The sequence below is a fragment of the Emys orbicularis genome, chromosome 2, assembly GCF_028017835.1.
Source record: "Emys orbicularis isolate rEmyOrb1 chromosome 2, rEmyOrb1.hap1, whole genome shotgun sequence".
In the NCBI taxonomy this organism is placed as follows: Eukaryota; Metazoa; Chordata; order Testudines; family Emydidae; genus Emys; species Emys orbicularis.
In genome coordinates, this window is record NC_088684.1 from 70217459 (window position 1) to 70361637 (window position 144179).

At 42.9% G+C, this 144179-nt stretch overlaps 1 protein-coding gene across 3 annotated transcripts; it reads left to right on the plus strand.

Moving 5' to 3' along the window:
* The first annotated feature begins 221 nt into the window (after positions 1-221).
* Positions 222-99506, plus strand: ATP6V1H (ATPase H+ transporting V1 subunit H). Of its 3 annotated transcripts, XM_065398208.1 has the most exons (15): positions 222-331; positions 3731-3853; positions 16178-16280; positions 17454-17543; positions 22086-22199; positions 23629-23733; positions 26845-26898; positions 35880-35977; positions 36794-36986; positions 43232-43410; positions 44934-45059; positions 54178-54279; positions 76905-77018; positions 99124-99196; positions 99339-99506. In XM_065398208.1, exons 2-14 carry the CDS (start codon positions 3750-3752, stop codon positions 99182-99184), a joined length of 1443 nt encoding a protein of 480 aa, XP_065254280.1. In that variant the 5' UTR covers positions 222-331; positions 3731-3749; the 3' UTR covers positions 99185-99196; positions 99339-99506. The 3 variants fall into 3 exon arrangements, with proteins under 3 accessions (XP_065254280.1, XP_065254278.1, XP_065254279.1); XM_065398206.1 differs by having other exon boundaries at positions 99124-99506; XM_065398207.1 differs by lacking the exon at positions 222-331 and having other exon boundaries at positions 3584-3853; positions 99124-99506.
* Positions 99507-144179: the final 44673 nt, after the last annotated feature.

Below are 144179 nucleotides of genomic sequence, written 5' to 3' on the forward strand. Positions count from 1 at the left end.
TAGCCTAGTGACTTCTGGCTCTATCCAGAGCACACGTGGCTCTGCCAGCCGCAGCCAGGGAGGCTTGGAACGTGCTTCAAAGAAGGACCCGGCCAGCTCGAGCAGTAACCCCAGCAACCGGGGCAGCCCCGCCCTCGTCCTCAGCGCCCGCGCGGTGACTGCGCGAACTGGGCCTTCCCGGGCGCCGTCGGGCTGTGCAGTCAGGTGGGTGCTGTCACATGACCGCCGCCACTGTCTCAGCCGCGTCCGTCAGCTGCCCTGGAGCTGCGGAGCCCGGGAGCTCAGCGCCGCTGCCGGAGACGCTCAGCGGGCCCGGCCACAGACTGAGGGGGTAAGAGCGGCTCCCCGCCCCGGGACTGAGTCTCCCTGCCCCGCTTGGAGGTGGCGGCGGGGGCTTTGCTCCCCCTGCCCCTCCCTGGGTGCGAGCGGGGAGAACAACGGAGCGGGCTCGGCCGCTGCCTCAGCGCCCCCGGGCTGCCGAGGTGCTGGGAGCCCGGAGCAGGCCGGGGCTGAGCTCGGGGTGGCGCCCCCCGCAAGCACCTCCCTGCCCCGGCGTTGAGGTCGCTGCCTTGCTCGAAAGGCTCTCTGCTGCGCAGCTGCTCGGTGGGTTCGCGGGAGGAGGGTAATGGGCTCAGGCTCTCGCCGAGGTCTTCTCTGAAGCTGCTTTACTTAGACACCCCTTAGCAGTGCGTGGAGCGGCAGGGCCCCTCCTAAGGTTTTGTGGGCAGCCTGGGCACATCAGTGCTGGGATCCTGCAGTGTGACTGCTGCACCTGTCTGTAACACCAGCGCAGTCTGCTGGGCTCTGCAGGGCTTCAGCAGGCTGCTTGTGTACAGCAAAGTGCTGCACCCCCATTCAGTTCTCTCTTGGCCTGCTCCTACTTGCCTCTGATTTCCCCATCCTTGAGCTCCCTAAACCCTCTCTTCCAGTCCCCACTAATCGGAAGAGCATTTAAAATGGACCCTGCTACTTCCTCTTAAGAATTAGGTCATAGAGCCCTTTAAGGGGCACAACGAACATGCTGGTGTGTTCACAGTAAAGCTCCCGAAAGTGCAATGTTGAAGGGTGTATTTATTTTCTCTTCCTCCATGAAATAATAATGGGAAGTAAAGTTGCTTTTTTTTATTCAATAATAGAAGCGAGGGGTTGTATTGGGGAGTAGAGAATGGAGAAGAGAGATTCTGCTTCTTTGTGGTGGTGGTCAAAGACCTCCAGGCTGGTTGGGTGAGGTGGTTCTAGTTTAGGGTGTGTGGAGTTCCTGCTCCTGCCAGGCTTCAACCTGCTGCAAACACACTCCTTGTTTTGAAATCAGAGTCAGATGGAGATTAGGCCATAAAGGAAAGAGAAAGGTCTGTGAAGGTCGCTGTCTGTGACATTGAGACCTAGTGTTACTGTTATTGCCAAAGGGTAAATGTTTATATAGCATGATATGCCAGTGAAGACTTCTGATTTTTGGATAGTTCTTGAGAAGCAAGACTTGATGTCCCTAGGGGAATGACTAGCTGTAAGACAAATGACTAAATTAAATGAGGCCTAAATTATATGATACATGCTGAATAGGACATCTATGCCTTTTCTAATTGAGAGCTCCTGGGTACAAGTCACACCGCTTTCAAGTTACTTTTAGGGCTACTTCTGGAGTTGCAAAAATGCAATTCTTTGAAGCAGTCTTTATTCAAATAACTTCCTTGATTGTCTAAGTGAAGCTTGTTTTAAAACGTCTCAGATATGTTTGGGAAACATTTCTTTAAAGCTGGAGCAACTTCATTATTGATGCAGCCAGACTCTGATATGGGGAGCAGAACACAAAGGAATACATAACAGTGGGATGGGATAAGTTCAGTCTGACCTGTTTTTATTTTCCTTTTTTTTCCTCTTAGAGAATTTTTTCATGCATGGCTTTCGTTGTGTCTAAATGAAACAGTGAGAAACTTTGTGTCACTTCACAAACTCTTCTCATTTTCTGTTGTGGAGTAAATGCGGGAGCTTGGCTCTTCTGGTCTCTTCTTATTGCAAATGCTGCTTAGTTTATTTTGCTATAATTTTTTCCATGCCTATGATTGTCTTAATATTGCATACCCTATGGTTAATTGTTTACTGTTCCTGACTGACCTTTCTGACCTGTTGGTGTTACCCACTTTGAAAAGCTTACTGAACATTTACTAACCCAATGACTTTGTGTACTCACATAAGTGAAAAATACCTGTGCTGCCTTGCCTCTAAGGCAACTCTTCCTGCAATATAAAGGATTACAACAGTTTTGTACTGCATTTGAATTCTGTTACAATCTTTTTAATTAACATACTCTGTTTTGCCTTCTTTTGTTTTCTGGCTTCACTCCGTTTTTGTTTTTGTCCTAAAATAGACCGTGATGTTTCTGTTTTACTTGTGTTGCTATTAATGTCTGTTTCCTCTCCATCTTCCTTTCTCCATGCACTTCTGTTCCTTTTATCTCCTTGCATTGTGGCTTTTTTAAACTTTCTTCCTTAGATACTCTCTGTATGTACATCCCCACCACAGTCTCTAACCTGCTGTGAAGGCTGATGGAAATCTCTACTGCTCTAATATTCCCTCAGTTTTCTGGCTGCTGTGGAGGCGGTGGGAAGTGTCTGCTACACTCTGACATCCTCATCCCCCAGTGAATAACTCAAGTATTGACCTTGACTAATCAACAGCAAAATAAGATGATCTGACTTTGATTCTTGTCAGTTTAATTTCTGCGTATGTACACTTTTCATTATCAATAGTTTTCACTCTGCTACAGATTAGGAAAATGGAGCAGCTAGCACTGGAGATGCCTGTACACTCACTGCATCAGTGAACACTATGTTCACATTGGGAAGGTCATCCTAACCATAAGACCAGAAACTTTTTTTTTTTAAAATATAGAAAAGGAAATCTTAAATTGTTCATAAATGTCCTTTTTGCCACAGGCAAGTGGATATTTTTCAAGCCCTGCAGATCTCCAAGGCTGAGGCTTGGTGTGAAGAAATTTTCAGCTTTTTAAAGGAAGAGTTGAAGACTTTTGTCAAATACAATTTGTTTGAAAGTAACTCATATATAGGTTTGTTTTCCCACTGTTCATGCTTTTGTAAGTCTTTCAAGTGCTGTCTTTGATGTGACTGTCAGAATTGAGGTCTATGCATTTCCAAACATCATCCCTTTATCAACAACCATAACTTACATCCATGAAGAGTTTATATTCTTATTTAGCTAGAGAACTACTTAAAAGAGGTAGTAAAAATGCTTTAGCCTCTGACAATTATCCTCCATTGTGAATGGGTTTTGGAGAAAATTTCTATGCAACATAAACAGCAGACAATCAATTAATATTTAAATTAGTTTTAGTATATACCTTATCCGATGAAATATTTTCACATCATTGCATGAGCACAATGTTTTTTCATTGTGACTTAAAATTAATGGAAGAGGAAGATGTTTGATTTAAAAGTACAGGCCAAAGTTTTCAAAAGCAACCTGTGGTTTCCTAGGTTTTTTTTTTTTTTTTGGGTGGGGGGAGGGGGATGCCAGACTTGAGGTTCCATAAAGAGGCCTTATTTTTAGAAAATACTTGGTGCCCACACTGTGAAAACTATCTCCTTTAAGGTGTCCCAAATTGGACACCTAAAATCATTTTAAAAACTGCTGGAAATCTTGGGCACATAGTCTGTCTGTGTTCCTAATTTATTGTACTTGTCTCAGATCTGACTCATAATGTATTTCTGAACAGATTTTAAATCGAGATTAAAATGGATATCAGAGGTGCTGTGGATGCTGCTGTCCCAACAAACATAATTGCTGCCAAAGCTGCTGAAGTTCGGGCAAACAAAGTAAACTGGCAGTCATATCTCCAGTAAGTATAAACTGACTGTGAATCATTGACAGCTGCATTTTCTACTAGCTTGTGGATTCTTGTGAATATCCATTATGACGTGTAACATGAGAAATGTCATTCTATCATGACACTATGAAAGTGGAAAAACCCTACAGTGAATGGAAATAGCTGGGATAATTTCCTATGGACTTATTTCAAGAAAAGGAACTTTGTTTTTTTATTTCAATACAGTGGTCCTCAGAAACATTGTTTTGAAGACAAGTTTACTAAAATTGATTACATTCCACCTACCATTGGAACAGTGTTTCCTCCCAGAAAGTATGGCCAAATAGGAAAAGCACAGGACTGAGGCCAGGTTTACATGAGGAGTGCTTTGCCAGTATAGGTGTACTGTACTTGCAAATCACTCCGATTGTGTATGTAGCTTATACTGACAAAACTGCGATTTTGTTGGCATGGCTTAGTCCAACCCCGGAACCCCCCTGAACAAAGTAGGCATACTAGCAATAGCGGAGTTTTGCCTGTACAGTAACTCCTCACTTAACGTCCCGGTTAACCTTGTTTCATTGTTACATCTCTGATCCATTAGAGAACATGCTCGCTTAAAGTTGCGCAATGCTCCTGTATAATGTTGTTTGGCAGCTGCCTGCTTTGTCCACTGCTTGCAGGAAGAGCAGCCCGTTGGAGTGAGCTGGTGGGGGCTTGGAACCAGGGTGGGCTGGCACCCCCCCCATCAGCTCCCTGTGTGGCAGCTGCCCAGCAGGCTATCAATTGTCAGGCAGTTCAGGTGTTCCTCCCCCCACTGTCATGTGCTGCTCCTGCAATCTGCTTTGGAGCTGCTCCCGGGAGCCTCCTGCTTGCTGTGCAGGGGGAGGGAGGGAAGAGGGGTGCTGATGTCTGGGTGTCCCCTTTCCCCCGCTCCTGTACCCTATCTCTACAGAGCAGGGGGGTGCACACAACAGAGCTCAGGACAGAGGGAGCTGGAGGGAGCTTGCTGGCAGCAACTGCGGTCTCAACTTGCTGATCTACTTAAAAAGGCAGTGTACTTACAGTGGGGTCAGCGTACTTAAAGGGGCAATGTGCATCTCTCTCACACATGGGATGTGTATGTCACTCACTCACACACACGGGGTGTGTCTGTCTCTCTCTCTCTCACACACACACACACACACACACACACACCTGCACCTCCCCCCCGCCACTTTGGAAACTGGAGGGAGTGATGCCCTTGAGTGGGTTCATCATCATGTTCAGTTTCCGCAGGGAATGTTTGCAGCCACTGCCATGCATATATTGTGTCTCCTCCCTCCATTGGTGCTGCCTTGTAGAATGTGAAGTTACACTAACAACGATGTGCTCACCATTGAGGGCTCAGCTGAGTGTTAGTTCATCATTTAGCAGCAAAGCATTCCCTGGGAAATAGCCCACCCTCTTCCACCCTGTGACTCCACCACCTCAACCAAGCTTCACAATCATCATTGCTGTGTACAGTATTAAATTGTTTGTTTAAAACTTATGTCTTTTGTCTGGTGAAAATTTTTTCCCTGGAACCTAACTCTCCTCTCCCCCCATTTACATTAATTCTTATGGGGAAATCGGATTTGCTTAACATTATTTTGCTTAAAGTAGCATTTTTCAGGAACATAACTACAGTGTTTAGTGAGGAGTTGCTGTATAATAGCATTGAGATTGAGGCTTTTTGTCAGTGTGTGTGGTGCCCCAAGGGGGCCATGCTGAAGTTGCTTAATTAGGGCAAACTGTAAAGCGTGGGGCAGACAATCCCCAAAACTGCTAGTTATTCTAATACTTAGATTCACCAGCCAGCAACAAAACAGCTTCTACAATACCTTACTGGTTACCCAGAAGCCAGAAATACAGTTGCCTTAAAGGAACCCAGCCTTGAGCACCCACCCAGACAGCCAAATCAAATATGATAAGGATTACTGAAAATCTTGTTCATCATATAAAAAGTTCTACCAATCCCAAAGGATCGGACACATTACCCACCAGGTTAATGAATATCTTAGATCTTACCCAAATACACGCTTACAGCCAATTCTTATTAACTAAGCTAAAATTTATTAGGAAAAGGAAGAGAGAGTATTGGTTAAAAGATCATTATATGTACAGACATGAGTAGAGTTCTTAGGTCATTTTCATAGTAGAGATGGTGAGCTTTAGAATTGTAAAGAGTCCTTTCCAGAATCAGTTTTAGGTTATAGTTAAGGCTACGATTTAGTCATGGAAGTCATGGAATCTGTGACTTCCAGCGACCTCTGTGACTTCAGCCTGCAGTGGTCAGGAGCTGCAGGGTCCCCCGCCACCCGCAAGGGCAGGGAGCTGCGGGGTACCCCTGCTGCCTCTGGTGGGGACCCTATGCAGCTCCTGGTTGCCATGGGCTGAAGTCACGGAGGTTGCGGGAACCCCTGCAGCTCCCAGCCCATAGACCAGGCCTTAATGTCTAATTAATCTAATTGAAGTGGGAGTGTGAACACTTCATCTCTCTATGCCTGAGGGTTTGTCTACCTGGGAAAGTAGTGAATTTAAACTGGTATAGTTATGCTGGTATAATTGCTTGTGTGGACACTTTTACTATGGAATAAGAATGGGTTTGTTAGGTTCAGCTTACGTTGCTTTGGAAGGGGTGTAAGCTAAACTGAACAAAGCCACTCTTATTTCATAAGAAGTGTCCGAGCAGGCTTAACTATACTAGAATTCTTCACACAAAAAAAGTAAAAAATTGTTACCAGATGCTTAACACAATTAATATTAACAAGAAGGAAGGATGGCAAAATTTACCCTTGAGTACTTAGGGATCTAGCTGATGTGATGTTGGAACCGTTAGCAATTATCTTTGAGAATTCATGGAGGATGGGTGAGGTCCCAGAGGACTGAAGAAGGGCAAACATAGTATCTATCTTTAAAAAGAGGACCCAGGGAATTATAGACCAGTCAGACAAATTTTGATACATGAGAAGATACTGGAACAAATTATTGAACAATCAATTTGAAAACAACTAGAGGATAAGAGGGTGATAAGCAATAGCCAAATCCATGCCAAACCAACTTAATTTCATTCTTTGACAGGGTTACTGCCCCAGTGGATAGGGGGAAGTAGTGTACGTGATTTATCTTGATTTTTAGTAAAGCTTTTGACAGTCTTCCACATGATAGTCTTGTAAATAAACTAGGGGAATGTGGTCTAGCTGAAATTACTATAAGGTGGGTGCATAATTGGTTGAAAAACCCGATCTAAAAAGTACTTTTCAATGTTACACTGTCAAATTGGGAGAGTGTATATAGTGGGGTTCTGCAGGGGTCTGTTTTGGGTCCAATACAATTCAATATTTTCATTAAAGACTTTGATAATGCTTATAAAATTTGCAGGTGACACTTAGCTGGGAATGCTTGCAAGCACTTTGGAGGACATGGTTAGAATTCAGAAGAACCTTACAAGTGGGAAAATTGGTCTGAAATTCAGTAAAGACAAGTGCAAAGTATTGCAGTTAGGAAGGAAAAGGTCAAATGCACAATTACAAAATGGGGACTAATTGGCTAGGCGGTAGTACAGCAGAAAAGGGTCTGGGAGTTGTAGTGGATCACAAAATGAATACAAACTAACAGTGTGATGCAGTTGCAAAACAAGCTAATATCGTTCTGGGGTATATTAACTTGAGTGGTGTTTGTTAGATACAGGAGTTAATTGTTCCACTCTACTTGGCACTGGTGAGGCCCCCACTGGAGTTCAGTGGTGCGCACCACACTTTAGGAAAGATGTGGGCAAACTGAGGAGAACCCAGAGTAGAGCAGCAAAAAAGAGGTCAGGTTTTCTAAACCTTCTATATGAGGAAAAGTTGAACAATCTAGGCATTCTTAGTCTTGAGAAAAGAAAGCTGAGGGTGGACCTAATAATAGTCTTCAAAAGGGCAGGTATAGTGAGGACAGTGATGAAATATTCTCCATGTCCATTGAAGCTAGGACAAGAAGTAATCAACTTAATCTGTACAAGAGAGATTTAAGCTAGATGTTAGGAAAACCTTTCTAACTATAAGGCTACTAAGCTCTGGAATAGGCTTCCAAGAGAGGTGGTGGAATCCCTGTCATTGGAGGTTTTTAAGAACAGGTTAGACTAAACGCCTGCCAGCAAAGGTCTAGGTATGGTTGGTACTGTGTCAGCATTAGGGGGGATGGGACTATGTCCACGAGGTCCCTTCCATCTCTAAGTTTCTATGATGCTAGAACGATGGGAGACCATCATGAGAAGATGGCAGAAAGGTGGTATGGTCCCTTTATTGAGAGAGTATGCCTGCCTTTTGTTCTCAAGATGCTGAACCTTGTTATCCTTGGCAGCTCCTGGAGGAATGAAAATTTGTGACTTTTCCTGATGTGTATGGCCCTTGCCATAGTTAGTCCATGCCTCCGCTATTTCCATATTAGATTACTGCAACATGTTCAGTCAAGATGGAGCTATACTTTCGGACCGTTTGGGAATGTTCGCTAGCGCAGAATGCAACTGTCCATTTACTTAGTGATGTTTCTAGAATGAAGCATAGTGCACTAGTGCTTGGTCGACAACACGTGTTGGGGACTGTACTGCACTTAGCTCAGTGGGGTCCTGTTTCATGACTGGGGCTCCTATGTGCTATGATAATACAGATAACATTTGCATTTGATTTATTTCTTGATGCAGTTCAAAGTGGTGATTGACCTATGTGGGTTGATCCTGATTATTTTAGAGAGCGCCTCTTTCATGCTCCATTCTGAGAGTTAAGATTATCTGAGATATTGTGCTGACAGTCCATAGATAAAACTGTTAGCACATTTCATGTGCCCTCAAAAATGGAGGCCTGTCTCAAATCAGGTCTTCTGGTTTTAGCCCTAGATTGGGATAAGATTTTATGTTCAGTTTTCTTGAGGTGCCATTTTATTTATTTGTGGTTTTATAAGTGGTATATATGCTGTTAGTTATATTTTTTGAGCTGTTTTAAAATTACATTAAATCACTGGTTTTAAAGCACACAGGAGAGGTGTCTTCCAAAGTTCACCTCTGCCCATTCTGCACTGCTGGAGTAAAGTTGCTTGCTCACAGTTGCTCAAATTCTAGTATATGCCAGTATCTAGGTCCTGAGTTCTCTAGTACAGGGTCAGTTTAGTCTAAGTCTAACTAGTGTATTGTTTATCCTGCCTCTGAATGTTATGCATGTAAACAAAAAGTCAAATTACACAAAACATGTAGCTGTGTTTACTGGCAGTGTTTGATTTCAGAGTGTGTAGCATGTCTGCAAGAACTTAAAATATTTAGGTAGTATCATTATAACTGAAAATATTTTCTGCATTTGTCATTGACTATATTGTCAGTTTTGCAAATTAATTGAATTGAGAATTCATTATTTTAATACCGAAACGTCCGTTTACCTAGTTTTGGGTGTAATTCTAACTAGGGTCAATAGTCTTAACAAAACAAAAAACCTAACAGCCTTTGTGTAGTAGTTTACACTTAATTTTGTGTATAGACTGTAGAAAATATTGTCTTCATGCTGCTGCACTGTAAAATCAGAATATTTCACTTGAGGGAAGCCACGTTTCCCTTTCCTGAAGGAGACTTTCAAAAACGGTAAAATAGTCTTCTATTGCAGGGGTTCTCAAACTTCATTGCACCCCCCCCCCTTCTGACAACAAAAATTACAATATGACCCCAGAAGGGGGTGGGGGAGGGGGAGGGGGACTGAAGCTTGAGCCCGCCTGAGCCTCACTGCCCTGGGTGGGAGGGCCAAAGCCCGAGCCCTACCGCTGTGGGTGAGGGGGAAGCTGTAGCCCAAGGGCTTCAGCCCCAGGAAGGGGGTCTGTAACCTGAGCCCTGCTGCCCAGGGCTGAAGCCCTCTGGCTTCGGCTTCAGCTCCAGGCAGTGGGGCTCGGGCTTCAACCCCGGGCCCCAGCAAGTCTAAGCCAGCCCTGGCGACCCCACTAAAATGGGGTCGTGACCCAATTTGCGGTCTCAACCCACAGTTTGAGAACTGCTGCTCTACTGGAACCAGTAGATACCCTTCTCAGAATCCATGCTCTTGCATTTAGAAAACTACAGTACTGTACTGTAGGATGCAAACATATAAGAACACTTGATGTTTGAGTGAGTTGTGTGATGCATAATAGTTCACACTTTGCCTTCCGAGGATCGCCAAGTGTTTTAAAAAGGGGTATTTACATTTTTGGTGGTTGTGGATTTTATTTGTAAAGAGATACTGTCAGCTTTAATTTTTTGAAATTGACTAAAATCAAATCGTATGTCACAATGTTTTTATAATTTCTTGCCTTTAAAACATTTTTAGAGATTTCTTCTGCTTGGTGCAGTTTGTGCTGGTACAATTGCACAGAAGCCATTCCCTCTATATAAACTTGAATATGATTATTAAACCAGTCAAGCAATCAGATCATATGAGTGTCCTCTAATACTGTCATAAAGCATCACATGCCAAGGGCACTTGGGTAAAAACTTTGCATCTTGACATGCTGATAAAGTGAGTATGGGGTGGTACCAATAGTAATTAATAGAAGTGTCTAATATTCTGTTTAAAACAGAAAGCCAGGTTTCACTTTGCTGTGTCATGTGAACAAAACAGGAACTACAGTTGTCATGAGGAATGCATGATGGAAAAACCAAACTAATCACAAGTGTCTGCATCAACTACACTGACAGAGCTTTTTATAAATGCTCTCTTACAAACACTTGTTGCTTAAGAATTATATAGAACAATAACCAACATCATCTGCCTTCTTCAGTCCTATAATAGCAGTTACTAATGCCTGCCTCATATCCAGGATGCGAATGAAGTATTGACTTTGTTTTGACTTAAAAATAAATAAATTATTTGTTCCATGGGATAAGTGGCAGAGTTGTAGTAAGATTAATGGGCAGCAGAGTGAGTGGCTCATACTTAAAGGGAACATAACATTAGTCTGTAACATCACATGGGAAAACTATTTAACAATCAAATGACTTACCAATGTAAAGCTTTACAGGTGCATCAGATAATCACAATGGTCTTTTGGCCTTAGAATTGAGAATCTATCAATTATCTGAATCTATTTGGTGAAACTATTTCCTTTTTTGAGTATGAAGAATTTGACTTGCTGTCTAGCACTAGAAAAGGTACACGGTGACTTGGCATATGTGAGATCTGGCACTTCTTGAACAGAATGCACTCTAGCTCATTGTGCTGCATTCTTGGTTGCAGGACAATGCTTTATTGACTGTGTCTTAGTAACAGTACAATTGAATAATTCTGTGGGGGGAAAAAGGAGTGTTATGAAATGGGGAGACTGTGGTTACCTTAAACCTTTAATTGTAAAGAATTGGTAAACCTCCCCATATTAATAATGGGGAAAAATCTTGACCACTGGCACCAAAGGGGAGGATTGGGTTTTTCTGCCATGGTTGTATGGCTTTTACATTGTTATTCATGAGACTCCTCGGGGTTATTAGATAACTAGTCATTTTAATTTTAAAATGAAGTGATTGGGAGGTGGCATTTTTGACATTGGTAAGGCATTATTCAGATTCCCAAAGTCCCTGATGAAATATTAATGAATTGTTTACTAAACTGTCAAACTTCTTTTATACAACCCTGTGCTACAAATGTCTGCTCAGACTGGCACTTATAAATAAACAAATATTAAACCTCAATTCTTCCTTTGTTCCAGGGAATGTCTTCCTCTGCCTTTGATTTCCTTGATCTTTAATGTTAGATCAAAGTAGAGAGCTTTATTTGTTTGAAAGCTTTTTCTTTGACAGTTGATAAACTTTTACCGATTTTTTTTTTTTTTTGAAATAAACTCGCATGCCTTACTTTTGCACTGCTTTCTCAAACTCTAAAGTTGTAATCAAGGGCTCTTCTTAAATCTTATTTAACGTTTGTAATGTTCTTTGAAGATGACAAGTGCTATGTTAGTGTGAAGTGTTCTAAAAACAATGAAGTGGATATTTTCTGATTACTTTTTACATTGTATGGAATTTTCTAGTTTCACCAATGCTGATTGATTATTGTTCTCTCATGTCAATCTCTTGGCTGACTAAAACTGTTTGTTAATCCCTGGGGGCTTCACAGTCTCCATGGGCTGTGTTATAAAAATTACCTCCATTTTGCCAGAAGCCACTGTCTTAAGGGACCAATGAGACTTGGCTTTATAAATCTTTTTGGTAGCGGTGAGTTGGCCCCTATGCATGCTGAGAAATGGCTTGTTATGAGGCAGTGTTAAGAACAAAATGTTGAACAACAACAATCTTCACATGTCAAAGCATACAAAAATAGAATACAAAATACAACACGGGCTTCATTCTGTATTCCTGTTCCTGGAAAATCTGGTTATATTAAAAATCCAAAATTATCTCTTGAAATAAAAATGAAATCTTGGTACACTTGTGTGCAGGGGAATGCTCCCCACCCGCAGATTAGAAGAGAGAAGAGATCATCAGGAGAACATCATTGTGATGTTCCTCCTACTGTGGGGAAGAAGTGGTAATTTAGTCTCCCCCATTTTCCCCCATAGTCCATCTTGGCATGCATATACACAGGTTTACATTGATGCTTACTACTAAATACAAACGCTGGGTCTTCTGGATCCAACTTTCTTAGGGAGGGAGGGAAGGACAAAAATCATACATCACTAAGCTGCATTGGACCCTTTGGAATGCAGCTCCATATTTTTAGAACACTATTTTTTAAGCCATGACTGGTTGATCAGTGTCCTTTTTAAGAATACAGAAGCTGTATTTCATTGCAGACCTCTAGCAACCTAATTTGAGTATAAACCTTAAGACTCCTCAACTAGTGAGTTCTTAGAAAGCTTTCTAAAATTAGGGAAGCCTGGCTAGATTGTCAAAAATATGATTTGATATGGTCCTTGAGGACCAGTTTCAACTTACTTTTTGTATAATCTTATAAACTGTACCTGGTAATGTTTTGCCAGTTAAGTACTATCATATAGCTAGGGCCCTACCAAATTCACAGCCGTGAAAAACGCATCACGGTCTGTGAAATCTGGTCTTTTGTGTACTTTTACCCTATAGTATACAGATTTCACAGGGGAGACCAGCATTTCTCAACTGGGGGTCCTGACCCCAAAGGGGGTTGCAGAGGGGTTGCAAGGTTATTGTAGTGGGGGTCGTGGTATTGCCACCCTTGTGCACTGCCTTCAGAGCTGGGTGGCTGGAGAGTGGTGGCTGCTAGCTGAGGGCCCAGCTCTGAAGGCAACAGCACAGAAGTAAAGGTAGCAATACCATACCACGCCACCCTTACTTCTGCGCTGCTGCTGGCGGTGGTGCTGCCAACAGCTGCCACTCTCCAGCCGCCCAGCTCTGAAGGCAGCGCCGCTGCCAACAGCAGCACTGAAGTAAGGGTGGCATTACCACGACACTCCTTCAATAAACTTGGGATACCCTCACTATCCGCTTTTGGGTCAGGACCCCTACAGTTACAACACCATGAAATTTCAGATTTAAATAGCTGAAAACATGAAATTTATGATTTTAAAAATCCTATGACTGTGAAATTGACCAAAATGGACCGTGAATTTGTTAGTGCCCCACATATAGTGTAGCAACTTCACATAAGTGTGAAAATGGGGAGGTGGTTGTGGGGCCAGGCTGCCCTGTAGCATCCCCTGTTGGTCAAGTGTGGAGCTGCTGGCACACCCTTCCTGAGTTTCCTGTCCTGAGATGGGTCTCCTCAGCTCTCCCCATGCCAGTCTGTCATGATGTGGCCAACCCACTGGCCAAGTCACAAACACAATTTTAACTTCTTCCAGGGTAGCAAAAGTCCAACTGTAGTCACAGCAGATGAAAAGGTTCTTCTGCCTTTTGGTGAATTAACTTCAGCCCCACTCTCTGTCCCTGTTCCCAGCCCCTTTCTCACTGTCTGTGTGAGTCTTTCTGGCTCTGGGATAGAGCACTCATCTCCCAGGCTAGTTCCCCTTCTGTATTGTTCTCAGCCCCTTCTGAGCTTTGCTTCTTGACTCTTTCCCTGTTGTGGTATAAAGCACTGGACCCTTGGGCTGATTAGCCTGAAATACCCAATGCCCTACAGACCCTTGCGCCAGGGCCTTCCATGGCAGTCTGCTCCATTCCCTGTGGTTCTAATGCAGACTGATCTCACTCTATCATTTTATAAGGCCCCAGGTGTCCATTAAGCTGTCACATGGCCCTCCTTAGTCCCACCCTCTCACACCAGGAAGCAGCTATCCAATTATGGCACAGATGTGGCTGGCCCCATCTCCCCTTAAAGGGGCCAGTCACCCTGTGATAGAGATACTTTGGGATGGGCCAAGTTACAGTGGTATTTAATTCAGAAGAGGGAAAAGCATAAATATGTTCTGTACTTCACTAATCCTGGTGAACATGCTACAGGGATTACTGAACTTTAATCTGCCCTGAGAACTGGCAGAGTTTTTACTCAATTTTTAATCATGGACCACCTGCAGGCAGTGACTCAGATTGTGGAAAAGGCTGACTAGAAGAACTTGTTCTGTGTGGCTTTGGTAGGTGGAAAAGACCTTTGACTCAGTGGAAATGTAAGAAGAGTTAAAAATGCTGGAAAAACTGAAACATGGAGTAGTAATATGTTATATTTCCAGCCTGTGTAATTTTGGCGTTGGATGGCTTTATGCACAATTCTCCACTTCTCTGAAGAGCTTCAGCCTCTGTAACTTGGTCCCTTTGTGTGTTAACCTGTGATATTTGGCAAGTATTAATGCTGTGGATTTTCATCTTCCTTTGACTACATCATTTTCCTTACTACACCTAGACAATAAGTGTTGTTTCTGCTGCCTTGTCCTGCTCATTATCAGGTGTGGGAATAACTTTTGCATTGTAATAAGTAGAAGATTCTGCCAGTCCTGTAGCTCAGTTTGATAAATGGAAATATCACTAATGGTGGCTCTTTAATTATCTTAATGTTCTTTACAGTTGCTAATGTTTAGCTACAACAGACTTTCAACTACAGATTTGGATGGATAAAGGAAGTAGCTGTGGAACACACTAGCTCAAGTCCTTCCCCCTCTCTCCCCCTTCCATCCTTTACCTGTCCATTGGGTCATAGTTTAAGGCTAGAAGGGACCACTATATCATCTGTTCTGACCTTCTGTGGCGGCCCAGCACCCATATGTTAACCAACTGATAGGAGACAAAGTATTATAGCTCACAGGACACTAACTACAACGTGCCATTGGCAGAGATTACGAGGAAACAAGATGCACCACTGCCCAAGGCCCCTGAAATGGCAGGGAAATGATTAGTAAGATCTACTTAGGTAATCCTGGCAAGTGACTTGCATCCACAGGCTGTAGAGGAAGGTGAAAAACTGCCAATCTGATCTGGGGGGAAATTCCTTTTCAACCCCACAAACCCAGTTAGAAGTAGAGTCAGATTGGTATAGTCACCATCTTCTAAATACCACTTATCAACTGATTAAAACCACAAGTGTGTGTTAACAGTTTTGAAAAAGTAAAAATCTGACCTAGAAACCAGAACTTTACTTCGAAAAATTTTTCCTGTCCCCTCACACTTCATTTTTGGCATTAAAACTTCTTATTTCATAAAATAAGACTAACAAGTTTTGTATTTGCACATGTTTTTTCAACTGGATTATAGTTGTGTTGCAGATCTTGTTTTCAGCATGTACTCGAGGTATGTATATATAGCCAGTACTGCATCTCTCAGATTATTCCTTATGTGCTTCCACGGGTTGGAGGAAATCTAAAGATGACTGAGGTGATGCTGTTGAGTAGTCAAGAGACACAGAATTGCATCTTTAAATTATTCCCTATTCCAGGGGTAGGCAACCTATGGCACGCGTGCCAAAGGTGGCACGCGAGCTGATTTTTCAGTGGCACTCACACTGCCCAGGTCCTGGCCACCAGTCTGGGGGGCTCTGCATTTTAATTTAATTTTAAATGAAGCTTCTTAAACATTTAAAAAATCTTATTTACTTTCCATACAACAATAGTTTAGCTATATATTATAGACTTATAGAAAGATACCTTCTAAAAACGTTAAAATGTATTACTGGCACGTGAAACCTTAAATCAGAGTGAATAAATGAAGACTCGGCACACGCACTGCTTCTGAAAGGTTGCCGACCCCTGCCCTATTCCCTATTAAATTATTCATTCCTTTGCACATGAGGCTCTCAGCAGAATAGGAGTGCCTCACACATTCATGATAGGACTAAGTTTATTATAACTTTAATAAAGGAAGAATGCCTCTCATGTCAAATAGCATCTTGAAAGAAATAAGGCCTGAAATAACACAGATACAAAAAGTTCCTATGGCTTCGTATTTTTTTTTTCCAGAGGACAGATGATTTCAGGTGAAGACTGTGAATTTATTCAAAGATTTGAGCAGAAGAGGAGCCCAGAAGAAAAACAAGAATTGCTGCAAGCGGAAGGCAGTCAGGTAATCCAGCTTCCTTTTTTAATTTTTTTTTGTGGGGGGAGAGAGGGCAGGGGTTGCTCTTGCCATACTAACTCTAATTAAATGTTGAAAGTATGTGTTTTGCTGTTATGCTATTTAGCAAATTTTAGCAGGGCTTCAGACAGTTATATTGTAAATGAATTTTTGTGAGGTGGAACTTGGCCATTATTTTAACAGACCTCTTAATTTTTAAATGTGTTCAGCTGGAATGAGATCAAAAGAAGCTGGGAAGCTTCACACACATTTATTGTGCTCTTGGATAACACTTTTTAGGTATTTTTTTTCTGATATGGTTGGGTGCCTTTTGGTACAACTTCTTAAACTCAAATAAATGGAATTTGCATTTTAAAATGTGACTAATGCATACACTATTTAAATAGCTACATACAATATGCATTGTTTGTATAGTGACAGTGTAGCTGTCCAAGGTGGTACATTAAACTGATGACACAGCATAATCTGAAATAAAGTAGCCTAAAAGTTACATAGAATGTAAAGAGTAGTGGTAAGTTTTTGTGACTCTTTCTAGCTTCTCCTCAACAGCTTTCCCCTACTCTCCATATGCTTTCTCTCATTTTCTTTTCAAGTAAGATAAAGCCTGAATCTCTAACTCAAGCAGTTCGTGAAATCTGCTGCTGAAAACATATCATAATTAAATTGTGCCAGGGGGAGGAAAGCAGTTGGAATAACTCTTAAGGTCCAACTTGTATCTATCTTCCAGTCAGAAACATATGGGCAGGCCAGATAAGCTTTCCAAGTGCTGGTCCTGCACCACTGATAGAGAGAAACTTGCAATCCCTTCAGCATCTGTCACTAAATTTGCCCATGTCTTGTAAATTTTCTTTTTCTTAAAAGAAACATTGAAGGAGAGATTCTAATTCTGACTTTTGACAAATCACCTTGAGGAACCTTGCTAACTCCCGCTAGTTACTTCTCACTGTTTCCGTTGAATGCCATAGAACAATTTGTAAAAGGTAATGAACAGAATGGCAAAAGTATTTCATTGTAATGTCAAATGTATTCATATTCTATTGTAGATGAATAAGCCATTAGGATGCTTAAAATTTACATAAAGCCAAAATGTGAATTATTGAGATTCTACTGCATTTTATAAAACAATTGCTAATATTAATTTGAATGTATTTTATTTTGTAGTGTGCTAAAACATTCATAAACTTGATGACTCATATCTCCAAGGAGCAGACAGTTCAGTACATCCTAACTATGATTGATGATATGCTGCAAGTAGGTCAATAACCTATTTCATATTTAAGTCTTCCTCTTTGATACTTGGGTGTCTCTTGATCTAATTTTGATCTCTTTGTGTATGTATGTAATACTGTATTCAAAGAATGTATATTTAGGTTGCAAAGTCAAGCACTCAGAAGTTGGGAAATGCCAGAATTAAGATTTCACAGGCAATCTTAGCTTGGCCCCTTCATGTACTTAAAGACTCAAAGTATCATAATGCATCAACACGATCACATTGGACCCAGCTACACTTAGTACACAGAATGGATGCTGCTCTGGGAATGAGGCAGCTGTTGAATATCTTTATCCTCCTCATTTAATTAGTGGCTCCAACCTTATTTACCGTACACCATCCTTGCAAACCCCTAATGAATTTAGTTTAAATTTGTGCAGTTTTGTTTTTAGACAAGGCCTAAATTTGGCCACATTTTGCAAGCAGGTGCAAGATCCATCTTAGTCAGGCTGACAGTATAAACATTGAAACACTGCGTGTCGCTGTCTTTGGAATTTTATTCACTTTTCATTTTGGAACAGTAAAGTTCGTATCCAGTGACATACAGGACAATATACATAATGAAACTGTGTGTCATTAAAATATAGTTTGTTGTCTTGGCAATGTGGTATAGTAGCTTAAAAAAAACCATTTTGTTAATTCTGAGTTAAACATCAGTAGGACTCAGCCTATACAGCTAGCCAGGATCAAAATGTATGAACAAGCTGGAAGTAAATTCAGAAGCAATCCATAATGCCCTCATAACAGCATGAATGTTAACCGGAGCAGTGGAAATATTCCAAGCATATGAACACTAAGATATTGCCTGTCCATCAGTAGATAGGGTTTGGCTGGGAACCACAGAAAATATACAGTATTGCTGACTTGGGGAGTCATTTGGTATTGCTTTTCAAGCACCTAACTTATTTATAAGCATATTGTACCAATCTACCTCTAATATATTAATCATAGTATTTATTTCAGATGCCAATCTGAAACCCTATCACTATAGTATCTGAGTGCTTTCCACATAGTCATTATGTATGAAAGTATCTGTTCTTTTTTAAAGCAAAGCATTTTTTAGGCAAATGAACTGTAGGAAAGCGAACAATATACTTACTATTCCAACATATTAAAGGGCCTCTGAGCTATATGATAGAGTAACTCTGCATTAAAACCTGTTCTGTAGCCTAAATATGTTTAACACTCTGGGAATCATCCCTTTTACTGTGTGTTCATTTGAATTATTTAAGAGAATTAAGAATCTGTATAGTTGAGTGGGGTGGGTCAAAACGTTTCTGTTGGAATTACTTTTTGATGTAAAATTGGGTTTGTGATGAAATAAAGCATTTTGTGAAGTTTCTGCTTTCCGCAGAACATTTTGGCTTTTCATCAAAAACTCAAATTTTTCATCTAAAAATTTGTTTTTTGATAAAAATCAAAAATTTCCATTGAAAACTTTGAAAATTATTTTTTTTGGGGGGAGTCAACATTTTCTGGGGTGGGAGGGAAGCCAGTTTTCTAATTGGTTCTAGTATTGAGCCATCATGTTGATGTTAAGAAATAAAGTGTATTAAAATATCTTGGCTGCGGGTTTGTGTGTTAAATCAAATTAAATACCCAAGTATGACAATTTATGAAAAGTGCAATGGAATTTCAAATGTGTTTAGTTCTGGTTTTTCTCCTTTTTAATATTTTTGAAGCTTGTAAACGCCTGTCTTTATTTTTAATCTCCAACTGTTTGATCACAACATGATATTCTTCGTTTTGATGGATATCAAACTAAGGCTTCCATCTCCAGCTTAAGTGTACTGCTGTAGCTTACTAAAATTTCTACTCTTTTCTGAAGTGGTAGGATTAAGGTCTGTTAAGAAACTTGTAACAAATTATATTCCCTTTTTCCTTGACAGTTGAGTGATCTTGTTTGTCTATCTGGCTTCTGACAAGTTCTTGACTCAGTATAGGTAATTTTTTTTTTTTTTTTAAAGCCAAAGGGAACCAATATGATGATGATCTAGACTTGGATAATAGAGTAGAGAGTGTGCTTATAAAATTTGCAGGTGATATCCTGCTGGGAGGGGTTGCAAATATTTTGGAGGACAGGATTAGAAGTCAGAAGGACCTTGGCAAATTGGAGAATTGATCTGAATTTAACAAGATGAAATTCAATAAATATAACTGCAAAGTACTGCACGTAGGAAGGAAAAATCAAATGTGAAATTACAAAATGGGGATTAACTGGTTAGGCAGCAGTACTTCTGAAAAGGATCTGGGGGGTAGAGTGGATCACAAATTGAATGAGTAAGCATTATGATGCAGTTGTGAAAAAGGCTAATATAATTCTGGAGTATATTAACAGGAGTGTCGTATTTAAGACACGGGAAGTAATTGTCCTGCTCTAGTTGTTGAAATTATACCTTGCATCTGTTTAGGGTGAAAGGAAGGAAATACAGCTCTTCCAAGGACTGCTATGTCATATAACTCTGCCACCGTTCGGAGAGAGAGTCATAGCTGTCTTTTTATTTAAAGCCCAAACAGTTCTGTCTGTTAACTTCTACTGGTCTAGAGTGCAAGAACACTTGGAGGACCAGAGATTTCTGGAGAGAGTGCAAAGCTACCAGAATGTCAGAGCAGGATTTTTAACTTTGGTATAGTCTCTGGGCGTATGATAGCCTTATTCTATAACTTACAGTATTGATTTTGTAGGCACTAACAGTGATTCTCTTTCCTGGTGGGCTTGTGATTTTAAAAGTAGATAGGTTTTCTACTGCTCTTCTGATATTTTAGCCTTCATATAACTCATCTTGTCTCTTCAGCCCATCAGTGGCTCCAATTTTATTCCTTTAGTTCCTTGACCATAAGATGTTCTTCAGATTCTTTTTTTCTCTGTTCTTCTGCTACCCGCATCCTAAAGAAGCATTGTTGCATCCTTATTGGTGCTCTATTGTAGAGAGCTGGGAACAATTTGCTATCACTGTTTTACACCTCTGCTGTCAATAACTGGTGTTAAACACAGTCTTTGAAATCTAGTTCTTGAAGTAGAACATGATATTGATGCCAAGAGAAGAAATGCTGATCACCCGATTCAGCTGTGCTGCCTGTATCAGTCTGAAGACTTGAAAAGAAATGCAAAAAGACTTGGTTAACAACTCTCTGGAGTGGGTCTGGGGGAGGGAGAAGGGGAATAAGGCAAACATTAGCATTGCAGGCTCACGTTAGCTGTTAAAGATGGCAGCACAGCGTTCACACAATGGTGTTGAAATCTTTGCATCTGTCAAGAATATTTCTTTGGATGCTAACTCTCATTTGAGTGTAGAAAAACAAAATGCACAACTTCTCATGATCTCTTTAAACTGGGGAGCTTCTTTCATAGAAAGCTCTCTTGAGAAGCAGTAAAATCCAATGTTTTTATGTACCTTGTGTATTTCATGTTCCTAAGCTACACATTGGTAGGAAGTTACTGTACATAATGTATCCTAATCTGAATGATTTGATTTTAAGAAAGTTAGATGAAAACGTTGAGATTATTTGGGGACTATGGTGTACAGTTCTCATAAACTTTAGTTCCATATTAATCATGCTGGTATCCATCTGTGTAATTTACAAACTATAATAAAGAATAACTTAGAGGGAAAAGTGGCATTCAGTTTTATCTCTGGGGGGAGGGATAGCTCAGTGGTTTGAGCATTGGCCTGCTAAACCCAGGGTTGTGAGTTCAATCCTTGAGGGGGCCACTTAGGGATCTGGGGCAAAATCAGTACTTGATCCTGCTAGTGAAGGCAGGGGGCTGGACTCGATGACCTTTCAAGGTCCCTTCCAGTTCTAGGAGATAGGACATCTCCATTAATTTAAATATATGCGTAATATGCTCACTAAACCTCAGTTTGAAACTAGCATTAAAAACAAAACAGAAAAAAACAAAACTGTGGCTAGTGTTGTTGTACAACTCCAATTCCTCTTATGGGAGCTTGCATTTGGAGATAAGCATCAACTGTAGTCTTCAGGATAGACTTTCAAGGCCACATAGAACATTCCTGTGCATGCACACAGACTTGAAAGCGCAAACCAGTGTGCAAATATGCACACACAAATCCTGTCATTTGTGTGCAAGAAATAATGTTTAAAAAAGTTAATGCCCAGAGTTTATTAAGCTGAAATGGAGGTAGAGTTGCAACCCTCTGAAAATGTGGCCCTTCACAGTAGCTATGTAATCTTTCATTCTGAATGTCTGAGCCAGAAAGAAGCATGTTTTTCTTTTAAGCAGACACTGCATAAACTGCAGTATAACTGGGAGTGTGAGAGAGGAATCGGTCTCTTAGGAGTTGATGGGGAACCAGCATGGAATAGTGGTTAAAGTCTGGGTTTCAACACTTTGGATATCCAACAATGGTATGTGGTAGTAGTTAAAATGAGGGGGATTGACACAGGAAGTGTATCTCTCATAATGTACCTCATGAGAATATAAGACAATGTAATGAAAAAATAACGTAAAATTGTGACTGAAATACTGACGAGCTTCTCCTTCCCTCCCCCTCCCTTTGCAGGAAAAGCATCAGCGTGTTAGTATTTTCTTTGACTATGCAAAACGTGGTAAGAACACTGCATGGTCCTACTTTCTGCCTATGTTGAACCGCCAAGATCTCTTCACTGTGCACATGGTAAGCTTTAACTGCGTTTATCTCCAAAGATGCTGTGGTGAAAATAGAAACTTATTTTCTTTTTGGAGTTTGCAGATTCATAAAACTTAAATAATTCCTTTTGTGGTAAAAGGCTTTTCTTTTACAAGTCAGGCAAACCAGTTTTATCACACAACACATTTTGCATGACCATTTGTTACAAAATACATGCTGCTTTTCCCGGGAATCAAAGTAGTGTTATGTGGAACTATTGTTCTTTGTTCTGAATTATCATGCCTGTCTCATTGATCAGGAAATATCTGTGGTAAAAACAGTTTTCTTTAAAGAAATCTGTTTAGTTACTAGAAAATATCCACCAACCAATGATCCCTCTGTAATTATGCGTTTTAGTATACAATTTTGTAGTACCTTTTCAAACCTTAAGGGCAGTAATTTTATTATTCACTTCAATATATTATATGTAAAAGTTGAGGTTATTATAGGTTCTCTTGTCTGCTGCATTAGAGTACTGCAGAATGTAGAAGTCCTGCTGCATAATTTGACAGTTTTCCTCAAAAAATTCCTTGAATGCATATAAATTGTCTTGGGAAGACTGTAGGCATAGAAAACAGCTCCAGTTTGTATGTTTCTCACATGTCATAGGCATCGTGAAGAACTACTTATGAAAACCTGTTTTCTGTGTTGTACAGTTTCCTCCTCAGAAGATTCCATCTCATTTCCCCTGTGGTTTTCCTGTCCTTTTAAATGCAAAAATAAATATATAATACCCCGATATAATGTGACCCGATATAACATGAATTCGGATATAACGCGGTAAAGCAGCGCTCTGGGGGGGTGTTCTGTCCCATCGGGGGGGGGGGGGGGGGGATCAAAGCAAGTTCGATATAACGCGGTTTCACCTATAACAAGGTAAGATTTTTTGGCTCCCGAGGACAGCATTATATCAGGGTAGAGGTGTATATTTATTGCTTCAGTATGGGTGCATGTACTTATTTAAAGTTTCTTTGTGTACTGATATTTGTGAGCATTAAATATAAAATTAAGCAAATTGACATTAATGAATGTTAAATACCCAATTAGGACCAGATCCTGCAACTGGCTTTGTGTTGGCAGAAACCTGCCTCTGAAAGGAGCCAGTTGCAGGACCAAGCCCTAGACTGCAACAATGCTGTCTTAGATTTTTCTTTTCTTTTATAACCTCTGATCTGTGTACACTGCTTCTGCATACTAATGAGGGGCAGAGCCAACAGAAAAAGCTGAAGGACAAATATTAGGTATAAATAAATCAAACTATAAGGCTTTGCTTTGAAAAATGTATAAAGCAGCAGTATTTGTGTAAGTAGCAATATTTCCCCCAAAATTGGTTTCCAAAGCATACAGCAGTATTTTTTTCTCGATTCAATCTTTGATCACTTGCAACTGAAGTTCTATTTACCAAATTCTTTTTCAGGCAGCAAGAATTATTGCCAAATTGGCTGCCTGGGGAAAAGAGCTGATGGAAGGCAGTGATCTGAATTATTACTTCAACTGGATTAAAACTCAACTTAGTTCACAGGTAAAAAACCTAAACTTTAAACAAAAAATTAGAACGCACTCTTAAAAGGCTTACATTTTTAAACTTCCCTACAAAGGTATATAAAGTGTAAATGTGTAACTGTATTAACAAAATATGCATTATTTGTTTAAAGAAAAAAGCTTTAGATTTCAGTAATTACCAGTTACAATTAACTTTCAAATCCATAGACTTGCTTTCTAAAGTAAGAGATGATATAACTTCACATATACAGTACTTGAAAGTATATTCAATTCCAGCTAGAGTAAGAAAAGGAGGATTTTTTTTGGGGGGGGGGGGAAACAAGCACATTCTGATTCAGCATATCTATTTTCGTGATTGATTGAAAAGTGTCATCTCCACAAAGTCTGCACAGCTATGAGAGAGCAAACTGCATTCCATTTTGCTTTTTATATTTAATAACAAAGATGCTGACTCCTGGTGATTTAGTGTGAGAGAACATAATCCTTTTATTTCAGATCCCATATTTTTTGTTTTGGAGGGCTTGCACTCGGGGGGAAAAAAATCATGTCTTGACTTCTATGCTGAACAGTTTTGGAAATCATCTATAGCAATTGAATACAGAACTCCTTTTCTTGTTGCTTTCTGGAGTGTAACTGCACTCTAAGGAACATTGATAGATTCCAAGGCCAGAAGGGATCATTGTGAACATTTAATCTGATCTCCTGTACAACATAGGCCATGGAACTTCCCAAAAATAATTCCTAGAGCAGATCTTTTAGAAAAATAGCCCATCTTGATTTAAAAATTGCCAGTGATAGAAAACCCACCACAACCGTTGGTAAATTGTTCCAATGGTTAATTACTTTCTCCGTTGAAAATTTATGCCTTATTTCCAGTTGGACTTTATCTGACTTCAAGTTCCAGCCATTGGAGTGTGCTATACCTTTCTCTGCTAGATTGAAGAGTCCATTTAAAAAAAATTGTTCCCCCCTGAACTGTTCCCCACTTAGTCTGAAACATCTTGTTGCCTGCCTAAAAAGGCCTCGAGAAGGCAAACAGGGGTCCGTCGCCCGGTGTGCTTGGCACCAATAAAGACACCGAGGGGAGAAAGCAAGCCAAGTTTATTTCAGAGCTCTGAAATGGCACTAGGAGACCAGCATGTCTCAAATCCAGTGCAGCACATACAAACAACTTTTACCTTTTATACGCCAAGCAGTTTCTGTGCAAGCCTTTGTTCTGTTACTCCCTCTTACCCCTCCCACCCCTCCCTTCTGTAGCAGTTACAATTAGAAAAATTCCCATTCGTCTGCTTATCTTTTGAACTTGCAAGGCCTGTTTACAGCAGTCTGAGCAAAACAGCAGCTGTATGCTAGAGAAAAGCTGACCCTTACATTTCTGCTTCAACATGTAAGCAGTTAGCATAGAAGTAGGTGAGAGTTCACAAGATGGAGTCTTGTGGTTCAGGTAGGCCCAGAGCAGAAGAGCTTCATCGGCTTTTTGGCCTTCTACTCCCCTGAGTTACCTGGTAGCTATGCCTAGTGACACCAACAATCTGAAACTGTGAAGCCACCTAAAAATGCATAAATGTTTGAGCAATATTGGCATGTTCCAATAGCTCTAGTATAGTAAGAATGACTTGTTCTTCAGAAGCAAAACCATGTTTCTTTGCTGTTTCATATGGGTGGTGTTACTTTTGTGTAAGGTTGTTTACAAAAACAAACAGTTTGTCATTCTCTAATAATGGTGTGTTGGAGTGAAACTGAATTCTAATAAATTGTGGGACTCAGTTCAGTAGGCTTTCTGACCGAACTTTACTCAGAAATATTTTTGGAAATGAAGGACCTTTTGAAGAAGACCATATGGTTTCTATAAAAGTAAGAATCTTAAAAGCGTGACTTTATTTTTAAAAACTCAGTGCTGTGCCTTGATATCTTCAAATTGATTCAAGTGTTTTTAGATCATTTGCAGTTGAGTTTGAAATATAAAGAACATTGTTATAAATACACCTTTTTAAATTTTGAAATGTATTTTGTGATGTCTGGAAGTAATCCTGACTCTTTTCTAGGCAGGGAAAATACTTTGAATTATGTCAAAATTATACTTCAGTGCCATTGGCCAATATATAGCTTCACATTGGATTCTTTTGGACTGCTTATGTAATGCTGACAGACCCCGGTTGTTGGTGGGTGGGATCGAACCTGGGACCTCTGGAGCTTAGTGTCTGAGCCAAAAGCCAACTGGCTGTTAGCTAAGGCTGTAGAGCAAACTTATTAATCTCTCTCTCCCTCTCCCCCCCCCGATGGGACAGAACACCATACCCAGGAGATGTGTGGGTTACATACTTCCCCTAGCTAAGGAAACATGTCCTGAGCTTCAGAGACTTCCCAGTTGAGGCGGGATTGAGCTTGGGACCTCTGGAGCTTAGTGCATGAGCCTCTATCGCATGAGCTAAAAGCCAACTGGCTCTTCGCTAAGGCTGTAGAGCAGACTCATTTAACTGTCTCTAAGTGGTTTTGGTGCCAGTAGCTGGGACAGAACACCACACCCAGAAGGTGTGTGGGTTAAACTTAGTTTTGCTTTTGCTTCCTGAAGTTTCAAGCAGTTTCACTGTCATTTATTGATATTATCCAAGGCAGGGTTATAGTCTTTCTGCTTTCACCATTCTGAGACTAACCCTGTTATGTACACAAACTCAAAGGAGAAAATGCACTTCAGTGTATCTCATAACACTGTCCTGGACCACTTGGGTATTATTGTTCTGTTGTTGTTCTTGCCACCTTCGTATAAACAGGGATAATCCAAAACATTGGATTGTGAGAGGATGCTTTGCTATTTGCCAGTTAGTGTAGTCTTGATTTGTGAGGGTAGAATCAGCGTGATTTTTTTTTTTTTTCCTCACTAGAAATGGACTTAGCTAGATACAGTTTTGTCATATGTAAAAGGACTTTCCAACCGATCTGGTCAGCTGTAGAATAGTCTCTGAATGAAAATAGTGGAGGACAGTGACATTTGGGACACTCAACTGGCCTGGACAAAATAGTGGAAATTGTACTGTGGGGCTAAGGGATAATCCTGATTTTCATAAAGTTATTGTAATAGCAATATAATTGACTTAACAAGAAAAGCTAACAATTTTTGTTCTTGCACTAGAAACTTCGTGGTACCATGGGTGCTATTGAAACAGGAACAGTCTCAACCAGTGATGTGAGTATCTCTTTGTAACCTGTTAATGTTGTGGCCTCCTAAAACATCAAACAGTCTCTATTATTCACCAAATTTTAACTTTGACTGTATCAATTTTAAAACAGGCTCAGACTATAACCAATCCTAAAAGCTACATGGGGTGGGGAAAGGGAGAAGTGGGGAATTCATTTTAAAGGTGTTCCTATGTTTACACCTTAAATTTATTTTTCTCCCCCCTTGGGGCTTATTTTTATACTATTTTCTTCTTGTATGGGTTTACTTCGGGACCTCTGCCTCATGTGCACTCAAGGGAATGAATGGGAACATGCAGAGTGGGATATTCAGACTCTGTGATGAGTGGCCTGACTTGGAATCTCCCAGGTTCTAATGACTCCTGGGAGTCCAATCTAAGAGCTGTGGAAACTCCACCAGTCTTGTGCTAGGAAGCTAAGAGCAAGAACTCTGTTGGAATACTACTGACTTCTGAGAGCAGAATTACAACCAACTTCCCCATTATTGATAGTCTTAGTGGTGATGGCTTTTAAAAATGTGTATATACCTGTTAAATATAGGTGTAAACATAATTTATTTCTCTAGTTGATGAGGAAACTGGATTATTAGATCTTCTGATCCTGTCTCATACTGAGAAAGCGGGACGATCAGCGAGTTATCGTAAGTGTCTATACACAAATGCAAGAAGCCTGGGAAACAAGCAGGGAGAACTGGAAGTCCTGGCACAGTCAAGGAACTGTGATGTGATTGGAATAACAGAGACTTGGTGGGATAACTCACATGACTGGAGTACTGTCATGGATGGATATAAACTGTTCAGGAAGGACAGGCAGGGGAGAAAAGGTGGGGGAGTTGCATTGTATGTAAGAGAGGGGTATGACTGCTCAGAGCTCCGGTATGAAACTGCATAAAAACCTGAGAGTCTCTGGATTAAGTTTAGAAGTGTGAGCAACAAAGGTGATGTCGTGGTGGGAGTCTACTATAGACCACCAGATCAGGGGGATGAGATGGACAAGGCTTTATACCGGCAACTAACAGAAGTTACTAGATCACAGGCCCTGGTTCTCATTGGAGACTTCAATCACCCTGATATCTGCTGGGAGAGCAATACAGCGGTACACAGACAATCCAGGAAGTTTTTGGAAAGTGTAGGGGACAATTTCCTTGTGCAAGTGCTGGAGGAACCAACTAGGGGCAGAGCTCTTCTTGACCTGCTGCTTACAAACTGGGAAGAATTAGTAGGGGAAGCAAAAGTGGATGAGAATCTGGGAGGCAGTGACCATGAGATGGTCGAGTTCAGGATCCTGACATAAGTCAGCATGGATTCACCATGGCCAAGTCATGCCTGACTTACCTAATTGCCTTCTATGAGGCGATAACTGGCTCTGTGGATGAGGGGAAAGCAGTGGACACGTTATTCCTTGACTTCAGTAAAGATTTTGATATGGTCTCCCACAGTATTCTTGCCAGCAAGTTAAAGAAGTATGGGCTGGATGAATGGATTATAAGGTGGATAGAAAGCTGGCTAGATCATCGGGCTCAACAGGTAGTGATCAATGGCTCCATGTCTAGTTGGCAGCCGGTATCAAGCGGAGTACCCCAAGGGTCGGTCCTGGGGCCGGTTTTGTTCAATATCTTCATTAATGATCTGGAGGATGGTGTGGACTGCACCCTCAGTAAATTTGCAGATGACACTAAACTGGGCGGAGTGGTAGATATGCTGGAGGGTAGGGATAGGATACAGAGGGACCTAGACAAATTAGAGGATTGGGCCAAAAGAAATCTGATGAGGTTCAACAAGGACAAGTGCAGAGTCCTGCACTTAGGACGGAAGAATCCTATGCACTGCTACAGACTAGGGACCGAATGGCTTGGCAGCAGTTCTGCAGAAAAGGACCTAGGGGTTACAGTGGACGAGAAGCTGGATATGAGTCGACAGTGTGCCCTTGTTGCCAATAAGACTAACGGCATTTTGGGCTGTATAAGTAGGGGCATTGCCAGCAGATCGAGGGATGTGATCGTTCCCCTCTATTCGACATTGGTGAGGCCTCATCTGGAGTACTGTGTCCAGTTTTGGGCCCCACACTACAAGAAGGATGTGGAAAAATTGGAAAGAATCCAGCGGAGGGTAACAAAAATGATTAGGGGGCTGGAGCACATGGCTCATGAGAGGCTGAGGGAACTGGGATTATTTAGTCTGCAGAAGAGAAGAATGAGGGGGGATTTGATAGCTGCTTTCAACTACCTGAAAGGGGGTTCCAAAGAGGATGGATCTAGACTGTTCTCAGTGGTACCAGATGACAGAACAAGGTGTAATGGTCTCAAGTTGCAGTGGGGGAGGTTTAGGTTGGATATTAGGAAAAACTTTTTCACTAGGAGGGTGGTGAAGCACTGGAATGGGTTACCTAGGGAGGTGGTGGAATCTCCTTCCTTAGAGGTTTTTAAGGTCAGGCTTGACAAAGCCCTGGCTGGGATGATTTAGTTGGGTGTTGGTCCTGCTTTGAGCAGGGGGTTGGACTAGATGACCTCCTGAGGTCCCTTCCAACCCTGATATTCTATGATTCTATGAAAACAGAAATCTTAATGAGTGAAGCATAAGTCTAGATAAAAGAAATGCGGACTTCTGAATGCAAAATAATGCAGTTTTGCTTTTAGTGTCTCTTTTTTGTGATCTGATTAAGAACAGTCAACATTTCAATTCTGAACTTTGACTTTTTCCAAGGGCTTATTAGCCACTCTTCGAAATTGCATTTGGTTGAAACATGTCATATCTTCTAGACCTTCCAGAATACAGTGAAATAGTTTAGCTTTTTGTTTGTGTTTGTTTTGTTTGGGGGGAGGGATAGCTCAGTGGTTTGAGCATTGGCCTGCTAAACCCAGGGTTGTGAGTTCAATCCTTGAGGGGGCCATTTAGGGAACTGGGGTAAAAAAATCTGTCTGGGGATTGGTCCTGCTTTGAGCAGGGGGTTGGACTAGATGATCTCCTGAGGTCCCTTCCAACCCTGATATTCTATGATTCTGTGTTCAAAATGTTGTAACTGTTGAATAAAAATTCTTGAATTATAAAAATATAGCTCTGCAGAAAACAAATTCACTTGTGTGAACTTAAGGATATATTAAATACTTTAAAATCTATATTACTTTTTTTTTTTTTAAACAAAATGCAACCCATTTGGGCAGTAGATAGTTTAACTGTTTAATTTCATATGGATGAACAGTTAAGATGTTCTGACTGCAGAGTCTTTGTGATGGCAATTATAGAAAGCAGTTTGATTTCAAGCTGTACTACACAATTTTGCCACTCGATGGCACCAAGAAACAAAAGTATTTATCTAAAACATGTGCTGCATAATGTTATGTGATAATGAAATGTGTGGGACACTAGTGCTTCTGCTTATCAATTCACATTGAGTCAGGATATTACAATTACATCTGCATTGAGCTGGTAGTGGTAGCATCATTCCAGTTATGAGGAGGGGAAAGGAAGGGGCAATTAAATACTAAAAACTGAACATTAGCTGTTCGGTATCAAACTCTGATTGGCAGCAAAGGAAATTCAGAGGGTAAGTTGCTTCTGTCTCCTTAATGTATCCTATTATAAATACTGCAGAAAATATTACATATAAAATCACCCCAGATAAACCTCTACAATATGCAGCTACAAAAACGTGCCTTGAAAGTTTTTAGTGCTTTCTTAGGCATTATCAAGCCTTCTTACTTGAGTAAACTGAGTTCTGAGGAGGAGAGCGGAATTCCACGCCTTGTCTCCTCAGCCTTGGACACTGGGAAACAGCAGTGCATAGTTGGTTTATAAGGGAAGGTTAGACTCAATTCGTCTGTGTGATGTAGGCAGTGCAGTTCAGAATGCAACTTGGCAACGTAGCAGGTGAAAGTGAACCTCAACTTCAATTTTCTATATTGTTGTGGCATAGTGAAGAAATTTCACTCCACTACTCTTGCAAAAGCGGTGGCAAGATAAACAGTTTGACACTTGATGATTTTTAGGTTCCAAGGAAGGTGTTAAAATTAAAGGCATTAATGGCTTTTTAGGAGATTTATAAGCATACACCTGGAGTTGCTGCATCTCCTTTAAATGTAAAACAGTATCTTCACTAAGGAAAAAGATGTATTTTTAACTTGCATTCACTAGGTTGTTAATTTGGGTTAGTGAAGACAAAGTATGTTGTCGTTTTAACCCATGTTAACTGGCCACGGTTACCTGCTAAGGTGGGTTAAAACTGTAATTTACCTTGTCTTCACTAAGGTTTTAACGCAGGTTAGATTAAAGTTGGTTAAAAATACCCCCCCCCTTTTTTTCCTAGAGAAGACAAGGCCTAAAAGTGGAGACTGAAACATTCTCAGACACTCCTTTGCAATATTGCTGTTTCAAGTCTCTATTATGCAGATGGCCCTTGTCATAGGGCCTTAGAACAGTGAGTAATCTTACTTACACATATCCTTCAGTATGTAAACTGAGGATGAGTTAAGGATGCAATGACAGCCTTTTATGCAGACATGAGGAAATTATGGCTCATCCTAATGAAAAATGAGGGGTTTTTATTTTAATTGAAAGCAGTATTGGGAGATCACTTTTATGATTGTGTCTTAAAGATCTGGCAATTCTTAGTTTCAGTAATAGAGAGATACTTCCTATGTTGCAGATCAATGACTAAAATTTTTGAAATTTATACAGTTAATTTGTTTCAAGAGCTAGTAGTTTTGGTTTGTACAGCAGATGCTTCCATCCATGTTAAGGTCAGGCTTGACAAAGCCCTGGCTGGGATGATTTAGTTGGGGACTAGTCCTGCTTTGAGTAGGGGGTAGATGACCTCCTGAGGTCCCTTCCAACCCTGATATTCTATGATTTCTGTGATTCTATGTTACCTTTTACTTCCAAGATTTATGAAAGCAAATACCTATCTATTAAAATAAATGTCCTTGTTAATTATCACTGTGTGGTCTTCAGCTTCTGGTTATATAAAGGTAGAAGTGGGGGCTGGAGAGGGGAACGAATTCATTTGCAGTTCTTGTGGAACAGCATAAGCATCTCTTATTGTCTCTTACCTTTTCATTTCATCCAGGACTTGTCTTGAAATTTCTTTCCTCCTTTAAGTGTTTGAAATTCTTGACCTTCTACAATGTTGCTGATCTACCATGATGTTTTAGAGAAGGGGTTGGCAACCTTTGGCACCGGCCCATCTGGGTAAAGCCACTTGCGGGCCAGCCTGGTTTGTTTATCTGGTGCATCCGCAGGCATGGAGCCCCGGAGCTTCCACTGGCCGCGGTTCACCGTTCCCGGCCAATGGGAGCTGTGGGAAGTGGCGTGGGCCTAGGGAAGTGCTAGCCACTGCTTGCCGCAGCTCCCATTGGCTGGGAATGGTGAACCGCGGCCAGTGGGAGCTGCGGGGCTCCGTGCCTGCGGATGCTCCAGATGAACAAACCGGCCCGGCCCGCCAGTGGCTTTACCCTGACAGGCCGGGTGCCAAAGGTTGACGACCCCTGTTTTAGAGGCACTTGGAGAAAATACAGGCTTGTAGGAAAACATGTCTAAGTATGTTCCGATAAATTAGTCAAGATGTTTGAGAATCTTAGAGAAATCAGAGTAAAGTACCATTCTCATCACATTTTGAGAACTTTGCTGCTGCTGCTGCTATGAGAAGTACAATATGCAGACCAAATCACATTTTAAACTTCAGTCAACATTATGTATGTATCTTGCAATCATGGAGCTATTGAGATTGAGACGTGGGAGGGAAAACCTTTTAATCCATTAAGCTCATTGACTGTTCATATAAGAGTATTGGTATATGTTTTAATGAACATATCCTAGCAAATGATCGGGCTTTCCACCTTTTTTTAGGAGATTATTCCACACTATAGCAGACTTCACTTCTGGGAAACTCTTCCTGGTATATAGCTTACGTGCTCTTTTGTTAACATAATAAAATAAATTGTTTAGAAACTTTAAAAATACACCTTTTAAAATGTGGAGGTGAATTTTGGGGAATACATATTAATATTTTTCTGGTCATATTTTTATGCATAAATCTAGCTGAGATGCTTTAGACAGTGAGACCATTTACATACTGCTAAACAAGGCGAAGAATTACCATAATGTAGTGCGAGGAACTGCCCTATACTTGTATAAGCAAACAAAGGACTTCGGTTTCACACACACACACAGAAGGCATATTCAGATGTGTGTTATAAAATGGCCCTAGCAGCAGCAGTAAAACATAGTGCTTGCGTAAATTCTTTTCACAGCTCTTCTCTTCTCTATTTAGATTGTTGGGTTTTGGGGACTGGGACTGTCTCTTACCATATGCAGTGTTCTTTTTGTATATCCTATTCTTTTTTTGGAGCCTGTAGACACTAATACTTATTTAACATGCATTTATCTAATTTTTGCAACAATTGCCTCCAGTGGTCAAATACTGTTGCCGGCTTCAAAGCCCTGTACAGTGTGACTCTTGCTCTCCCCTAATCCTTCTTCTATCGGCTCCAGCTGCATGACATGACTTGTGTTCTTTTCTCACTCTAATCTCTGCCCCGGGGTTTCTGAATTTATATCCAGTGCCATAGAGGGGTTCTGTGACAGAGCTAAGATTACAGTTAGAGTTCTTGATTTTTCCAGGAAATCTGCCTCTTGTAAGAAATCCTGTTAGCTGCCAAAGCTGTGGCAATATTCCGTATTCCACCATCACAGTTTGATTACTGCTTAGATTTTCTGAAGTATAGGGATTTATGTTCTAGATCTCCATCAAATGAAGGAACTTCTAATAACACTTGTAAATCACAAAGGTAAGAAGATGAGAACTTCCAAGGTTTCAATAAGGACAAGGTGATATTCCTTTAGACCGTTTTCTCAGATCCTCGCTAGAGAGCAACTTCCAGGCTTTTGTGTCTCAGTGGCCTTGCTGGTGCTGCAGACTCAGTGGTCTGTTGAATGGAAGGTGGTTAGTGATCCACCTCTCTTTTTTTAATGCAAGCTTTGAATAATAGTTCTGCAGCTGAATCTGAAGTTGCTCAAACGCTGAATTGTTCCTGACTGACATCGCAGTTCCCGTCATACTGGGGAGAAAAAGGGAACTCCATTCTTCCTCTCTGTGCTCTGGAAGACAAATTTTCAAGCTTTCCAGTGAATGTTTCTACCTTGTTTGCATTGACAGAATATTCATTTTCCACCATGGAATCAAGTGTCAACCTTTTCTAAATACCAGCAATGTATACCTCTACCCCGATATAACGCGACCTGATATAACACGGGTTCACATACAACGCGGTAAAGCTCTGACATGCCGCTCTGAGCAGCGTGTTAAGGGTCCCGGGCTGGGCCGGGGCAGAGGGTCTCGGGGGCGGTCAGGGGCTCCCCTCCAGGGTCTAGGAGGCAGGAGCTGTGGGGGGGGGGGGGGCAATTTTGAGGGCCCCGCAGTCCCAGAGTGGCCCAGGGGATTAGCGGGGGGCCGGGAGCAGCCCGCTCCGCTTCCCTTGTCCCGGCCCCAGCCGTGTCTCTTGGGGGAGGGGGATTGAGGGAAGGGATCCCTCCTGCACTCACCGGCAGCGGTGGAAGCGGAGCAGCCCGGCCCCAGCCCGCTCCACTCCGCCAGCTCCCAGCTGCGGCGCTCCGCTTCCCGCCGTAGGTGAGTGCGGGACCTTTCCCCAACTCCTCCCCCTCCGCCCCCCCCCCAGCGACACGGCTGGGGCAAGGAAAGTGGAGCGGGCTGAGGCCGTGTCGCTCTGCTTCCCGCCGCAGGCGAGTGCGGGGGGCGTCTTTTCCCCAACCTCCCTGCACTCACCAGCAGCGGGAAGTGGAGAAGCCCGGTCCCAGCCCACTCTACTCCACCAGCTCCCAGCCACGGCGCTCTGCTTCCTGCCGCAGGTGAGTGCAGGGGGCATCCCTTCCCCAACCTCCCCGCACTCACCGGTGGCGGGAAGCGGAGCGCCGCGGCTGGGAGGTGGCGGAGTGGAGCGGGCTGGGGCCACATTGCTCCACTTCCCGCCACTGCCTGTGAGTGCCTGTCAGGGGCGGGGTGTGTGGATAGGGGTCGGAGCAGTCAGGGGACAGGGAGCAGGGGGGTTAGGTAGGGGGTGAGGTCCTGGGGGTGATTAGGGACAGGGGTCTCTGGAGGGGGCGGTCAGGGAACAAGGGACGGGGGGGCCAAAGCAAGTTCGATATAACGCGGTCTCACCTATAGCGCGGTGAGATTTTTTTTGTGTTCCGAGGACCGTGTTATATCAGGGTAGAGGTGTAGTATTAATGTACTGCCCAAGAGGTATTAATGATTAGTCACAAAAAATCTTAATTTCTTAATATGAAGAGGCTGGTTAGCACTTCACCTCCTGAGAGCCACCTCACTTCTTTGTGAAAGAAGCTGGTGGTGAAGATAACAATCTCAAGCTGCAATTCATAAAGTCAGAAATTCAATAACCTTTCAAAGGACTTGCGCAGGTTTCCAAGCATTTTCTTAGCAGAAAGATTTGGAGGTGTATGAAACGGTGAAGCATTTTCCTGCGTGCCTGAGTACTTGCCTCCATTTTTTAATGGTACTTGAACACTTCCATAAAGCAAATCCGGTCACAATCACAAGTACAGATTTAATAATATTTTGCTAGAGCTTCTACTAGCAGCCAGTTGCACACATTCTTCTCCTGCACTAGTTTAGACTGAATTATGGACACACCATTGCAGGACATAGGTTATAGCCATTTTTTAGAAAAATGGCTTTCAATTTGACGCTTTCTTCCAAAAATTCACATTTGTAGTAATTTTTTTTTTCTGTACTTCCTTATAAAGATTGTGTTGAACAGTTCAGGAAACACTGGTGTATGGAGACTAAACCAGAACCTTTATAGATATTATGAAAGCTAGTGTCCAGAACAGGAAAAATACTGTAATTCAATCTCTGGCCTACTGAAATTTTTACAAAATGTCAAGACTATTTAGTTCCTTAATCATAAAAATAAACGTGGTGTTCTTGTTTCCTCTTTAGAGTTCCCAGTATGTACAGTGTGTTGCTGGATGCCTGCAGCTGATGCTCAGGGTCAATGAATATCGTTTTGCATGGGTAGAAGCAGATGGGGTAAACTGGTGAGTATATTACTTACTCTATGCAGGAATAGTTACATTTCAAACATGCACAATAGGTTATTCCCCAAATGACCTTCCTTACCATTGAACTCTTTAGGCTTAATTTTCAAAAAACTTTCTTACTTGTAGCCATAGTATTTGAGCCTGAAATTCTTATTTGTGCTCGTATAGTAACGTATGCATGCAAACGAGCTGAAAAATATGGGTACTCGTTGAAGCCACATAACTATTTAGGTCTTCATAAAGTATTGTTCTATTAATAACTTAAAGGTGATCATAGCTATTTGTCTTAAAGGTTAGAGCACCATGCTGGGGGTTTGTTATATATGAGACTGAGATACTGCAGGTTATTGAAAACAGATTAAATAAAATTTGAAGGTCCAGTAGAAACTTGCAGTAAACTTTAATGTATGTATTGATGAAGAGTGATACTTTCTGGAGTTATAGCTCCATTTTATTATGTAATGTTTTTAGTAGATCACTTTCTATCCAAACCCTGTCAATTTCTTTCAAAGAGGAATAAATGGTACATGAGTTCAGAAACTTATCACTGGCCTTACTTGGAAAAGATCACTATGTAAATCTCTGTATTGTAAGTGACTTGTTAATTATTAGAGCTGATTGAAACTCAAAATTTTTGTTCTGTTGGAAATTCTGACACTTCAAAATTTCCTTTTGTCTTGAAGAGGATCAAAAAGTCAATTTCTAGTGAAATTAAAATTCTGAAAAACTTTGTTTTGGAAATATCAACATGATGCACAATTAACTTATTAAAAGGACACGTGCACTACTACCTATGTTAATTGTGTCTTTCAGTATCATGGGAGTCCTGAGTAACAAATGTGGCTTCCAGCTCCAGTATCAGATGATTTTCTCCATATGGCTCTTGGCATTCAGTCCTCAAATGTGTGAATATCTGCGTCGATATAATATTGTTCCAGTTCTGTCTGACATTCTCCAAGAATCTGTCAAAGAGAAAGTAACTAGAATTATCCTTGCAGCATTTCGGGTAAGTGAAGTTGACTGTAATTGTAGTGGGTTTACATGGTTTTGTCTCTTACCAAAGTGTTTCCATAGATTATTTCCAGGCATGCTGGGTTGAATGTGTAGTCCACATTAACTCTGGCTTTCCTTTCAGAGCCAGAGTTAATATGTGGATTCTTTGTAGGGTAAAAGGCATGCAGCTTTTTGTGCCTTTTTGAACTGGCAGATCCCAATATGAATGTTCAGTGTTCCTCTATATTCTGTTAAAAAATCCTATTTACAGAATGTGTTAAAAAAATGCTGATACAGAAATTGGTGTTAGAACACAAGAATGACACTCTTTTAACACTTAATAAATAGGTAAACTGGCCTTGCAGATATTTCATAAAAATGTACCAGCTCAGGCAGAAAATCTACTCACCAACATTTTATTGTGATTGATAGAAAATGATTTTATGTATATGTCCAAAACAAAGCTTTCTGAGGACAAACTTTGCAAGACTGGCATAAGTATAGATAGTGTAATGTATGTTGGGAGGAGTTATCCACATAAGAGCACTGAGTAGTTGACTTCTGCTGCAATATTATATCAGTAAAATCTGAAAATGGCTGATCCTGTCAAGATGTTTTATAATACCAAAGCATTTTTGCCTCCTGAATCTTTGCGTGCGCACGCACACATGCGCAAACATACTCTGATTTGAATGTGTCATCCCTTCTTGCACCCACGCATTGGATGTTTTATGTGCACACCTTTTCAAATGTGGTCATGTGTATAGTATAGGGAATTAAAATGGTTAGTTGAGGGAGGATGGTGGGGACATGGGAAACTTCCTTTTTATGGAAAGAGCTACAGTTGTACGTTTTGGCTGGGCTCCAATGTAATTACTGTATTTGGAAACTTGAAACCTGACAAGGATGTAATCTTCATTATGAGTTTCAGCCTTCCTAATTTTTTATTTTTTTTTAATTTTTTTAATTTTTTTTTGGTTTAACAAAGTTATAAGAATTTAAAACTTGTGGAGTATGGAACTTAAATTGCAAGCTATGCACTTCAGCAGTGATATTTATTGCACTTTTGTACTTGTTAAAAGGCAACCTTCTGGTCTTCATAACCATCCCAGAAAACCCACCCACCCACGAAATTATTTTCTCCCTACCGCAATGGTGTGTGAATGTATGGTCTCTAGGTTGCACACCCAAATTGAAACTTGTTGGACCTTGAACCCCAGAATGCCCTGGGGCCACTGGGCAGAGAAACTCAAAATATGGGAATCTGCTTTCTGGTCATAATCTGCTCTGTGGCAGCTAGGTATTTCCTGAATCCTCCATTTTTGTTGTTGCAGAGAGGGTTCACCTCAGATTCTCTCCACCTCAGTCTCTAGGTCTGGATGGGAGAAGGATGTTCAGTCTATGCTAGCTGTCTGGTAACATACCTTTTGTTTTTAGGATTGTCCAATAACATACCTTTGTCTCCAGGAAGTGCATGTTTGGAGTTTTTGTGAATCTTCCTTAAAGAGCTCAAAGATATAAAGTACAAAAAAGTATGTTAAGATTCCTGTGGTAACGTTAGTTGACCACTGTGCACATGAAAACTTCTGCGTCACCAGTTCCATAGCAACCTGCCTTTGTTGTGGTTACTCGCTAGATTTTTGCTACTATAAAATGTTTTCCCCACCTTTTTGGTGGGATTTACTCCCACCTTTCTTAGAATCATGTACTGGCTGGGGAAGGGGTACTCCAGAGGCAGTGCAGTCCACTGACCCACCGAGTTTCTTTATCCTTGAATGGTTAATATACCAGAAAAGGAGCTCCTGTTTCTGACTTTCTTAGACTAATCCATGCTATTGACCTGCAGAAATAAACTCTTCTTTAGCTGCTATAATCCTTTCTCAGGCTCAAGCAAAAAAGTACAAAATTTTACTTTTTTAAACATGTTGTTTAAATCTAATCTTCTCTTTTAATAATTGAAGTATACAGTCACCCAGTCATCATATATCAAACACTGTCTTCTCAGGAGATACAGACAGTGTCTTCTTGCAAACCTGGACCCTGCTGACAATTCTAGGACTGCATAAATTAAATACAACCTCTCGTCCATAATTCATTGCGTGTCTTCAGCAGTTTTGGTATTTCTGATTGCAAAATTGAGCTTTTACAAATTGGAGGGCAGTAAAGTATCACATATAACCTAAAGCCTGGGGTTTATAGAAGTTGGGGAAGAAAGTATCAGAAATAAATTAAATTCATATTGAATTGCATTGTCCATCTGTGCCTAGACATTCCTTCAGCTGTCTATATGTAAAGGATGACAGATCATGAAATTGGAGGGTGTGGGAGTACCTTCTCCCCCATTTCAGCCAGTTCGGTTGTACTTGGCTGTTGAAGGCAGCAATAGAACCTGAGAGTAATTTAAAAAAATTCTATGGTTGTATTTAAAGAGAATATTACTCATTGATCATGTTTTACTGTACTACGTGTCTAGGAAGTTTGAAGAACCCTAAATATAAATCTGACATTGTTCTCTTTAAGCAAAGTATTGAGAAACATTATAGTAGAAATGTCACTAAATTACTGGACTGACATCTGTTGGTGAGAGAGAAGTTTTTGAGTTTACACAGAGCTTTTCTTCAGGTCCAGTAAAAGATATTACCTCATCCACCGTGTCTCTCTAATGCCCTGGGATCTGCACACCTAAAACACTGCATACATTAAATCAGTGGTCCCGTTCGTTCGTTCGTTCTCTCTCTCTCTCTCTCTCCAGGTAATTACTTCCCTTGCTCTTGAAAGATATTATGACCTATTCATATGAACATGGCTTTTGCTCACTAAGGCTTTTTTTATATCGATAATGTGCATTATCATAGTAAAAAGTGACTGGCTTTGATTGAATAGCATAATTTGAACCTGATTAAATTGAATTAAAGATAATGAACTGATAGTGGGAGTCAATAAAATCACTGGCTGCTGCACTATGTGCTTATGCCAGCACTCTTCTTACTAATAGAGATGGGCTTAAACTAAAATCCCTGATCTGAATATGCCCAGACTTTGAGGAAGTTGACCTCTAGATTCAGATGTGAACTATGCATTGCAAGGCCTGTCTTTCGTTTTCTAAAATGTTATCATAGAATATCAGGGTTGGAAGGGAACTCAGGAGGTCATCTAGTCCAACCCCCTGCTCAAAGCAGGACCAATACCCAACTAAATTATCCCAGCCAAGGCTTCGTCAAGCCTGACCTTAAAAACCTCTAAGGAAGGATATTCCACCACCTAATATCCAACCTAAACCTCCACCACTGCAAATTGAGACCATTATTCCTTGTTCTGTCATCTGCTACCACTGAGAACAGTCTAGGTCAGGGATAGGCAACCTTTCAGAAGTGGTGTGCCGAGTCTTCATTTATTCACTTTAATTTAAGGTTTCACGTGCCGGTAATACATGTTAACGTTTTTTAGAAGGTCTCTCTCTATAAGTCTATATTATATAACTAAACTATTGTATGTAAAGTAAACAATGTTTTCAAAATGTTTAAGAAGCTTCCTTTAAAATTAAATTAAAATGCTGATCTTACGCCGCCAGCCTGCTCAGCCCACTTCCAGCCTGGGGTTCTGTTCACCTAGGCCTGCAGCGGGCTGAGCGGGGCGACTCGCGGTCAGGGCAGAGGGCTGGGGGTGTGTGTGTGGAGGTGCAGGGCAGAAGGCTGGGTGTTGGGGGGGAAGTGCAGGGCAGAGGGCTGGGTGTTGGGGGGAAGTGCAGGGCAGAAGGCTGGGTGTTGGGGGGAAGTGCAGGGCAGAGGGCTGGGGTGTGTGTGGAGGTGCAGGGCAGAGGGCTGGGGTGTGTGTGGAGGTGCAGGGCAGAGGGATGGGGTGTGTGTGTGTGGAGGTGCAGGGCAGAGGGTGTGTGTGTGGGGAGGATCAGGGCAGAGGGATGGGGTGTGTGTGGAGGTGCAGGGCACAAGGCTGGGTGTGGGGTGTGTGTGGAGGTGCAGGGCACAAGGCTGGGTATGTGGGGGGAGGATCAGGGCAGAGGGCTGGGGTGTGTGTGGAGGTGCAGGGCACAAGGCTGGGTGTGGGGGGGTTCAGGGCGGAGGCCTGGGGGTGTGTGGAGGTGCAGGGCAGAGGGCTGGAGGGAGTGGGGGGGGGTGCAGGGCAGAAGGCTGGGGTGCTCGGCTCGTGGGGCTGGGAGGGATATTCCCTGTTCCACCCCCTTCCCCAAGGCCCGTCCCTACCTCTCTCTGCCTGCTCTACGGAGCAGCGAGCATGCTGCCTCTCGGCTCGGCTCTGCTCCGCATCGCTGGCGGGGGGGGGGGGGTTGAGGAGGAGGGGCCGGAATGCACCACGTTGTGGGAAGAAACGGGGGGGGGGGGAGAGCGTGGCTGCCACAGGACCAAGCTTCTGCCTCCTACCCCCCGCCCCCCACCGCTCTCCCCTGCGGGGGCAGGAGGCAGAAGCTTGGTCCTGCGGCAGCCAAGCTTCCCTCCTCCCCCTTCTTCCCCCAGCGTGGCGCTTTCCGGCCCCTCCGCCCCTCCTCCTCCTCCTCTCAGTGGGCAGGCAGCGTGCCACTCAAAATCGGCTCGCGTGCCGTGGGTTGCCGACCCCTGGTCTAGATCCATTCTCTTTGGAACCCCCTTTCAGGTAGTTGATTACAGCTATCAAATCCCCCCTCATTCTTCTCTTCTGCAGACTAAATAATCCCAGTTCCCTCAGCCTCTCCTAATAAGTCATGTGCTCCAGCCCCCTAATCATTTTTGTTGCCCTCTGCTGGACTCTTTCCAATTTTTCCACATCCTTCTTGTTGTGTGGGGCCCAAAACTGGGCACAGTACTCCAGATGAGGCCTCACCAATGCCGAATAGAGGGGAATGATCACCTCCCTTGATCTGCTGGCAGTGCTCCTACTTATACAGCTCAATATACCATTAGCCTTATTGGCAACAAGGGCATACTGTCGACTCATATCCAGCTTCTCGTCCACTGTAACCCCTAGGTCCTTTTCTGCAAAACTGCTGCCTAGCCACTCGGTCCCTAGTCTGTAGCAGTGCATGGGATTCTTCCGTCCTAAGTGCAGGACTCTGCACTTGTCCTTGTTGAACCTCATCAGATTTCTTTTGGCCCAATCCTCTAATTTGACTAGGTCCCTCTGTATCCTATCCCTACCCTCCAGCGTATCTACCACTCCGCCCAGTTTAGTGTCATCTGCAGATTTACTGAGGGTGCAGTCCACACCATCCTCCAGATCATTAATGAAGATATTGAACAAAACCGGCCCCGGGACTAACCCTTGGGGCACTCTGCTTGATACCGGCTGCCAACTAGACATGGAACCATTGATCACTACCCGTTGAGCCCGATGATCTAGCCAGCTTTCTATCCACCTTATAATCTATTCATCCAGCCCATACTTCTTTAACTTGCTGGCAAGAATACTGTGGGAGACCATATCAAAATCTTTACTAAAGTCAAGGAATAACGTGTCCACTGCTTTCCCCTCATCCACAGAGCCAGTTATTTTGTCATAGAAGGCAATTAGGTTAGGCATGACTTGGCCATGGTGAATCCATGCTGACTGTTCCTGATCACTTTCCTCTCCTCTAAGTGCTTCAAAATTGATTCCTCGAGGACCTGCTCCATGATTTTTTCCAAGGACTGAGGTGAGACTGACTGGTCTGTAGTTCCCTGATCCTCCTCCTTCCCTTTTTTAAAGATGGGCACTACATTAGCCTTTTTCCAGTCATCCAGGGCCTCCTCCGATCGCCATGAGTTTTCAAAGATAATGGCCAGTGGCTCTGCAATCACATCCGCCAACTTCTTTAGCACCCTCGGAAGCAGCGCATCTGTCCTCATCCAGCTTTTCTAAATAGTCCTGAACCACTTCTTTCTCCACAGAGGGCTGGTCACCTCCTTCCCATACTGTGTTGCCCAGTTATATTTCTCTTTATATAGAAAGTTAAATAGGAACTAATATAAACTGGTCACTTTCATGCTGTTGGACAGGCACTCTTGAGCATGTAATTGTACTAACCTAACTGAAAATTAGGGCCAAAATATGTTGGAATCCTTGTCCGCTCATAATATTGCACTCTCAAGCAAGCCTTTTAATAAATGATTAATACTATTGATGAAACTACAGACCTTCTTGCATAATTCAAATTAGTCTTAGAGGATATTTGCAGAAAGATAAATCTGTAATTAAGAGTAGCATTTGTAAACTGTAAAAGATTATTTACACTCAACTTTTACCTTTTTTTTTTTTTTCCCCCCCCCCCAGAATCTTTTGGAAAAATCTATTGAAAGAGAAACTCGCCAAGAGTATGCTCTCGCTATGATCCAGTGCAAAATTCTGAAGCAACTAGAGAACTTGGATCAGCAGAAATATGATGATGAAGACATAAGTGAGGATATTAAGTTTCTACTGGAAAAACTTGGTGAGAGTGTCCAGGATCTTAGGTATATTTTATAGTATGAGTTTTTAAACTGTCACTTGAAATACTGGCTAACTTATTTATTTTAATTATGTTTTAAAACAGAAAATAGTAGATACGCTGGTGGTATTCTGGTATACCATATCTTCGGGCAGGTCTACACTAACCCCCCAATTCGAACTAAGGTACGCAACTTCAGCTACGTGAATAACGTAGCTGAAGTTTGAAGTACCTTAGTTCGAACTTACCTCGGTCCAGACGCGGCAGGCAGGCTCCCCCCGTCGACTTTGCGTACACCTCTCGCCGAGCTGGAGTACCGCAGTCGACGGCGAGCACTTCCGGGTTCGACTTACCGCGTCCAGACAAGACGCGATAAGTCGAACCCAGAAGTTCGATTTGCTTGCCGCCGAACTACCGGGTAAGTGTAGACCTACCCTTCCCGACAGTATATGAAAGATCCAGTTTCTAACTGGATGTCTGTCATATATCTGACTAGAAAAATCTACTATGCTTATGCACACGTGCTTCTTAACTGACAGTTTAATAGACAGGATTTTCAACAAGAGTTGCATCTGCTTGCACTGGAGCCAAATTCGGTACTTTCAAAATATGAAACTTAGTGTAGACCCATAGAATGCCAAATGAACACATGTACACTAGTGAGTCATTTATCTCAACTTATGCTGGATGTATAATTTAGATTATAACTTGTATCTCTAAGTTGGGTCCGTGATCCCTGGTCAGAGGAATTCCTTTTTAGACTTTAGTAACCACTAACAAATGCACAAAGCAGTTTAGCTGTCTCTAAACGTGTACTGTTAACAGATTTTTTTCTTGGGATCTGTAATCCCATATTTAGGAGAATAGTTCACTTATGAATAAAATGGGATTGCTAGAGAGTTTTTAAAACATTTTATATTTCAGATCAGTAAATTTAAGATTGTTCTGTGTAAAAGTAAAGTAGAGGTATGGGGAGAATGCTTTTTTTTTAACCCTGCAACTTAAAACATTACAATGGCACAGTGCACTGCTGTGGTGCTTCAGTGTGAACACTACCTACATTGATGGGAGGGTTCTTCCATCGGCATAGGTAATCCATCTCCCCGAGAGGCAGTAGCTAAGTCAATGGAAGAATTCTTTTGTCGACTAGTGCTGCCTACACAAGGACTTAAGTCAGCTTAACTATGCCACTTGGGTATGGATTTTTTTCACATCCCAGAGCAATGTAGTTGTGCCTGCCTAATTTTCTAGTGTAGATCAGGCCTAAATCTTAAGTTTCTGAAGTGGGCCAAGTGAGAGGACTTCAAACAAAGATATTCTTTCCCTCCCCTCAACCTGTGCTCACTTTCATGTTGCTTAAGGATGTTCCACCAATATTTTTAAACAATTTATCCAAATCAGAATTTTGATACAGATTTGTAAAGAACTGTGACTTTCAAGTTTGTCATAACAAATCCTACTCTCTCTCAAGGAGCAGAGCTTCTGATGTATTGTTAAAGGCCCATTCATGGGAAACTAGTATTTCACCGTGTGTTTTTTGCACTCTAGTTCATTTGATGAGTACAGTTCTGAGCTCAAGTCAGGAAGATTGGAATGGAGTCCTGTACACAAATCTGAGAAATTTTGGCGAGAGAATGCTGTGAGATTAAATGAAAAGAATTACGAGCTATTGAAGTAAGTTCTTTAATTTTCATAAAATTCTGATTCTCTCTTCATGCTGTTCTTTAAAGTATATTTTCAGTGTTCAAATTTAAACCAAGTGTACTATGGTATTTATTTCAATATGAGCATTAAGTAATGTAATTTAATTTTGTAGAAACCTTACCTAGGGAGAAGAGAAGGTCAGAACATATTACTGTTTAAAGTATGTGGCTTTTTGGCAATGGGAATCATCTGCTCAGAAGTTGAATTGCTTGTATTTCATTAACTGAGCCAGGTACTTACGTTGATTATGTAATAGAGAAAGTATTCAAAACCCATCTTACTGCAAGTGAATTATCACACATGGTGGCTTTTAAACTATTTCAGTTAAATACACTTAAAGAAATATCAGCTAATACAGTCCAAAAGTCTGACTTCACCTTACCTTAGTTAAAATTTTGTCAGGCATTCCATCACTCTTCTAAATACCATTTTTTGGTGATGAGCTTGAGGATATCATTACAGCTGTGGGATTATTCTGTGTGACCTCTGGCTCAATATGTTACACTCTACACTCTTGATCTAGTTTCTGAGGTGGGATTGAATAGTGCAGCTACTTGTCCTTGTCAGTATGTGACAAGGACTTGCACCATTTTGAGGTTGGAGCCCACCTTTCCTGATGGAGCTAAGGGCCTATCTATTTAATTGGCTGGCTTTCGGAAGCCAATCAAGAAAGTTGGATTTTTAGATGGCTGTGAATGCTCTGTTAGTTGCCTAGTTAGTCGTTTTGATTGTGTGTCCTTTACCATTGATAGCGTGGTGTCAAAGTGTCCCTTCTTCTAATTTGTTCCTCCATGTCAATGTTGTATAAATCTGGATTGCAACATTTAAAGCAGGGAGATGACTGGAGTACATGATGCTAAAATAGAAGGCATGGTGTGAGCCTGGCCAAGTTGAGATCTAACAATGGCTGTGCAAGCGGTAGATCCTGTGCTGGAGACAAAGTCCCAATCAGCAGAACTGTTTCCAGTGGTAGGCAGGTTGGTGTCTGGAGTGTCTTGACTCACTTACAGAAACCAGTGTTTCATGCCAGGGCAAATTTTCACTCTGCTTTGGGTAAGATTGACACTCTAGTCTGATTCTGAGCAATCTTCGAGGAAGCAGAATTTGCAACTCAAGCAGATGACTCCTAGTTACTAAAGTCTCTCGCTAATTTTTAATTTTAATTTATTTAATTTAATTTAGGTTCTGGTAGTGCTCAGGGAGTGCCTTGGGCTATGCTCAATAATTTAAACCAGTGTTTCTTTCAAATGATGGCCAGCAAAACCTTGAGTTCCTCTTTGGAGGCTTTTTCAGGGCATATCTTTTCCAGAGGAAAGACCCCAGTATCTCAACAAACAAACAAAAAACCCTGTACAATCTGCATATCAGTCTGTTGTGGGGGTGCTAGCCAGATGGTGTGGCCTGTGGTGCCTTTATTGTGTAGAAGATCTCCAACTTTACATCTTCCATCCACTGCACAGTCCAGTTGATCTGCTGTCTTGGTGACTACTTGAGATTATGGCCTGGATAGGAGCTAGTAAGCTAATATGGAACCTATATATGATAGAAGTATGGGAGAAGGACACTGAGAAAATGGGAGATTTTTGCCTACTTTTCTGTTGCTCAGGATTGCAAACCAAAATTACGCTCATTTGTCCTTATGGCTCTATTTTGCTTTTTCATGCCATGCTCATTACTATGATACTAAAGTGTTATTTCTGGATGTCCAATAGCAGCAGTCGCTATTTTACTCAATGTGCTATAGGCTAAAAAGCAGTGGCTATTTCTTTTGGATGTAGGCTACACCTGAAGACCACTTTGAAATTTTGGTTGCACATAATGAGGTACAGAAGCCTGCTTTTAGTTGTGCTTCATACAGGGTACGCTGCCCCTATCCTTCACAGGGTGGACTGGTTTTCAGTTAATTTCTGGGTGTAATTAAAGATGTAGGTTTTCATGGGATCATAGAAATGTAGGGCTGGAAGGGCCTTCAAAGTAATCTAGTCCATATCCCTGCACTGATGTAAGACGAAGACAGACCCTCCCTGACAGGTATTTGTCTAACATGTTCTTTAAAACCTCCAATGCTGGGATTCCACAACCTCCCTTTGTAACCTATTCCAGGACTTAACTATCCTTTATAGTTTAAAGTTTTTCCTAATATCTAACCTAAATCTCCCTTGCTGCAGGTTAAGCCAAGTACTTCTGGTCCTACCTCCAGTGGATTCGCAGAACAATTGATCACAGTCCCCTTTATCACAGCCCTTAACATATTTGAAGACCATTAGCAGTCTTCTTTTCTCAGGATATTAACATGCCTGTGTTTTTTAACCTTTCATCATTTTTGTTGCTTTTCTCTGGACTCTCCAGTTTGTCCACATCTTTCTTAAAGTGTGCTATCCAAAACTGGACACAATACTCCAGCTGGGGCCTCACCAGTACTGAGTAGAGTGGAATAGTTACCTCCTGCTGAACTTATGTCACTCTTGTTAATACACCCCAGAATGTTTACCTTTTTTGCAACTGTATCATGCTGTTGGCGCATAGTCAATTTATGACCACTCTAACCCCCAAATCCTTTTCTGTAGTACTGCTGCCTAGCCAGTTGGGTCCCCATTTTGTATTTGTGCACTTGATTTTTCCTTCCTACTTACTTATCTTTATTGAATTTCAGCTTGTTAATTTCAGACCAGTTCTCCAATTTATCAGGGTCCCTTCTAATTCTGTCCTCCAAAGTGCTTGCAGCCCCTCCTAGCTTGGTATCACTACAGATTTTACAAGCATACTCTCCACTCCATTATCCAAGTCATTATTGAAAACATTGAATAGCACGAGACCCAGGACAAACCCTTGCAGGATCCCATTAGATGCCCTCCCAGTTTGACACCGAACCATTGATAACTACTCTTTGAGTATCGTTTTTCAATCAGGGATGCACACACCTTACAGTAATTTCATCTAGACAACATTTCCTTGGGTTGTTTATGAGGCCTGGTCTACACTAGGAGTTTATATCGAATTTAGCGCCGTTACATCGAATTAACCCCGCACCCGTCCACACCACGAAGCTATTTAATTCGACATAGAGCTGTCTTAAATTCGACTTCTGTACTCCTCGAAAACGAGAGGAGTAGCGCTAAATTCGAAATGGCAATATCGAATTAGGCTAGGTGTGGATGGAAATCGACGGTAATAGCTCCGGGAGCTATCCCACAGTGCACCACTCTGTTGACGCTCTGGACAGCACTTCGAGCTCGGATGCTCTGACCAGCCACACAGGAAAAGCCCCGGGAAAATTTGAATTCCTTTTCCTGTCTGGGCAGTTTGAATCTCATTTTCTGTTTGGACAGCGTGGAGAGCTCAGCAGCACTGGCAACGATGCAGAGCTCTCCAGCAGAGATGGCCGTGCAATCTAATAGAAAGAGGGCCCCAGCATGGACTGATCGGGAAGTCTTGGATCTCATCGCTGTGTGGGGCGATGAGTCCGTGCTTTCAGAGCTGCGCTCCAAAAGAAGGAATGCAAAGATCTACGAGAAGATCTCTAAAGCCATGGCAGAGAGAGGATACAGCCGGGATGCAACGCAGTGCCGCGTGAAAATCAAGGAGCTGAGACAAGGCTACCAAAAAACCAAAGAGGCAAACCGACGCTCCGGATCCCAGCCCCACACATCACGTTTCTACGAGGCACTGCATTCCATCCTAGGTGCGGCCGCCACCACTACCCCACCAGTGACCGTGGACTCAGAGGATGGGATACTGTCCACGGCCGGTTCCTCGTCGGAAATGTTAGCGGACGGGGAAGATGAGGAAGGAGATGAGGAGGACGAGGCAGTCGACAGCGCTTGCACCACTGATTTCCCCGACAGCCAGGAGCTCTTCATCACCCTTACCGAGATCCCCTACCAACCATCCACAGCCGTTACCCCGGACACCGAATCAGGGGAAGGATCAAGCAGTGAGTGCTTTAAACATCTAAACATGTAATTTTAACATAACTGGTCCACCGTGGTAACACACGTTCCCACGCCATGAGTCCAGTAAGTAGTCTGGGATCATGGCACGGCACAGCATGGCGGCATACGGCCCTGGCCTCTGCATGGTCTCCCGAAGCATTCTTCCCCTCTCGCTCTCCGAGATCCTCATTAGAGTTATATCGCACATGACGCCCTGCTTTAAATTAGGGAGGGGAATGTTAGTATTGGGACTGCTTTACAGCCACGCGGTGGAGGCGGCAGAGGGGCAGCATACAGTGATCTTTCCCGGGGACAGCCGCGAGGTGGTGGGACAGGGGCAGAGCTCATGCTTCCCTGATTGCTGCCAGCAGAGAGTGGCCTTGCATTCAGTGCGAAAGGAGCCCAGTGCTACTATTACATTTTTAAGCTGCCACAAGTCTACGGCTTACCATGTTTTCCTGCAACAAAAGTAGAGGTGTCCTGCCACGCTTCTCTGATCGCAACTGCAAGACCCCAGGCACTGAAGGCGAGGGCCGAAAATTCGACCTTGTCCTGTGTGCGCATGTGAAAGGTCCAGTGCATGGTGTTGTTCACAGAGAAAGACTATGTTCTTTGTTAGCAACTTCATTTATCTGTCTCAGGAATTTACTCCCTTTTTCCCATTCCCACAGACACATCTGCGACTGTCTCCCAACCCAGCCTGGCATCACACTCCCAGAGGCTAGCGCAGATTAGGAGAAGGAAGAGAAAGACGCGTGAAGACATGTTTTATGAACTTATGGAGTGCTCACGAGAGCAGGCAGCCCAGACGACACAGTGGAGGGAGAACTTGTCACAAATGCACAGAGCAGTCATGGAACGGGAGGAGAGGTGGCGCCAGGAGGACCAGCAGGCTACTCGAACCCTGCTTGGACTAATGAGGGAGCAAACGGAGACGCTCCGGCGCCTAGTGGATGTTCTGCAAGACCGGAGGCAGGAGGACAGAGCCCTGCTGCTGTCTATCTCTAACCGCCCTCCCCCGCCACCAAGTCCCACACCCCCCTCACCAAAAGTCCAAAGAAGGAGGGGCGGCAAGGGCCGTTAAAACTTTCAGTCGGCCCCTGCACACTGCTGCAGCAATGGAAGGCTCTCGTTCCAAAGTTTGAAAAGCCCTTTCCTACCCATCTCACAATAGCCCACGTCCAAGTTTCCTCCCCCCCTTTTCATGTGCGGTTCATAATAAAACATCTGTTTCTGTTAAGTACTGTTTCCGAGAGTGTCTTTTAGAGGGGATTCTGTCTGAAGGGGGGGAAGGGGTTTGTTACTTGGACAGGACAGTCACCTGTAGCAGGCTACAGAGGCGGGGGCAGGTCCAGCATCAGGACACATACACAGTACAGTCACCAGTTACCCTGGTCAGTCTGGGAGGCGGTTTTCATGTTCTGGGGTGCGAGGGGGTTGATCTGTGACTTTGTGGCGGGGGAGGGCAGTTACAGATCTTCTGCCGCGGTCCTTATCCTGGATCACAGAGCCACGCAGCAGGGGATCTGTTACCCTCCGCCCCCTGCCAGAAAGTCACTTGGCCGACACATACATGCAGTCCCGCCCAGGACTGCTGGCAGGCTGCGTTGAAACAACCAATCCAGCACTGCGGAGCCTGTCATTCCCGGAGTTTAGAAGCATCATTTGCATCAAAACAATAAACCAGCCCCCCGCCACAGTCTGCGTCCCCGGTTTAAAACATTCCCGCGAAAACAGTAAGAAAGAGAACCTTGTTCAGTAACAAAACGGAACAGATTTTATTTGTTGGGAAGGTGGGGAAGGGGGTATGTAACTTGGAAGGATAGTCAACAGTAACTGGGTAAAGAAACGGGGGCAGGTTCAGTATCTGTGTCCACAAAGTGAACAGTCACTGGAGACCCTGCTCAGTCAGGAACCTGGCTTTCAAAGCCTCCCTGATGCACAGCGCGTCCCGCTGGGATCTTCTAATCGCCCGGCTGTCTGGCTGGACGTAATCAGAAGCCAGGCTATTTGCCTCAAGCTCCCACCCCGCCATAAAGGTCTCCCCCTTGCTCTCACACAAATTGTGGAGCACACAGCAAGCAGCTATCACAATGGGGATATTGGTCTCGCTGAGATCACAGCGAGTGAGTAGGCTTCTCCATCTCCCCTTGAGACGGCCAAAAGCACACTCCACCACCATTCTGCACTTGCTGAGCCGGTAGTTGAATAGTTCTTTCCCTGAGTCCAGTGCGCCAGTGTAGGGCTTCATGAGCCAGGGCATTAGCGGGTATGCAGGGTCCCCGAGGATGACTGTAGGCATCTCCACATCCCCAACAGTTACTTTGTGGTCCGGGAAGTAAAGACCTTCCTGCAGCCGTCTATACAGACCAGAGTTCCTGAACACCCTAGCGTCATGAACCTTGCCAGGCCATCCAACGTAGATATTGGTAAAACGTCCCCGATGGTCCACCAGTGCTTGCAGCACCATGGAAAAGTACCCCTTTCTGTTGATGTACTGGCTGGCCTGTTGGTCCGGTGCCAGGATAGGGATGTGAGTCCCATCTATAGCCCCACCGCAGTTTGGGAATCCCATCTCGGCAAAGCCATCTCTGATGAGCTCCACGTTTCCCAGGGTCACTACCTTAGATAGCAGTAGCTTGACGATTGCCCTGGCTACTTGCATAACAGCAACCCCCACGGTAGACTTGCCCACACCAAAGTGGTTAGCGACGGACCGGTAGCTGTCTGGCGTTGCGAGCTTCCAGAGGGCTATGGCCACTCGCTTCTGGACAGTCAGGGCTGCCCGCATCCGGGTGTCCTTTCGCTTCAGGGCAGGGGACAGCAACTCACACAGTTCGAGGAAAGTCCCCTTCCGCATGCGAAAGTTGCGCAGCCACTGGGATTCATCCCAGACCTGCAGCACTATGTGGTCCCACCATTCTGTGCTTGTTTCACGGGCCCAGAATCGCCGTTCAACAGTATCAACAAGACCCAGTGACAGCGAGATGTCCTGGGCGCTGGGTCTCATGTTCTCAGAGAGGTCGGAGCTAGTGTCCGACTTCATGCCGTCACGGTGGTGCCGTAGCCTCCTCTCATGATTGATCTGCAGCTGCCTCTGGTACAGGTGGAGGAGAAGCTGCGAGGCGTTGAGAACTGCCACAACTGCAGCGATGGTCGCAGCGGGATCCATGCTCGCACTGCTGTGGCGTCCGCGCTGTCAGTAATCAGAAAAGCGCGCGAACTGATTTCCCACCGGCGCTTTCAGGGAGGGAGGGAGGGAGGGCGTGAGTGACGGACGGATGACGACAGGCGCCCAAAAGCACCCTCGACACATTTTTTTACCCAGAAGGCATTTGGGGCTCGACCCAGAATTCCAATGGGCAGCGGGGACTGCGGGAACTGTGGGATAGCTGCCCACAGTGCACCGCTTCCAATGTCGACGCTTGCCCCGTTAGTGTGGACTCACAAAGTCTCACAAAGTCGAATTACTGTCCTTAGTGTGGACACACACGTTCGACTTAGTAATATCGATTCCACATAGTCGAATTAACTAAAATCGAAGTACTCTCGTAGTGTAGACAAGGCCTGAGAATGTCATGTGGGGACACTATCAAAAGCTTTACTAAAATCAAGATATATGCTTCCCACCCATTCACTAGTTTATCAGTAATCCCCTCAAAGAAGGAAATTAGATTGGTTTGGCATGATTTATTCTTGACAAATCCATTTTGTCTTACTTATGTGAGTTTACAGACCTTATTTATATGTGCTGGGACATGAGGGCAGGGAATTCTCAGTATGATGGATCCTTGGTTCTGGAATTTTTGCCACACCCTTTGGTTCAACAGAGCCCAAGTCTGCTGAAATTGAATGTATACTGCAAAGTCTGTCTGTTTCCCAGACTTCTTTATTTTTATTTTTTTGGAGGGGGGCAGGGAGGAAGGGAGGATAGATTGAAGCTGAAGGGTTAGGGATTAAAACAGTTGATATTGGGTCAATCTGAAATTTTCTGTATGTACCTTTGAATGATAGACCTCCATATCTCTGACCTCCTTATCATTGTGTGTGTCAAATTGTATTTTTATTATTGGTTCGTAAACAGCTTTCTTGTTGAACTGCCTTCAAATTACTTATATTTATTTTGCATACTGAGTTGAAGTTTGAGTAATCCCTTCTTCTTTATGAAACGTACAGAATTGTCTCTCTTGTCACGCTAAGGAAATAAGTAACAAGCATCCTAATAGATTCTGATGTGGTATCTCATTCATAATCTTGGTTTTTGAAGAGAACCAGAGTTACTTGCTGAAGTACAGTAGATAAGTACGGGAAAGGATGCATATTTCTTTGCTATTAATGGTGTCTTTGAAACTCTAAAATCACAATTGGAAAGTTTTTTAAAATGCTATAACTGTCCATCTTCAATAACATGTCTAATTCTCCACTCTTGGAATGCACTTCAATTCTTTGCAATAATGGGCAATGATTGTCATTCTGTTCTGTTTAAAATTCTGCCTGTGTTTTTCACTGGGGTATCCTCTAGTAAACAAGGAAACCATTGTGGGGGATAGAGCATGAACGTTGGTTGACAGCAGTTAAGTGCAACCACACAACAGTTCTGATAGAACCATTTTGGCATGTTACAGACAGCAAGCTGAATAGCTATGATGTATTCTGGGACTTCTGAATCATGTGTCCTGAAACACCAAAAACTGTTTCTCGGGGTAGCTTGCCTACAGAATGCACTTCATCATGGAATGGAGTTAGCAGCAGCAGAGCTTATGGACCTGGAGCTTCTGTGGTTTCTTCTCCACACTGTTGAATTTCATAAGCATGGCTGGTACAGCTGGACTTGAGCTCAAGTTCTCACTGCAGGTGCTGCAGTCTACACTGCAGGTGATGCAAGCAACATTTTGTATAAAATGCTTGAGACAGTTGTTGTGTACAGATGCTGCAAGCTCAAGGCACTGGTTGCAATGTCCTTTTGCCTAGAGTAGATAGGGTCTTTGCTATTTAATTCCAATTTGTTGCTTGGGAGGTATTTTTTTGTTTGTGTTATAATCCCAGTTTTACAGTACAGGTGATGCATGATGTATTTATGGTCTCTGAAATTGAGTTACTTTAAATTAGCACTTTGTAGAGTAATTAGCATCTGATTGTTTAAAATACTATTGTAGAATCCTGACGAAGCTTCTGGAGGTTTCTGATGACCCGCAAGTCCTAGCTGTAGCTGCTCATGATGTGGGAGAATATGTACGACACTATCCTCGAGGGAAGCGGTAAGCAAAAAGCTTTCTTTGCCTTTGTCTCTCATGCTTACTGGCAAGGTGGCGGAGTATCCACTTAACCTGATAAACACTATAATTGTACAACAAGTGCTGCGACTTGCCCCAACATAATTATGAAATAGGTTATTGGGAATATTAAATAGCTGTTTGATCCTGTCAGCAATAAACTAATTCGCTTTCTGGGGCTTTTAATTAGTGAAGAAAATATATCTGAAGAGCTCTTGAAAATTGTTCAGGCATTTAGTAGCTATTATAATCACTTCAGTCATAGACTTGCTGTATATTTAAAGTGTTTATCAGAATTTCATTATAAACACCAGAGTATTGGTCTTGCAATAGTCATGGAGAATCTTTAGTAAAAAAAATCCTGCAGCTTCTTAGTTCCTTTTGAACTAAGATTTGTTTTCTCATAAAATATTGCTGGTGATAAATGAAACTACTGTGTTCTGATACCATACTTCATGTAAAAAGTACCAATAGAAAATACATAGAAATTTTAAATATGCAGAAATACTACATAACTTACCTGAAACACATAATATCCTTGACATAGTATGAAGGCAGACAAACTGTTGTTCTGTATATTAGGCAAACAAATAAAAATGTTACAATGGTCTGTCAGCAACGAATTCTATGAAAGCTACAACCCTGTCACTTGAAAAGTGACATTTCTGCAGGGTCAGGTTCAGAATATTGCAATCTCTTGGTAGGTGAGATTTAGATATCCCAAGGGGTTACAAGGTATGTACTGTCAGAGAGGCTTTTTAAAAAAGACCATATGTAAGGGGTCGTGGCACCCAGCTTTTGCGAGCACACCCTTCTGGTCTGCTTTCTGGTCAGTGTGTCTGCAATCTTTCAGTTTATGGTGATCCCTTTCAGTGGCTTCTCAGGCAGTTTTTCAGTAACTCAGCCTTCCATCTAAGTCTCACACAGTATCTATATGTGAAACAGAACAAACCCCCTTCCTGGGTATGCAGATTTTAACTTGTTCTGGTCCTGGTGTGGGCCATATCCTCAGGGTTTCTTCTCTGGAGACATTGTCTTCTTGTGGCCCTCCTTGGGCTCAGTCCTTACTCAGTCCCAGATGCCAGCCAGGAGCTCCTTCTTAGTTTTCCCCCAGTCCCTGCCAGCAACTGTCTTAGGATCAGTCCCAGCAGCCAACCAGGAGCTCCTTCTTTGCTCTCCCAGTCCCTGCCCACACTGAGCTCTCCATGGTCCTGCTGTTCTTTCAGCCAGCTAGTAACTGGCCTCTCTCTTCTAGCTCTAGGCAGCAACTGACTACTGCTGTGTTCTGCAGCTCCTTTTATATGACCCTGATTGGCTGCTTCCTCGCAACCACTCTAGGCTGCTTGGAGTACTTCTCTTCTGCTTCTCTCTTGGATTGGGTGTGGCAGGACCCTGAGGCCTCCAGCAGGGGCCTCTGGGCCTCGTCCATCTTGTCACACCATATTATAGCTCTGTTCATGTAATATTAGTTTAGTCACTGTTTAGTCACTTCTGCTTATCCTGATCTGAGGTGCTTGTGGCCTCTGTCTCAGAGACCTTGATGGGTTTTTGCAGCTCTCATCTCTTCCAGTCATACGTAGCTATACAAGTCATTTTTTTTTTTTTTAATTCCCCTATGAAGAAATGATGAGCTGTTACTGGTTTCCTGATGAGGCTTAAATAAGAAAATGGAAAATTTTCTAGTCTTGTGAGAGAGAATTCTTGGCACAGACTACTGGTGCATTTAGATTGGTGCACTGTCCCTGACTAGTAGTGTACAAAGCCTCATTAAAACTTTAGTAACTGATTTCACTGTGTACTTGTGGGAAGGGAACTTATGAAGTATGGAGGATTTGACAGCCTCTGTAATCTTACCTTACCTACTGGAACTGCAGATGTTCTTAAAGTATAAGAACAAATCAAGTATGTTGTTCAGATGTGGCCAGCTGACCATATGTATTGAGCAATGCTGAAGTTTGTTGATTAGCTTACTTGTGAGCTGAAAGAAATGTAGACTTTCTGTGGATAGTTCAGGAAGAGATGACAATCCATAATGTTGCCTGAAAATAGACAAGAGGGTGTGGTCAGTATGTTATACTCCTAGGCTGGGGTTTAAAACAGGAATACGTTACTAAACTTTTTCCATAATCCAAAACCAAATTGTGTGCACAAATCCACTGCTGAAATATTACAGGAGCACTCCATGTTGTTACCACCACACCCTGCTCACCATAGCTGTGTCCTTTTGACTTTTTCAGCAGAGCTTCAAACTTTAAAGTGAGAGGGTACAGGAAAATAACTCTGTCATTCCAGCTAGTTTAAAAAAAAATCACATTAATAATAGAATATTTTTTCTTACATGTTAACTTATGAATACTACAAGTACAGTCATGTCTTCTAGGTACAAAAATCTAAACAGGCCAACTCTCCAAAATACGAACTAAAAGTCATGCCTTGCTCAGATTTTTAAAACAGGAATAACAGCTTGTTCTTTGTAAGGCACATATGGGATCACCAATGAAATCCTTATTCAATATGACTATATTCTCTCCAAGTCTCACAATCTTTAAAGCAATGTTTCAATTACACTTAATGGTCCATTTCCTTCCATGTTACACTTGGATTTCAGTATGAAGTTATCAAATTTGCATCTAGATGTGGGAATCATATTGGCAATTTTCATTTTCAGTGAATCTTATGACATTGAAGGCTGTTCACTGGTTCAGAAAAATAGAAGAATTCCATTGTTTTGCAAAAATTTTAGTTGTTTAAAACTTTTGTCCTTAGAACTTGAAGCCTGTAAAGATGGTAGAGCTTAAATATGTAAAAGCTAAAAGTTCTTCAGTTATTAGTTGCATTCAACAGAGTGCTAGAATTACCATCCTAGCTATTGATAATCCCTTCTCTTGTTTGTCTAAGAGCAATGTTCATTAGTTCTGTTTTTATTCTTTTGGTTAGGTTATTTCATAACACTACGTCAATTTAAGGAAAATTCAAGATATTTACCATTTAGAAATTATGGACCAGATCCTCAGCTGGTATAAGTGGTGTAGCTCCATTAAAATCAATGGAATTACGCTGATTTATACCACCAAAGGCTATGACCATATATTTATAAGTATTTGCATGTAACCCAACTTATTAGCATTTCTATAGTCAGTCTACTATAAAGGCATGCTCAGTGTCTGTCAGGGGGGATCAGAGGGAACTCCATATTCTCCTGCACACCTCTGGCAAGAGAAGGAAGAGGCAGGTCTCAGCTGGGAAGAGGTCCCCAACCCTTTGGGTGTTTAAAGAAATCACCGTGAGTGTCATCGTATAAGGTATACACTTGTGACTCAGCTGAGATCTGTCAACGTGGTTATTATAGGAAGAACGACACATGGAGCACCCTCTTCTTTAACTTCTAAGGCTAGGGAACTTCTTGAGGAACAGCTCTCTGACCTTAGCCTGGTCTTGTACATGTAGTGTGGTACATGTTAATGCCTTCTGCTGGCATAATCTTCCCTGCTCCACTGCTGAATTCCACTTAACTTATGCCAGCTTCTTGCTTGTCAGCTGACAATGGATTGCATGAATTCAGGTTTTTTTCTCTTTGCTCATGCTACTACTCAGCTCCTTATTTCACAGTGAAAGTCATTCACGCCCAGTACAGGGTGCTTGTGACTTGTCAGCTAGTTGGTTTCCTTTATCCAGCTTTGAGGGAGAAAAAAGCAGAAGAGGAGGAGGGGAGATTAAAACAAGCACGTGAGGTGGTCATAGATTTGAGAAGGAAACTATTTGAAGTTGGGTTGCCTACTGTAGCTGTTGCTTTTAGAGCTTGAACTTCTGTATTAAGGCATACACCAGGCATAGTAATAAAAAATATTGCATATGTACAAGTAACACTTGATTTAAGAAAGATAATACTGGATTTCTTGACTTCAGATTCTCAGCTCCAATGTTGCTCCACTGTAGTGTTTGTCACCTCAGCATTATTTGCGATGAGAGAATTTTAATTTTTCTTTTTGACCTGGGAGAGGGGTGCATTTGAGCTTAACATCCTTTTTTTACCCCTTTTTCGCTATTCAATATATTATAAAAGTCAAAGCCCTAGAATGTGAACAAGCTATTGGTTGTATTTCACAACATTGTTTTGTGTATTGTTTTTTCTCTTGGGAAGGTGGGAGGAGGCCTTAAGCAGGAATAAAGCTTTTAGGAACCTCCTGTGCTATTAAGAATTTTTAGTATTCATGTTGAGGACTTTGACATATAACAGTGGTATGTCTTGGAAAGCATTTACTTTGTACAAAGTATCTTAAAATTGTGTAAAATAACATTTTTGAATAACGTTCCTTGGAGTTTCATGTACTGTTATGGCCAAGTTAGAAAATGTAATGTGGGTGAAGGTGATGAAGTCGCACAATAATGCCATATTTTGTTGTTGCTTAACTTAAAAATAATTGTGCTGCTCATCAATTACAAATTATTCAACAGTTTATTGTTTTTCAAGTATAAATAGGGTAGTCACAGTAATACAGAGTACTCTTGCGAGGTACAGTAGCATGCTACAAGTTAATATGCAAAAGATATGAGTGCATCACTAATCTTTTCACAGGATATTGCTCTTAATTGCTTTTCTAAGGCACGTGAGAGCAATATGCAATAAAAATATAAATGTATCTCATTAATTGGCCATTCACATTATATGCTAATCTACTGAGGAGATTTCGGGAGGAACAATTGACAGACAACAATGCTGAATTTTAAATAACTATCTAGACTCTACCTCTCCAATGTATAGTATGAGTAGATATTTCCTTGCCTTCATTGTTTTTGTGAGGCTTGGCAGAGAGAATGAGGCATGGGGAGAGAAGGGGAATACATTATTTAATTTTGAGATATTGGAATGTCCAGGGAGAGAGATTCCTGTTGGTTTGATTGGAACACTTGTTGGGAGTGTGGGTTAGCTGAGAGTAGCTACTGTCATTTTGCAAGCCAGTGAATCTGGTTGTTAGGGGAATGGTTTTGTGGGCTGGTGTGGAAGGGAAATGGGGCACTGGAGTTCAGTAGAGAGCAGAGATATTGGGATTATACAAGAGGACTGGGAGAGGAAATTGGGCTGGAGAAAGCTAGACTGAATGCCTGGATTTGGTGAGGAAAATGCTGATTGGTTGAGTGACAGAATGAGAGATGAGCATGAAATATGCATACTTAAGTGACTTAATATATTTACACACTTAAATCCACATCTATGAATATACAGCAGCTGAAGAAATTTGCCTTTCTGAAGCCCCAATACGACTAGCTGCTCCACATAGGCAAATCTTACACCTGCGAGGAGTCCCATTGACTTCAGTGATTATTACCTGCACAGAGAAGCTTATAGGATCAAGGCTTTGGAATGTGGCTTGGAAAAAGTGTACATAGCTGTATGTGTTTGCATATATTAGCATGAGGACTGACAAGTACCAGCCTGTACTGGCATAAAACTGGAGTGTTTGCACAGAAATTAGTATAGAAGTGACAGAGGTGTGGATGACATTTGTGAGGTGTGTAGAGAGGAATGACGTTAGTCTCTGCACGCTGCAGATGATGGGTGCTACTGGCTACTTCTGTTGTGTTCAAGCACATAGTTTATGGATCCAATAAGACTTAGGCCTGGTCTACACTAGGAGTTTATATCGAATTTAGCGCCGTTACATCGAATTAACCCCGCACCCGTCCACACCACGAAGCTATTTAGTTCGACATAGAGCTCTCTTAAATTCGACTTCTGTACTCGAAAACGAGAGGAGTAGCGCTAAATTCGAAATGGCAATATCGAATTAGGCTAGGTGTGGATGGAAATCGACGGTAATAGCTCCGGGAGCTATCCCACAGTGCACCACTCTGTTGACGCTCTGGACAGCACTTCGAGCTCGGATGCTCTGACCAGCCACACAGGAAAAGCCCCGGGAAAATTTGAATTCCTTTTCCTGTCTGGCCAGTTTGAATCTCATTTTCTGTTTGGACAGCGTGGAGAGCTCAGCAGCACTGGCAACGATGCAGAGCTCTCCAGCAGAGATGGCCGTGCAATCTAATAGAAAGAGGGCCCCAGCATGGACTGATCGGGAAGTCTTGGATCTCATCGCTGTGTGGGGCAATGAGTCCGTGCTTTCAGAGCTGCGCTCCAAAAGAAGGAATGCAAAGATCTACGAGAAGATCTCTAAAGCCATGGCAGAGAGAGGATACAGCCGGGATGCAACGCAGTGCCGCGTGAAAATCAAGGAGCTGAGACAAGGCTACCAAAAAACCAAAGAGGCAAACCGACGCTCCGGATCCCAGCCCCACACATCACGTTTCTACGAGGCACTGCATTCCATCCTAGGTGCAGCCGCCACCACTACCCCACCAGTGACCGTGGACTCTGAGGATGGGATATTGTCCACGGCCGGTTCCTCGTCGGAAATGTTAGCGGACGGGGAAGATGAGGAAGGAGAGGAGGAGGACGAGGCAGTCGACAGCGCTTGCACCACTGATTTCCCCGACAGCCAGGAGCTCTTCATCACCCTTACCGAGATCCCCTACCAACCGTCCACAGCCGTTACCCCGGACACCGAATCAGGGGAAGGATCAAGCAGTGAGTGCTTTAAACATCTAAACATTTCATTTTAACATAACTGGAATATTTATATTGTTAAGAATGGGCTTTTCATTCACTCATTTAAACATAGAAACTTTTATTTATAACAAAACAGGAATATTAACTATATTAGCAATTTGGTGTTCATGATTTATTTGGCTTAGTCAACTATTGAGTCCTAACTATGTATAAAAAATCAAAAAATGTCCGGATATTCATGATTAGGCCACTACAGGACGCTCCACTCTGTAGTCCCTTATACTGCACTTAAAGGAAAAGACGGTCAATGTGCCCGGGAATGGACAGAGAGTCCTCCTGGGATAGCTCGGCATAGCTCTCCTGGAGGTACCGCTCAAGCATGCGCATCAGGTTCCGTGGCAGGGCGATCTTGTTCGGTCCACTGTGGTAACACACATTCCCACGCCATGAGTCCATTAAGTAGTCCGGGATCATGGCACGGCACAGCATGGCGGCATACGGCCCTGGCCTCTGCATGGTCTCCCGAAGCATCCTTCCCCTCTCGGTCTCCGAGATCCTCATCAGAGTTATATCGCACATGACGCCCTGCTTTAAATTAGGGAGGGGAATGTTAGTATTGGGACTGCTTTGCAGCCACGCGGTGGAGGCGGCAGAGGGGCAGCATACAGGGAGCTTTCCCGGGGACAGCCGCGAGGTGGTGGGACAGGGGCAGAGCTCATGCTTCCCTGATTGCTGCCAGCAGAGAGTGGCCTTGCATTCAGTGCGAAAGGAGCCCAGTGCTACTATTACATTTTTAAGCTGCCACAAGTCTACGGCTTACCATGTTTTCCTGCAACAAAAGTAGAGGTGTCCTGCCACGCTTCTCTGATCGCAAATGCAAGACCCCAGGCACTGAAGGCGAGGGCCGAAAATTCGACCTTGTCCTGAGTGCGCATGTGAAAGGTCCAGTGCATGGTGGTGTTCACAGAGAAAGACTATGGTCTTTCTTAGCAACTTCATTTATCTGTCTCAGGAATTCACTCCCTTTTTCCCATTCCCACAGACACATCTGCGACTGTCTCCCAACCCAGCCTGGCATCACACTCCCAGAGGCTAGCGCAGATTAGGAGAAGGAAGAGGAAGACGCGTGAAGACATATTTTATGAACTTATGGACTGCTCACGAGAGCAGGCAGCCCAGACGACACAGTGGAGGGAGAACTTGTCACAAATGCACAGAGCAGTCATGGAACGGGAGGAGAGGTGGCGCCAGGAGGACCAGCAGGCTACTCAAACCCTGCTTGGACTAATGAGGGAGCAAACGGAGACGCTCCGGCGCCTAGTGGATGTTCTGCAAGACCGGAGGCAGGAGGACAGAGCCCTGCTGCTGTCTATCTCTAACCGCCCTCCCCCGCCACCAAGTCCCACACCCCCCTCACCAAAAGTCCAAAGAAGGAGGGGCGGCAAGGGCCGTTAAAACTTTCAGTCAGCCCCTGCACACTGCTGCAGCAATGGAAGGCTCTCGTTCCACAAAGTTTGAAAAGTCCTTTCCTACCCATCTCACACTAGCCCACGTCCAAGTTTCCTCCTCCCCCCTTTTCATGTGCGGTTCATAATAAAACATCTGTTTCTGTTAAGTACTGTTTCTGAGAGTGTCTTTTAGAGGGGATTCTGTCTGAAGGGGGGGAAGGGGTTTGTTACTGGGACAGGACAGTCACCTTTAGCAGGCTACAGAGGCGGGGGCTGGTCCAGCATCAGGACACATACACAGTGCAGTCACCAGTTACCCTGGTCAGTCTGGGAGGCGGTTTTCATGTTCTGGGGTGCGAGGGGGTTGATCTGTGACTTTGTGGCGGGGGAGGGCAGTTAGAGATCTTATGCCGCGGTCCTTATCCTGGATCACAGAGCCACGCAGCAGGGGGTCTGTTACCCTCCGCCCCCTGCCAGAAAGTCACTTGGCCGACACATACACGCAGTCCCGCCCAGGACTGCTGGCAGGCTGCGTTGAAACAACCAATCCAGCACTGCGGAGCCTGTCATTCCCGGAGTTTAGAAGCATCATTTGCATCAGAACACTAAACCCGCCCCCCGCCACAGTCTGCGTCCCCGGTTTAAAACATTCCCGCGAAAACAGTAAGAAAGAGAACCTTGTTCATTAACAAAACGGAACAGATTTTATTTGTTGGGAAGGTGGTGAAGGGGGTATGTAACTTGGAAGGATAGTCAACAGTAACTGGGTAAAGAAACGGGGGCAGGTTCAGCATCTGTGTCCACAAAGTAAACAGTCACTGGAGACCCTGCTCAGTCAGGAACCTGGCTTTCAAAGCCTCCCTGATGCACAGCGCGTCCCGCTGGGATCTTCTAATCGCCCGGCTGTCTGGCTGGGCGTAATCAGAAGCCAGGCTATTTGCCTCAACCTCCCACCCCGCCATAAAGGTCTCCCCCTTGCTCTCACACAGATTGTGGAGCACACAGCAAGCAGCTATCACAATGGGGACATTGGTCTCGCTGAGATCACAGCGAGTGAGTAAGCTTCTCCATCTCCCCTTGAGACGGCCAAAAGCACACTCCACCACCATTCTGCACTTGCTGAGCCGGTAGTTGAATAGTTCTTTCCCTGAGTCCAGTGCGCCAGTGTAGGGCTTCATGAGCCAGGGCATTAGCGGGTATGCAGGGTCCCCGAGGATGACTGTAGGTATCTCCACATCCCCAACAGTTACTTTGTGGTCTGGGAAGTAAAGACCTTCCTGCAGCCGTCTAAACAGACCAGAGTTCCTGAAAACCCGAGCGTCATGAACCTTGCCAGGCCATCCAACGTTGATATTAGTAAAACGTCCCCGATGGTCCACCAGTGCTTGCAGCACCATGGAAAAGTATCCCTTTCTGTTGATGTACTGGCTGGCCTGGTGGTCCGGTCCCAGGATAGGGATGTGAGTCCCATCTATAGCCCCACCGCAGTTTGGGAATCCCATCTCGGCAAAGCCATCTATGATGATCTCCACGTTTCCCAGGGTCACTACCTTAGATAGCAGTAGCTTGACGATTGCCTTGGCTACTTGCATGACAGCAACCCCCACGGTAGACTTGCCCACACCAAAGTGGTTAACGACGGACCGGTAGCTGTCTGGCGTTGCAAGCTTCCAGAGGGCTATGGCCACTCGCTTCTGGACAGTCAGGGCTGCTCGCATCCGGGTGTCCTTTCGCTTCAGGGCAGGGGACAGCAACTCACAAAGTCCCCTTCCGCATGCGAAAGTTGCGCAGCCACTGGGATTCATCCCAGACCTGCAGCACTATGCGGTCCCACCAGTCCGTGCTTGTTTCACGGGCCCAGAATCGCCGTTCAACAGTATCCACAAGACCCAGTGACAGCGAGATGTCCTGGGCGCTGGGTCTCATGTTCTCTGAGAGGTCGGAGCTAGTGTCCGACTTCATGCCGTCACGGTGGTGCCGTAGCCTCCTCTCCTGATTTATGTGCAGCTGCCTCTGGTACAGGTGGATGAGAAGCTGCGAGGCGTTGAGAACTGCCACAACTGCAGCGATGGTCGCAGCGGGATCCATGCTCGCACTGCTGTGGCGTCCGCGCTGTCAGTAATCAGAAAAGCGCGCGAACTGATTTCCCGCCGGCGCTTTCAGGGAGGGAGGGAGGGCGGGAGTGACGGACGGATGACGACAGGCGCCCAAAAGCACCCTCGACACATTTTTTTTACCCAGAAGGCATTTGGGGCTCGACCCAGAATTCCAATGGGCAGCGGGGATTGCGGGAACTGTGGGATAGCTGCCCACAGTGCACCGCTTCCAATGTCGACGCTTGCCCCGTTAGTGTGGACTCACAAAGTCTCACAAAGTCGAATTACTGTCCTTAGTGTGGACACACACGTTCGACTTTGTAATATCGATTCCACATAGTCAAATTAACTAAAATCGAAGTACTCCCGTAGTGTAGACATACCCTTAGAAGGTGCAACAAACCATTTTGGAGCAAGTGAGGTGCATGCCTTTGGTAGATGTTAAAGTTCAGGAAGTATTTTCATCTTATTTGAGTTATATGTCATGTCCAGTTTTTCTTTCTATATGTCATTCTATGTCACACATTCAGGGTATGTCTACACTACGAAATTAGGTCGAATTTATAGAAGCCGGTTTTATAGAAATCGGTTGTATGCAGCCGATTGTGTGTGTCCCCACATAAAATGCTCTAAGTGCATGAAGTCGGCGGACCGCGTCCACAGTACCGAGGCTAGCATCGACTTCCGGCGCATTGCACTATGGGTAGCTATCCCACAGTTCCCGCAGTCTCCGGCGCCCATTGGAATTATGGGTTGAGATCGCAATGCCCGAATGTTGCAAAACAGTGCCGCGGGGGGTTCTGGGTACAATGCGTCAGGCCCCTCCCCCCCTGTCACAGCAACGGCAGACAATAGATTCGCGCCTTTTTACCTGGGTTACCTGTGCAGACAACATACCACGGCAAGCATGGAGCCCGCTCAGCTCAGCTCACCGTCACCATATGTCATCCGGGTGCCGGCAGACGTGGGACTGCATTGCTACACAGCAGCAGCAGCTAACTGCCTTTTGGCGGTAGACGGTGCAGCATGACTGGTAGCCTTCATCGGCGATCTGGGTGCTGGTAGCTGTGGGGCTGGCAGCCGTAGGGCTGCATTGCAGCAGCCCCTTACCTTTTGCCTTTTAGCAGTAGATGGTTTATTACGACTGGTAACCGTCCTCGTCGTACAGCCGTGGCCATCAATCATTGGCACCTGGACAGATATGCTCTGTCCTATCGAACTGTCTTGACGATGATGGCTATCAGTCGTAGTATACTATTTTCTGCCAAGTATTGTCTGCTAAGCACCCAGAAGAGGCCGAGGGCGATCTGGGTGCTGGCAGACATGTGGCTGGCAGACGTGGGGCTACATTGCTACACAGCAGCAACCCCTTGCCTTTTGGCAGTAAATAGTATATTATGACTGGTATCCGTCATCATCATACTGCCAAGCGCCCAGTATTTGCTGCCAAGCACCCAGAAAATGCCGAGGGCTATCAGTCACGCTGCACCGTCGTCTTAAGATGTAAAAAATAGATTTGTTCTGTATTCATTTCCTTCCCCCCTCCCTCCGTCAAATCAATGGCCCGCTAAACCCAGGCTTAGGAGTTCAATCTCGGGGGGGGGGGGGCATTTTGTGTGACAGTTGTTTGTATTTCTCCCTGATGCACAGCCACCTTCCTTGATTTTAATTCCGTGTACCTGTACGCCATGTCGTCACTCGCCCCTCCCTCCCTCCCTCCCTCTCTCCTTCCCCTGGTCCTTCAGATACTAGTTTCGCGCCTTTTTTCAGACCAGACGCCATAGCTAGCACTGGGATCATGGAGCCCGCTCAGATCACCGCGGCAATTATGAGCACTATGAACACCACGCGCATTGTCCTGGAGTATATGCAGAGCCAGGACATGCCAAAGCAAAACCAGGACCAGCCGAGGAGGAGGCGATTGCAGCGCGGCGACGAGAGTGATGAGGAAATGGACATGGACCTAGACCTCTCACAAGGCACAGGCCCCAGCAATGTGGAAATCATGATGTTCCTGGGGCAGGTTCATGCCATGGAACGCTGATTCTGGGCCCGGGAAACAAGCACAGACTGGTGGGACCGCATCGTGTTGCAGGTCTGGGACGATTCCCAGTGGCTGCGAAACTTTCGCATGCGTAAGGGCACTTTCATGGAACTTTGTGACTTGCTTTCCCCTGCCTTGAAGCGCCAGAATACCAGGATGAGAGCAGCCCTCACAGTTGAGAAGCGAGTGGCGATAGCCCTGTGGAAGCTTGCAACGCCAGACAGCTACCGGTCAGTCGGGAATCAATTTGGAGTGGGCAAATCTACTGTGGGGGCTGCTGTGATCCAAGTTGCCAGGGCAATGAGAGACCTGGTGATATCAAGGGTAGTGACTCTGGGAAACGTGCAGGACATAGTGGATGGCTTTGCTGCAGTGGGATTCCCAAACTGTGGTGGGGCGATAGACTGAACCCATATCCCTATCTTGGCACCGGCGCACCAAGCCACCGAGTACATAAACCGCAAGGGGTACTTTTCAGTGCTGCTGCAAGCCCTGGTGGATCACAAGGGACGTTTCACCGACATCAACGTGCGCTGGCCGGGAAGGGTACATGATGCTCGCGTCTTCAGGCACTCTGTTCTGTTTCGAAAGCTGGAGGAAGGGACTTTCTTCCCGGACCAGAAAATAACCGTTGGGGATGTTGAAATGCCTATCGTGATCCTTGGGGACCCAGCCTACCCCTTAATGCCATGGCTCATGAAGCCGTACACAGGCAGCCTGGACAGAAGTCAGGACCTGTTCAACTACAGGCTGAGCAAGTGCCGAATGGTGGTGGAATGTGCATTTGGGCGTTTAAAAGCGCGCTGGCGCAGCTTACTGACTCGCTCAGACCTTAGCGAAAAGAATATCCCCATTGTTATTGCTGCTTGCTGTGCGCTCCACAATATCTGTGAGAGTAAGGGGGAGACATTTATGGCGGGGTGGGAGGTAGAGGCAAATCGCCTGGCCGCTGATTACGCGCAGCCAGACACCAGGTCGGTTAGAGCAGCACAGCAGGGCGCGGTGCGGATCAGAGAAGCTTTGAAAACTAGTTTTGTGACTGGCCAGGCTACGGTGTGAAACTTCTTTTTGTTTCTCCTTGATGAACCCTCCACCCCCCCCACCCGGTTCACTCTACTTCCCTGTAAACTAACCACCCCACCCTTCCCTCCCCCCTTCGAGCACCGCTTGCAGAGGCAATAAAGTCATTTGTTACTTCACATTCATGCATTCTTTATTAATTCATCACACAACTAGGGGGATAATTGCAAAGGTAGCCCGGGATGGGTGGGGGAGGAGGGAAGGAAAAGGACACACTGCAGTTTAAAACTTTAACACTTATTGCTCGGGAAATCATCTAGGGTGGAGTGACTGGGTGGCCGGAGGCCCCCCCACCGTGTTCTTGGGCGTCTGGGTGAGGAGGCAATGGGACTTGGGGAGGAGGGCTGTTGGTTACACAGGGGCTGTAGCGGCGGTCTCTGCTCCTGCTGCCTTTCCTGCAGCTCAACCATACGCAGGAGCATATCAGTTTGATGCTCCAGCAGCCGGAGCATCGACTCTTGCCTTCTGTGTGCAAGCTGACGCCACCTCTCTTCTTCAGCCCGCGATTCAGCATGCAACCTCTCCTCTTCAGCCCGCGATTCAGCACGCCACCTCTCCTCTCGCTCATATTGGGCTTTTCTAAAATCAGTAATTGACTGCCTCCACGCATTCTGCTGTGCTCTGTCAGCGTGGGAGGCAGTCTGTAGTTCAGTAAACATTTCATCACGCGTCCTTCGCTTCCGCTTTCGAATATTCACTAGCCTCTGTGAAGGAGAAACATTTGCAGCTGGTGGAGGAGAAGGGAGAGGTGGTTAAAAAAGATACATTTTAGAGAACAATGGGTACACTCTTTCACGTTAAATTTTGCTGTTCACATCACACAGCACATGTGCTTTCGTTACAAGGTCGCATTTTTCCTCTTATATTGAGGGCCTGCCGGTTTGGTGTGAGAGATCACTCACGCAGTGCCAGGCCACAGATTTCAGCTTGCAGGCAGCCATGGTAAGACACAGTCTTTTGGCTTTTTTAACCTTGATAACATGTGGGGATGGTTTAAAACAGTACTGCTCTCATTAACCATACCAAGCACCCATTGGGTTGGCCATTTAAAATGGGTTTGCAATGTAAAAGGAGGGGCTGCGGTTTCAGGGTTAACGTGCAGCACAAACCCAACTAATTCCCCTCCCCCACACACCCAATTCTCTGGGATGATCATGTGACGTTGTGCAGTCTACATGGTTTTATAAAAACATGATAATAAGTGAATATAATGTAACTGGGATAGTTTTATAAAAAATTTGATAATAAGTGACTATAATGCAAATGGGATATGCTTTGTGCAAAAGGTCTCTTGTAAGGTATCATTACAAAGCTCATAAGCTACTGAGTGTGATCATCCTATTTGTAGAAATGTACCACTCTTGTATCTAAAACTAGAAATATAAAATGTAACTCTGAGGGCCTATTGTAATTATGTAAAGTGTGGGCCATTAATGATGGTTTGGAATCTTGATGACTCCCATTGTCTGCAGATGGCTGTTTACCTGTGAGTCTCCCTGTATATGTGTGTGCTGGCAAGTGAGTAATGAAGTCTTGCAGTGACATGTGATCATGTCACCTGAACTGGAATCCATCTTTAACCTGGTGCTTTTCCAGTGAGGGGAGGGGGTGGGAACCCAGAGGAACAAAGGGTTCCCACCTTATGCAAAAGATATATAAAGGGGTGGAAGAGAACTGAGAGGGGGAGAGGAGCCATCATGGAGAATCCCCTAGATAACACCTAAGCTGGAACAAAAGCTGTACCAGGGGAAAGAATGGTGCCCAGGCCTGGAAGGTGTCCAGTCTGAGAAAAACTTACTGAAGCATCTCTGAGGGTGAGATTATCTGTATTTAGTTTGATTAGGCATAGATTTGCGCATTTTATTTTATTTTGCTTGTGACTTACTTTGTTCTGTCTGTTACTACTTTGAACCACTTAAATCCTACTGTCTGTATTTAATAAAATCACTTTTTATTTAGTAATTTACTCAGAGTATGTATTAATACCTGGGGGAGCAAACAACTGTGCATATCTCTCTATCAGTGTTATAGAGGGCGAACAATTTATGAGTTTGCCCTGCATAAACTTTATGCAGGGTAAAACGGATTTATCTGGGTTTAGACCCCATTGGGAGTTGGGCATCTGAGTGCTAAAGACAAGCACACTCCTGTGAGCTGGTTTCGGGTAAACTTGCAGCTTTGGGACAAGCCATTCAGACCCTGAGTCTTTGTTAGAGCAGACAGGAGTGTCTGGCTCAGCGAGACGGGGTGCTGGAGTCCTGAGCTGGCAGGGAAAACAGAAGCAGGGGTAGTCTTGGCACATTGGGTGGCAGCTCCCAGGGGGGTTTCTGTGATCCAACCCGTCACAGATCACTTCACCCCTCCCCCCCACCGCGTGGCTAACAGCGGGGAATATTTCTGTTCTGCAGAGCAGGAAGGGGCACCTCTGAATGTCCCCTTAATAAAATTGCCCCATTTCAACCAGGTGACCGTGAATGATATCACTCTCCTGAGGATAACAAAGAGCGATAAGGAATGGATGTTGTCTGCATGCCAGCAAACACCGGGACCATACGCTGCCATGCTTTGTTATGCAATGATTCCAGACTACGTGCTACTGGCCTGGCATGGTAAAGTGTCCTACCATGGCGGACGGGATAAGGCAGCCCTCCCCAGAAACCTTTTGCAAAGGCTTTGGGAGTACATGAAGGAGAGCTTTCTGGAGATGTCCCTGGAGGATTTCCGCTCCATCCCCATACACGTTAACAGACTTTTCCAATAGCTGTACTGGCCGCGATTGCCAGGGCAAATTAATCATTAATCATTAAACACGCTTGCTTTTAAACCATGTGTAATATTTACAAAGGTACACTCACCAGAGGTCCCCTGTGTGCCCACAGGGTCTTGGGTGAGTTCGGGGGTTACTGGTTCCAGGTCCAGGGTGATAAACATATCCTGGCTGTTGGGGAAACCGGTTTCTCCGCTTCCTTGCTGCTGTGAGCTATTTACATTATCTTCATCCTCCTCTTCCTCGTACCCCGAACCCTCTTCCCTGTGTGTTTCTCCAGTGAGGGACTCATAGCACACGGTTGGGGTAGTGGTGGCTGCACCCCCTAGAATGGCATGCAGCTCCGCGTAGAAGCGGCATGTTTGCGGCTCAGCCCCGGACCTTCCGTTTGCTTCTCTGGCTTTGTGGCAGGCTTGCCTTAGCTCCTTAATTTTCACGCGGCACTGCTGTGCATCCCTGTTATGGCCTCTGTCCTTCATGGCCTTGGAGACCTTTTCTAATATTTTGCCATTTCGTTTACTGCTTCGGAGTTCGGCCAGCACTGATTCATCTCCCCATATGGCGAGCAGATCCCGTACCTCCCGTTCTGGCCATGCTGGAGCTCTTTTGCGATCCTGGGACTCCATCACGGTTACCTGTGCTGATGAGCTCTGCGTGGTCACCTGTGCTCTCCACGCTCAGCAAACAGGAAATGAAATTCAAACGTTCGCGGGGCTTTTCCTGTCTACCTGGCCAGTGCATCTGAGTTGAGAGTGCTGTCCAGAGCGGTCACAATGAAGCACTGTGGGATAGCTCCCGGAGCCCAATAACGTCGAATTCCGTCCACACGAACCCAATTCCGACCCCCTAAGGCCGATTTTATCGCTAATCCCCTCGTCGGAGGTGGAGTAAAGAAACCGGTTTAAAGGGCCCTTTAAGTCGAAAGAAAGGGCTTCGTCGTGTGAACGTGTCCAGGCTAAATTCGAATTAACGCGGCTAAAGTCGACCTAAACTCGTAGTGTAGACCAGGCCTCAGAGTTACTAAATCTGAATGGTTTTTAAATTTGCTGGGGAGAAGAGACTCTCTTGCTACGTGTTTGTATACCATGTGATTCAATGGGGCCCTGATTGAGGCCTCATATGTCTACACTGCGATCAAATACCTGCAGCTGACCCGTGTCAGTTGACTTGGCTCATGGGGGTTGTGCTATGGGCCAATAAAATTGCAATGTGGATGTTTGGGCTCGGGCTGGGGCTCGGGCTGGAGCCCAGGCTCTGGAACCCCACTAGGGAGATAGTCCCAGAGCTCAGGCTCCAGCCCGAGCCCAAGTTTCTAAACAGCAATTTTATAGCCCCTGGGCCCAAGTCAGCTGACCCAGGCCAGCTGCGGGTGTTTGATTACAGTGTGGACATAGAGTGCTACTGTCATCATACCCAACTCACTGTCTCCCTTTCATCATTATTTGTATCATCAATATATGAAAGTCCCTGTTTCTCCAAATCTTTCGCTCCAATGAATATTGGACAAGACGATGCCCTGCCAGATCCCTCTTGCCAGAGGTCTAAAGCAATGCAGACTACTTTAAAACATTAGATAATTACAATACACCATCTGTGGCTAATAAAATTACTTGTTGCTCATTACACATTTTAAAGTACATTAAAGAAATATTAAACTACAATATGCAGATGTAACGTTTTCAAGATCATTTTCAATTGGAAGTCTTGTGCAGTGACCAATACCAGCGTAATTATCCACATATAAAATGATGGCACATGACAAATTTTGATGATTTAGGATCACTGATTTTTGAACAAATGTTTGTTGCTGTTTCCAAAGATTAGTGTAGAGTTAAAATGCTACAGCAAAATATCTTGGTAAATGAAAACGCAGCATTAAGAAATAGAACACTGTTTACATTTTTCAAATGGAAAATACTATAAAGGGTCTGCTCCATTTTGTCTGTTATTTAAATGCACACATCCCTAGTCTCTCAGAGATGCAGGAAAAGTAATAAGATTTCACGATAAACAGATTTTCAAAATTTGTCCCATAAGACTTGTCAAAGATAAGTGGTCTGGAGGTTAAGCACCTTGAATCTGTGAATCCATGGAAATAAGCAATACAGTTGATACATTCCAGCAGAAATTGGTATTGCTGAACCCTCCGATTTGATACATAATTTTTTCTAATCTTTTATCTGCACAAAGCACCGCGATGATTTCTAGCAAAGGCCACAACTGATCTCTCGAATACCTGGGACTCTTTTATATGCAGTGTTATTGTAGGTGGGTTGGTCCCAGAATATTAGAGACAAGGTTGGGTGAGTGAATATCTTTTATTGGATCAACTTCTGTTGGTGGAGAGACAAGTTTTTGAGCTTACACAGAGCTCTTCTTCAAACCAAGACCTAAAGAAGAGCTCTGTGTAAGCTCGAAAGCTTGTCACTCACCAACAGAAAAAAGTTGATCTAATAAAAGATATTTCCTCACCCACCTTGTGCATTATCACCTTATATGTACATCATCTAGGGCAAGATGAGAAACTATAATGTTTTTAGCATAATTCAGAGAACCTGCAGTAAAAGGCTCTGTCAGCCCCTTGGCAAACCGTCCTAGCTTTTCTTATATTCAAGAACTGCCAAAGACTTTAGCAATATTAACTTCAGTGAAAGTGCTAGGAATGCTACAGTTATTTACTGTAGGTTCAGAAATACTTCATACAATGTAAGAGGCCACCTAGATTGGTATTTATTGCACAGTTCACAGATGTTGGCTGTCCTGACAACAGGATAGGCTATTGTACCAAAGTAATCATAATTTTGACACCATAATAGGCATGTTTGTGTTTTAAAGCAATAGAAGATCAAATAAAAAACTGGTGTATTTTATTTTTGATCTTTAAAGCTGTTGCTGCAGTATGTAAAATGGCCGCTTGGGGAGGCATGGGGGAAAAACTGAACTACCAGCCAGGGATTTTGTCTGAGAGGCAGTGACTTCCCCTCCCTCTTTTTTATAATGGGACTTCCCTGCCCACTTGTGATTAGAAGTAGTGGCATGCTTTCAAATGGAAGGTTAATAGATTCATAGATTCTAGGACTGGAAGGGACCTCGAGAGGTCATCGAGTCCAGTCCCCTGCCCTCATGGCAGGACCAAATACTGTCTAGACCATCCCTGATAGACATTTATCTAACCTACTCTTAAATATCTCCAGAGATGGAGATTCCACAACCTCCCTAGGCAATTTATTCCAGTATTTAACCACCCTGACAGTTAGGAACTTTTTCCTAATGTCCAACCTAGACCTCCCTTGCTGCAGTTTAAGCCCATTGCTTCTTGTTCTATCCTTAGAGGCTAAGGTGAACAAGTTTTCTCCCTCCTCCTTATGACACCCTTTTAGATACCTGAAAACTGCTATCATGTCCCCTCTGTCTTCTCTTTTCCAAACTAAACAAACCCAATTCTTTCAGCCTTCCTTCATAGGTCATGTTCTCAAGATCTTTAATCATTCTTGTTGCTCTTCTCTGGACCCTTTCCAATTTCTCCACATCTTTCTTGAAATGCGGTGCCCAGAACTGGACACAATACTCCAGCTGAGGCCTAACCAGAGCAGAGTAGAGCGGAAGAATGACTTCTCGTGTCTTGCTCACAACACACCTGTTAATACATCCCAGAATCATGTTTGCTTTTTTTGCAACAGCATCACACTGTTGACTCATATTTAGCTTGTGGTCCACTATAACCCCTAGATCCTTTTCTGCCGTACTTCTTCCTAGACAGTCTCTTCCCATTCTGTAGGTGTGAAACTGATTTTTTCTTCCTAAGTGGAGCACTTTGCATTTGTCTTTGTTAAACTTCATCCTGTTTAACTCAGACCATTTCTCCAATTTGTCCAGATCATTTTGAATTATGACCCTGTCCTCCAAAGCAGTTGCAATCCCTCCCAGTTTGGTATCATCCGCAAACTTAATAAGCGTACTTTCTATGCCAATATCTAAGTCGTTAATGAAGATATTGAACAGAGCCGGTCCCAAAACAGACCCCTGCGGAACCCCACTTGTTATGCCTTTCCAGCAGGATTGGGAACCATTAACAACAACTCTCTGAGTACGGTTATCCAGCCAGTGATGCACCCACCTTATAGTAGCCCTATCTAAATTGTATTTGCCTAGTTTATCGATAAGAATATCATGCGAGACCGTATCAAATGCCTTACTAAAGTCTAGGTATACCACATCCACAGCTTCTCCCTTATCCACAAGACTCGTTATCCTATCGAAGAAAGCTATCAGATTGGTTTGACATGATTTGTTCTTTACAAATCCATGCTGGCTGTTCCCTATCACCTTACCACCTTCCAAGTGTTTGCAGATGATTTCCTTAATTACTTGCTCCATTATCTTCCCTGGCACAGAAGTTAAACTAACTGGTCTGTAGTTTCCTGGGTTGTTTTTATTTCCCTTTTTATAGATGGGCACTATATTTGCCCTTTTCCAGTCTTCTGGAATCTCTCCCGTCTCCCATGATTTTCCAAAGATAATAGCTAGAGGCTCAGATACCTCCTCTATTAGCTCCTTGAGTATTCTAGGATGCATTTCATCAGGCCCTGGTGACTTGCAGGCATCTAACTTTTCTAAGTGATTTTTAACTTGTTCTTTTTTTATTTTATCTGCTAAACCTACCCCCTTCCCATTAGCATTCACTATGTTAGGCATTCCTTCAGACTTCTCGGTGAAGACCGAAACAAAGAAGTCATTAAGCATCTCTGCCATTTCCAAGTTTCCTGTTACTATTTCTCCCTCTTCACTAAGCAGTGGGCCTACCCTGTCTTTGGTCTTCCTCTTGCTTCTAATGTATTGATAAAAAGTCTTCTTGTTTCCCTTTATTCCTGTAGCTAGTTTGAGCTCATTTTGTGCCTTTGCCTTTCTAATCTTGCCCCTGCATTCCTGTGTTGTTTGCCTATATTCATCCTTTGTAATCCGTCCTAGTTTCCATTTTTTATATGACTCCTTTTTATTTTTTAGATCATGCAAGATCTCGTGGTTAAGCCAAGGTGGTCTTTTGCCACATTTTCTATCTTTCCTAACCAGCGGAATAGCTTGCTTTTGGGCCCTTAATAGTGTCCCTTTGAAAAACTGCCAACTCTCCTCAGTTGTTTTTCCCCTCAGTCTTGATTCCCATGGGACCTTACCTATCAGCTCTCTGAGCTTACCAAAATCTGCCTTCCTGAAATCCATTGTCTCTATTTTGCTGTTCTCCCTTCTACCCTTCCTTAGAATTGCAAACTCTATGATTTCATGATCACTTTCACCCAAGCTGCCTTCTACTTTCCAATTCTCAACGAGTTACTCCCTATTTGTTAAAATCAAGTCTAGAACAGTTTCCCCTCTAGTAGCTTTTTCAACCTTCTGAAATAAAAAGTTGTCTGCAATGCAGTCCAAGAATTTGTTGGATAGTCTGTGCCCCGCTGTGTTATTTTCCCAACATATATCTGGATAGTTGAAGTCCCCCATCACCACCAAATCTTGGGCTTTGGATGATTTTGTTAGTTGTTTAAAAAAAGCCTCATCCACCTCTTCCACCTGGTTAGGTGGCCTGTAGTAGACTCCTAGCATGACATCACCCTTGTTTTTTACCCCTTTTAGCCTAACCCAGAGACTCTCAACACTTCCATCGATAGGGAGAGGGCCACTTCTTGTGACAAGCATGTTGCTGCGGGAATTAGAGGGGAATGGTTTTGGATTTGTGGAAACTATGGGGGGTTTGTGGGTTTGAGATTCATTTATGGAGAATTTTTGGCACGGCATTTCATTGCGATATTGACTTTCAGTGAGGCCTCACAAGGTCAGCAAGGAGTTTGGCTCACTTCATTCTCTTCTTGGCCACGCTGCTTGAGTCTCTGGGACTGAGCTGCAGTCGGTGGGGAGGGCAAGAATGGATGGCATTCCTTCTTTGAGGAGAGTTAGATGGATCCCTCATGAAGGAAGAATTTTTCAGTTTTGGTTGGCATGTGAGATGTATGTGAATGAATCCCATAAAACTGAAGGGAGTTCAGGATTCTCTCCATGTGGGCTGGGGGAATTGTATCCATCTCCATTTTGATGATGGGGTATCATGGACAGGATATTCAGTCTGAACAGGGAATGCTAAGGAATTAGAGCTTCCGTGTGTGAGAGGCTCCTGGGAATTTGTACACTCTTGTGTTGGGAACCTCCTTTTTGGTTGGTAATTGCTGGGGGTTGGGACCAAAATTGGTTATAGACTCGGGTTGTGGTAAGAGCTTGTAGCTTTGTTCTAGTACTCAGCACTATCCCTTTAGAGGTCAGTTTAGGATTAGTTTTGCTTTTTTCCCCTGGTGTTTGGGATTTTTGTAGTAGTAGTACTTTCTTATTTAAGAAGCAGCAGCAATGAGTATGTATACATGCATGCTTAGAAATACAGGGAATCCTCACATATGCAGTGAATATGAAATAAGATGGATCCCCTAGAAAATTGATGGCATTTACCATTTACTTTGTGACTTATAAACCTGCTGTTTGAATCCCTTGGTACTAAGCAGTTAGGATTATCTGATCGTTAGCAGGCAGAGGTTGAAGTAATTGCAAGATATTTTAAAATGTGTGTCTTTTTCAGAGTGATTGAGCAGCTTGGTGGTAAACAGCTAGTAATGAACCACATGCATCACGAAGACCAGCAAGTTCGCTATAATGCCCTACTGGCTGTACAGAAGCTGATGGTTCACAACTGGTATGTGAAAACTTACTTTAGTTAATATTATCTATGAGAAATTGTATAGAATCCAGATTACAGATTTTTTGAAAAATAACTGATCCTCTTTAGCTGAAATATTTATCTCTGTAATGTGATGATGAAATAATAATTCTGATGAACCCAGTGTTTAAAATTCTACAAGAAATTGTGCTGACATGAAAAATTAACACTTTGGCTTCTATTTCCTTCCTGCTTTTCTGCTAATTGAATTAAGTTATCAGACTTTCAAGAGTTCAGTGGAACACATTTCACTCAAGTATGCTTAAAAACTAGAATTTAAATGTTTCATGATGGTCATATTCTATAACTGATGCAGTGTAATCACAGTTTGCAAAATGTCTTCTAACTGTGTAAATCCAGAATGGATTTCACTGGTTCTCTATTGAGTTTCACATTGTGGTGTTTACAATTTCACTTAGCTATCCTCTGGAAATTGATAGTCCCAACACTTGTTTAATCTTTAGATGTCTTACAAAGTGAATGCACTGTTTTTTTCTTCTGGAATGATGTTCCTTCATTGCTCTCTCATTCTAAGTCAAGGTTTGCAGTGTAATGTTCATAAACAAACCTACATTGACAAGTATGTCTGAATGATGGAAGATTTTTTTTTTTTTAAAGTAAGTTTTTGATTCAAGATTCCAAGGTGGAGTTGTAAACAAGGGGATAAGAGGACATAGGCGGTTGTTAAGTTCTAAAACTTTAACCATAAATCGGTATTGCTCTGCACTGCCATTTGAGAGACTTGGCTTCAGTTCCAAGGCCTGACTATTAGGAGCTGAAAGTTCTGTGGTGTTAATAATGTTCAGAGTCACTAATGTCTTTTTTCCTGAAATATTTAAGAAATGGTATTTGACAGCCTCTGACGAGAATACCATTCAGTGCTGTGCTCTGTCTGGCTGATGATTGTGAACAAGGCCTGAAAATCCTTCCCAAGTACTGGGAACCTGCTGCTGCTGTAGAAACAGTATGGGAGAAGTTTCCATCCTCTTTGTAGTGGGGGAAGCAATGTATGTCCTATGAATGAAGGATTTAATCTGTTTCAGACAACCTCTAGAAGTGGCAAGATTTTAAAAACATTTGCTGCCTTTTCATGTTAATTCAAATCAGCTATGTACACTATAAACTCAAATCAAATGTTCTCATAGAAAAATGTGATTTTTCACTTTCTTATGCAGTTTATGCTTTCCAGATACAATAATCAATCTGTAACTTGTTAAACTGGATGGAAAACTTAAATTCCTATATAACTGCATGTTTCTTATGGGATTCTTCCCATTTGAAACAACTCCTAGTTTTCATGACGAAGAAATGAGATCTTTCACAAGACATCATTTTTTCACTTCATCTTAGCAGTCCTGAAAATTCAGATCTAAAATGGTATTGTAGAGCAGATAGAGAGCAGTGTCTGAATAAATGTATTCCAGACTGGCTAGTACATGCAAGCATATCGAAATGTTGGCTACTAGACTAGATTACTCACAAGTGGCTTGGATAAAGTGCAATCAAAGTAGAAGCTGGGATGCTATGGCTCAGCAGTATAATAGAAAAGAAGTATTGTGAAACACACACCTATTTTATTATGACTTTAAACTGCATGTTTAAATTCAGTCTATTTTGCGCACTCCATGCTTTGGAATTGCTTATGATTGTGCATGGGGTTTTGAGACAGATGCAATGCAATTTAAAAAGTTAAGCACTGATGATTATAATAGTTTGGAGGTGGAGAGGGGGTGTTAGTAACAACATACAGAGCTACTAGGAAGAGATTTTCAAGCTAACTGTGCATTGCTGTAGTGACAGGGTAATAACACGTGTATTAAAAAATCAATATTCCGTAATTAACCATACAAAGCAATTTCCCCTAGTACACTTTTTAGCCCTCAAGCATTGTTTTATTATAATCCTCCTCCCTTCATCTCACACAATACAATTCTTTATCTCCTACAGAGAGATTATAAATGTAAGCAATCTACTGTACAAATCAGAAGGAATATTCACTGTATAAGGAGGACTTGAGTAAAGGAACATTGATTTCTGAGCACATGTAGGTGGAGACTAAACGGTGGTCTCACATTTTTCGGGTCATGAGTATATTTTTATGTTTATGCACTTCACAGTTTAATGGTAGTAAATGTCAATCTGTACTTCTCACATACTGATTGGGGATGTGCCATTCTGGTTCATTGCAAATTTATTTGGGGTTCATAACTAGGCTATCGCTGTGTACAAGTTAGAGATGGAAAGACTCATTAGGTCATCCAGTCCATCTCTGCTAAAAGGAGACAGTTTCATTTTGTACATTTGCTGGTGCCTTGTCAAATCTGATTCAAAACAATGGGGTTTCCATCACTGTTCTTTGCAGACTGTTCCACAGACAAATAGCTCTCATTGTCAGGAAAAGTTTCCCCAGATATATAGCCTAACTTTTCCCATTTTAAATTCAGCTCACTTCTGTCAGCAACAGCCCTTTAGCTATTCCCCCTCTGTTGTTGGTGTTTACCCCCCTCAGTGTTCTGTATAAATTGTTACCACTTAACCAAATTGAATGTATTGCATATTACCACTTAGCCAAATTGCACTCTTAAGGCCTACTTTTACCTTTAGATGTGTGCAGAACTCCCACTTAAATGAATGGGATTAGCATGCTCATGCTGGGCACAGTGGGGTGCTAAATGTGTCTCTAAACTACCTTCCTGCCTTCTGCAATAAGGAAGCTGTTCTAGTTTATACCAGCTGGCATAGGCCCCTAGAGACCCAGGATTGCTAGACCAATATTGCCCCATAAATAGGGGGAGGGAGAGAGATGGTATAGAAGTGGAGCAGCACATAAGGGACTTAGCTAGGGCTGAAGATCTGCCCCATATTTTGTGCACAGGATTTACAAAAACGACGAGGAGTCCTTGTGGCACCTTAGAGACTAACAAATTTATTTGGGCATAAGCTTTTGTGGCTAGAACCCACTTCATCAGATGCATGGAGTGGAAAATACAGTAGCAGGTATAAATACACAGCACATGAAAAGATGGGAGTTGCCTTACCCAGTGCCAGGTCAGTCTAACAAGACAATTCAATTAACAGTAGGATTTACAGTTAGCTTCTTGAAGTCAAATCATGAAGAAGAGACTCTCACAGATTGGACCATTAAGTGTCAATTCTAGCCCTATTGCTTCTGACTTAACTTATAAGGGGAACGTGAGAGGAAGGACTGAGTGCTCCCCTGGAAGCTTTAATTTAAAAAACAAATGTTGTGGAGTACAGTTTGATAACTGGTGGTTGGTTGTTTTGGAGGTTCAAGCTCAATTTTGCCAACACCTAAATAACCCAGTAAACATGAGCAATCGTCTTCAGGCCTCATTCCTCTATTCTCTTCTTTTTCTCTGACTGAGAAAGCAGTCCAGTCATGTTTTTTTAGCCTTTTCCCCCCGCCCCTATGTAATGGAATTCCAGTAATTTCTGTTGGGAAATGCACTTTCCTCATTTAGACCACAGTCTCCAGTTAAATTTTATTTAATCTGATTTGTGATCTCTGCATGGCAGCACCAGTCTGGTCCCCTTCCAAATCTTGGGATGTTACAACAGGAAAGAGGTTTGCAGCCCTGGGCTGAAGCTTGGTGCTAATGCTTACAAAATGTCCAATATGCAGAAGACTAGTAAATCAGAGTAGTAGGTGAAATGCTTTTTGGAATTACTCAAGTGAGTTACCTACCTGAGTGTTACAAGGTTCTGATTGTACTTTAGGTGATCTGGTAGGACAGGTTACTATCACTGAAGAAGGAATTTTAATGAGGGAGAGGTATGGTAGGAGTTGACTTTCTGCTTAAAACAAAGCTGTATTTACTGTATAAAGCTTCTAAATAATCATTCTTCAAATTCAGTTAATTTCTAAACAATTTGAATAGCTTATTTACAACTTGGTTATTTTTTGGTTACTAAAGGATTTTAAGGGAAGCACAAGAACTCACAGGTGTTCTAGTTAAAGGAAGACAAAAGTTAGTCTTGGTCAGAAGTGGCTACATGCTGTCATTTTTTAGTCGATTCATGTTAGCGAAATAGTTTTGAGTTGAATTTGCCTTTTAAAAGAATCGTGCAGTGATGTAGCAGATAGCCAACTTATTTCTTTAGAATTCTAATCTTAGCATCATTTAATGTGTGTAAAATGACAGATGAAAGCAAGGATGAGCTGACTTTTTTTGAAAGTGAATTAGTGTTCGTGAAAGGTGCCAGGCTCACAGTATTGGAGATGGAAGTCTGCTGTCCTCAGGGGGGAAAAAAGTGTAGCACGGGAAGTGACAGTGCATATTTTTCCATACTGCCCTTTCACTCTGTGCCTTAACTATGTTCTAGAGAGGGACCCATCTCTCTTTGCCCATTTCTGTGCCTGTGTTCTGGCAGGATACTCCATCCATTTATTGAGGCCAAGGGCTAGCACCAGGAATCTAATGTCAGTTGCAACAGTGTTTTTATGATGTAGACTTGTATTTTAAAAAAAATTCAGAGTATTAACTTCCTAAATTACAGCAATTTTCAGATACTAGCTCAAAAAGAACCAGTAAACATGTTCATTTGTTTGCTTGATGCAACAGCATGCCTTTCCTGTACCTCAAGGCATAATACCATACTTTAAGATCTATGAACTATAAGGAGACTACAGACAAGCAGGTCCAAGGAGTTTGAGAGATAGAGAGGAGGTAAGAAAAGAGCCTCGGTAGTTTGTAACCATCAGAGGCAAGAGGTTACAGCTGCATTCTACGTGGCTGGAGACAGATGAGGATAGGCGGGCTGTGGCCACCAGAGAGAAGAGGATCAGGAAGAATTGCTAGAAGTTTCCAATCGATACCAGGTACTCTATGTGGAAACTGTGGAAGATGTGTCTCAAGATCCAAAGGAATACACATGTATGGGACGCACCTATGGATGGCAGCTTGATCCAACATGTAAGAAAATCAAGCTTGCCCACAAAGAGTTCTTCAACTGTCCAAGGAAGACAGATGATCCTTATTAGGGAATCAATATTCAGAAGAGTTGAAAACATTCTGCAGGGGAGAGGTGGACAACAGGATGGTGTGGTGTTTGTCTGGAGCCATGACACGAGAAGTTGCTCTGAAATTGGATAGGCTTCTGAAGTTGATGGACAAGGATCCATTGGCGATGGTTTAATGACACTGCATCATGGGATATCTCACAGAAAATAGATGACTTCAGGGAACTCGGAAGCATGCTGAAGAAGAAGAAATCTTCTTCACAGGATCTTCTTGAAGAGCCTTCTTTCACTCATGGAAGTGTACTGCTGACTAGGTAAATGGTGTAGGGTGCAGAGTTTTGGTTTTGTGGAACATTGGTTCACTTTCCCTGGGAAGAGGGGGCTGTACAGTTTGGATAGTCTCCACCTCAGTAGAAGGGGAACTAATGTGTTTGGGAACAGGCTGGATCCAGTAGTCAGGAAAGCATTAAACTAATAACAAAAAGGGAAGGGTAAAAAGAGGGAAGATAAGAGCACTCATTAGCACAAAATTGAAATGTTGAGAACAAAATTGAGGATCTGAAGGACATGAAGAGGAGAAATTCTTTAATTGCCCATACACCAGTGCTAGGAGCCTGGGTAACAAACAAGAGGAATTGAAATTGCTCATTTGTGAGCAAAAATTAGCTCTAGTTGGTATACTGAAACCATGATTCGCATAACTGGAATGTTAAAATCACTGCTTATAACCTATTTAGGATGGATTGAGTGGGCAAAAAGGGATTGAGAGTGGCACTGGCATTACCTGTTCAAGAGTAATGATACCCAGAAGAAAATTATCTTGAATGTCCTAACAAATGGAAGAAAAGGGAAGTTGATAGTAATCAGAAGCTAGTAAATGTAGAAAATTGATAAAGGAAGCAAGGGACACAAGGAGAACTATATGGCCATCAGAGTTAAGGACAATAAGTAGTTTTAAAAAATGTATTCAGGACAAAAAGAACCTTGACAATGGTATTATCCATTACTGTATGGAGATAGTGGAATTATCAATAATAATGCAGAAAAGGAAGAGGTGTTCAATACATATTTCTCTTCTGTATTTGGGAGAAAAACAGAAGTAGTGATGTCATATATAATAACACTTGCTATTCCTCTAGTATCTTGGGAGATTATTAAACAGCAGCTACTAAAGTTAGACATTTTTATATCAGCAGGTCCTGATTTGCATCCAATAACTTTAAAAGAACTCACTGAGGAGCTTGCTGGGCTGTTAATGCTGACTTTCAATAGGTCTTGGAACACTGAGGAAGTTCCAGAAGACTGGAAGAAAGCTAATGTTCCAATATTTAAAAGGGTAAATGGGATGACCCAGGTAATTATAGGCCTGTCAGTCTGACATCAATCTTGGCAAGATAATGGAGCGGCGGATGTGGGACTTGATTAGCATTAACTATATTACCCTCCGTTAATTCTGGTGTTTAATCAACAAGGGTTTATGGAAAATAGATCCTATCATGCTTTTTGATGAGATTAGAAGTTTGGCTGATAAAGGCAATAGTGTTGATGGTAATATACTTAGACTTCTCTAAGGTTGATAAAGGAAGCAAGGGACACAAGGAGAAATATATGGCCATCAGAGTTAAGGACAATAAGTAGTTTTTAAAAATGTATTAGGGACAAAAAGAATCTTGACAATGGTATTATCAATTACTGTATTATAAAGTTATTATCCTTTATCAATTTGAGTTGGTACCCCATGACATTTTGATTAAAAAAACTAGAATGATATAAAATCAACATGTCACACATTAAATGGACTAAAAACTGGCTAACTAAAAGGTCTTAATGTAATTGTAAGTGGGGAATCATCATTGAGCATTTGTAGTGGGGTCCCCCAGGGATCTATTTGGCGTCCTATGCTATTTAACATTTTTATCAATGACCTGAAAGAAAACATAAAATCATCATTGTTAAAGTTTTGCAGGTGACCCAAAAATTGGGGGAGTGGTAAACAGTGAAGAATACAAGTCATTGGGTATGTCTACACTACGGGATTAATCCGAAATTACAGAATTCGAATTTTGGAAACAGATTGTATAAAGTCGAATGTATGCGGCCACACTAAGCACATTAATTCGGCAGTGTGCGTCCATGTACCAGGGCTAGCGTCGATTTCCGGAGCGTTGCACTGTGGGTAGCTATCCCATAGTTCCCGCAGTCTCCCCCGCCCATTGGAATTCTGGGTTGAGATCCCAGTGCCTGATGGGGGGGAAAAACATTGTTGCAGGTGGTTCTGGGTACAGTCTCACCCCTCCCTCCATGAAAGCAACGGCAGACAACCGTTTCCCTCCTTTTTTCCTGGGTGAACACTGCAGATGCCATACCACGGCAAGCATGGAGCCCGCTCAGCTCAAGACAGCAGTCATGAACGTTGTAAACACCTTGCGCATTCTCGTGCAGTTTATGCTGAACGAGGACCAGAAAAACGAGGCGCGGAGGAGGCGGCGACGGCAGCGCGGCAACGAGAGTGATGAGGACATGGACATGGGCACAGAACTCTCTCAAACCGCGGGCCCCGGCGCTTTGGAGATCATGTTGTTAATGGGGCAGGTTCTAGCCATGGAACGCCGATTCTGGGCCCGGGAAACAAGCACAGACTGGTGGGACCGCATAGTGTGGGACGATTCCCAGTGGCTGCGAAACTTTCGCATGCGTAAGGGCACTTTCATGGAAATTTGTGACTTGCTTTCCCCTGCCCTGACACGCCAGAATACCAAGATGAGAGCAACCCTCACAGTTGAGAAGTGAGTGGTGATAGCCCTGTGGAAGCTTGCAACGCCAGACAGCTACCAGTCAGTCGGTAATCAATTTGGAGTGGGCAAATCTACTGTGGGGGCTGCTGTGATGCAAGTAGCCAAAGCAATCACTGAGCTGCTGCTACCAAAGGTAGTGACTCTGGGAAACGTGCAGGTCATAGTGGATGGCTTTGCTGCAATGGGATTCCCTAACTGTGGTGGGGCGATAGATGGAACCCATATCCCTATCTTGGCACCGGAGCACCAGGGTACCCAGTACATAAACCGCAAGGGGTACTTTTCAATGGTGCTGCAAGCACTGGCAGATCACAAGGGACGTTTCACCAACATCAACGTGGGCTGGCCGGGAAGGGTTCATGACGCTCGCGTCTTCAGGAACACTACTCTGTTTAAACGGCTGCAGCAAGGGACTTACTTCCCGGATCAGAAAATAACCGTTGGGGATGTTGAAATGCCTATAGTTATCCTTGGGGACCCAGCCTACCCCTTAATGCCATACACAGGCAGCCTGGACAGGAGTCAGGAGCTGTTCAACTACAGGCTGAGCAAGTGCAGAATGGTGGTAGAATGTGCATTTGGACGTTTAAAAGGTTGCTGGCGCACATTACTGACTCGCTCAGACCTCAGCCAAACCTATATTCCCATTGTTATTGCTGCTTGCTGTGTGCTCCACAATCTCTGTGAAAGTAAGGGGGAGACCTTTATGGCAGGGTGGGAGGCTGAGGCAAATCGCCTGGCTGCTGATTACGTGCAGCCAGACACCAGGGCGATTAGAAGAGCACACCAGGAAGCGCTGTGCATCAGAGAAGCTTTGAAAACCAGTTTCATGACTGGCCAGGCTACGGTGTGAAATTTCTGTTTTTCTCCTTGATGAAAACCCGCCCCCTTTATTGACTCATTCTCTGTAAGCAACCCACCCTCCCCCTTCGATCACAGCTTGCTTTCAAAGGAAATAAAGTCACTATCATTTAAAAATCATTTATTCTTTATTAATTGATTATAAAAAGAGGGAGAGAACTGACAAGGTAGCCCGGGTGGGGTTTGGGAGGAGGAGCGGAGGGAAGGAAAAGGCCACTAAAAAAAAGTTAAAGTAATGACAGCCTTTTGCTTGGGCTGTCCACTGGGGTGGAATGGGAGGGTGCACGGAGCCTCCCCCCCGCGTTCTTACATGTCTGGGTGAGGAGGCTATGGAACATGGTGATGGGGGAGGGTGGTTATACAGGGGCTGTAGTGGCACTCTGTGATCCTGCTGCCGTTCCTGAAGCTCCACCAGATGCCGGAGCATGTCTGTTTGCTCACGCAGCAGCCCCAGCGTTGTATCCTGCCTCCTCTGATCTTTCTGCCGCCACCTCTCATCTCGAGCATCCCTCATGTCCTCACGTTGGTCCCTCCTGTCCTCACGTTCACTAGCATCTTTCCTGTACTTTGATACCGTGTCCTTCCATTCATTCAGATGAGCTCTTTCATTGCAGGTCGATTCCATGATTTCCGAGAACATGTTGTCTCGCATCCTTTTTTTTTTCTCCGCCTTATTTGAGAGAGCCTTTGGGACGGAGGAGGGAGGCTTGAAAAATTTGCAGCTGCTGGAGGGAGGGGAAAAAAAGCGAGAGAAGTATTTAAAAAGATACATTTTACAGAACAATGCTTATACTCTTTCACGGTGAACCACACTATTCACATTACATAGCACATGTTATTTCAGTGCAAGGTCGCATTTTGCATCTTAATATTGAGTGCCTGTGGCTTTGGTGTTAGAGATCACAGACGCAGGTTCGGGCAACAGAATTCGGCTTGCATGCGGCCATGGTAAGCCATTGTCTTTCGGCTTCTGCGCCCTCCTTTCCCACATACCAAGCAAAGCCCGTTGAGTGCTGCGGTTTTCCTGTTAACCTGCAGCAGCAGAAAACAAACTAACCCCCCCTCCCCCCAATTCTCTGGGATGATTGCTTTATCCCTCCCCCCACCGCATGGCTGGTATCCGGGAAGATCCCTGCTAGCCAAACGCGAAAAGCTCAGCGCCAATTGCTTCTCCTCCCCCCCCCCCCCCCCCCCCCGGCTTGGCTAACTACAGGGAAGGATTTCTTTTCAGCCACAGGCAAACAGCCCAGTAGGAATGGCCACCTCTGTCCCCTTAATTAAATTCCCGTATTTCAATCAGGTTACCATGAGCGATATCACTCTCCTGAGCGAGATAAAGAACGGATGTTGCTTGAATGCCAGCAAACACCCGGACCATACGCTGCCAGGCTTTGTCATGCAATGATACCAGATTACTTGCTACTAGCATGGCGTGGTCAAGTGTCCTACCATGGTGGACGGAATAAGGCTGCACTGCCCAGAAATCTTCTGCAAAGGCTTTTGGAGAACCTCCAGGAGAGCTTCATGGAGATGTCCCTGGAGGATTTCCGCTCCATCCCCAGACACGTTAACAGACTTTTCCAGTAGCTGTACTGGCCGCGAATGCATCCCAAGTCCTCAGGGCAAATTAATCATTAAAAAATGCTTGCTTTTAAACCATGTTTTATATTTTAAAAGGTAAACTCACCTGAGGTCCCTTCCATGGGGTCATGGTCTTGGATACTGCCTTGGGAGGGTACTTCAGTCAGGCTGAGAAAAAGATCCTGCCCGTTGGGGAGAACGGAGCGCTGTGTGCTCTCCGCAAGCTCCTCCTCCTGCTCCTCCTCCTCTTCCCCCTCCGCAGAATCCTCAGGTGTGGCTGAGATTACCCCCTCCTCGGAATCCATGGTCAGAGGTGGGTAGTGGGGGTGGCCCCCCCTAGAATTGCATGCAGTTCAGCGTAGAAGCGGCATGTCTGCGGCTCTGACCCGGAGCGACCGTTTGCCTCCTTGGTTTTTTGATAGGCTTGTCTGAGCTCCTTAACTTTCACGCGGCACTGATATGAGTCCCTGTTGTGGCCTCTCTCCATCATGCCCTTGGAGATTTTTTCAAAAGTTTTGGCATTTCGTCTTTTGGAACATAGTTCTGCTAGCACTGAATCCTCTCGCCATATAGCGATCAGATCCAGTACCTCCTGTACGGTCCATGCTGGTGCTCTTTTTCGATTCTCAGACTGTATGGTTACCTGTGCTGATGAGCTCTGCGTGGTCACCTGTGCTCTCCACGCTGGGCAAACAGGAAATGAAATTCAAAAGTTCGCGGGGCTTTTCCTGTCTACCTGGCCAGTGCATCCGAGTTCAGATTGCTGTCCGGAGAGGTCACAATGGTGCACTGTGGGATAGATCCCGGAGGCCAATACCTTCTAATTGTGGCCACACTAACCCTAATTCGAAATGGCAATACCAATTTCAGCGCTACTCCCCTCGGGGAGGAGTACAGATATCGATATTAAGAGCCCTTTATATAGAAATAAAGGGCTTTGTTGTGTGGATGGGTGCAGGGTTAATTCGATTTAACGCTGCTAAATTCGAATTAAACTCATAGTGTGGACCAGGCCCTATTGACTCAGCGATCCAGATTGCTTGGTAAACTGAGCACAAGGGTACGTCTACACTTACCTCCGGGTCCGACGGCAGGCAATCGATGTTCTGGGATCGGTTTATCGCGTCTTGTCTAGACGCGATAAATCGATCCCGGATCGATCCCGGAAGTGCTCGCCGTCGACGCCGGTACTCCAGCTCGGCGAGAGGAGTACGCGGCATCGACGGGGGAGCCTGCCTGCAGCGTCTGGACCCGCGGTAAGTTCGGACTAAGGTACTTCGAATTCAGCTACGTTATTAACGTAGCTGAATTTGCGTACCTTAGTCCGAAGTGGGGGGGTAGTGTGGACCAGGCCCAAGTCAACAATGTGTTTTAATATGGCTAAATGTGAACATCTGGGAACAAAGAATCTAAGACATACTTAAGGGATGGGAGCTCTGACTGCAAAAGAATTGGGGCTTGTGGTGGATAATCAGCTGAACACGAGCTCTTAGTGCAATGCTGTGGCTAAAAAGACTAATGCAATCTTTGGACGCATAAAAAGGGAATCTCTTGAGTAGGAATAGAACACTCACTATGTGCTGGAATATTGTATCCACTTTTGGTGTCCATAATTCAAGGAAGATGTTGATAAATTAGGGAGGGTCCAGAGAAGAGCCATGAGAATAAGTAGTGTTTTAGAAAACATGCCATATAGTGTTAGACTCAAGGAGCTCAATCTATTTAGCTTAAGAAAGAGAAGGTTAAGGGACGACTTGATTAGTATATAAGTAGCTACATGGGGAACAAATATTTGATTTGGGCTCTTCAGTCTAGCACAGGCTGGAAGTTGAAGCTAGACAAATTCAGACTGCAAATAAGGTGTAAATTTTTAACTGAGAGGGTAATTAACCATTGGAACAATTTACCAAGGTTCGTGATGGATTCTCCATTACTTGAAATTTTTAAATAAAGATTGGGAGTTTTTCTAAAATGTGCTCTAGGAATTATTTTGGGCCTGTGTTGTGTGTGAGGTCACCCTGGTCCCTTCTGGTCTTGGAATCTTTGAAAGTAGCTTCCCATTAACTAACTTATTGAGCTATCACCATCATCCTGTTCCTTGAATGGAATGAAGACTCTGTTCTAAACGTTATGCTTGGAATACGTGCTCCATATTCCCATCAGTCACCCACAATAAAATGTCTTAGCCAAAGTACAGATCAAATGCTTGCCTTCTGCTCAAGTGTGCAGAAGGGATGAAACTCACACCCAGATCAGAAACTTCATAGTCACTGTGGAGTTGGCACATTCTCTGCCATCACTCACAGTCAGCAGGAGTGCTGATGGCCTAAGCTTCAAAAAAGCAGCAGAGACCAGGGATTCTCAGGAATCACAGCATCCAATCCTGCAGATGTCAGGTTGCTCTGTAAAGGAACTTTCCAACGCTTCCCATCTGTGCAGTCAGCATCAGTGTTCCCAGCTGTGGTCTTTGCTTCTGAAGAAAGGAGTCACAGAGCACACAACACCTGGTGTTTCTTGAGGTAGCATTAACTCTGAATTTTCCTGGAAGCTCCTCTGTAGTTCTGAGGGTGGGTGAGTCATGCAAGCTCAGTTAGCCTCCTGGCTCTGCTTACTTTTTTTCTTCATATGCCCCAAAGATATAAGTAGAGGGTGGAAAATCCCCCTCACCTCTATAGAAAGTGGAAATGGCTCCCTTAGTTTTATTCAGATAAAAATTTATCTACCACCTTTTAAAATATCTGTCTATTCAAAGAAATATTGATAGACCTGAAACTCTGTTCCTAGAATTTGCAATATGCTACATAATAAACGGCTGTTTTGTAGAGTTAATGGTATTATACAGTATTTTAGTCACTACTCTTACTGACCCCATTTTGAATTTTGTCCCACCCACCTAAGATATTTCTGTAACTTGCTTGCTCTTTGTAATATGAACTGCAGGATCTTATGTTTTAGCCAGCCATCTAGAAATTATCCCTTATGCTGGCTTGCATCTGTTTGTGATAGTGAACAGTTTAATCACTTAAAGCTGCCAGAAACTATAGGCTTAATTCTAGTAAATGCTGCTTCAGTGAATAATAATGCAACCTTACATATTAAGAAAAATTTAACTATATTAATTTAGCCAGCTTCACACAATTTTCATCTTGAATGCTGTCCTATTTCTCAGTAATAGAAAACATAAAATGTGTAGTTAACAGTGTTTTTCTAATTGAAAAGTTCAAGATGATCAATAGCTATCTTTGATAAAATTAATAAAATTTGTTAAAGAGCATACATCTAGATAGAAGGTGACAAATTAAGCAAATAAATAATTGATTACCTGGACACTTGCTCCCCACTAACTAATGCTTAAGGTCTCCATTTTGTTGTTTGGACATAAATGTGTATTTTACAAGGCTGCATTCTGTATATTTGGGTGACTGGAATTTGTATTCTGCATGTGTTCCCCAGGATTTCACAGTGCATGATCATATTTTCTTTCTTGAAAGCTAGACCTCTTGTACGACACATTTTTATGTTTCTGGCGGTCTAGTTTGCATTCCTCATTTGCAGTGTGTTCTCCATATCATGTTTAGTTTTTTACATTTTTATTTTTCAAATTAATGTCTCATTTTAAAGCTCCACAGTAATTGAAAAAAGTCATTTGCTGGCTGACAGCAAAGTAGCGTTTTTCTGATGAAATTTCACTTCTGATAAGTGGCACTTTAAATTAAATTAAAGCTTTCCTTGATGTTAAGAGGTCTGATTAAAATAGTTAGTCAGACCTAATTTATTTCAACCTTCCTGAATTATTCTGCCATCTGTATAAACTTAAAGCTTTTAAATGTTGAAAGTATTTTCCGTTCTATTCAGCATGGTAAATAAAGGCTGCTTGATCTGTAAAGCACAAATGTAAACTGAGTTGCCTGATTTTAATGAAGTTTAAATTTGAATTTTTAAATTACTGGGAAGACATGAATCAGTTTAGATGAATACTAACTCTGAGACTTTATCCTTAATGTATTTATAAACTTCAGCAGTCACAATACATTATAGAAACAAGTGAAAAATGACTTGTGCTGATATTGCTCTGTTCTTACTAAACAGGCATGTGGTTAGATCAAAACCTAATTTGTGGAGGTTTTTGTGGAAAATCTAATTTTAAAAGTGTCATAAAATGTATCTGTTGAAGAAACGACTACCTTAGACAGTGTCCTTGATGGAAAATTATTAGTGAAAAGTGAGGTTTCCCACCATGTAGTTAATAGCTTGTATTATAGTGTTATAAAAAGCAAATTATTGGGTTCAGCATGCAGCTTGTATGTTACAAAGTGATAAAGAACACCAATGATTTTTTTTAAATCACTCAGCAGTGGTTTGAGCATTGGCCTGCTAAACCCAGGGTTGTGAGTTCAATCCTTGAGGGGGCCCTTTAGGGATCTGGGGCAAAAATCTGTCTGGGGATTGGTCCTGCTTTGAGCAGGGGGTTGGACTAGATGACCTCCTGAGGTCCCTTCCAACCCTGATATTCTGATTCTATTAATCTGTAGATTGCCTGCTTAATGATATTGGGTTCGGCCAAAGACAAATGTTAATTTAATACTTAAAGTGCATTTGAACAAGTAACTTTTGACCTAGTTTTGTCCTTTTTGCTCTGGCATGCGTCCCATTTAATCAGCCATCCACTACTATGTTTCTTCTTATGTACATAAAATATGGTGATATATGTCCTGTTTCTTGATTGTCACTTACTTCAAAGGTGCAAAATGGTATAAGTAGTGTTACGATTAACAATTCAGTCTTGTTTGGTGTTTATTTTTTATAACTCAGTCCAGGCTCATCTGCAGCTTTGTATCTTTTAGGATACATCATCTAATTGTAAGTGCATTCCAGTTTTGTTTCTCTTGCAAAGATTCACTGCCACTTTTGTTTGTCAGTCGTATCTATCTTAGGTACTCAAATGGCCCCCCCTTATTGTAATATATGAGTGCCTCAGTTTATTTTTCCTTGCAAATAACTGAGGTGACATGGGGAATTGAGGCACAGACTAATAAGGATAAGTTTACACTGCAGTCAGGAGGTGTGATTGCAGATGCTAGCCTGAGTAACAATATCAGTGAAGCTGTGGCAGCATGGGTGGCAGTAACTTGAGTATGTACCCAGGGTCTTGGGTGGGCAGGACTAGCCCATGCAGCCTCCTATGCTGCTGCAACTTCATTGCTATTGGATCAAAGCTATCTTGAGTATGTCTACTCATGCTGCAATCACACCTCCTGATTGCAGTGTGGATATACTCAGTGTAGATGTATGCTGAGTGACTTGCCCAGGGTCATACAGGAGGCCTGTGGCAGAGCATGGAATGGAACCTGGCAGTCTTGTGTCCTAACCGCTGGACCGTTCTTCCTTTCAGTCCTGGGGCTCAAGCAAAGATGTCTCTTCCTTTTTCTGTTTATCCCCATTTAACAACAGCGGTGTTATATTGCCTGACTTTGTAAATCGCAATGTATTCAATGGGATAGCTTCTAAGCACATATTTTAGCATAAACATTATGTTCCCATGGCCAAGAAAAGCATCTGAGACATCTAGAGTAGCTGTAATTGATCTGAGCTTGTTTTTTCTTTCCTACTTTACTGAACTGTTTTTCTAACTTGACTTTGCTGAAGTTGATGACTGTTATTCAGAACATTCTGGAGATTTATTTACAGCCATAGAATTGTTCTGCGGCAATGCAGACCTTATCGGCTGTCTAGAGATCGTTCGATGTAGTTAAACTGCTGATACAACCACAGCTATATATGTTATATTTTTGAGTACATTTAATAAAATTAATTTAGCATTGTAACTAGCAACAAGTTTTTAGATTAGTAGGATGAGTCAAACGAACTGATGTATATCCAGTAATAACCTTCAAAATGTGCTTCCTGTTAATCTTTTCTGATTTCTTACCTTTTTAAAGGTTGCTTAGTGGTTACTTACCTTTTGTAGTTAGTTGTGTTGTGTATTCCTGGGATCAGACTTTATTTGTTCAGAACATGAAGAGTTGCGTTTGAACCAGCTTTTCAAATTCATACTCTGATCTTGCTAGAGAAGTAAAACTTTGGATTGGATTTACTCATTAGACACACAGTCAAGTACAAAAACATCAATATATCTTCATTTCATAGTACTCTCTGTCAAAGGAAACAGCTCTGCCTTTTACTCTAACAAAACCCCAGTCTACTAAAATGATATGAATTACCCATTATATCTGTGTCAAAAATGTTCATACTTGAGTGTCTTTTGGATATTATTTGAAAAAGCTCTACATTGATAATCTTTAAAGTCAACACATTGACATTTAGACACACAGTATATATGGGGGGGGGGGAAACACAACCAATCAAAAGCTTAAACAGCATCAGGACTGAAATTATCTTTGATTCCTTATGGAGAGACAAAACTGACTGAAGTGGGCATGAGAATATAAGGGTTTGGATTTTTAGGGTTAAACACCTAAGCCTACCCTATTAAACTCACTACCATCTTTTCCCCTCAGCCTCTGGAATCCAACTCCTAATTCAGAGTTAAACACAATGAAGTTGGGATTCAGTTGTTTGTTTTTCAAGTTACCAGGCTGTTGTCTGTCTTGGGTTATTTGCTGCTGATACTGTGGAACTTCACAAGGAAAAGGCCAGTAGCTCAAATTTTCAATTCAGACGGTCAGTTTGTAAATAGTTCCTGATACAGCACCCAAGGAACTCAGTGGAAATACTCCCATTAAATTAGTGAGCATTGGATCAGGGCCATGAATTCTTCTGGAAATGGCCATAAAACATTTACTGCCACTACCACAACAAAGAATCTGCCTGAACTCTGGATTCAGCTTGATGCCTCCACCCCTCCAAGTGAAAGCTTTAAATGAAAAGGACAATACTGAAAGGAGGAACATATTAGAACATATAGAAGATGCGATAGTTAGAAATCTATATTTAATTTTCTGAATTTCTTGGAGGAAGTGTCAGTTTTTGGATATCTCCCAGAAACCTATACATTTTAATTCTAGAAATAAGACTTCACCTGAAAGAAAAAAAAATTTGCTAGTGCATAATTAACTAATTACTTGTAGCTGAATTAAAATCAGATGTGAAAATTAGATGTCCGAATCAGGAGACAGACAAGGGGGTGAAGTAATATCTTTTATTGGACCAACTTCTGTTGGGGAGGCACACAAGCGTCGAGCTTACACAGAGCTCTTCTTCAGGTCTGCTCGAACACATCTGTTAAAGTATTTAATGTGAGGACTGGTGGTCACGCTATGCTCAAAGGTAGATGGATTTTGCCGCAGTTAAATCAGTCTCCCAATCTCAAAGGAACTAAAATTGTAACACTTTGACCCTAGCTGGGCCTTTGTACTGTAAATCTCATGTCAACTTCTAGGGTTATCACCGGTGATGTTATAGAGCTAGTTAGACTACTAACCATATAAAGTGCTTAGCTTTACAAGCCCAATATGGGCTAGGCACTGAAATTGCAACATTGTAAGAAAACTATGTTAAAGCAGATATTTGGAAGGTTGTAGGCCTCTCAGGAGTTCAATCTACCATGTGTGCTTGCTAGCACAACTTGCTGCCTTACATTTTCTGTTACTTAATGAAGCACTTCATGCAGACGCATTCCATGATATCAGAGCGCTGGCTTGCAGAAATTCATCCTCCCCACCCCCCTTTTAAATAGTGAAAGGAAACATAGATTCATAGATTCTAGGACTGGAAGGGACCTCGAGAGGTCATCGAGTCCAGTCCCCTGCCCGCATGGCAGGACCAAATACTGTCTAGACCATCCCTGACAGACATTTATCTAACCTACTCTTAAATATCTCCAGAGATGGAGATTCCACAACCTCCCTAGGCAATTTATTCCAGTGTTTAACCACCCTGACAGTTAGGAACTTTTTCCTAATGTCCAACCTAGACCTCCCTTGCTGCAGTTTAAGCCCATTGCTTCTTGTTCTATCCTCAGAGGCTAAGGTGAACAAGTTTTCTCCCTCCTCCTTATGACACCCTTTTAGATACCTGAAAACTGCTATCATGTCCCCTCTCAGTCTTCTCTTTTCCAAACTAAACAAACCCAATTCTTTCAGCCTTCCTTCATAGGTCATGTTCTCAAGACCTTTAATCATTCTTGTTGCTCTTCTCTGGACCCTTTCCAATTTCTCCACATCTTTCTTGAAATGCGGTGCCCAGAACTGGACACAATACTCCAGCTGAGGCCTAACCAGAGCAGAGTAGAGCGGAAGAATGACTTCTCGTGTCTTGCTCACAACACACCTGTTAATACATCCCAGAATCATGTTTGCTTTTTTTGCAACAGCATCACACTGTTGACTCATATTTAGCTTGTGGTCCACTATAACCCCTAGATCCCTTTCTGCCGTACTCCTTCCTAGACAGTCTCTTCCCATTCTGTATGTGTGAACATTGCAGGATCCTTTTTGAAGGTGATATCACTAAACACTTTGGCTTGCCACCTATTTGTATTTTTCCTGTGAGAGAAAATATTTCCATCACTATAGTCCTCTGACATGATTTACTTGGTATTATTGAATACGGTCATAAATAGTGTGACAGATATTGTAATCCCATGCAGTATCTTTGGAGATCATTGTCAAAAAATTATGAATGGTTTATGTATGATTGTGTTTTCCATGGTGGAGGGTTACCACAGCTCCTCCAGGAACTAAAAACAGTGTGTGAGGTGAGGGTGGGTGGGGGGTGATTACCCTGGGGGACTGTAAACAACTCCAGAGATGCATCATCCTTTAGGATGTTTGTGTATATACTGGGCCCAAACTGGGTTTTCCAGAGACCTCAACAGAGAAGAGGCTTTTGGTATAAGAACCTGAGCTTGAACTGACACAGGGCCTTCATTTTGATTCAGCAAATGAACAGAAACATCTAATGGGTGTCCCAACTCTTGTGGAAGGGTTGGAAAGATTTTGGCTTACTAGGGCCCCATAATACTGCTAGGTGACCTCCTCTGGCAAGGTTCTAGCATGCTTATAGGAACTTTTATTGGTTTTCACGTGTTTTCTCTCTGCTTTTTTGTCTTTAAAATAAATGTACTTTGCTGAGAGAGCTGTGTGGTGTCTCCTCCTCCCCCCCCCCTCCGCCCCCCGAAAAGGCTTGGTGGTTCTCCACTTTACTAGCCTTACTTCCTGCCCCCTCCCCCCATCCAAAACTCCAGCAATACTGTGTGTTGAGTGCTTGCTTTCTTTTTCAACACAGCATTAATTACGTAGGGCAAGCAGCATGTCTAAAATGTTGACTTGAAAGAGTCGCACTAAACAGTCTGCTGCCTAACCCAAGAACCTCTGATTTGCAGAAATTAGTAAAGCATAGCAATAATCTCTTCCTGTGCTTGTGAAGACAGTCATCATTGTTCACAGTTGCTATTTATCTCCCAACATGCTGAAGTGCCATCATATAAAAACTTATTCATCGCATCATCCTTTAACGTGTACATTAAGAATTAGTACCTGACTGTACTCTCTCTATTAAAAGAGCTGCTTTCATAATCTTGTGGGGAGGGGGTGAGGAGGAGAATTGATTAAATATATAAAGCCTCTCAAATAACCCGATACTCCGGTCTCTCTCCTCTTAGCAGCAGTGAACATTTTTCACATGAAACTTGCATATTGAGAGAAGATTTGCTTAACCACATAAACTTCTATGCAGTTTAACCTACCAGCATCATTAGCCCACTGTCCTGTAGCCTGGTACAGCTCCTTCCAGAGCCTGTAAGTGCCATCCCAACCAGACCTAAGGAGTAGGTCAGAGGAGAATTAATGCTCCTGCACTCCAGCGAGTTGCTTGTCTTATTCCAAGTCCCTGCAGAAGAAGGGATTTCTCCTAGTTCAACAGCATGGCAGTGTAGAGCCTACATAACCTTGTGGCACACACCCCTATACCATCAGAGGCTCTGTTTAATTTCATTCCCAGGACCAGCGCAGTTAGTATCTTGAAGAAGGGAGCTACGCATCATTAGCAGGTCTCAGGGCTGATATCTGTTTAGAGTGTGCACTATGGTACTACGATCCTATGGCAACATTTGACAATTGTTTCCTCAGGTTATAGGTTCCTCTAGCTGTGTTTTTTAATACATACTGGTAACCATTTGACTACATAGGAACATAGGGTGTTACATTTTTAAAGCATTCAAATTATATTAAAGATTAAGTTTTTACTGCTAGCGGAGTGCAAGGCTTAAAATTACATTTTGTGAACACTTGGGAAAGTACTCGGTTATGAGTGGAATGCAGCATTGGTGCTGAGCTTTATCTATGCTATAGAAAATGAGGGCATGTGAAGCTGAATATCATTCTCTCCAAGATGCTAGAATTAAATGGAATTTTATTCATAACATGGGGTGTAGGAGATTGGTCACTGGTCTTCCTTTTGGAGATTTTGTGTCAGTTAAACAGGAGATCCATACTATAAGACAGTTAGGTAAGGTTTTCATACTCACATTTAACAGGATGTCTTGTAATATTGAAAAATGCAAGTTTCTGACTTGTTCCCTTTTTAACTTCGTTTTTGAAGATTTTGAAAACCATTTTTCTTCAGCACTTGTGAAGTTAGGCCAGAGAGGTAGGTAATAAAATGAGCTGTCAATGGTGATCTGAAATACTGCAGGTAAACTTGCAATCTGAAACGAGTCACATTAACTTGGTTTTGTGTCTTTTCCCAAGGTGGCTTGCTATGGCTAGATGCCTTTGTCTAACTAAAGTAGACTATTGTGCTCCTGTAGCCAAAATGCAAATGCAAAAATGACAGGGTCGTCGTAACTGTGCCATAAGTGGAGGAAATGGTGCTCCTCTACTTCACAACTTTGATACCTCCTGCTCCAACTGATGAATTGAAAGAATTGTACTGGCATATTTTCAATAGCATGCAACAGGCTGTTTTAAGTCTTTCTTCCCACACTCTTTCTGACGACCTGATCCTGTGAGGTACTGAGTTCCCTCAACTTCCCATGAAAACCAATGGGACATGAGAGCGCTCAGCGGCGCCTTGTAGGATTAGGCCCTTGGTGTCATTTTTATACAATTTACACATCTTTTTTTGTATCGTTTATTGGCATTGCATTGCATTGATGACCTGAAAACTTCTTTGAAAATTGATTAATTTGACAGAGGAATTTCATAACAGAGAAATACTTCATTAGTTGTGTGAAGGATGGAATCTACCAAAGATTCAAAAATCTTGGGAGCACTAAAGATTCTGGGTGTTAATTTAGTTCGAGGTTTAGATAGGACTGGTGTGTTTTAAAAAGGGAAAAAAGTGAATACATTTTTACACTGGCCTGTAGAAAGCATTCTTAATACAAGAGAGGTAGGGAATGAACCTGATTGGATCTTATAGGTCTTTTCCACCTGTAATTTGTATGAGGTTTTGCTAACTGAGAAGTCTGTACTGTCTGTATGCATGCTAACATTATCAGGAGTTATACATATACACTATAGGATGAATAATCCTTTAAATATTTTACCAGCAGCACGTGTGACTGTCGTCAGTCAGCAAAGTTACAGTAGTTATGGATGAGCTAGAACACTGGTCAAGATTTTCAAGTGACTAGTGACTTTGGATTACTTTTTTGAGGTGTGGTGGGGGGAGATGCTCAAATTGAAACCTCTCTCCTGAGCTTCAAGAATTGCTGAGAAACCACCCTCTGAAAATGAAGCTCTGGCCGTTCAAGGTATCTCAAGTTGGGCACCCAACATCACTAGTCACTGTTCTTCTATGAAAAGGTTTAAATATAAGAGCATTGTTTCCCTCTCTTTACTCTGCTTGTGACATTCTGCAGGGGAATTTTTCACAACCTTTCTTAATTTGTGTCTTTCAGGGAATATCTTGGGAAGCAGTTACAGTCGGAACAGCCTCCAACAGTCACGGCACGAAGCTAAACATTTCAAACTGTATGTTGCAATTCTTCCTTCCTGGGTCTAGCTGGAGTATATATATCTTAAATTGATAATAAGCAAACATTCTTGGTTGCAATATTTGCCTCCTGCTAATGTGTCGATTTCTTTCCTGTTTTCCTCTGGTGCTGTCACCTAGTAAAAGTTAGTGTTTGTTCAACTACTTCTGATGAATCTCCCAGTTGACATCCTGCTATATTACCAACGTATCTGAAGAAACATGGCTGATATATACTGCCTTTGTTTTATGTATTTATTGTTGTCTCATAACAAGAACCTTATTAAAGGATATTAATTCCAGGACACTATCTTGACTCCCTTGATATTTTCTTTCAGTGTTATTGTCCGTTTCTGAAAACAAGAATAAATTCCTGTTTCTATGTACAGAGTAATTCATAAAATTGTCTTCTAAGGCATTGTGCTGTATGAAATTCAGTAATCTGGAAAACATTGCTGATCAGTTTCAATACAGTCTTATTTAAAACAATATTATTACCATGTTTGTAAATAAAAAGTAAAAATGATTTTGTTTTTCAATAAAGGGCTTTGCTTTCCTAAGATGAAACATTCAGAAACTTTTTTTTTTTTTTTTTTTTTTAAATAAAGACTAAAGAGGCTGGTCTGGCAAGACATAACGCACTAAGTTCCTCCTGTCACTACAATATTAACTGATTAGAGGAGGACCAGGCATTAAGAGCATATTGTAGGCTTTGTGTTAAAGCATCCAAGTAATTTTGACCTACTAAGTAAAATAAGTGCCATGGAGTGAATTTCATTGCAGTGTCTTTTTTTCCTGGTTACTGAAAACTAAAATATCTGATCTCTGGTATTACAGACATGAGTGTCGACTCTCACTAATAGAGTTCTGATGCCATTCTATAACCTACTGCATTTGGCTTGCAGTTTAACTAAATTATTTGGCTATAAAAACCTTATTTCCATTTTAAAATGTTAATAAGTATTAGTAGTACTCAAAATTTAAGCACAATATGGATAGCAATGAATGTCAAGATTGACACACAATAATATTCATAATCCCTACACAAGGGGCTTGGAATCAAGATTCCTAGGAGTTGCCAGTATTATATGCTAATGAGCTAGGTGCAACTTGTTTTCTTCTCCTGCTGCGCCGTGCCCCTCCCCCCCCCCCACCACCATGTAATACTAAAACATGGGAGATATAGTGGTAGAATTATTCCTAGCCCCAGCCAATGATTAGCTCATACTTTGAAAGATCCTGCAGATGCTATTCTAACCCAGAATAATTTACCATCAGTGGAAATGGATATGGAGAAACTTTCTCTCCTCAATCTGGCTTTTAATTTGGTGCTAAAATTCCCTCTTGGAGAGATGAAATCATTGTAAATTTTCTCAAAGCCTCTAAAAAGTCTGAAATGTTAATCCCAAGCTTGAGTCCACTGTAAATATCTTGCATTGCTACACTTAGCATGTAGACTAAGGCCCTAACACATGAATGGGCTCCACGTGGGCAGATGCTTGGGCCTGTGCAGAGTTAGTGCAGGCACAGGAATCAGCCAGATGGACTCATTGTGGGCTGTACTTCTCCTGAAGCAGTGGAGGCTGGTCTGAAGATCTGGTGGGATGCCAAGAATCCTCCTAAGACGTACTCACAAAATCTACAGGTAGGTCCTGTGATCACAGCTGTGCACAGTTGGGGGAGAAACTATTTGGCAGACTCACTCCAAAGAGGAGGGAACAGTAGATGGAACCTTGAGGGGATAAACAGATGGTTAGTGACTGACTCCTCATACTTCCCTGTCTAACGAATATGCTGGAGATAGGTTAGGAATGAGGCAGAACTGGGACTTAGTTGTGAAAGCCAAGGGGTGAGGGAGGGAGTGACTGTCTATAGCAGGAACAACTGCAGTCTATTTTAAACTAGAACTGACAAAACTGTTGGCAGCACAGAACTTGTTTGAATTTAGCCCCCTTCTGCATTTGGAGCAGTCTTCACTTTTTATGAATTTATTTTTGTTCAAATGTGTTATGCCAACAAATTCTAGTGTCAAGTGCTCAAGCCACTGTTTCTTGTGGACCTGCTATTCTTAATTCAGTGTGCTCTGTTCTCTGAAGTTGCATGGTATTGATTTTGCTTCCCCCATTTGATGAGTGGAACTTTCAGAAACAGGAGAAGAGCTTCAAGTCACAGGTGGCGTTCAGATGTCTGCATCAATTTGCACCTTCTGGTGCCAGTAATCTTCCAAATACATAGTTGCTTGAGTTGTCTTGCCAACAAAAGCTATCTGATTACTGTAACGAATAAAAGGTCTTGAATACAATGATCCAGAGTTACTGCTTTTTCAGTATATACCCGGCTGTATTTGAAGCTCATCTAAGGTAGTCACATTGTATTCTCATTACATCAAGTAAATAGAAAACAGACAGATGAAATGTCAAGCAGATTGAACACTTCAGTACAGTGTGACACAGGGATGTGGGCAAAGTTGAAATTTCTATGAGTGAAAGCGTATGCTAGCAGCTTCCTTCTTGCATGCTGATAAGTAAGGGTTTAAAGATTACTGAAAACTGACATTGGTGGTGTCTAACTGGCTTCTGAAACATGGTTTGATGGAAGGAATTATAATTGTCTCAATCCATATTAACACCATAAATTTCCTGTTGGCAAAATTTTGTAGTTTAACACAGTTTTGTTTTTCATTAAATTTGTGTCCAGATAAATGCGGTTTAATTACCCTATAATGAATTTTTAAAATCTTTCAGTACACTGCACAGTTCCATCATTTGAGGATAACTTCTGCTTTTATAATACAACTTCTTAAATAACCAGTCTCTGAAAATTAAATGGAAACACCTCTGAGCAGATTTTGAATTCACAATGAATATGTGAAGAGAGTTTAAACTAGAATTAAAGGGAGTAGAGAGGGAAGTGAAGACACTGAAAACAGACACATTTGAACCTAGGAAGAAAACTCTGCAATGTTAGCAACTGAAGCTCTGATCCAGCAAAGTGCATAAGAACGGCCATACTGGGTCAGACCAAAGGTCCATCTAGCTCATCGAAGTCTACTTGGATTATAAAATCTTCAGGGGTAGGAATGTCTTTGTTTGTTGCCTAGCACAAAGAGGCCCAGATTCATGACTGGACACTCAAAGTGCTACCTTAATTCAGACAATTAAGTTGGGACCTAACCCAGAAAAGCACTAGCTCAAGTGAGGCTGAACCATATTATTTTGAACATTTGTATTTTGTGTGGCTTTTCATAGAGTGATCAGTGCACCTTAAAAGTCTGCCTTTAATTATGGAATGAGTGCAACCAATGTAAGTCTCAGAATCAAATACTTTGCTGACCTGTAGGTAGTGAGCTCTTTTATCTGAGGCTAGGTCTACACTGCGGGGGGATCGATTTAAGATACGCAAATAGCGTAGCTGAACTCAACGTATCCTATTCGATTTACCCCGCTGTGAGGACGGCGGCAAATTGACCGCCGCGGCTCCCCCGTCGACAGCGCTTACTCCTCCTGACGAGGTGGGAGTACGCGCATCGATTCGGGGATCGATTTATCCGTCTAGATGAGACGTGATAAATCGATCCCCGAGAGATCGATTTCTACCCGCCGATCCGGGCGGGTAGTGTAGACTAGCCCTTTGTGTTTAAGTTCCAAATGCAAAAAAGTAAGAGGTTTATCTAGCGGAATGAGAAGTAAAACTTTTTAAAATTTGAATGTGTCCCTGTTACAATGTGTGAAATGTCACTACTGCCAAGATTTTAGCAATGTTGGAGTCTAGCAATGTTGATCTTTCTTAACAGCTCATGAAAATTGCAAAAGTGTAATTTGCATGCCTGGCTGAACAAATGGTGACAGTCAGTGACTTGGAAGGACCAGGCCTGTTGCGGTTCAGGACTGATAGGCCAACGTTCTCTATGAGAAATGTGATGGTACATCAGTTCAGTTGGGAATCAGAAAGACTACATGATGGGACACTCGTACCTGACCTCTACCCAGCTTGCAAAACCTCTAGCTTGCCTCTTGGCAGTTTCTACAGAGCAGTTGTGTTGTCTGTTTAGAACTGTGGCATGTTGAAAATTTGGGGGTAGCGTTAAACTGACGTTAATATAAAGACACACAACCATGGATATTACTGTGCTGATAATATTCATTCACTACATTCATTCTGTCCGCCTCCTGAAAGCTGGGCTAGACAAGAAGTAAAGTAGGTGCAAACTGAGGGCTGTAAAATGGCTTATGGAAATTAACGACAGTCTTGCAGTTGACTTAAATGGGAGGATTGAGACCTATGCAAACTTCCACCTGTTGACCTGTAGTTACATCTATCCAATAAATAACATAGCCAGCACATGGAGTCTAGATTTTCCTTATCACTCTACAGAAGCAGCCCAAAGGAGTGTTTGAATTAGTGATTACAAGTTTAGGGGAGATGGTTGGGGAAGGGGGGGATTAGTTAAATTATAACACGGAGGGGGAATAATGCAGTACAACTACTGCATGGATTTATTTGGGCAGTTTTGACAATTGGTCTGTTCAGTGTAATATTCGCTGCCTACATTGGCACAAACTGCGAAGCTTATGACAGAGGTTGATATGGTGGGTGCAATAGCACAGGAAGTGTTAGGTAAATTTACCCACAAAACAAGCCCCGGTAGCTGGGCTCTGGTGAATCAAAAATTGTGATGACTGAGGTTGGCACAGCCATTAGCCACCCAGTCAGAATGTGGTTTTGGATCAGACTATGGAGGAAAGGAATGAAAGACAGAATGTGATATAGGTTTGGATCAGAAAGGAGTCGGGTAAAATCTACCCTTTTGAAACTGAAAGGAAAAAAAAATGGCCTAGCCAACAGATAGTGGTGATGAGATTCTTTGAACGGAGATAAAGATGGAAAGCTTTGTTCTAGCGAGACCTGGGAAATCATCTGGCTGGTTGTTTACCACAAAACAAACAAACAAAAACATAGCTGCTCTGTCAACCCATTAAGTAGTCTGTTTACTGGCTGGAGTAGGGGATGATCTAATTGCAGTGGTCCATATTGAGAATAGTGACAATCGGAAGATAGTGCAGTATGGAGATTTTCAAAAGCACGTTTGAGAATATTGGGATAACTCCATGGAAAGAACATCTAGGGTAGCATCTTTTGAATGGTTTCCTCTTCCAGGTAGAGATGTTAAATGATAGGAAAAGATTAATATGTGGCTCAAGGGATGGTGCACAGAGCAACTGTTTAGATTTTTCATATAGTGAAGTAACTTTTGGGGTAGCCTATGTTAGATTGATTATACTTGTCTAGTTTAGCAATTGATAAATGGAAAAGAAATATGGTAGCTGCAGGGCTTGCAAAAGTTTTACAACCCGCCTCGATACAAAATCCCAGATCCACTATTGTGTCTGATTCTTTTTTCTTGCTAAAATGCTGCAGGTTCCCAAACTCATGGCCCTTCAACTAACTGGCAGGAAAATTTATAGTTTGCACAACAGTTATTCTCCTATCATTTAAGGCGTCAAATATAGCTTGACATTTTTATTAACCTTTATTAACTTATTGATCACAGTTGATGTTTTGCTCTAACTTTTTATTCAGCTGTTATCAATATATTTTGGTTATGAGAGAGCCTTTGACAAGGTCCCTCAAGCAAAGTAAGCAGTCATAAGATGAGAGAATGTCCTCTCATGGATCAGTAACTGGTTAAAAGACAGGAAACAAAGGATAGGAATAAATGGTCAGTTTTCAAAATGGAGAGAGGTAAATAGCAGTGTCCGCCAGGAATCAGTACTGGGATCAGTGCTGTTCAACATGTTCATAAATGATCTGGAAAAAGGGGTAGACAGGTGGCAAATTTTGCAGGTGATACAAAATTACTCAAGATAAGTCGAAAGCAGACTGCTAAGAGTTACAAAGGGATCTCACAAAACTTAGTGACTGGGCAACAAAATGGGGCAGATGAAATTCAGTGTTGATAAATGCAAAGTAATGCATATCGCAAAACATAATCCCAACTATACATACAAAATGATGGGGTCTTAACTAGCTGTTACCCCTCAAGAAAGAGATCTTGGAGTCGTCGTGGATAGTTCTCTGAAAACATTCACTCAGTGTGCCGCAGCAGTCAAACAAGCTAACAATGTTAGTGTAACTTTAGCGCCCTCCTGGCCAAGATGGAGTCTGCTCTGCAGGCAGCTCTGGCCAAGAGAGGGCGCGTGCAGGAATGCAGCAGGAGAAATCCCTTCCACCCCAGGGGCACCTGTTCCAAACCCCCCAGAGTGAACGAACACACACCCACACACAGGAAAAGTACAGTGGATATAACAAGGGAAATATTTATTTACAGAGGGATGAGAGGAGAAAAACAACAAGGGGAAATATAGGGGGAGCAGTAAGACAGGGCTGCATCCAAGCCAAGGCCCCACAGGCCCAGTGGTAGCGCAGTCTGGAAGGGCAGACACTGAGCAATGTGTCTGCACACAGAGCTCAGGAGTCCTGAGCAAAGTTCCAGTCCAGTGGTGAGTCTTGGGTGCTCCTGGTCGTCTTCGGTGCCTTCACGTCTTCGTGAACTTTCCCCCAACAAACCCCTCCGGTGCCCTCTTCTGCCGCTCTCTGCAAAGCCACACAGAGCGACCACCTCCCCACGTAACTATCTAGCAACCTCCCTCCTTGTCCCCAATGCAGAGTCACAAGCCCCAGTACTCACAGCCCCATGCAGCTCTGGGCAGCAGTGATACTGGGTCCAGCTCCGGCCTGTCCTTCTCAGCAATTCCTCCCTGGCACAGTGCTCCTCCTGGCTCCTGTCCTGGGGTGTCCCCGATCGGCCCTATCCTTCCCAGGCTTCAGGCAGGTTCTCTGCTGCTTCACTTTTCCAGGGCCTGCAGGCTGCCTCTCTCTCTCTTCCCCCCGCCCCCCCCCCAGCTCCAGCACTGCCCCCTGGAGTTTCCCTCCTTTTTTTCTTACTCTCCCCCTCCCCCTTAGGAGAAAGATTTAAAGGGCCATGCTCTCTAAACCCCAAAGGGGTTACATTAGGAACCATAAGAGAAGAGATAAGACAGTAAATATCATAATGCCACTATATAAATCTATAGTACACAAGGGCCACACCTTGAATACCTTATGCAGATCTGGTCATCCTATCTCAAAAGAAGATATATTAGAAATGGAAAAGGTACAGCAAAGGGCAACAACAATTATTAGGGGTATGGAACAGTTTCCAGATGAGAGATTAAAAGACTGGAACTTTTCATCTTAGAAAAATGACTAAAGGGGGCTATGATGGAGGTCGATTAAAATCATGAATGATGTGGAGAAAGTGAATAATGAAGTGTTATTTACCTCTTCATGTAACACACGAACCAGGGGTCACCCAATGAAATTTATAGACAGCAGGTTTAAAACAAACAAAGGAAGGACTTCTTCATACAATGCACAGTCAACCTGTGGAACTCATTGCCAGAGGATGTTATGAGGAAAAACTATAACTGGGTTAAAAAAAAGAATTAGACCAGTTCATGAAGGATAGGTCCATCATTGACTATTAGCCAAGATGGTCTAATTTATTTAATTTAAATTCTAATGGCATTTAATTTCAGAAAGGTGAACTATGCCAAAATGAGGAGATTAGTTAAACAGAAATTAAAAGGTACAGTGACTAGAGTGAAATCCCTGCAAGCTGCATGGACACTTTTCAAAGACACCATAATGGAGGCCCAACTTAAATGTATACCCCAAATTAAAAAACACTGTAAAAGAACTAACCATGTAACCGTGGCTTAACCATGTAAAAGAAGCAGTGAGAGATAAAAAGGCATCTTATGAAAAGTGAAAGTCAAATCCTAGTGAGGTAAATAGAAAGAAGCATAAACACTGCCAAATTAAGTGTAAAAATATAATAAGAAAAGCCAAAAAGGAGTTTGAAGAACAGCTAGCCAAAAACTCAAAAGGTAATAACAAAATATGTTTTAAGTACATCAGAAGCAGGAAGCCTGCTAAACAACCAGTGGGGCCCCTGGATGATCGAGATACAAAAGGAGCACTTAAAGATGATAAAGTCATTGCGGAGAGACTAAATGAATTCTTTGCTTCAGTCTTCACGGCTGAGGATGTTAGGGAGATTCCCAAACCTGAGCCGGCTTTTGTAGGTGAACATAGAAGAACATAAATTGTTGGGCAAAAGTCAACATGGTTTCTGTAAGGGGAAATCATGTCTTACTAATCTATTAGAGTTCTTTGAAGGGGTCAACAAACATGTGGACAAGGGGGATCCAGTGGACATAGTGTACTTAGATTTCCAGAAAGCCTTTGACAAGGTCCTTCACCAAAGGCTCTTACGTATATTAAGTTGTCATGGGATAAGAGGGAAGATCCTTTCATGGATTGAGAACTGGTTAAAAGACAGGGACCAAAGGTAGGAGTTAATGGTAAATTCTCAGAATGGAGAGGGGTAACTAGTGGTGTTCCCCAACGGTCAGTCCTAGGACCAATCCTATTCAACTTATTCATAAATGATCTGGAGAAAGGGATAAAAAGTGAGGTGGCAAAGTTTGCAGATGATACTAAACTGCTCAAGATAGTTAAGACCAAAGCAGACTGTGAAGAACTTCAAAAAGATCTCACAAAATGAAGTGATTGGGCAACAAAATGGCAAATGCAATTTAATGTGGATAAATGTAAAGTAATGCACATTGGAAAAAATAACCCCATCTATACATACAATATGATGGGGGACTAATTTAGCTACAACTAATCAGGAGAGAGATCTTGGAGTCATCGTGGATAGTTCTCTGAAGACCTCCACGCAGTGTGCAGCAGCAGTCAAAAAAGCAAACAGGATGTTAGGAATCATTAAAAAAGGAATAGAGAATAAGATGGAGAATATCTTATTGCCCTTACATAAATCCATGGTACGCCCACATTTTGAATACTGCATACAGATGTGGTCTCCTCATCTCAAAAAAGATATATTGGCATTAGAAAAGGTTCAGAGAAGGGCAACTAAAATGATTAGGGCTTTGGAACGGGTCCCATATGAGGGGAGATTAGAGGCTAGGACTTTTCAGCTTGGAAAAGAGGACACTAAGGGGGGATATGATAGAGGTATATAAAATCATGAGTGGTGTGGAGAAAGTGAATAAGGAAATGTTATTTACTTGTTCTCATAATAGAAGAACTAGAGGCCACCAAATGAAATTAATGAGCAGCAGGTTTAAAACAAATAAAAGGAAGTTCTTCACACAGCGCATAGTCAACCTGTGGAACTCCTTGCCTGAGGAGGTTGTGAAGGCTAGGAATATAACAGGGTTTAAAAGAGAACTAGATAAATTCATGGAGGTTAAGTCCATTAATGGCTATTAGCCAGGATGGGTAAGGAATGGTGTCCCTAGCCTGTTTGTCAGAGAGTGGAGATGGATGGCAGGAGAGAGATCACTTGATCACTCCCTCTGGGGCACCTGGCATCGGCAGACAGGATACTGGGCTGGATGGACCTTTGGTCTGACCCAGTGTGGCCATTCTTATGTTTTTTTTGTTATGTTCTTATGGTCAGGGACTCAACCCCATGCTCTCTGTCCGCTAAGTCTTTGACTGCCAGATGCTGGGACTGAATGATGGGGGATGAATCACTCGATAATTGCCCTGGTCTGTTCATTCCCTTTGAAGCACCTGGCACTGGCCATTGTCAGAAGACCGGTGTCAAGGCTGCTTCCCCACTCTGAACTTTAGGGTACAAATGTGGGGGCCTGCATGAAACTTCTAAGCTTAACTACCAGCTTAGATCTGGTCCGCTGCCACCACTCCCAAAGTGCTAATTCCCTTCCCTGGGTATCCTTGGGAGACTGTTCACCAATTCCCTGGTGAATACAGATCCAAACCCCTTGGATCTTAGAACAAGGAGAAATTAACCATCCCCCCTCCTTTATCCCACCAACTCCTGGTGGATCCAGATCCAACCCCCTTGGATCTAAAAACAAGGAAAAATCAATCAGGTATTAAGAAAAAGGCTTTTAATTAAAGAAAAGAAAGGTAAAAGAAAACCCTCTGGGAGAGATTAGCATACCAGCTACTCTCACAGACAACAGATTCCAAACACAGAGGATGTTCCCCTGGGCAAACCCTTAGTTACACAAAAAAAATACCCAAAATACCCAATTTGACTATTCCTCTAATTGCACAAGACAGGTTACAAAGAAATAAACATAAACCGATTTATTTCCTTCACTAATACTCACTACTTAATAAGAGGCTGAATTCTGGAGCTTTCCCACTCCGGTCCAAAGTGAAACTCCCCAGACAAAGGGAACTTTCCTCCTTCCCTTTGAACCATCTTGTCCTCCCATTGGTTCCTCTGGTCAGGTATCAGCTAGGCTAGGTGAACTTCTTAACCCTTTACAGGTAAAAGAGGCATTAACCCTTAACTATCTGTTTATGACAACCGGATACTGGGCTAGATGGACCATTGGTCTGGCACAGTATGGCCATTCTTATGTTCAATAAAGAAAGATTCTATCTGCACTTAAAATGCTATAGTGGTACAGCTGTAGCACTTCAGTGTAGACACTTGCCACAGCAACAGAAAGGAGTTCCTCTGTCACCGCAGTTAATCCACCTCCCCGAGAGGCAGATGCTAGATCGACAGAAGAATTCCTCCATCGATCTAGCACTGTCTACACCAGTAGTTAGGTCGACTTAACTGTTTGTATTCCAGGGGTGGAATACATAAAACATTCCTTTACTTCTAGCAACACTTCTGAACTTCTATGCACTTCTGTTAATTTAGTTTTTTTACTCATATTGTACACTGTAACTAGACTGCTCAATTTCATATTCTGGTTCTCCTTTACTAGTCCTATACTGCTCAAGCTGGTATTCCTGCAACTCTGGAAAATGCTTAAATTTCATTTTTAAAACTTTCATTGAAAATATGCATGGGGTTATCAGTGATGTTGTTCCTTACCTTCACATCTTAAGGGGAATTCATTGGAACCCTTATCGTACGTCCATTACTAATACAGTGTATCAAGCTTTAGCTTCCTCTGGAGATAGTCATCAAAATATCATATTATTTTTCCATACTTGACTTATTTAATATTTTATTGCAAATGATAGAGAACAATATTGCTTCATACAAACAAGGTTTACTTCCCTCCTGCCCCCACCTTGATTTATCTTGGCAAACACAAATTAGTCAGCAAAAATTGTTGAAATTTTTATTTACACATATTAGGGCAAAAACTGCATAACTATGTCCAGTCAAATTTCTGAGAGCCTAGGAGAACATAAATATTTTAGTGACCGATCAAGCAAAAATATTTTTAGAATCCAGATTGGTTCCAACAAATGCTACAGTTGGACAAGAATCCGCTTCTAGGAAGAGGAGATTGCAGAATCCATTTAACCAGATTTTTTTCTTAATAGTTTGATTTTGATAAGGTTTGACATGTATTCATCTGTGAAACTAAATGACATAGGTTGATTGTTTTCAGGAAGATTCTTTTTCTTTGAGTAATTTTTCTGTCATCTCTCAGTGAACTGAAATATGTATGTAAAGAATTAATCTGTATACATACTGTATTTATATTCCTAGGCACACAATTATGCAAAACTGAAGTTCACAATATTCTGCCAATGGTTTTTATTTCTAATTATCTGAAGAACAAGCATCATAAACATAGGAATTAAGGTTAGCATTCCAAACCTTTTAGGGTACGTCTACACTCAAATGAAAAACCTGTGGCCGGCCTGTGCCAACTGACTTGGGCTTGGGCTGGAGGTGGGAGAGTCCCAGAGCTCAGGCTGCAGCCTGAGCCCCGAAGTCTGCACTGCAGTGAAACAGCTCTGCAGCCCAAGTCTCATGGGCACGAGTCAGCTGGCATGGACCAGCTGCGGGTATCTAATTGCAGTGTAGACACCCTGTCATATGTTCAAACTTGGAAATAATGGATTCTTGTTTGTGCAAAGTTACTGAAGAAGTTATTGCCAATATTCATAAATAAAGTAAAACCTGTACACCAATGCAAAATATTATGTTCACTTTTGCACAGGAAAGTAGGCAAAATATTAAAAGTTTACTTAGCTCTAGTTCAAATACCTGCCCTAAAAAACAAACACACACGCACACAAAAAACCTGAACAAGTGACTGGAAGTACAGTGCTCTCTGTCTATTGTGTTTTGAGCAGATGGAAAATACTTCCTCATTCAGTTCTTTCTGCAGTAGGAGTTGGGTACACATTATTCATGATGGCAGCAAGATTATAACCTAAAGTTAGTGCACTGATTTAGTGCACTTGCAATACTGAGCGTTGTAGGCAGACTTGATAAATTATGACTTGATATCAGCTAAATAGGACAATCTATAGTAAGGATATTCCTAAATCATAAGGCACAGTAAATAAAACATTTAAAATTCAAGCCATATCTATTGCTGTGTTGTGTAGTGTATATGGAATAGAAATATCTTTTATTCAGTACAGCCATGCATCATAAACTCTAGCTCCTGCAATATCAGCAGAATAATATCTGAAATGTAATCAGTTAACTTGGATTTCTCTCTTTTTGAAGGGACTTGAGGCAGTATTTGTAATATCTCAAATTAAAATCCATTTACAAATGGAGACATGTCTTGTATGTAGGTAATTTGTTTGTTCAAGTCAGTTCTCATTTATTCAACAGAGTCAAATATAGCTAAGTGTTAACTGCTGCATAAATTAATGTTAAAGCCAGGGTTTTTTTGGTAAGAGATGGCTAAGCAGGTACGCTGTTTGTGATTTGATTAATATCTGTGCTTGTTTATCTTAATTAAAACAACCCTTCAAATTGTACACTTAGCTAATACATGCAGCCTTGTGTTGCATCCAGCTGTTGACCCTCTCCCAGTTCTACACTTTCTTGTTGCATCTCCATATATAGATTGTGAGAGCCTGGGGGTAGGGACTGTAATTTATGTTGTGTCTAAAGTGTCTGTCATTACAGCGCCCTGATCCTGAATCGGGCATTTGCGTGCTACAAATCATAACTTGCTTAGGGTGACTTTTCCAATAAGTGGATTCTAGAAACATTCCCCAGAAGCATATAATAAAGGCAGGATGAATTAAGAATGCCTCAGTTGTATAGTCACCTGTCAGTGAGGCCTTGTGTATGTTGTAGAGAAACCATCCCTGTGGCTTCTGTTCTCTATGTAAACAGAAGATAGAGAGCCTCTCCAGCTACCTTTTTGAAAACCTCAGGGGCCCTAGTTGATCTTAGTTTAAATGGAGTTTTACTGAAATGTTTTTGTGGCAGCTGCCTTGCTATTCTACTGAATGCTACGGTACCACCCTACTTTTTAAATACCAATACTGTTGCCTGAGGTGGTGGAGGGATGACAGCTTGTTCCACCTTGTCCTGCCAAGTCCTTGTTTTTAGGCGAGGGTGGGGGAATTGGATGGCCCAGCTTCCCTACTTTGTAATGACACCACTTTCCTAGTTTGTTTCCTGCTGGAGTGGTTACTGCCGCTTCATTCACTTCTCCTTTCCCATTGTTGTGGTAGCAGAAAAAATGTTCTGAGGCATAAATAGCAGCCAAGCCCCGGAGAGCGTGGGTGAGTCTGAATGGAGTTGCGGGGCAGGGCCCGGCACAGGTAATATTGTATCTGCTGCCAAGAGGTGGACAACCCCTCTCCACCCACCTACTCCCAGAGCTGGAAGTCGTTTATTCTCCACACAAGAATTTCTCTTCCCCTAAGCCTGTTTCTTCACCTCGATTTTTTTTTTTTCATATTTCATCAAATGGCTAGAATGGCAGGTAAAATCTCCCTCCTAGGTCTGCAAAGGACAATAGAGAAAGCAAGAGGTGGGCAATACCTCATCCTCCAGAGTCTGGGGAGAGGATTAAACAAAATCATACCCAAAACAAAACAGCTTGTGGGGATTGGATGGCTCAGGGGGCTGGTGATGGATTCTGGGCCTTCCGTCTCTAAACTCAAGGGTAAGCTAGGTCTGCACGGAAACCATGGCATTATCACAAGTAGAGCCTTTGTGGGTATGTCTACACTGCAGTTAAAAACCCACCGCTGGCCTGTGCCAGCTGACTCGGGCTTGTGGGGCTCGGACTAAGAGGCTGTTTAATTGCGGTGTAGATGTTCGGACTGGGGCTGGAGCCTGGGCTCTAGGGCCCTGTGCGGTGGGAGGGTCTCAGAGCTCAGATTGCAGCCAGGGCCCAAATGTTTACAAAGCAATTAAACAGACTGAGCCCCGCAAGCTTGAGTCAGCTGGCATAGGCCAGCCACGGGTGTCTAATTGCAGTATAGACATACTGTGAAATGAGTCAGTTGTGTCTGAAAGTGGACAGGGGTCCTCATATCTAATACACACCCTTGCTGGCATTCTCAGTAGAGAGGTCCATGGCTGAATGGGAATGAGGCATAAACTGCTTCCTCAGCTCCTGGGCTTGTGCACTGTGAGTGGGGTTGAGTCTCAGTGGCATGGCAGGGAAGTTTATATAGCCACTGCAGCTGCCTGTGCTTTCTGCCTGGATTTCTGTCTTCTGGTCTCAGTCCATCACGTTTCATAAGCACAAAATTCACGTAACACGTAGTACAAAATGGAGTCCTGGTATCATAGCAGCATGTTCAACCCTAATTAAACTGGCCTTCTGATTTTGTGTGCCTTAAACAATAGACCTGTCTTCATAACCTGCTTCGTTCCTGAAGGAGGAGGTGTTCAAAGCACTCATCAATGGCTTAAAGTCGAAGATAAGACTCCCCGTGCACTTTGTAATAGCAGAGTTAAGCCAATGCTGAGTGCTTTTGAAAATGCCATTCTAAATCTTTTATCTACACAGTTAATATTCCCTAGATCTGTTCTATTGCACAGTTTTGGCCATAGCATTCTGAACACAGACAGGCTCTTGTCCTTTTATAAGCTTTACCTTTGTCTGTTGACATGAGGAGGTGTGTGTGCATTTAATATGTCTACATAAATGTTAGAGACTTGTTTAACATGGCGCATTAACTTAAATGGCTAAACATTTCTGAAAAAAAATCTAAGCCAAACCAAGTATTCATCCTTTTCCCCAATGCTTTTCAAAGTGGCAGCATGAAAAATAGTACCTCTGATTATGTTACTGACCAAAGCACAAGAACATAAGAATGGCCATACTGGGTTAGACCAAAGGTCCATCTAGCCCAGTATCCTGCCTTCTGACAGAGGCCAATGTCAGGTGCTCCACGGGGAATGAACAGAACAGGTAATCCTCAAGTGATCCATCCCCTGTCACCCATTCCCAGTTTCTGGCAAACAGGCTAGAGACACCATTCCTGCCCATCCTGGCTAATGGCCATTGATGGGCCTATCTTCCATGAATTTATCTAGTTCTTTCTTGAACCCTATTATAGTCTTGGCCTTCACAACATTCTCTGGCAAAGAGTTCCACAGGTTGACTGGGCGTTGTGTGAAGAAATACTTCATTTTGTTTGTTTTAAACCTGCTGCCTATTAATTTCATTTGGTGACCCCTAGTTCTTGTGTTATGAGAAGGAGTAAATAGCATTTCCTTATTTACTTTCTCCACACCAGTCAGGATTTTATAGACTTCAATCATATCCCCCTTTAGTCATCTATTTTCTAAGCTGAAAATTCCCAGTTTTATTAATCTCTCCTTATATGGAAGCTGTTCCATACCCCTAATGATTTTTGTTGCCCTTTTCTGAACCTTTTCCAATTCCAATATATCTTTTTTGAGATGGGGCGACCACATCTGCACGCAATATTCAAGATGTGGGAGTACCATGGATCTATATAGAGGCAATATGATATTTTCTGTCTTATTATCTATCCCTTTCTTAATGATTCCCAACATTCTGTTCGCTTTTTTGACTGCCGCTGCACATTGAGTGGATGTTTTCAGAGAACTATCCACAATGACTCCAAGATCTTTCTTGAGTGGTAACAGCTAATTTATATCCCATCATTTTATATGTATAGTTGGGATTATGTTTTCCAATGTGCGCTACTTTGCATTTATCAACACTGAATTTCACCTGCCATTTTGTTGCCCAGTCACCCAGTTTTGTTTGAGCCTTTTGTAGCTCTTCGCAGTCTGCCTGGAACTTAACTATCTTGAGGAGTTTTGTATTATCTGCACATTTTGTCACCTCACTGTTTACCCCTTTTTCCAGATCGTTTATGAATATGTTGAATAAGACTGGTCCCAGTACAGACCGTTGGGGGACACTACTATTTACTCCTCTCCATTCTGAAACCTGACCATTTATTCCTACCCTTTGTTTCCTATCTTTTAACCAGTTACCAATCTATGAGAGGACCTTCCTCCTTATCCCATGACAGATTACTTTGCTTAAGAGCCTTTGGTGAGGGATCTTGTCAAAGGCTTTTTGAATATCTAAGTACACTATATCCACTGGATCCCCCTTGTCCACATGCTTGTGGACCCCCTCAAAGAATTCTAGTATTTTGGTGAGGCATGATTTCCCTTTACAAAACCCATGTTGACTCTTCCCCAGCAAATTATGTTCATCTATGTATCTGACAATTTTGTTTTTTACTATAGTTTCAACCAGTTTGCACAGTACTGAAATCAGGCTTACCAGCCTGTAATTGCCGGGATCACCTCTGGAATCTTTTCTAAAAATTGGCGTCCCATTAGCTATCCTCCAGTCATTTGGTACAGAAGCTGATTTAAATGATAGGTTACAGACTACAGGTAGTAATTTCACATTTGAGTTCCTTCAGAACTCTTGGGTGAAAACCATCTGGTCCTGGTGACTTATTACTGTTTAGTTTATCAATTTGTTCCAAAACCTCCTCTAATGACACTTCAATCTGGGACAGTTCCTCGGATTTGTCATCTAAAAAGAATGGCTCAGGTTTGGGAATCTCACTCACATCCTCAGCCATGAAGACCGATGCAAACAATTCATTTAGTTTCTCCGCAATGGCCTTATCATCCTTGAGTGCTCCTGTAGCATCTTGATTGTCTAGTGGCCCCACTGGTGGTTTAGCCGGCTTTCTGCTTCTGATGTACTTAAAAAAAAATTTGCTATTACTTTTTGAGTCTTTGCATAGCTGTTCTTCAAATTCTTTTTTGGCCTTCCTAATTATATTTTTACACTTCATTCAGTTTATGCTCCTTTCTATTTTCTTCACTAGGATTTAACTTCCACTCCTTAAAAGATGCCTTTTTGCCTCTCACTTCTTCTTTTACTTTGTTGTTTAGCCACAGTGCCACTTTTTTGGTTCTTGTACTATGTTTTTTAATTTGGGGTATACATTTAAGTTGAGCTTCCATTATGGTGTCTTTAAAAAGTTTCCATGCAGAGCAGAAGATGGATAGTATTTTTTCTACACCATTAGCAGTAAAGGAGGAAAAAGTAATGGCTGCAACATTACTGGGAACTGCTATACTTATCCAACTGTAATAACTGTCTCTCTGGCACTGTGTTTAACTAGATCAGTGGCTGAAAAATAATACTCATAATCATCACTGTTGCAGCGCAGAATGCATAAGTAGTGAAGGAGACTAAATATAACGTTGTGAAGGCCAAGACTATAACAGAATTCAAAAAAGAATTAATGGAGGATAGGTTCATCAATGTCTATTAGCCAGGATAGGCAGGGATGGTGCCCCTGGCCTCTGTTTGCCAGAAGCTGGGAATGGGCAACAGGGGATGGATCACTTGACGATTACCTGTTCTGTTCATTCCCTGTGGAGCACATGGCACTGGCCTCTGTCAGAAGGCAGGATACTGGGTTGGATGGATCTTTGGTCTGACCCAGTTTGGCCATTCTTATATTCTTATGTTATAAGTCATTGCATCATGGAAACAGAGATTTTCACCTTTTTAAAGAACAATCAGCAATACTCCATCCAGAAAAGAGCAAGTTCTATAGAGCCTGCCAGAAGTACTATGTCCCCTTTTCAGAGGTGCAGGATGAAGAAATGATATTTTTCACTGTATAAAAAAGTTTTTCATGAGTTGGGTTCAGTCTTCTAACAGAGTCAATGAGTAGTGCATCAGGTTGCTTGGTAACGCCATATCTGCTAGATCCTTATGTCAGTGTAAGCGGATTGCAGAGAGAAACCACAGTTTAGATTCACTGCACTAATGGGCTATACGGAACACCCACTACATATGAGTTCTTCAGTTCATCTCTCTTAAGCAACGATCCAGCAACCTGACCTCCATAGGCAGGCTCTTGTGGAGCCCACTGACTTAATGGGGGGCTCTGTGTAGGCAGAAGCATTCACCCCTCACATCGATCAGATTGCTGGTGCAGGGCCTTACTTAGGAATTGTTACAGCTAATGGAAAAAAATTGCATACAGGTAGGGATATGCTTGAGGAAGGGATCTAAAGCAGAAACACAATAGGAAATTAGGGCCTGATCCTCTTGGGTCTTGAGTAACTCCTGTGAAGGAAAGACTGAACTCCAGTGGACTTCTTTGGGAATCCAGAGCTCTCAGATCTTTGAAGAAATGTTCAGCATGTTGTAGGGGCATAAATGAAAAGTGGAGCTGAGGTGGTTGTGAATGTTTCCAAGTTTTGGAATAGAGTAACGCTAATGGAGCCCTGGGCCCTTTAAATTGCCGCCCAAGCCCCGCTGCCAGAGCCCTGGGGCCGCGGCGGCAGCCGAGACCCCCGGGGCTCCGCTGCGGTAGCGGTAGCTGGGAGCCCCTGGCCCTTTAAATTACCTCCGGAGCCCCCAGCCGCCGCTACTACCCCGGGGCTCCGGCAGCAGGGCTCAGGCGGCAATTTAAAGGGCCTGGGGCTCCACTGTGGTAGTGGCGGCTGGAGCGCCGGGCCCTTTAAATGGCCCCCGAGCCCCGGGGCTCCAAGCTGCCTCTGCGGCTGGTAGCTCCGGCAGTGATTTAAAGGGCCCTGGGCTCCTGGCCGCCACTACCGCAGCCAGAGCCCAGGGCCCTTTAAATCTCAATGGAAAGGGCCCGGGGCTCGAAAGGCCCCGCCTCTTCTGGTTGAGGTCACGCCCCTTCTGGTTGAGGCCCCGCCCTCTGTTCAGGACTCCAGAGTACTGGTAAGTCCTTTAAGTTACTTTCACCCCTGACTGTAACAGTCTTACCATGGAGTCACAGACAGTCCCCATTTATCTTGCTGTGGAGTCACAGACAGTCTACCATTTATCTTGCCACATAGGCAAGGTGGACTTAGTGATAAATGGTCACTTACACTAAGAATCACAACATATTCCAGTTGCTTCCAGTCCCAAGAGACCAGTCATTTACCCCAGATCAATTGTTACCCTAGATCTTACACCAAAGACAATGCTTGTAGCCAATCCTGTAATAAACTAACTAAAGGTTTATTAACCAGGAAGAAAAATAAATGAGAGTTATTGACAGGTTAAAGCAAGCAACATATACACACAAATGCAGTGCAGTCTAAATCCTACGAATGACAGTTGTAGAGCTCTGTCAATTCAAAATGTCTTTTAGGGTGACCCAGGGGTATCTCTGGCTTCAGTTTAGTGACTCTGGCCCTGCAAGAGTTCAAACAGCCAAGAGACGGAAAATTTTCTTGTCTGATTTATTTCTTTCGTTCAGCCTCCAAGTCCATAGATGAGCTTGCCTGCATGTAGCATTTCCAAGATGCAATAGGACTATTCACCAATCCTTTGTATTGCAATGTTCCTTGATAGCTCATCTGTCTTTGATAGTTCTTCCCATCTGAGTTCACAAGTTTAGAGCAAACATTTTTTAAGTTATAAAGCAAAACTTGTATATTTCCTTTATAGCATGGAATGCAGATGTAACAAATAAGATTAACACATTCAGCAATTTACAAACATTCTGTAGAGTCTAAACACTAAATACCTTTTTATAAGACTAGTATCTATTTTGAGCAACACTAACATATAAATGAACTGGTCTGGTCTCCAGCTCTGAGTTTGTCAGTTCTTAGGCCTTGTCTACACTACGAGAGTACTTCGATTTTAGTTAATTCGACTATGTGGAATCGATATTACTAAGTCGAACGTGTGTGTCCACACTAAGGACAGTAATTCGACTTTGTGAGACTTTGTGAGTCCACACTAACGGGGCAAGCGTCGACATTGGAAGCGGTGCACTGTGGGCAGCTATCCCACAGTTCCCGCAGTCCCCGCTGCCCATTGGAATTCTGGGTCGAGCCCCAAATGCCTTCTGGGTAAAAAAATGTGTCGAGGGTGCTTTTGGGCGCCTGTCGTCATCCGTCCGTCACTCAAGCCCTCCCTCCCTGAAAGCGCCGGCGGGAAATAATTTCGCGCGCTTTTCTGATTACTGACAGCGCGGACGCCACAGCAGTGCGAGCATGGATCCCGCTGCGACCATCGCTGCAGTTGTGGCAGTTCTCAACGCCTCGCAGCTTCTCCTCCACCTGTACCAGAGGCAGCTGCAGATCAATCATGAGAGGAGGCTACGGCACTACCGTGACGGCATGAAGTCGGACACTAGCTCCGACCTCTCTGAGAACATGAGACCCAGCGCCCAGGACATCTCGCTGTCACTGGGTCTTGTTGATACTGTTGAACGGCGATTCTGGGCCCGTGAAACCAGCACGGAATGGTGGGACCGCATAGTGCTGCAGGTCTGGGATGAATCCCAGTGGCTGCGCAACTTTCGCATGCGGAAGGGGACTTTCCTCGAACTGTGTGAGTTGCTGTCCCCTGCCCTGAAGCGAAAGGACACCCGGATGCGGGCAGCCCTGACTGTCCAGAAGCGAGTGGCCATAGCCCTCTGGAAGCTCGCAACGCCAGACAGCTACCGGTCCGTCGCTAACCAGTTTGGCGTGGGCAAGTCTACCGTGGGGGTTGCTGTTATGCAAGTAGCCAGGGCAATCGTCAAGCTACTGCTATCTAAGGTAGTGACCCTGGGAAACGTTGAGCTCATCAGAGATGGCTTTGCCGAGATGGGATTCCCAAACTGCGGTGGGGCTATAGATGGGACTCACATCCCTATCCTGGGACCGGACCACCAGGCCAGCCAGTACATAAACAGAAAGGGATACTTTTCCATGGTGCTGCAAGCACTGGTGGACCATCGGGGACGTTTTACCAATATCTACGTTGGATGGCCTGGCAAGGTTCATGACGCTAGGGTGTTCAGGAACTCTGGTCTGTGTAGACGGCTGCAGGAAGGTCTTTACTTCCCGGACCACAAAGTAACTGTTGGGGATGTGGAGATGCCTACAGTCATCCTCGGGGACCCTGCATACCCGCTAATGCCCTGGCTCATGAAGCCCTACACTGGCGCACTGGACTCAGGGAAAGAACTATTCAACTACCGGCTCAGCAAGTGCAGAATGGTGGTGGAGTGTGCTTTTGGCCGTCTCAAGGGCAGATGGAGAAGCCTACTCACTCGCTGTGATCTCAGCGAGACCAATATCCCCATTGTGATAGCTGCTTGCTGTGTGCTCCACAATTTGTGTGAGAGCAAGGGGGAGACCTATATGTCAGGGTGGGAGGTTGAGGCAAATAGCCTGGCTTCTGATTACGTCCAGCCAGACAGCAGGGCGATTAGAAGATCACAGCGGGACGCACTGTGCATCAGGGAGGCTTTGAAAGCCAGGTTCCTGACTGAACAGGGTCTCCAGTGACTTTTTACTTTGTGGACACAGATGCTGAACCTGCCCCCGTTTCTTTACCCAGTTACTGTTGACTATCCTTCCAAGTTACATACCCCCTTCCCCACCTTCCCAACAAATAAAATCTGTTCTGTTCTGTTAATGAACAAGGTTCTCTTTTTTACTGTTTTCGCGGGAATGTTTTAAACCGGGGACGCAGACTGTGGCGGGGGGCGGGCTTACTGTTTTGATGCAAATGATGCTTCTAAAGTCCGGGAATGACAGGCTCCGCAGTGCTGCATTGGTTGTTTCAACGCAGCCTGCCAGCAGTCCTGGGCGGGACTGGATGTATGTGTCGGCCAAGTGACTTTCTGGCAGGGGGTGGAGGGTAACAGATCCCCTGCTGCGTGGCTCTGTGATCCAGGATAAGGACCGCGGCATAGGATCTCTAACTGCCCTCCCCCGACACAAAGTCACAGATCAACCCCCTCGCACCCCAGAACAAGAAAACCGCCTCCCAGACTGACCAGGGTAACTGGTGACTGTGCTGTGTATGTGTCCTGATGCTGGACCTGCCCCCGCCTCTGTAGCCTGCTACAGGTGACTGTCCTGTCCAAGTAACAAACCCCTTCCCCCCCTTCAGACAGAATCCCCTCCAAAAGACACTCTCGGAAACAGTACTTAACAGAAACAGATGTTTTATTACGAACCGCACATGAAAAGGGGGGGGGGGAAGGAAACCTGGACATGGGCTAGTGTGAGATGGGTAGGAAAGGACTTTTCAAAGTTTGGAACGAGAGCCTTCCATTGCTGCAGCAGTGTGCAGTGGCCGACTGACAGTTTTAACGGCCCTTGCCGCCCCTCCTTCTTTGTACTTTTGGTGAGGGGGGTGTGGGACTTGGTGGCGGGGGAGGGCGGTTAGAGATAGACAGCAGCAGTGCTCTGTCCTCCTGCCTCCGGTCTTGCAGAACATCCACTAGGCGCCGGAGCGTCTCCGTTTGCTCCCTCATTAGTCCAAGCAGGGTTTGAGTAGCCTGCTGGTCCTCCTGGCGCCACCTCTCCTCCCGTTCCATGACTGCTCTGTGCATTTGTGACAAGTTCTCCCTCCACTGTGTCGTCTGGGCTGCCTGCTCTCGTGAGCACTCCATAAGTTCATAAAACATGTCTTCACGAGTTTTTCTCTTCCTTCTTCTAATCTGCGCTAGCCTCTGGGAGTGTGATGCCAGGCTGGGTTGGGAGACAGTCGCAGATGTGTCTGTGGGAATGGGAAAAAGGGAGTAAATTCCTGAGACAGATAAATGAAGTTGCTAACAAAGAGCATAGTCTTTCTCTGTGAACAACACCATGCACTGCACCTTTCACATGCGCACTCAGGACAAGGTCGAATTTTCGGCCCTCGCCTTATGTGTCTGGGGTCCTGCAGTTGCGATCAGAGAAGCGTTGCAGGACACCTCTACTTCTGCTGCGGGAAAACATGGTAAGCCGTAGACTTGTGGCAGCTTAAACATGTAATAGTAGCACTGGGCTCCTTTCGCACTGAATGCAAGGCCACTCTCTGCTGGCAGCAATCAGGGAAGCATGAGCTCTGCCCCTGTCCCACCACCTCGCGGCTGTCCCCGGGAAAGATCCCTGTATGCTGCCCCTCTGCCGCCTCCACCGCGTGGCTGTAAAGCAGTCCAAATACTAACATTCCCCTCCCTAATTTAAAGCAGGGCGTCATGTGTGACATAACCCTCATGAGGATCTCGGAGACCGAGAGGGGAAGGATGCTGCGTGAATGCATGCAGAGGCCTGGGCCATATGCCGCCATGCTGTGCCGTGCACTGATCCCCGACTACCTCATGGACTCATGGCGTGGGAACGTGTGCTACCACGGGGGACCAAACAAGATTGCCCTGCCGTTGAACCTCGTGCGCATGCTGGAGCGGTACCTCCAGGAGAGCTATGCGGAGCTATCCCAGGAGGACTGGCTGTCCATTCCCGGGCACATTGACCGCCTTTTCCTTTAAGTTGAGCATAACGGACTACAGAGTGGAGGGGCCGTGTTGTGGACTAATCATGAATATCCGGACAGTACTTGATTTTCTATACATAGTTAGTAGTAAAAAGGTTACTAAGCCAACTAAATCATGAACAACAAATTACTGATATAGTTATTATTCCTGTTTTGTTATAAATAAAAGTTTCTATGTTTAACTGAGTGACTGAAAAGCCCATTCTTAACAATATAAATATTCCACTTATGTTAAAATGAAATGTTTAGATGTTTAAAGCACTCACTGCTTGATCCTTCCCCTGATTCGGTGTCCGGGGTAAGGGCTGTGGACGGTTGGTAGGGGATCTCGGTAAGGGTGATGAAGAGCTCCTGGCTGTCGTTGAAATCAGCGGTGCAAGCGCTGTCGACTGCCTCGTCCTCCTCATCTCCTTCCTCATCTTCCCCGTCACCTAACATTTCCGAGGAGGAACCGGCCGTGGACAATATCCCATCCTCGGAGTCCACGGTCACTGGTGGGGTAGTGGTGGCGGCCGCACCTAGGATGGAATGCAGTGCCTCGTAGAAACGGGATGTGTGGGGCTGGGATCCGGAGCGTCGGTTTGCCTCTTTGGTTTTTTGGTAGCCTTGTCTCAGCTCCTTGATTTTCACGCGGCACTGCGTTGCATCCCGGCTGTATCCTCTCTCTGCCATGGCTTTAGAGATCTTCTCATAGATCTTTGCATTCCTTCTTTTGGAGCGCAGCTCTGAAAGCACGGACTCATCGCCCCACACAGCGATGAGATCCAAGACCTCCCGATCAGTCCATGCTGGGGCCCTCTTTCTATTAGATTGCACGGCCAACTCTGCTGGAGAGCTCTGCATCGTTGCTAGTGCTGCTGAGCTCTCCACGCTGTCCAAACAGAAAATGAGATTCAAACTGGCCAGACAGGAAAAGGAATTCAAATTTTCCCGGGGCTTTTCCTGTGTGGCTGGTCAGAGCATCCGAGCTCTAAGTGCTGTCAAGAGCGTCAACAGAGTGGTGCACTGTGGGATAGCTCCCGGAGCTATTACCGTCTATTTCCATCCACACCTAGCCTAATTCGATATTGCCATTTCGAATTTAGCGCTACTCCTCTCGTTTTCGAGGATTACAGAAGTCGAATTTAAAAGAGCTCTATTTCGAACTAAGTAGCTTCCTGGTGTGGACGGGTGCAGGGTTAATTCGATGTAACGGCGCTAAATTCGATATAAGCTCCTAGTGTAGACCAGGCCTTAGTTTTCAGAGTAGCAGCCGTGTTATTCTGTATCCGCAAAAAGAACAGGAGTACTTGTGGCACCTTAGAGACTAACAAATTTATTAGAGCATAAGCTTTCGTGGGCTACAGCCCACTTCTTCGGATGCATATAGAGTGAAACATATATTGAGGAGATATATATACACACATACAGAGAGCATGAACAGGTGGGAGTTGTCTTACCAACTCTGAGAGGCCAATTAAGTAAGAGAAAAAAAAACTTTTGAAGTGATAATCAAGATAGCTCAGTACAGACAGTTTGATAAGAAGCAAGTGTGAGAATACTTACAAGGGGAGATAGATTCAATGTTTGTAATGGCTCAGCCATTCCCAGTCCTTATTCAATCCTGAGTTGATTGTGTCTAGTTTGCATATCAATTCCAGCTCAGCAGTCTCTCGTTGGAGTCTGTTTTTGAAGTTTTTCTGTTGTAAGATAGCCACCCGCAGGTCTGTCATTGAATGGCCAGACAGGTTAAAGTGTCCCTCCAGACCCACGAACATGATACAGTTCTGTGGTGACCTAGAATCCTACTTTCGATGTCTCCGACTCAAAGAATATTTCCAACATACCTCTGAACAGCATACTAACCCACAGAATCCCCCCTACCAGCACTACAAAAAAAAGGATTCTGCGTGGACTCCTCCGGACGGTCGAAACAACAGACTGGATTTCTACATAGATTGCTTCCGTCAACGTGCAAAGGCTGAAATTGTGGAAAAGCAACATCACTTGCCCCATAATCTCAGCCATGCTGAACACAACGCCATCTACAGCCTCAGAAACAATCCTGACATCATAATCAAAAAGGCTGACAAAGGAGGTGCTGTCGTCATCGTGAATAAATTGGAATATGACCAAGAAGCTGCTAGACAGCTCTCTAACACCACATTCTACAGGCCATTATCCTCTGATCCCACTGAGGATTACCTAAAGAAACTACACCATCTGCTAAAAAAACTCCCTGACAAAGCACAGGAACAAATCTATACAGACACATGCCTAGAACCCCGACCAGGGGTATTCTATTTGCTACCCAAGATCCATAAACCTGGAAATCCTGGACGCACCATCATCTCAGGCATTGGCACCCTAACATCAGGCTTGTCTGGTTATGTGGACTCTCTCCTCAGACCCTACGCTACCAGCACTCCTAGCTATCTTCGAGACACCACTGACTTCCTGATCCATCGGTGATCTTCCAGAAAACACCATCCTGGCCACTATGGACGTAGAAGCCCTCTACACCAATATTCCACACAAAGATGGACTACAAGCTATCAGGAACAGTATCCCCGATAATGTCACAGCTAACCTGGTGGCTGAACTTTGTGACTTTGTCCTCACCCACAACTATTTCACATTTGGGGACAATATATACCTTCAAGTCAGTGGCACTGCTATGGGTACCCGCATGGCCCCACAGTATGCCAACATTTTTATGGCTGACTTAGAACAACGCTTCCTTAGCTCTCGTCCCCTAACGCCCCTACTCTACTTGCGCTACATTGATAACATCTTCATCATCTGGACCCATGGAAAAGAAGCCCTTGAGGAATTCCACCATGATTTCAATAATTTCCATCCCACCATCAACCTCAGCCTAGATCAATCCACACAAGCGGTCCATTTCCTGGACACTACTGTGCTAATAAGCAATGGTCACATAAATACCACCCTATACCGGAAACCTACTGACTGCTACACTTACCTACATGCCTCCAGCTTCCATCCAGGACACACCACACAATCCATTGTCTACAGCCAAGCTCTAAGATATAACCGCATTTGCTCCAATCCCTCAGATAGAGACAAGCACCTACAAGATCTCTATCAAGCATTCTTAAAACTACAATACCCACCTGCTGAAGTGAAAAAACAGATTGACAGAGCCAGACGAGTACCCAGAAGTCACCTCCTACAAGACAGGCCCAACAAAGAAAATAACAGAACACCACTAGCTGTCACCTTCAGCCCCCAACTAAAACCTCTCCAGCGCATCATCAGAGATCTACAACCTATCCTGAAAGATGATCCTTTACTCTCACAGATCTTGGGAGACAGACCTGTCCTAGCTTACAGACAACCCCCCAACCTAAAGCAAATACTCACCAGCAACCACACATCACTGAACAAAAACACTGACCCAGGATCCTATCCTTGTAACAAAGCCCGATGCCAACTCTGTCCACATATCTATTCAAGTGACATCATCATAGGGCCTAATCACATCAGCCATACCATCATGGGCTCGTTCACCTTCACATCTACCAATGTGATATATGCCATCATGTGCCAGCAATGCCCCTCTGCCATGTACATTGGCCAAACCGGACAGTCTCTACGCAAAAGAATTAATGGACACAAATCTAACATCAGGAATCATAATACTCAAAAACCAGTGGGAGAGCACTTTAACCTGTCTGGCCATTCAATGACAGACCTGCGGGTGGCTATCTTACAACAGAAAAACTTCAGAAAGAGACTCCAACGAGAGACTGCTGAGCTGGAATTGATATGCAAACTAGACACAATCAACTCAGGATTGAATAAGGACTGGGAATGGCTGAGCCATTACAAACATTGAATCTATCTCCCCTTGTAAGTATTCTCAAACTTGCTTCTTATCAAACTGTCTGTACTGAGCTATCTTATTATCACTTCAAAAGTTTTTTTTCTCTTACTTAATTGGCCTCTCAGAGTTGGTAAGACAACTCCCACCTATTCATGCTCTCTGTATATGTGTGTATATATATCGCCTCAATATATGTCTCACTCTATATGCATCCGAAGAAGTGGGCTGTAGCCCACGAAAGCTTATGCTCTAATAAATTTGTTAATCTCTAAGGTGCCACAAGTACTCCTGTTCTTTTTTCAGTTCTTAGTGAATGCCTGCAACCTTGGCAAGAGCTGGCACTTGGTTTCCCAGAGTCACAATAACTGCTATGGTTTCCTGCCACATCAAATTGTACACAATAGATCCCCCTACAGTGCTATAGTGATTTATTTTGACTTGTATCAACAGAAGGATATTAGGGGATACTTGGAATTCAATGCGTCGATCCAAGTCTCATTCTTCCCCTGTGGCAATCAAGTGGCCTTGAATCAGAAAGAATTTGACATTGCCATGCCATATTTTTTGGTTAATTATACAGTTCATTAAGTCAGTCTAATTTTTCCTTTCATTTTCTTATTTTGGATGGAAATGTCGATTCAAGGATCAAAGCCATGAATTCCATTACAAGCCACAGTTTTTGGGATCCAGATACTCTGTTTTCAATTGATCAAGTGTTAGCACAAGGCATAGAATGGTCTGTTAACTGCATTTGATTTGTAACGGCCATTACATCCAAACACAAACCAGCTTAATTTAATTTCAGACTGCTATAAGTGAACACCAGCTGTGTTATTGATGAAGATGACTGGAATGTTCATCTGGAAAAGCCGTAAGGCCTCTGGGAAAATTACTGAATATTGAATTTAAGGTTGGATCTAGTGATTGATAGTTTGTTTTGCCAATTTCACCAGCAGAAAGGATGGGCTTTGCCAGCTTCTATGCATTCCGTAGTTGCCAATAAGAAATATCTTACCCACTGCCTGTGTTTGCAGAGTATGCAGATTCTGAGATAACTTCCTGCAATGCAGACTTGATTTGCGCTCACACAACTATTTGGTAAACTCCAGACTGAAGGTCTGTCTTCAGCCAAAGAGGTTTTTTTGTGATTTTAAATATTTTTAAGGTTTAGGACAGCTGGCTGTGAATAAAGTGTGAAATGACTGCTGTCTGCTTGGGTAGCATGTACAACTGTCCCATAAAACACTCAGAGCATGAGATGTTTGTAGAACTCTCATGTCAACCAAGTAAGTGGTAACAGTGACGACACAGTACATGCATCCGACGAAGTGGGCATTCACCCATGAAAGCTTATGCTCCACTACATCTGTTAGTCTTAAAAGTGCCACAGGACTCTCTGTTGCTTGACACAATATTTGTGGCAACACACAGTATACAAGTCATCAGGGCCTAATGATGCATACCCATGGATACTGAAAGGAAGTTATTTCAGAATCCCTATCTATGTACTCTGTAAACACAGGTAGTGGGTAAGATATTTCTTATTGGTCTGATAATCCACTGAACTGATGATTATTTTTGAAGATTCATGGGGAATGAATCAGAGGACTGGAAAATGGGTTGATCTTTCGGTGACAATTGCCATCTAGAAAGTCCAAGTTCTTATCCAACATAAGACTCTTAAGGCTCTGTGGTTTGGGACCTGCCTATATCAGGGAGAGAGGTGGTCTCTATGTGATTCTGCTACAGTTGCAATCAGTAGAGGTGTCTGAGGAGCCCCTGCAGAATGCAAAGTGAAATGGCAGTCCAGAAAAATTCATCAGCAGTGCTTAGGCCCCAATTCAGGCACGTGCTTAAGTACCTTGTTGAATTAAAGCCTTAATTTCTAATGCATGAGATTCAAATCCATTCACCTATCCACAAAAACACACTACTTTGATTTAATTCATCACACTAAAAGATCATATTGTTTGCGCAACGCCTAGCTCTGTAAGGTCTGATCCATGACTAGGGCTCCTAGACACTACAGTAATACAAATAAATAATAGAATTCATCCTTTTTTGAGCATAGACTATCCTTGTTATGTTTTGCACAATGCTAAGCACATTGTATGTCCATATTTAAAGATGGTTGCCAGGCCCCCTTTAAATAGTGATCACAACAAAAAATAATGAACAAAGATCACCATGGAGAAGCTTACCCGGGGAATCAAGTATGTAATTAATTTTATTCTGACTGGCAAACTGTATATTCTCTGCACTGACTTTATCCTGATGGACAAACGTTACTCACTCAATAAAACTGGAAAGAGCAAGCAATCACTGTGTGATGGGTTGTAAGATCCAACTGAAAATAAAACCAGATGGAGAGAGGCTGATTTGAAGAGCAAAATTGATAAACATACTGAACTCTTCATCAGAAGTAGATAGCCTAACAACCAAGTGCAAGTTGGAAAGTTTTCTGCCATTCACCTGTCAGGCTCACGCTTTTCTTTGTGAAATGCTGCCAGTAATTTCATGAAGAAGAAGAAGTAGTTCAAAAATAGTTCAAACCTTACTTCAGTGAAAGGACTGGAGATGGAAATTCTCCAGCATGTAGGAATCTGTAGCTGCTGAACTACAAAATAATATAGGGAATGACATCCCTGTATCATGGCCTTATTCTGAATATGATTTTTATTTAGATTCTAATAAGAGAACTGCTATGCCAGACTGTGTAACTTTGCAGGGAATCTTGAAAAAGACAAGGCAATGCAAACTGAGGGAGGATGGACTGAAACTGAAACCACCATCACTAAACACTTCACCTTAAAGAATCCACAAGTGCAGAGTCTTATAGAAACTCAGTTTAAGCCACTAAAAAAATAACTCACCCCTCAACCTTCTATGTTGTCTTAATATTTCATTGCTACCTATTGCATTTTTAATACCAACTTTGCAGATGACATTTCATGACACTCTGTCATCTGAATAGGGAAAAATGCTCTTTCCAAAAATACTCCTTCCACCTGGCTGCATCATCAGAGGTCTAAGAACACGCAGCCTTTTGTTTGCCATGGAGGTGATTCTACACTGCAGCTTCCTACTGTTCCAGCAATGCCTGTGTTGAAAAAAAAACCAAAACCCACAACAAGTCTGCTTTCCTTATATCCTTTGTCAAAAGAAAAGTGAGTTCTACGAAGATTAAAATACATATATGATTATGGAGAGCGGTTGAAATAAGAGCAGAAAGTGAATCAGTCATTTAACTGAGATGTCATTCCTATCAACTGGCATTCAAAAAGGTTAATGAATTTTACTGTAAGAACTGGTTCACATAGACTCTTCAATTTGTATATTTCTTGACTCAATCTGGATTTCCCATGGTTTAATCTTTGTAAGAACTAATAGACGCAGTAGTTTGAATAGAGCCAGTCTGGATTATGTGCATTTAGGATACTGAGGAAATTAGAAAACTTCACTATAATTTGTCTTTGAAAAGTCTGGCTAGGCACCAGAAGTTTGGTGAAAACTAATTGTAGAACTGATCTTTAAATAAAAGAAAGAAGAGTGATGCTGGCAATTACCTCCTTGTAAAGTCAACTTTGTGACCTAAAGTGATGGAGTAAAGTAGTAGAAGAATGCTAAGAGGAAAATTATGCTGAGAGATCTGGAGGATAAAGGAACCATGGTGAATATGCAACGTGGAGTTTTTAAAGAACAGATTTTGCCTGCTCTGTGTGTGATGTGCCTTTTTTGAGAGAGAGAGAAAGAGAGATTAAATGAGTATTTGAAGTGGTAAATATGGCACTTGGATTTTGGAGAGAATGTAGTAACAGTGACTCTTGATCTTAATATCAAAATTAGTTGAAATTGGTCTGAATGTGAATACCATCACATGGATTGAAAGCTAGAGCTGGTCAGGAATTTTTTGAAACTTTAGTGAAATGGAATTCTCGTTTTCTGGTCTGCCCTACTGAAAACTGCCTGAAGGATTGTGTGTCTGTTTCCTTGTTTTCATGGACATTAAATTAAATGCAAATTGCAGACTAAGTGAAAACTACAGCATCTATTCAACAAGGTCAATTCAATACATGTATTTATCACATCAGAACAATGATACTTCAAAAAGGATATTCTATGAGCAACTCCCTGCCTGTTTATCACAAGTACGTTAGAGGGGAAGTTCAGTGCAACAAGACTTTATTTTTCCTAGGAAAGGTATGATCATGAATTGAATAGTCATTTGTTTAGGAAGGCATATAAATAAAAAGTGAGAATTAAAACAATAGATAAATTAAGATAAGATAACAAAGATATTTCAGCTTCATTTATGTTCAATAACAGACTAGTAGGACAGATAGTTATGGTTGGTTTTTTTCCCCCAGCCCATTTTATCACAGATTAAACAAATGGGCCAGTTATCTGTTAGTTAAAAAAGATAGTGCCTAGCACAATGAAGTCTTGGTCCATGATTGGGCTTCCAAGGCACAGTGATAATACAAATAATAAGATATTTATAAGTAAGGAAGTTACCTTAAAATTCTTTCTATACAACCAATATTGTGATGATCCAAAATTAGTATGATGTCTAAATTTAAGTGGGATCAGCTGCAGGCCACCACAAATCATCAAGGATCCATGATATGGAAGCATTTGTACTATAAACTACTATTATGGATGATTTAAAACGTAAAGCAGCATTTGAAGTATTTGAGCAACTGTAACAAAGTTGTGTGTCGCAAATATTTAGAGACAGATCCTCAGCTGGTGTAAATTGTCATATCTTCATTGACATCAAGTGAGCGATGACATTTTAAATCAGCTGGGGAACTACCCCAAATATACTACATGAAGAGAGAGAGAGAGAGAGAGAGAGAGTGTGTGTGTGTGTGTGAGAGAGAGAGAGAGAGCGTGTTTATACACATTTGACTTAGTTTTCATTCCATACAACAAGAATAAGTGGCTATTTAATCATTTAAGAGAAAACACAAACTTCTTATTGAACAGGGTAAAAACATATTTTCAGCCATGTGTGTTTAAGCAGACACCAAATTGTGGGTGGCAAGATCTTTTCCACAAGGATCAATCTGGTAATTTTCCCTATATGTATAGATAATAATTTAGTGTTTATGAGGCTTGTACTGGAGACCTCGCTCATTTCTGTTTATGCTCTCCCAAGTGCTTGCAATTCCGCAGCTAAACGGTTAATGAGATGAATAATTATAACTAATAATTATTTGAAGCACTCAGACTGCCATCAAGAGGTTGCACTTGTCATTATTGCTGTCAGTTTCTCACATACAAATATGTAAAGTGTCTAATGCACAGGAAGAATATTCAAGTTGTATGTATTTAGTTAGAAGCAGAGCAACAAAGGAGAAGGGTTGCTCAGCGCCCAACATACCCGTAGGGAAGTGACATCATCAGAAAGATGGCTGTCGAACAAATTACATGCTGGTGTATGACAGAACATTTGGTGAAACTGATCCTGGTGCAGAGTGCCAATGTGTGGGTCTCTACACCTTTGACATTGGGGCTGAATGGAGGTAAGAGGTAGTGATGGAAAGCCTGGGGCAAATGTTCCTCACATACCCTGTGCACTGAGGAGGGTGCCTGTGCGCTAGTCCTATATATGCTATTGTGGAAGGCGGCAGCCTGAGCATGTCTGGTGGACAGAGGAAAGAGATCCATTATTATAAAGAGTATATGTTGTAAAGACCCTAAAGACATGTGGCTGCTCCCATTGGCTGGAGAAGCAGCTGACAAAAGGTAGATGGTGCTAGTATAGATGGTCTTGCTAGTTCTTTTAATCTGAATGTATCTGTATTAGATATTGGTGAAATGCCTATTGTTTGCTGCGATACCTTTCTTCTAGGAAGTCTAGCATTTTGCCAGTGAAGTTTGGTTTGCTTTAGTCTCTCTGTAGGATTGATGTATTTTTTAGGTGCAGAGCTGCTGCCTGCAGATAATATCCACAATATAAATAAATACATGACCTGGAGACAAAACGTTACATTCCACACTTTTGCATCATGCAATGATCTTACGACCCAGCTTTTCAAATGCATGACTTTTCTGTTTTACCTTTGATCTGTCAATGTTACTGGTTGGAAAGCATCTGTGCACTTGCTATTGCTACCCTAATTCATAGAATACAAACAAAGATGCATACATTTTTCTATTCAAGAAACACTTATTCTAGGAATAAACCAAAGCCCTAGCTGTATTTGTTGCTGATTGAGAGGCAGCTCTTGTGCAAAGCTTTGAACATGTCATTCCCCAAAGCAGGAACATCAGCTGCTTGTACTGGGCCCTGGAAAATACAGAAGAGCAAATCCTTGACTCGTAACTCATGAGAGAGCCAAAATAGATGAGAAAGAGGGTGACATCTTGACTCCATTGAAGTCAATGGCAAAACTCTGATTGATGGAGCCAGGGTTTCACAAGGAGACTCTAGGCCTGATTCTTATTTACATTAAGGCCCTTTACATCACTCTGGCTGTGTAAAAGGGACTTATATTACACTTACATTCACTTTAAGGCCCTTTTACACTGCCAGAAAAGAATAAAGGAGTCTTATTATAAATAAGAATCAGGTCCATTTTGTCAACCATGTTGGATTGTGACTTGGAAAATGCTTTGTGGTGCTGAGGCTTTGGAGAAGTTAAAAAGGAACGGAGTAGTGCATTTTAAAGTTCTCTGAGGTTAACTTGAGGAAAGATCTCGGCTAACATTGGCAACTGAATTTTAGGGAAAAGAACTAATGAAGGAACTGCAAATGACTGTATGTATGGAACACCGACAAGGCCAACCACCCATAAGAAAGTGAATGGGGAGCAATCACAATAAAACTTTTTTCTTTTCAAGTGGTATTTGAAAGAATTTTTGTTACTGTTCTATATAATAATATATATATTATTTATATATAAATAATATTTATATTATTATATAAATAATATATATATATATATATATATATATATTAAAAGAACAGTAAGTAGCCCAGGGAGGTGAACTTGTACCAGCAGGGTGTTCCCTGCAGTTGCTTTCCACAAGGACCTGGTGGAGAGGGAGGGTCTTCAAAGACAGGGATTCCACAGCCTCCCTTGTAAGGATGTTATGATGCTTAACTACCTGTAGAGTTAGAAAGTTTTTCTATATCTATCTATCTATCTATCTATCTATCTATATGAGAGAGAAAGAGAAGTGTCCGTCCTGAGTGCCTTTGACATAATGCAAAATACTAAGCCATCAGAAAAAGATTAACTTCCACGGAAACCGCACTTGCCGAGCCTGAGAGATCAAATCAAGACTACTTCACCAGATCTGTAAATAGAAGCCCCCCGTGTGCTCTTCCTCCCTAAAAGGCTGAATAAAAAGATGGGTCTTGTTATGTACCTGGGAACTCAATAATATATTAGGCCCATTTCAGACAATGGGGATGGTGGGAAGTGTGAATTCCAAAGCTGAGGAATAGAGAATATCCTCCCAACAGATCCCACTCTTATTTGGAGGGTCATGTGCCTCCATAGACTGACTGCAGCCAGATGAGATGTGGTTCCTTGGGTGGGACGGTCCTGAGATATTTAGGTTTTTCCACAGATTATAACCAATGCTTGAAATATCACCTGGACACCAATCAGCCGTCAACACTGAATCCAAAGCACCAGTGTTGTGTGCTCTTGCACAATGCAATGCTTAGCAAGTAGCTGCTGCACTCAACATTAGCTTGTTGCCAGGGCGATGTGTTTATTGCTGAAAACAGGCCTTGAGTATTCCCACAGGCAGCTGGATCCAGAAAAGTGAAATCATGGCTAAGAGTCACACCCACCAACAGAACTGCAAGCAGGGACCCTTACTCTGAAGCTGAGCCCTAATGGCATCCATTGGGAGCTTTGCCTTCAAAGAAGTCTCATGTGGGAGTGAGGAAAGATGCACACAGATCTGTTTAAAAGGGTAGGTCTGGATTTTGTAATACTAGATACATTGAATAATGAATTTTAAACCTGTATACAGATGCTAAGGGAAACCAGAAAATCACTGACACAGGAAAAGAATAGCAGAAAGTTTAATTGGGGTCATGTTATACATGAATATTTACATAATCTTCAGATGTTAGTGGAAAGCTTCACAAATGCCAAAGGCTTGTCTGAAAATGTGCACTGTTGTGTGTTGTCCATTGTCTATTCTACAGTGTTTATTGATCATTATTTTATTTCCAAGTTTTCTTACCAGTCAGGCAGAAGCAATAATACCATGCAACATAAGTGACTAAACCACAAATAGATCATAAACAAAGTAGTTTGTGAACAACCCATAGGCTGAAAATGAACTCAGACTATTCAGCGAATGTTTAGAACAACAAATAAATTCACAGCAATCAGGATAGTTTTGTGAAAGATTTTCTTATGTTCACAAGAAAATATTTACACCAAAAGTGTTGATCAACTTTAGTTACAAGTCCCTGCTGATATTCTTCTATGCTATTGATGGGATAGGTCCAACTTGCATTTCTTGTGCGTTATTTTGGCATTGAGTCACTGAAACATACCCCTTGACTCCGGCATGATACGGCATCAGTGAAATTGCTGTGGTCTGGAGATGATGTAATCTAGCATGTATTAATAGTCCCAGAATTCCAAGATGGTGATATGTTCATACACTAAAAACTCTGGGAGCGATGACTTTTTAAAGATGTACTTCAAATCAGTTACACCATCGGAGGAAACTATCTGAATATGTGAACATTAAGGTTCTGATCCAAATCCTGTTTAATTTAGTGAAGAGAGTCCCATTGACTGCAGTAGGGTGTGGATCAAGCTGTAGTTAAGAGGTTCCGAACTGGAGCTGAGGATGCCCAGCATTTTGCAGGGTCCGGCCCTTTGAGTACACTTGAGAGCCCAAGTAAAGATTTGAAGCCTCTGAGAAGAAAATGCAACTATTTTTTTTTTATAAACCTTTAGCCCCTTCCTCCACCTACACAAACACAATTTTGTGAACTTTGAGAATGGTCCTTTGTGCATTAAACTATATTTGCTGTTGAAATGTTATTAAATTGAAAACCAGCCTGTGTCTTTTTCAAAGGTCATAGTCACTGAAGTAAAACACACAGCACATGTGTTTGGCATTGTGGTGTTCTTCAGCATGAATCCACGAACAATCCTGTGGCTGAAATTTAAAAATACAAATCTATATTTTTAGTAGAGGATTTTTTTTTTTGTTTCTTAGAAAAAAACTCAAATTGAAATAAAAAAAACCCCTTAAAAATCAACCTGATTTCTCTCAGACCCACAAAAAAAGGTCAGAAAAGGTCCACATTTCTTCACAACTATGAGAGCTAGAAATGTGCATTTAAAAGAGAGAGAGCTGAGGTTTTAGAGCACAATTTTGTGGCAAGGAGTGAATTTTGCAGCAAATTCAGTGACTGTGGAGTCAAGGAGTCCAGGGGCCCCTGAAACAATGCTTCAGATACTACAGCAATAGGCCTGGCAGACGTACCAAGATAAAAATGATAGGCAGGCAGGTAGGTTTTTGAAATATGCAATGTGTACTGCATTAAACATAGTGGGTCAAATTCTGCCTTCAATTATAGTCATGTCATCCGGAGTTAATACATACATATAATTCTTTGTAATATATTCCCCTAGGTCTGAGATTTGGACCCCACTTCTAGCTTTTGAATATAGTTGTTTTCTAGAATGTCACAGTAACTGGAGAGAGAGAGATTTATAAAATATTTAGGCAGTGGATTACCAAAGATATAACTGAGGGTAGAATCTTGTCCACATTCCTTGTGAAATATGCTCTTGTAAATACAGGATGAACCATTAAACTCCAAAACCAAAAATTCACCTAGTATTAATTTGTCAAATAAAAATGTAATTTTCCTGACATTATGTCACCTCAAGCTGTAAAATACAAAAGCCAGAAAGGGATTACAGATTTTAAGTCACCTGTTACTTTCACTGAGGAGCACCGCAGGGGCTTTTAGCCCTGCTAGGAGTGAAAACTCATGAATACACTTCTGAAATTGCCAGTCTGCAATAACAAGTTCAATTGTCCTTAAAGTTTCAATTGACTGATACACAAGGTCTCATAGCAGAAGTGGAGGAGGATTATTTGTTGTTACAGTTAATGATTGTTTGCTCTCAGCTCGTTAATTTTAAAACCAGTCCATCCTGTGTCCATTATATTGCTTTGCTTTTTTCTCTTCCATTCCCATTTGCCAATATGAATCAGACGAAGAGAAAGCTGAAATTGTTTCCTTCATGGTAATTGATTTAGACTTGCATTTTAATACAGGGCATTTATTAGATTTTTTCCTGTTCTCAATACAGTTAAAAGCCAGTAGAGTTTCTACACACAGACTCAGAAAAAGGAGTGTGGTTGTTTACATGGATCTACATGACAATGCAAAAATAGCAGAATCACAGATAGTCTGAGGATCTGAAAAGCATCTACTTTCTTTACGTTCATAAAGACATTATCATCAATAGGGCTTTACCAAATTCACGGTCCATTTTGGTCAATTTCACACTCATAGGATTTTAACAATCATAAATTTCATGATTTCAGCTATTTAAATCTGAAATTTCACGGTGTTGTAATTGTAGGGATCCTGACCCAAAAAGGAGTTGTGGGTGAGTCACAAGGTTACCGTAGGGGGGTTTGCAGTACTGCTACCCTTACTTCTGTGCTGCTGTTGGCGACCAGGGCCGGCTCCAGGCACCAGCCGACCAAGCTGGTGCTTGGGGCGGCAGATTGAACGAGACGTCATTCCGTCCAATCCTAGGGCGGCACGGCCGCTTTTTTTTGTTTTGTTCCGCTCCGGCCGCCCTGTAGGGGGCGGCGGCGCGGAGGACGGGAGCGCCCTGCAGCAAGCCCGGCAGGGCAGTCCTCGTCCTTCCCTCCCCGCCGACCGAAGCGGAGCCCTCCCGGCAGGCGGCGTGGCGGGAGGGGCCGTGTGGCAGCGCCCCACTGTAGCCCTGGCCGCCCCCCTTTTCTCTCTCTCCCGCCCGCTCCCTCATCCTCCCTTCCTGCTAGCCGGTCCCCCTGCACCTGCACACCGGCCGCGCCACAGGTGTTTTTTTTTTTTGCTTGGGGCGGCCAAAAAGCCAGAGCTGGTCCTGTTGGCGACAGTGCTGCCTTCAGAGCTGGGCAGCTGGAGAGCGGTGGCTGCTGGCTAGGAGCCCAGCTTTGAAGGCAGAGCCACCACCAGCAGCAGTGCAGAAGTAAGGATGGTATGGTATTGCCAGTTTTACTTCTGCACTGATGCCTGCAGAGCTGGGCCCTAAGTCAGCAGCTGCCACTCTCCTGTCGCATGCCTCTGAAGGTAGCAAAGAAGTAAGGGTGGCAATACCAGGACCCTGCTTAAAATAACCTAGCAACCCCATGCAAATCCCTTTTGGGTCAGCATCTTCTATTTGAGAAATGCTGGTGTCCCCCATGAAATCTGTATAGTACTGGGTAAAAGCACACAAAAGACCAGATTTCATTGGGGAAGACCAAATTTCACGGTCTGTGACGTGTTTTACATGGCCATGAATTTGGTAGGGCCTTAATAATCAACAGGCAGTAACACATGCTCAACTGATGTTCAGCAAACTTTACGTCAGTCGCTACTCCTAGATTAAAGGAAAAGGTATGTCAGGTTTGATCCTGCAAAATGCTGAGTATCTCCTCCAGCATGTTCCGTTTCCTCCTCCACTCCCACTGCAAGTGGTGCCCACCGCCTTGCAGGATTGGATCATCAAAATGATGAAGGTTTAGGGACTGACTGTCTCCCTCTCTTAATTTGAGAGCAGGAAATTCAGATTTGGCAGAAGGGACACAGAAAGGGTAAATGCTGGATCCGTGGCTTCCTTTTCCACTGATCCTGGGCATGGAGGTAGTGAGGCTAGAAAAAACAGCCTCTCTGTGATACCGTCCCACTACCCACTCATTCCTGCTTGAGCTTCCAGCTATTTTCGATTCTTCCTGTGTGCTGCTCTCATCAGCATCAAGGATCTTAATGACAGAGCCCCTGATGCTGAAAGGTGAGGAGCACCCTCAATTCCTATTAAAATGAACAGGGATTGAGGGTAATAGCACCTTGCACAACAAGGCTGTACAATGAGCAGAATATGTAACAGAACCAGCTGTTTTAAAGTAAATGTACTGCTCATGTAAGGTGCAGGAAATTGAAGCCTTTCCAAGTCTGAACTGGAGACTTTTGTTGTTTGTATTTCCTTGCCCCTGCAAGGATTATCTGCTTCCTATTCATTATCTGCTCCTTTTTTGGAAGTGGGTCTAGATGGGGCAAATACCATGCTCCATTGAATTCATTAGCCAAACTCCCACTAAGAGTTGGCTTGCAGTCCTGGACTGCACTGGATTTTATGTTGTCTGCCTTCAGAACTAAAGGAGGACTTCCTTCTCCCTATCACTTCTTTCACATTGTTTGTTCTCCAGGTCCTTCCTTTTCTGAGCTCTGAACTGCTCAGAATATCTAGATATGTTTTTGGCTCAAAGTAATCAGTTGTAATTAGGCCATGGGGGAGAACAAGCCACCAAAATGTGTGGGACAAGGGACTTCACCAGACTTTGAACCCCCTTGTACCTTGGTTTGTGTCTGCTTGGCAGCTGTCAGCATACAGAGAAACACTTTGCTCTCCCCGTCATAACAAGTGCTAGTGGTCAGCCATCCAGTCACCCTCACAAACTCCACCTGCCAGACAGTGACAACAAGTGCAAGTTTTTGTTTAAAAATGGGATATCATTCAATGCTGAGGGCTTTCGTAATTAGTAGGGAACATTGGGCTAACATACCAGTGGTGGTGTTAGTTGTTGGCTATGTGATTGAATTATTATGGATTCTCTGCTGAAACAGTTAGTGCAGCCATGTGGCTCCAAACCTGCAAACACATGTGCTTAATGTTAAGCGTATTAGTAGTCCAGTTGCCTCCAATGAGATGTGCTTAATATTAAGCATGTGTGCATTTTCAGGAGTCGGGCCTTGGTTGATACTTGCTGTTGAGTATATAACAGTATTGGTTGTTAGAGCTGTGGGAGTGGGGGGGGGTCGGGTGGAAATGGAAGGGAGGGTGAACCTAAAGTGGTAAAGGAAATGTCCTAAAACTATAGGTGAGACTATGCCATGCCTCCAGGAAGCACAACCCACACAGGGACAGGCCAGGTGGAGGGGTTTAATCCACCTTTGCACCTTCAGGATTTTGGATATGACTCCTAGTGTAATTGAGAGAAGCCCCAGCAGCTGCTCTGAACTCCAATGGCCCAGCTTGGGCAGCCTAGATGCAGCCTCACAACCCACAGATACTCCAAATGCCCACAGCACTATGCACTACAGGGATTCCCCTCCCACGCCCAACCCCACTGCTAGCACAGCCCCTACACTGAAGCTTGCAAGAGGGCCTATATAAGCCTTTCTGCAGCAACTCTAAGCAGTGCCTGCACCAGGGGAATCCTATGGTCTCTCTACACCACTCAAGAAGCATATAGGGACCATTGCTGGCGGGAGAATCCCTCCCCATGCATTTAGCAGGTTCACCACCAGAGTTGAATGCTATTTTGATGTTAATTCTCCCGGGTGAGTGGGGATGTATTGGGTGTCAATGTAACAAGTTTCTGAAAACTAGTGGCACATGCGCTGCAACTTTTAGGACTTAAACCCAACTACTACTATTACAAGAGGTATCCTTTTCTTACTGGTCCCTGGATGAGTATTGTAAATATACATTGTTAAGTCCACTTCCAGAGTGATATTAACTTTGCTTCTTTCAGGAAGTTATAAACTTTCCTCTGCTTTAAATCAAAATTCAATAATAATAATAATAATAAATTAATAATCAAATTGTACCAGAAATAATTGTGTTAGAACTCATGAACTTGACAGATTATCATCATCTGGGAAATGTCCAACATTTTAATTAGAAGTTCTTTGACGTAAGCACCCACTAACAACAGAACATCAATATGTATACATTTGCACATGCAGAATGTTTCAATAATTCAAAGAACAAGATAATTATGTTTTCCCTAGGATAACAGGGGACCGTGAAGGTGTTGGAGGAAAAAATGTTTCTACAGCTATGAAGTTAATTCATCAACATGTTTACATTACCTGGAAATAGTGAAATGATATGTTAATTTATGCAAATGCCTCCTTGAATCCTAAAATAATGTCTAGCTAAGATTTGTAGCTATATAGGTAGTAGGTTAGATAGGGAATAGACAATAGGGGATGTGCATGTTTTAGGGATGTAGTGAGTTATAGAAGGCTGAAAGGTAGAGCTGGTCACAAATTTTTAATTGAATCCTTTTAAAATGAAAAATGTTTAATTTTGATTTATTTTTCAGTAAAATAATTTGAAACTCTTTTCATTTCAAATCATTTAATTGAACATCAGAAAAATCCACAATATATTTAGAAGGAAACAAAAATTATTTTGAGGTTTTTTTGGTGTGGAAATTAATTCCCATTTTTGATCAGCTTTACTCTAAGGTTAGAACTCCAGCTCCCATGAAATCACAAAAACCAAAGCCAGAGTGTGGTTATGACAGCACTGGATTCATAGAGTCAACATTTGTATTCTGAACAATCCACTTCAGAAAGTAACCTTGGTGGACAGATGCAAAAAGCCTGATTCTCTGTTGTCCTGCACCTTGGATAGTGATTGATAAGAGAACAATAAGCATGCAAAGTGCATGTAAAATGCTGCTCCGTCAGATAGGTAGCATTTTACACCAGTTTGGCACTAGTGTAAATGACTATACACTGCACAGGGCAACAGAGAATCAGGTGGTTTGACATTTGGTAACCAGTCTTCCTCCTGGGTGTTCATAAAAGACTGGAAACACCACTGCTAGGCAGCAGACCCTCCGCTGCAATGGAACAGGAGGGGTGTGGCACACCCCCAGAAGAGCAAGCAAGGATTTTAAATCAATGAAGCACAAGGACAAAAAAGAAAAAGGGGAAAAAAGTAGAAGATAAAATGTCAGCAGGAACTATCCCATCTTTGGAGCAAATGATGCGCTGACTTAAAATTCATATTTGCTGTGTGTTGGATATTATCAGCTTGTAACTTTTTTCTTTAAGGCACGGGGCAAACCCACTTGTCTTTCACACAGCAGTAATGCAACTGAGGTTTAATGGGACCATTAATGTAAGGCTGAACATGATGAGGGTGGATCTCTCTCTTCGGAGTGGCTTTGGCTGACCTGAGCCATCTTTAAAAGTTGAATATTATGAAGGCTGAGTGGCTTAGACTGAAGCAGAAACCACAGAATGTCTTAGGCTATGTCTACACTACCACTTAAGTTATACCAACATATGTCACTCAGGGTGTGAATAAGCCACCCCGCCCCCGAGCGACGTAAGTTACACCGACCTAAGTGCCAGTGCAGACAGTGCTATGTCAGCGGGAGAGAGCTTCTCCCACAGACATAGCTGCCGCCGCTCGTTGAGGGTGGGTTAATTAAGTCGAAGGGAGAGCTCTCTCCCGTTGGCTTAGAGCGGTTATACTAGAGATCTTACAGCAATGCTGCTGCATCGGTACAGCTGTGCCACTGTAAGCTCTCTAGTGTAGCCATAGCCGTAGAAAACTAAGGCTTCTAGGTCTTTCCAGAATGTCTCATTTAGTAATTTAACTGGCTTATGAAAGAAAAAGGAGAGTAGGAAGTACTTTTAATGTGAAGATATTCCTGTTGAATGGCTGTTTGGAGGCCACTGAGATAAGCTCATGGTCTAGATTCAATTCCAAATAGAAATATATCCATACTGCACAACCTAGCATAATGAAAATTATGCAGCTTTGTTGTCAGTCTCAACAGAGAGGCCAAGGAATTTTTGAGCCTCCCTCATGCCCTAGGAATAAGACAAGTGAGAAGGCTTATGCTCTTATAGCATCTACTGCGTCTGTTCTGTAATTAAACCGAAGACTTCAATTTCCAGTGCTCCCTGTCCCATGGCTTTGATGAGGCTTACCTTTACTTTCAAACAGTTGATATGGGCAGTCTCTATTCTGTTCTTTACATACCTCCATTTTCATTTAGGTAGCTGCTTATCTTATTTATTGCCATCACACAGCTGGCTGTCATTACCCCAATCTACTGTAACCCTATTCTGAGGGCACCAGCTTGCTGCATTGTAGCATCATTCCCAAAGATACCATGGCAATGGCAGAGAGAAATGCGGAGTTATCTAAAATGGGAGTCCCACCTAAAAGTTGGCCTCCTCCTTTTGTTTAAACAAACCTGAATCTGAGCAGATGTATGCATTGTTTCGTGGCTTTACAAGCCCAATAGAGAAGAGTTGATGATTTGATGAATAAATGTATAACAGGATAAACAGAGTGAAAGGATTTTGCTGAGCATTAAAATCATCTCATCAAACTCAGGTGTGATTATTTTGTCAGAATTTTAAAGGGAGAAATGAGTAGGCAGAAAGATTGGGGTATTCACCAGATTCCCAGCATTTCCTGTCACAATAAATACTTTTTTGTGAGCTAACTGAAAAAGCAATGATGCTTGCACGCTGTTAAATTTTTTCCACTTTGTGACAACCTTGAAAACCACTACGTGACAACCAAAGGGCAGAGCACAGTCCAGTTTATAATGCAAGATCCAATGAGAGACATAAAGAGTAAACATTTCAAAAGCATCAAAGTGATTTGGGATCCTAAATACCAGTTTCAAAAATAATGTAGGAGCCCAAGTCACCTTGAAAGTCAATGGGACTTAGGTCCTTTTGAAATTTTACCCAAAGCCTTGATGGTTTATCATTATAAGACCTGATCCTTTAGTTCTGAAGTCAGTGGGAGTTTTGCCTAAATAAGGACTGATGGATCAGTTTATAATATACCCAAGGGCAGTGAGCCAGGAGTCTGAATTTATAAACAGTATTCTTGATTATCTACAGATATTTACATAAGTGTATGCACACTCTGACCGTTTTGAATTGAAAATTAGGTTAATTCATATTTAATTCATATTTTACAAGGCTCTGCAAATGTAAAATCTTCTATGAGGTCTAAACATTTATTGTTGTCTTCTTATAGTGTGACTTTCATTTGTGGTGCCTCAAGGTCACAACTGAGATCAAGGCCCCATTCAAACACACTACAAGCACAGAATAAGAGACAGCCCCTGTGTCAAAGAGCTAAGTAGACAAGACAGACAACAGGTAACAGAGGCATGGATCACACATCAAGTCAGTGACAAAGCCAGGTCTGGAACCCAGAACTCATGACTCCCAGTTAGAGCTGGAGAAACAACTGATTTTCAGTTCACTGAAAAATAAAATTCTGTTGGAGCAAACCAAATCTGGCATTTCTGGAAGTTTTGGAAAATTGAAAAAGTCCATTTTGGGTCAAGTGAAACATTTTGTTTTTAAGCGTTTTAAAGGGCTAGAGTCACAAAATGTCCAGAGGAGGAGAAGATGATGGTAACCACCAACCAATAAGCATTCTGGCATAGGGTCTTTCTAAATCCCTCCTGTTGAAGCTGTTCCATTTTGCATAACTACTTAAATATATATTGGAGTAGGGGTTCTGGAACCAGGGTTGTCTTCTGTCTAAAATGAATGGCCTAACCATTGAGCCATAGCATCAGTCTTGCTTTTTGTCTGAC

Coding starts and splice junctions, on each gene's coding strand:
- ATP6V1H (XM_065398206.1), top strand. CDS start 3,750: ATGGATATCAGAGGTGCTGTGGATGCTGCTGTCCCAACAAACATAATT. Junction 3,854..16,177: donor AACTGGCAGTCATATCTCCA/GTAAGTATAAAC, acceptor TTTTTTTTCCAG/AGGACAGATGATTTCAGGTG. Junction 36,987..43,231: donor TTATCCTTGCAGCATTTCGG/GTAAGTGAAGTT, acceptor CCCCCCCCCCAG/AATCTTTTGGAAAAATCTAT.